This window comes from Hermetia illucens, chromosome 1 (genome assembly GCF_905115235.1).
Source record: "Hermetia illucens chromosome 1, iHerIll2.2.curated.20191125, whole genome shotgun sequence".
Taxonomy (NCBI): domain Eukaryota; kingdom Metazoa; phylum Arthropoda; class Insecta; order Diptera; family Stratiomyidae; genus Hermetia; species Hermetia illucens.
Genome location: NC_051849.1, coordinates 220946961 through 221082287, shown reverse-complemented (window position 1 = coordinate 221082287; position 135327 = coordinate 220946961). Strand labels below are relative to the sequence as shown.

Here is a 135327-nt window from a genome sequence, read left to right as displayed (position 1 = left end):
AGTCATGTGGGGTATCAAATTAAAGGTCTCGGCCAGTACTTTTCGAAGCTGGTCTTAGTTTTTACATTTGTTGGAAAGGTGGGGAGTGCGGGTGGTTGAAAGTGACCATTCCTTTACGGGGGCCATTTTCAGAAACTACTCAACCGAAAAATCTTAAGTTCATGCTAGGACCACGAAATTTCGCAACAATATAGGGTATAATATAGAGCATGATCTTACCAAGTTTGGTGGAAATCGCACTATTACTAACAAAGTTATAATACGTCAAAGTTTCCGCTTCTTCGCAAATTCAAGACTATAAATGTCAATATCATCCGAAAGTGGATATTCCCACATAATATATGCATATATTACGTGCTGCGTACTAAGAAATGCACAAAACCTTTCGTACCTGAAGCGTCCAGCTTCCGGTTTCCCGACTTGTTTTACTTTGGACTTATGATCTAAATATAATACTTTTAGAATCCGTTCAATATCTGCTTGTCAGTCCTCACAATCGGGTTTTTTTCTAGAGATGAGTAGCATCGAGAGCCATAATTTGGGAATTTAATTAACCCACCGAATTCACTTTATTGCCTACTATGTCCTGCGGAATTTTCTAAATCTATAGACATTAAATAATCTGACAGATTCCAGTCGTACTCCTTCAGTAAGAATTGTTCCCTATCTGCTACTCTTCACATTTTTGAAAACTTGTAATGTTCATGCCAAAAGGGAGAATAAGCATGTCTAAAATGTCCCATGTCCCCCCCCCCCCCCAAGACTAGATATCTAGAATTGGCATATGTGCCCTTCTACCTTTGTAGCTGTCTGCTACCCTGCATTATTGTCACCTCGTACCTTCTAATCGGACAATGTTTACATCTGTTCAGCCAAAATTCTAGTGGGTATAGTCCCGCAACCAGGAATCCTGCTCCGCTTGACGCTATTCGGAATGTATTGGCATATTTTAAACGAGTTCACAACGTATTATATACCGCCCATATTTTTCCTTTGTGCGCCTCAACCAAGAAGACAATATACAGAAGATTCAACTCTAAGCGCATTCTTTGAAATTTTTTGATGACGGAAAATCATTACACACCTTCGACCGCCACGGGAGTTGCGCAGCAAAAATTTCACGCATAAGGGCTTGTGTGAATGCCGTGTATGTGGCCACATGGTTGCGAGCACATGATTGCGAGCTGCTGCGAGCACGTGGCAGCATCTCTCATAATAAAATTCATTTCGGATTAATAGTAATGGATCTTAATGGAATCAGGGAGCGAATGATTGTTCAAAATTCCTTTATAGGAAGCTGAACATTCTTGGCATTTCACCCATGTTTTCTCTCTTAGAAAGTGAGGAGCAGATTGGTAGATGCATCCAAGGTCAATCTTTCAGATGCATTTGTTTCCTGTTGAGATGGGATGGAGAAACACACGTTTGAAAACCATCTAGGCGGCAGCGACACATCGACACACCAATTCATTAATCATAAGGGTCCTGCAGTTGGCTGTGGCGTTGAAATAACACAAACTCTTGGCAGTTTGTAAAAGTGCATAATTTTTGTCCTGTCTCAAAAGCTATGAAATCAGGCAGAGGTAACACTGCGTCTTATATGACTCTTGGTTGGTGAAGCGAGTCGGTGAAATTTCGTGGCTGTTTTTAAATAGGATAGATAGTAGTTTCTTGGAGATTAATGGAGGCACATCTGTCTATGGCGTATATTTCCGCCTGGAATATGCTACTGTATCTGCCCATTGACTCGAAGTACATTTTCCTTGGAACAATAACACCGGCACCCGCTCGCTTTGCTGTGAGCGATCCGTCAGTGTACCAAATAATTCACCTAAGTGAAGCTCGCATATATTCACTGTCACCTTGGACTATATACCAAGAAAGTATCTTTTTCACAGCGCGAAGTTGTAGGTTTGGACCAAGAAACGGAAGATTAACTTGGGTTGTCAAATGTTCCTTTGAAATTTATACAGATTCTAAAAGATTACTTGCTTATGCAAACAACTATAAAGTTTTTTACATACGTCGTTGCTGGAGCTGCTGGAAGCCATATTACCTATCTGACACCAGATGAGATGCTTTTATCCCTAATCGCTAGACCATAATTCCCTTTACTATTCCGCCAAAGACCAAATGAGAAGATATATCCTTGTATGACCGATCGTTACTCTACTCTTCCTCAGTGACTTGAAGACTAACATGCTGGGAAATAGTTCTCCCGTAGATAACAACTATACATACAAACACTGGATATGGAATGACGGCTATGAACATCTCGTCTTTTTGTATGACTTCTTCTCCTGTCTTCCGACCTATGATCAACAAGTCTATAGCTACTTAGATCGTACGCCAAAGTAGTCCTTCGTTCGATATTGTTCCGAGGCAGAGCACCTCGATGACACTACGGAAACGAAGGTGGTCAACTCCCAGGTTCTACTCCCAAATATCAGCGAATAGGAAATCATTTCAATTAGATGCTGTTGTTGAGCTATCTGAATTTACCGACTTTTGACGAAGCTGCAAAAGCGGATCTAGCTCTAGTAACATCGAGTTCAGCGGAAACAATCCTACTCAGACATAAGGATAGATCGACAACCTCAATACTCTATTTGTTGATGCATAAAGAAAGAATGTGGTTATCCTTCGTCCTAAGAACCTTAGTCTTTTTTGTATTTATCCTAAATCCGACCTTTTTTGCCCGATAGCAAAAATAGTGGATAGCTTCAGCTGAAGATCAAAAAGCAGTCTTAAATACCTTCTTCTGGGGAAGGTTGGATTTTGGCATATGCAGTTTTATCGATTCCATTAGATATCACTATTCTATAAAGAAAAGGGTCCTTTCTTTTATAGCAGAGGAAAAAATTAAAATATTCCATTCTAAGCACTATGTTTTCATGCAGGAACCCATTTATTAAGCTTCTTCACTTTTTAAACTTTTGAAAGTACCGGGAAACTATCGATCGTGTACGTCTTAATTGTCTGCAATGTCTTTTACAGGATGCACTAACAAGCGCAGCCCGTCGTTGTCCATCAATGGGCCTGGTTGTTTTCCTGGCTCACTTTGGAGAGTCCCATTAATCGGATTTTATTGAACTATCACTATCATTTGCCTCTACTGTCCAAATGTCTCGCAAATATTTCTGGTTGCTTCCGCAGCTTTGTGATCAAACTTAAATTTATAAAGAAAAAGTAGACATTTTTGGCTTGCTTACACACCTTTTCCTCTTTCTCTCTACAACCACAATGGAGTTTAAAATTGGAATGACGCCTTGATCAAAAGTAGGTTCAGCTGGCAGCAGTTTGAGACTTCAGAATAACAACTAACTTCACTTTATTGTGAAATCGGACATTTCACCTGCCACAATCTATATGGGAGCAGCACATAGAAAGTGGCAATGTTCCAATAGATCATCTAGGCGAGATTATAAGTAATATTTCTCCAAATTCATCCTTAGACAGTTGAGATTCGCCTACAAGTTTACTGAATCCTTTCCTAATGCAGTCATCATTGTTGCTGCTCTGTAATGAACAGTTAGAAATGAGCCTAGGGAAAATAGAATGATCAAACGACCATCCTGGGTGGCCGAAGACGACCTAGAAGGAAGAGCTACCCCAAACCCTAAAAGACATTGGCGAAGTGACCGTGAAGGTCAGCCCGCAAATATTGAAGCTCCATTAAAGTGTTCGATTGACACGTCCTTGCACGCCTCTGTGCTAGCCAGGCTCGAGAATGTGGGGGGGGGGGGGTCCTTTGAGCGCTCTGATCCCTCACGTGTCATTTGTACAAAATCGACCTCTTGATACCGATACGTGGGTCCGCGTCGGATCTAAAAATGACACAACGAACAAGGGAATTCGCGACGGCCTAACGAAATAAACCAGAACGCGAGCTAAATCTGAAAAATAAAAAGACGGCTCGACCGCGCGCGTGGAGCCGTAAGTCTCTGGACCTGACTGCTGCGATCGAGCGGGAAGATCCTCAGATGGTTATTGAGATGCCCCTTAGGTTCCCTCCCATCCTTGACATCCTCAGGCCATTATCTGGAGGATGTGCCTAAATTGTCAACTCCTTTAATCACAACTCCGCAAAACTCTCGGATGACCAAAATGCCATCCCAACTTCAACATTTCTGTTTTACATGTGTGCAGAAATGTCTCCGCACAAGGCGCATATTAAGGGAGAAACAACAATCGAGTTGCTCTCCGTAGCAGAGAACTAGAAAATAAAACAAGCAAAAGGTATCGCGAGAATTCAATCTCCTTCGTTTGGATTCGGAGAGCAAAGTGAAGATGAATTATTATGGACGGAACGACACAGCTGGTAGCCGAGTGCCTCCGTAATCCAACTAGGATTAATCTCACCGCCCTCACTCGTCCCTACGAAGAAGAAAAAATATTTAGTTTATCAAATTCTAAAACGAAGAGATAGCTGTTTCACATAAAGGTAGGGAAGAACACTCTTCAGAAGCTCGGATGGTAATACCTTTTAGCATATAGACGCAAATGGCCGTAGATTCAGAGACTTCTGGGAGACAACCACCTACGTTACAAGGTAGGAAAAGAAATTGAGGTTTAGGAACAGTTGCTTCCGGGGAAAAATGCGTAAAACCTAAAACTAGAAATGTGAAGACAAGTGTACATGGAGCCTAGCCGGGAACAATGTTGAGAATCTATTCATTCTCTATCCGACACCACCAAATGAAGTTGTGAGCCGGAATAGGCTATTTTCCACTGATTTAGAAAACCTGTAAGTAAGAAATATCGGGCCTGAATCCAGGAAATGTTGGTCCCCACGTTGGGCGCCATTTGTAATGAACCTGAGGGAGAAGTAGGATAATCAAGCAACCATCCCTAGGATCCCTAGGATGGGAGAGAACCTCAGGGTTACGGTTACGGTACGGTTAACACAAACTTTTGGTATTTTGTAAAAGTGCATAATATTTATGCGGTGTCAAAATCTTGGTTGGTGGAGCAAGTCGGTTATATTTCGAGCCAAACACTGAAGTAAGGATCCTTGTTTGAAGTGCAGCTTGCAAACTATTATAGTACGTTTATCTATTTACGGTTTTGAGCTTCTGTTGCCACTGGAGGAAGATGGCTGAACGGAAGGAGGAAGATGACAATATCTACAAGATAAATTGATCGAGAAGCAAACTTTTTCTATATTAATCAAGCCTTCTAGAAAACCGAACATCTTCTAAGTATTCTGACTTGATCATGCCTTCATCATCATCAACGGCGCAACAACCGGTATCCGGTCTAGGTCTGCCTTAATAAGAAACTCCAGACATCCCGGTTCTGCGCCGAGGTCCACCAATTCGATATCCCTAAAAGCTGTCAGGCGTCCTGACCTACGCCATCGCTCCATCTTAGGCAGGGTCTGCTTCGTCTTCTTTTTCTACCATAGATATTGCTCCTTATAGACTTTCCGGGTGGGATTATCCTCGTCCATACGGATTAAGTGACCCGCCCACCGTAACCTATTGAGCCGAATTTTATCCACAACCGGGCGGTCATGGTATCGCTCATAGATTTCGTCATTGTGTAGGCTACGGAATCGTCCATCCTCATGTAGGGGGCCAAAAATTCTTCGGAGGATTCTTCTCTCGTACAGTAAGAGCTTTGACCCTATGGTAAGACGTTTCGAGCGGAACAGTTTTTGTAAGCTGAAATAGGCTCTGTTGGCTGACAACAACCTTGCGCGGATTTCATCATCGCAGTTGTTATCGGTTGTGATTTTCAACCCTAGATAGGAGAAATTGTCAACGGTCTCAAAGTTGTATTCCCCTATCCTTATTCTTCTTCGTGTTTGTGTTTGACCAGTGCGGTTTGATGTTGTTGGTTGATTCGTCTTCGGTGCTGACGTTGCCACCATCTATTTTGTCTTGCCTTCATTGATGTGGAGCCCAAGATCTCGCGCCGATTACCGCCTGCTCGATCTGGATGAAGGCAGTTTGTACATCTCGGGTGGTTCTTCCCATGATGTCGATATCGTCAGCATAGACCAGTAGTTGGGTGGACTTGAAGAGGATCGTAGCTCTTGCATTTATCTCAGCATCACGGATCACGTTCTCGAGGGCCAGGTTAAAGAGGACGCATGATAGCGCATCCCCTTGTCGTAGACCGTTGTTGATGTCGAATGGTCTTGAGAGTGATCCTGCTGCTTTTATCTGGCCTCGCACATTGGTCAGGGTCAGCCTAGTCAGTCTTATTAATTTCGTCGGGATACCGAATTCTCTCATGCCGGTGTACAGTTTTACCCTGGCTATGCTATCATAGGCGACTTTAAAGTCGATGAATAGATGGTGCAACTGTTGTCCATATTCCAACAGTTTAACCATCGCTTGCCGCAGAGAGAAAATCTGATCTGTTGCTGATTTGCCTGGAGTGAAGCCTCTTTGGTATGGGCCAATGATGTTTTGGGCGTATGGGGCTATCCGGCCTAGCAAGATAGTGGAGAATATCTTATAGATGGTACTCAGCAACGTGATACCTCTATAATTGCTGCACTGTGTGATATCTCCCTTTTTATGTATGAGACAGATTATGCCTCGTTGCCAATCGTCAGGCATTGATTCGCTGTCCCATACCTTGAGCACAAGTTGATGAACCACTTGGTGTAACTGGTCGCTTCCATATTTAACCAATTCAGTTGTAATTCCATCGGCTCCTGGTGACTTATGATTTTTTAGCCGATGAATTGCATGGACTGTTTCTCCTAAACTTGCTGGTGGCAGTACTTGTCCGTCGTCTTCAGTTGGCGGGACCTCCAACTCGCCGATGTTCTGGTTGTTCAATAGCTCATCAAAGTGCTCAATCCATCGCTACAATATGTCCATTCTGTTGGAAATCAGATTTCTCTCTTTGTCTCGGCAGGATGAGCATCGAGATGTATAAGGCTTCATCCTGCTGACTTGTTGGTAAAACTTCCGCGCCTGGTGCGATTGCTCCCTGTACTTTTCTAGTTCACTGACTTGTTGGTTCTTCCAGGTTTCTTTTTTCCGTTTGTGAAGCCGCTTCTCCGCTCGACGGAGTTCGTGATAAGTCTCTGCGCGTGCCCGCGTTCTTTGAGAATGCAACATTACTCGGTATGCGGCATTCTTCCGTTCCGTTGCTAGCTTACATTCATCGTCAAACCAGCCGTTCCGACTCTTTTTGCGGCTGGGGCCAAGTATGTTTGTGGCCGTATTTATGATAACGTTCTTCAGGTGATTGTGAAGATCATTTGTTGATGCTTCATCTCCGGGTCCTCTGTTGACTGCGGTTATGGCGGCATCCATTTCTCTCTTATGGGTATCGCGGAGGGTTGTGTTGTGGATGGCTTCAGTGTTCACTCTCACCTGATTGTCAGAGGGGATTCTAGGTGGTATTGTTATTCGAGCTCGGAGCACCATGCCAACGAGATAGTGATCCGAGTCTATATTGGTCCCCCTATATGTTCTGACATTCATCAAGGCTGAGAGGTGGCGGTGTTCGATCAACACGTGGTCAATTTGGTTGAAAGTGGCCCCGTCTGGAGAGGCCCACGTATGTTTGTGGACCGCTTTCCGCGCAAACCAAGTACTTCCAACAACCATTTCGTATGACCCTGCTAATTGAATAGTCCGCAGTCCGTTACCATTTGTATTTTCGTGTAAGCTATGGGAGCCAACGTATCGCCTGAATACGGGCTCCTTCCCTACTTGGCTGTTAAAATCCCCAAGTATGATTTTGATATCATATCTGGGACAGGCTTCGAGGGTTCGTTCTACTGCCTCGTAGAAGGTATCCTTCTCCGACTCTGCAGTCTCCTCTGTAGGGGCGTGAACGTTTATGAGGCTTATATTTCTAAACTTGCCTCGCAAGCGCAGAGTGCATAGCCGTTCGCTTATGTTTTCAAAACCGATAACAGCAGGTTTAATTTTTTAGCTGACTAAGAAACCTACTCCGAGCATATGGTTTACTGGATGACCGCTATAATATATGGTGTAGTGGCTCTTCTCCAGGAAACCGGTCCCTGTCCATCGCATCTCTTGTAATGCTGTTATATTAGCCCTATATTGGGACAGGGTATCGGCTAGCTGCTCATCAGCTTCATCTCTGTACAGGGAGCGCACGTTCCATGAGAAAATGCGCAAATCGTTGATCCGTTGTCGTTGCCGGGTTCGTCGTTTTAAAGTCCATCCTGTCCGAGGCTCCTGTTGTGGCTTCGTAACAGGTTGTTTTCCGTTTAGGGTTGTCAGCCCTACCCAACCCCCAACCTAGAGGACCAGTTGGTACAATTTGTCCCGTTTTTAGGCGCGGGAGACTCGCCTTCATCCTTCTCCGTCTGCAGCTTTTCGTTAAGAAAGAGCTCCCAGCGGTCACCACGTGGAGGTGGAGATAGGGTTTGGTAGTAGAGATGTTGGTGTTGGTTCAGCAGGCATTTCCCAGGTTTTATGCTCCATCGTGTGTACCAATCCACGTTTCGCCCTGGGACCTATACTACCCTTTGACCACCAACAAATGCTAAATTTAGAAGAATAAAAAATTTGTAGTAAACAAAACAAACTGTCCAGATATCGCATAAATGTCTAGTCGGCTTAAGTACTTGCATAAAACAATCTTTATCTGAAGACATGAGAAATTAATCGAATGTCCGTCGATGATATCGTCGCTCATTGTTCGTTCTTTTCAATGAATTAGTCATTCTTCGCTAATTACGAGATAAAGATATGAATTTGATTTCTGGGGTATATAAAGGAGTAGCTCTTTTGGTATTGCTTAAGTTATTATTTCTTTTTTGGTTGGCGTAGGATCTCCCCGAATACCGGTGCAGATATGAAAGGTATCTGATCTATTTCCAAAATTTTATTTGTGCTAATATTTCTTGAATATCATTTTGGGTAGTTCTTTGGATTGTTGCTGTTTTTGTCTTGGTACAATATATTTCGGCTCTTCCCACCCAAGTGGCCCAAACTGGCGAATCGGATACTACAGACAAGGAGAAGCTCCATGATGTAGCGAAAACAATAGTTAAAAATATAAATCCAATTCTTCAGAAATTTAACGAGAACCGTGACAAAGATGTTTCAACGACAAATAAGATCGTTGCAACTATGGGTACAGCAATTGCAGCTATCAATGGTGATGTGTATTATGAAATTGTGAATTTTGAACAAAGTGAGTCTAATTCAAAATTTTTCAAATAAAATCAAGTAAATTTTGAAAAATATTTACCAGTATACTTACAAATAGTTTTAGAAGGTTTTAGAACTTAAGTCCGATTAGTTAAAAGCTTTACTTTTGGGAGTTTTAATTAATGGTGGGTGAAGTAAACTCCTCCAAACCCTTGTTAGCACTGATGAAGGCAACAAGTTGTCCCCGAAATATCGGTATTTGCAAGACCAATAAATAACACTAGCGAATAGAAAAAAGTCAGTTTTCTTCTTCTTTTTCATCAGCCATTTTCCCGTTCACAAGCGGGGTCGGCTCGTCGTGGTCGATTTCGTCATTTGGCTCTATCGAATGCCTGATCTGGGTGCAATCTTGAGGCTTTTAAATGCCCATCCAGCGTATCAAGCCACCGTTGTTTAGGCCTGCCTTTTGGTCGTTTACCATCGATTTCGATGTTCAGACCAATCTTGGCAAGTGAATTCTCGTTGCACGAATTGCGTGACCGTACCATCGAATACGCCTCTCTCGCAACTTTTCCACGATCGGTGCAACCCCATAACGATCGCGGATATCCTCATTTCGGATGTGATCAAAACGTGTGGCGCCACTAGTTCAACGTAACATCTTCGTCTCCATTACCGCAAGACGTCGTTCATTGCCTTTTATAGTTGGGCAACACTCAGAACCATAGAGAGCGACAGGAGAGACGACATTGCGGCAAATTTTAGATTTGAGACGTTCGTTGATACGTCGACCACAAAGAACACCAGTTGTGGAACGCCACTTCATCCAGGTTGCATTAATGCGTGAAGCAATTTCATAACGCAGTTCTCCATTGGCTGATAGCGTTGACCCGAGGTATTTAATCGCTAGAAATACGGCGTAATTACACTCAGACTCCTCCAAAGCTTTCGGAGACCAAAATTGACAATCTTCTCTAAAATTGCCTTTTCAAATATATTATCTTCTTGGAAATTTTTGATAACTTTTGCCTTTAAAAAGGCATTATTTTGCTCAGTAGAAGTCTATGCATCTTTTGGATCGGCCACACCCTTAAGATTTTGTAGAGGTTTCTAAGAAACACTTCATCATCGTCATCATCAACGGCGCAACAACCGGTATCCGGTTTGCCTGAGTTCAAACTCGGTCATAAAGCGGCGGGGGCGACCAAGAACATTAACAGCGCATTTGAACATGATACGGCAACCGAATGAACCACGCGGCGGTGGTTCGAAAAATTCGGGTCAGGCGACGTAAACCTTCAAAGTGAGCCACGTGGACATCCAGGACCATCGATTGACAACGACGAGCTGCGTTTGCTAGTCGCATCCGACACACGTCAGTCTGTGAGGGACATTGCAGAAAAACTGGGCGTACACTATTCGACAGTTTCCCGCACTTGCAACAACTTGGAAAGGTGAAAAAGCTCGACAAATGGGGTCCGCATGCCCTTACGGAACAAAACTTGGCGCTTCGAATGGAAATTTGCAGTTCTCTACTCACCCGCAAAAGAAACGATCCCTTTTTTGCACAGAATAGTAACATGTGATAAAAGGTCGATATTATACAACAATCGTCGCCAATCAGCACAATGGCTAGATGCTGATGAACCACCGAAGCATATGCCGAAACCGAGCCTCTATCCGAACAAGGTATTGGTGACTGTTTGGTGGTCTACAGCTGGAGTTATCCACTATTCTTTTTTGGCACCTGGAGAAACGATAAATACACAGAAATACTGTGCCCAACTCAAGGAAATGCACCAGAAATTGAGTATTCAACGGCCGAGATTGGTCAACAGAAATGGTGTGATACTCCTTCACGACAATGCACGACCTCATGTTTCCAGAACAATGGTTCAAAAGTTGAACGAATTGCGGAATAAGACTCTGGCTCATCCACCATATTCACTGGACCTTTCGCCAACCAACTACCACTTTTTTAAGAATTTGGATCATTTTTTGGCGGAAAAACAATTTAGGAACGAAGAGGCTGTCAAAATTGCCTTCGACGAATTTATCAACACCCGACAGTTAGACTTCTACGAAACTGGCATAAATGCTCTTGAATCTCGCTGGGAGTGGGAAGTGTTTTGAATCGACTGGCACCTATTTTGATTAAATAAATAAATTTTTGTAAGCTTTACAGCCTTTTCAAATTTTAGTACAAAAACGGCCATTTCATTAGCAACAACCTAATACAATATATTTGTCAAAGCAAAGGAGTCTCGGTAAAAAATGTGGGAAAATATTCATAAATAAGGACGTCAATAGTTCAAAGGTTCGGATTCTATGTACACCTACCAGGCCAGGAGTGTCAAAGAGGGAAAAGATGGAGAGTTTTAGGTTATTATTCACAATTTGGCAGGGCCTGAGAAGTATGGCCAAGGGGGATGGGCTTCCTTTTTGGGAGAGTTGCTGAATTAATGGATTTGGATGGTTTTCCAGTTTCTCGGAAAACCTTCCCATCAAATTGAACATATTTTCGAAGTGGTTTCACTCGTGCTCGCCGATATACTTTGGCGTTTTTCCCGACCTTTCTAGTCTTCCAGTTATAAGATAGGCCCGTTCAATATCTTAGTATTTGGCGTTCAAATGCTTCGCATTTATTCATGGCAGGGTTGGAGTAGGTGATTCACGTGGGTGGCCTTGTTGGGGCGGAACTAGATAAGGATATCATTGCCATATTGGATAATGTTAGGATCGGTCTCAGGAATGGGAACGCCAGCCGTGAAAATGCTACATAAGGTAGGCTCTGAAATGGATCCTTGCGGTACTCCTGATGTTATTGGCAAGAGATCAGAAAGTTCGTTTCCCAAGTTGACATAGAACAGCCTATCTTCAAAAAAGCTGATGGCAATTCTGGTAATTGGAATTGGTAGCACAGGCTACGGTTGGTTTACTGCTGACTATAAGTCTAGAAACGACAGTGTCGTGAAGGTAACTCAGTGTATGTTGCGTTCCTTGCTTATGACGGAAACCGAACTGGTGACTGGGAATGATATTTTTGAGATTACAATGCTGGACAAGTTGTAGTTGTCCAGGCTCTTTAAAAAAGTTTTCCTAGTTTGGAAAGCAGAGAAATGAGCTGAGATTGTTTGGCTTGGATATTTGCTACTTTCCAAGTAGATGGAACATAGCCGTTATTGATGCACCTTTAAAAGCTGCTAAAAGAAATTTTAAGGAGACGATGGGTAAATTTTTAATTAAGAAATTGGTAATCTCGTCAGGTTCGGCTGATTTTTTGCCGTTTAGGTTGTGGGTCAAGGTGGTCAGTTCTGGAAGACAGAAAATGTTGCGAATCCACTGGTTTGACTGCGGTTTTTCTAGCCAAAAAGGTCACTAATTTATTGGAATGTTTGGTAAGGAATTTTCTAATTGTCGCTTCAACAGTCGCAGTTAAGGTCAGATCGTTTCGAGGCGAAGAGGTATTGAGCTGAGTCTCAAATTATGCGTGACATAATGCTTTTGAGTTGTCCTGCGGGAAGAGTAGAAGGAAGAGAAGGTAGCTTTAGTAAGAAAGAGTCTCGTGGAACCCCATGGCAGGAGTCATTAGTAGGTTTCCACCTTGCAACGATTAAAATAAGACTTTGACGGACAGATAGAGAAACATAGTGGCGTAAGATAAATTACGCTCGCCTTAATATTGGCAATCCCCCCGGTTTGGAAAATTGTGGTCGTATTTAGTTTTGTGCTAGGAATTGACGTATGTTTGTTAGCTTGTGAGGTTTAAAGCCAGTCAATCCATCATGTAAAAAATTAGGGAAATTAAGGTGGAGTTTTAATAATTTTACTAGGCGATCTGTATCCTGAAGCTTACACCCAAAAATGACCTGTTTTTTTCAAACAATTCCTGTTTCAGCGTTATGATATGAATTTTATTTTCCAAAGATATTTATTTAATACTTATGTACGTGTACATTAATGTTCCATTCAATCATATAATTTAACTTTGGCTTGGAGTCGAAGCTGGCTTTTGACTGGATTGATCTTTGTTATCAGCTTTGGCTTCATCGGAAGCATATTGAATCCGGTAATAAACGCTTCCATTGATGGCAACAATAGCTGTACCGACTGTTGCGTCAATTTCATTTGATGTTTCATCTTTTGCGTCCCGACTGTCAGATGGATCTTGGATCTGAGGCTGGTTTTGTTGTCCAGAAGGAGATTGTCCTGGTTGTGCGGATTGACCCCATCCGCCCCATTGGCCGTTGTTATTTTGAGACTGGCTATCCCAACCGTTTTGTGGATATGCCGAAGCAATTGCAATCAAAGCAGCTAATGCAACAATTACTAGACCTAAGGATTAAAGATAAATTATAATGTATTTTTCAGCTTTGGATCTTATAGTTAAAAAGTTACCTTTCATTTTGGTGTTGTTTTGAATAAGTTCACTTGCGATAATATGCTTCGATTGGTAGCTTTGGGGAACAAAAACGATTTATATACCTCCAAAAAGATTGAATTATCTATTTATCGGTAGAACAATCAACACACAGGAACCAGCTGAAAGCATTCGCGGACTATCACGGCGATTATACGATAAATTGATTTGATTACGCTTTGTATCTACTGTACAAGTTTTATTAATCACCTATTCATAAGACACTCATGTTTAGTGACAACATCTAGATTGTTCAGTGATTCATATTGTTTTTGTTTTTTATTTACTTGGTTTAGGAATGGTAGACAGAAATGTGAAATATTTTCCTAGCCTTGAAATTTCCTAGCATTTCTGGACTATTGGTGGTGTGGGAAATCGAAATTGTGCAGAAAACATTAAGAATAATTTGCAGTGATGAAGTTCGAGAAATTTAATGTGAGGAATTGTCATTGGGGCATAATCCAGGAGTCCCTTTTCGCAGTGAATTAATTTGGAGACTTCAATCGGACCCTTGCCATGTGTAGCACAGTAGAACTCATTTTATGATAGCATTCATAGTACCATAGTCAGGTGCACAACCTCTGACTTGTAAAGTGCAATCCAGGCATTAGCTCATAAGGATCCCTGCCCGCGATATGCGCATTACCACAAATATTACTGAATTTCCAGAATGAGGGTAATCATAAATAACTGGGAAGAAACTAAATCCTCCAGAAATACTTATGAAGCATAAAACAAAAACAAAAATTTGTTAAAATCGGTTAACTGTCGGTCTGTCTGTTTGTCTGTCTATCACAAGCATTTTTCTCGGAAACGGTTATAGCGATTGACACCAAATTTGGGGGAAAGGTGGGAACTGTGAACGCTCATACATAGAATGAGTTACATTATTCTACGTCGTATTTACGGAGGAGGGAGGGGGGTCTCTTACATGAAAAAGGGGGTGTGGTCCCTGAAGAAGTCGCGGAAGCCATAGAGGGTGAAGAGCAGAAGCTGGACGACCTAGATCTAGGATTCCTAGGGCTCGGGGTGGACAGCGACGCGCAGGAAAGCGCCATGTCGGAGTGGGAGGGTGACACTCCCACAGTGGAAAAGAGCTCCAAACAATAACGGATCCAATGGCCAGCACTAAGATAGTTCAGATAAACCTCCACCATGCGAGAGCTGCATCTGCAGTGACTGCAAGGGCAAATTCCAAGGAGAACATTGGAATAGTGCTGGCTCGGGAGCCCTGGGTGTACCGGGGGCAGATTCGCGGTCTCCAAGGAGGAGACATGCAGGTAATTTGGGACTCCTCTTGTGAAAAACCAAGAGCTTGCATAATTCTCAAACGTAATTTAAAATACATATGTCTTTCAGAGTTCTTAACCGGGGACCTTGTGGCTAACCAAGTCTCATTGGAAGCCGGGAAGAGCACTCGAGAGGCAATTGTAGCATCGTGCGTTACCACTTCTTCTCGGCTGCGATGCCAACGCCCACCACGAAGTGTGGGGAAGCAGCGACACTAATCGTAGAGGTGAGTACCTTCTCGAATTTATTCTTAGCAATAAGTTAGAAATATACAACGTAGGGAACACTCTAACATTTGTGACCAGCACCAGACAAGAGGTACTAGATATAACTCTAGGAAATACCCTAATGAACGGAATGGTCAGGAATTGGAGGGTGTCGGATGAACCCTCAATGTCTGATCACAAGATAATCAGATTCGACATTGAGGGTAACTCCGAAATAAAAAGAATAATAAGGAATCCCAAGAGAATGGATTGGGAATCCTATACAACGCACCTGAGCAACAACATTGCCCACCTTCAAGGGGGCGGTGACATCAGGAGCGAACAGGAATTAGAAACGGTGGAGGAAAACCTCAACACAATCGTCATTGACGCATATGAGGCCAGCTGTCCGGCCAAGAGAGTCAAGTCATCAAGGGATGTACCATGGTGGAACAAGAACCTAGCCAGAATGAGAATAGAGGTACGAAGACCCTTTAACCGGGCAAAACAAACCGGGGACTGGCGGAGGTATAAAAATGCACTGACTGGGTATAGCAACGCGATCAGGTACACCTGCTTCTCAGAACTCATTTCCCGGGTTCTATCCCCCGCGGCAGGCGACAACAATCTGCCTGACACCCCAATAACGAATAAAAGGGGAAGGAAAGAGAGCTGGAAACTAGCAAAAGAGGTATGCTTAGAAGCTAGGCTAAGATGGGCAGTAGGAACTTTTAAACAAATGAAATCTTCCGGAGTAGATGACATTTTCCCAGCGCTTATCCAGAGAGACCTAGGAATTATCTTAGAGTCTCTTCTGAGGGTGGTAAGGGGGAGCATAGCATTGGGTTACATACCAAGGACATGGAGACGGGCAAAAGTGGTCTTTATTCCGAAAGCGGGTAAAAAGGATCCTTTTCACCCTAAATCTTTCAGACCAATCTGCCTAACATCGTTCGTACTCAAAACGGTGGAGAAGGTCATAGGCAACTATATTAGAACTAACGCTCTAAAGCGTAATCCCTTACATCACTGTCGACACGCTTACCGGGCAGGACGGTCAACTGAAACTGCTCTGTATCAGCTGACAGAGGTACTACGGGACGCCATAGAAACAAAAGAAATTGCACTGTGCGCGTTTTTGGATATCGAAGGAGCATTCGACAACACATCGCACACAGAGATACAGGATACCCTGAGCCGCAAAGGAGTGGGAAACACCCTGGCACTCTGGATGGGCGAAATGCTAGAAAGCAGACAAATAGAGGTACAAACAGGTACAAATTCTATTATCATGAACACCACTCAAGGCTGTCCACAGGGTGGAGTACTATCGCCGCTGATGTGGAGCATGGTAGTGGATGAACTCCTGGACGTGTTAACTAATAGTGGAATACAAGTCCAGGGCTACGCGGACGACATTGTTCTAATCTGTAGGGGCAAATATGAAGATACCCTATGTGATAGAATCCAAACTGGATTAAGGGTTACTAGTGCCTGGTGCAGGAAGGTGGGACTGCGGATCAACCCAACCAAAACCACCATAGTACCATTCACTAGGAGGCGTAAGCTGGATCACCTGAAAGCCATAACATTACATGATATGGAGGTGAAACGAGAAACAGAGGTCAAATATTTGGGAATCACGCTAGACCAAAAATTATTATACTTTGGAAGACACATGTCGGAAACACTTGTCGGAAAGCCACGAGGGCTCTGATGACTTGCAGATCCATAGCAGGAAAAAAATGGGGTTGCAGCCCGAAGATACTACTTTGGATATATACTGCAATAGTAAGGCCAATGACTCAGCACACAAGCCAGGGAATTACATAAGCTCCAAAGGCTGGCTTGCGTGTGTATCAGTGGGGCAATGAGGACATGCCCAACGGCATCCCTGGAGGTCCTTCTGGGATTAATCCCTCTCCATCTGCACATACAGATGCAGGCAAGGAGATCAATATTCAGGATGGCCGGTAGTATGAGTGAAGCGGGGAGCTGCCTAAACCGAAGGAAGATTGATATCCTTTCTAGGCGGTATCCCGAATTACTGATACCGAGGGACAACATGACAACGAGGTTTCACTTCGATAAGAAGTTTGAAACACGTTGGAGTAACAAGGCAAACTGGGAGAGCGTGGCTGCGACATACGGCTTAAATCAGCAACTGATTTCTTGGTACACTGACGGATCCCTCACAGCTGAGGGAGCGGGTGCCGGTGTCATTGGTCCAAGGAAAATGTACTTTGAGCCAATGGGCAGGTACACTAGCATATTCCAGGCGGAAATTTACGCCATAGACAAATGTGCCTCCTTTAATCTGCAAAGGAACTACAGGGGGCAGAACATAGCTATTCTCACCGATAGCCAAGGAGCGATCAAGGCACTTAGGTCCAACCAGGTGAACTCTAAACTGGTATGGGAATACCTAGAGAGACTGAATACACTGGGTTCCAGGCCATGCTGGGTTGGAAGGCAATGAGGCAGCGGATGAACTAGCCAAGAAGGGAGCAGGGATGCCTTTACACGGCCCTTCTGTGGAATCGGAAACGGTTTCATGGCTATGAATCTAAGAAACGAAGAGAAACGGTTGAGGGAACTATATTGGGCGGGCCTACCAGGGATGGAGCAGTCCAGGGTGCTTATTGGGGATACGAACCCATGCGTACAAAGGATTGCTTAAACCTCACCAAAAAGAACCTCCGAATCATAGTGAGAATTCTCTCTGGTTATTGTCGGCAGAACTATCACCTAGGGAAGCTAGGGATATCTACGGACACTGCCTGCAGGTTCTGTGAGGAGGAGGACGAAACCTCTATGCACGTCCTGGGACAGTGTTCGGCACTTGTGCAAAGTAGGTCGATACATCTGGGAGAACACTTAATATCAGATGCAAAGCTGAAACATCTGGAAGTGGGGAACAAACTAAAGTTCCTTACGGTTACAGGCTTGCTTGAGATACTATGATCAATAGGTACACTATCACCAGTAAAAGGGGCACAATAGTTCTTCAAGGACGCGGTGCGACTTTCCCTTAACAGAATAATAATAAAGGGGGTGTAATTTTTTTACCAAATATATTGACGTGGGGTATTAAATGAAGGGTCTCGGCTATTACTTTTCGGATCCGGTATTAATACAGTGCACAAAACCTTTCATACCCGAAGCATCCAACTTCCGGTTTCCTGACTTGTTTTAGTCTGATCAATACTCGAGGAGAGTACGTGGGAATTCACAGTGATATCAATATGATTAAGGATATCTTTGGTTTAGAGTTTAAAAACAAAAGTAGAAGCATTTAATTTGAAGAACTTCACACTAGTACTGTGTTCACTGAATATGAGGTCGTCTAAACACTTAATATTTTGCATTCAAATTTCTCATAATTTTAGTGATGATTCTCGCTATATTCCCTACTTTCGAGTTGTACTCCTATCATGAGAAAGGTACCAGTCTTTATCCTGTTTTGATATGCTGTTAGGGAAAGTTGGTTGTACCAGTGTTTAAATAAATTCGTTTTCAGCTGGATATCTGGACCCTGTTATGATGGGGTAATGGAAGGTTTTCATGAGCTGCCAAATAGATAGTTTATGCCTAGTATACGGCCTTTTTGTACATCGATGAGTGAGTGCTTTGGCGATTCTGAACAGGGTGAATGTGTGCCATTACGACGGTTTCGGTTCAGACAGGGAGACAGAGTTTAGCTTTGTAGTAGTCAGTTTGTGGGGAGAAAACAGAGGACAGAGGACAGAGGACAAAGGAGAGAGGAGAGAGGACACAGGATAGAGGACTGAGGACAGAGGACAGATTACAGCGGACAGAGGACGGAGGACAGAGGACAGAGGACACAGGACAGAGGACAGAGGACAGAGGACTGAGGACAGAGGACAGAGGACAGAGGACAGAGGACAGAGGATAGAGGACAGAGGACAGAGGACAGAGGACAGAGGACAGAGGACAGAGAACAGAGGACAGAGGACGGAGAACAGAGGACAGAGGACAGAGGACAGAGGACAGAGGACAGAGGACAGAGAACAGAGGACAGAGGACGGAGGACAGAGGACAGAGGACAGAGGACAGAGGACAGAGGACAGAGGACAGAGGACACTGGACAGAAGACTGAGGACTGAGGACAGAGAACAGAGGACAGATGACAGGGGACAGAGAACAGAGGACAGAGGACAGAGGACAGAGGACAGAGGACAGAGGACACAGGACACAGGACACAGGACACAGGACACAGGACAGAGGACAGGGGACGTCCTTCTAAAGGTATATGCTTGTCATTTGTTATTGAGCCATGCTTGGCCTTCAGTGGTGTTCATGGCAGAATACCAAAGGCTAGGTAGCGGCTTAAGTCACTTTCATGATATTGAATACAAGAACTTTGTACTTTTGGGCATTTAACTCATCCTAAAGTATTAATGTTTGGATACAATGTCAAAGTTAGATTTTTTAACCAACAGAACAATATATTATATAATGATTTTCGTTTAGATTGGAGCCATCTTCTTCAGATTAGTACTGTCAAAATGAATCATTTCTAACAGTTAGTCACTAGGCCACGAGCAACTGTAATTATCTATTGGTAATACCCACTTTAGCTATTTTTTTAAATTTAATTTAACTGTCTTATGATTCTATTGTTTTTATTTACTTGAAAATTTTACGGAAATACCTCATTTGTCTGCTTTGCCATTCATGAATCTTCTATTATCAATTTTAAAGTAAATCCATTAAATAGAAGACAGCTTAAGACTATACAATTTCACATATAAAGAAGTTCCGATATATCACGGATTTTATTATTTAAGTAAAAATAGATATTCTGTATCGTAATTAAATTTTACAACAGATAACATGACAGTTTTGATGATTTTCAGGAAGATAACTTATTTTATTTCTATTGGTATAAAAATGTATATAAAACAGAATGTCAAGTATTTTTGTTTATTGTGATCTGGTCATCATAAGTAACGCGATTTATTTTCATATCTGCGAAATCATTTATCCAGAATAAAATGAAAGGTACTTTTTCATCTATTTATAAATACAATAATTATTGATTTGAAATTAATTAATTAAATTAGGGTTCATATTTTTTGCTTTGGTGATTGTGGCACTCTATGGGTGTGCTGATGCTTTCCCGCAAAATCTAAAACATAGCGATAAAACTGTGCATGTGGTTGGAACCCAATCAGATAATGATGCTGCCGGCAAAGTAATCAAATCTATTCCCCCTGTTGTGGTCCTTCCAACCTTCGGTGGAATAGGTGAGCAACCAGAAGCTTTGAAGTCTGACCAATCAACTCAGAATATTATCAAATCAAAAGTTGGCACAGCTATAGCTGCAATTGGGGGCAGTGTTTATTATGAAATTGAGGGCCTTCGTCCTTGAATGAATCATTTTTGTTACTAATATGAAAAATCAGAACTGCGATTATAAAAATAAAATGTATAAGCAATTAAGATAAAATTATGTTTGTTTTTTAATAAGAAATCTTAACTCTGGAAAAATATCAACTAGTTGAATCCAGTTTGTTTGTCCAACAGGAAAACACCTGGAATATCACAATTCAAACATATATAATTTACGAATGTTCGGGATGGGAACATGTCTTACAAATGTTTGTACACGTACGAATCTTCTTTTTCTTCAGCCTTTGTCCCGTTCACAAGCGGGGTCGGCTCGTTGGGATCGCATTCGCCATTTGGCCCTATCAAATGCCTGATCTGGATGCAGCGTATCAAGCCATCGATGTTCAGACCAATCTTGGCAGTTTTTAAACGATCGATGCAATATCCTATCGCGGATATCCTAATTTCGGATGTGATCAAAACGTGTCATGCCACTAGTCCAACGCAACATCTTCGTCTCCATTACCGCAAGACGCCGTTCATTGTCTTTTATAGTCGACCAATACCCAGAACCATAGAGAGCGACATTACAACTGGCGCCCCACGTGGGGCCCAACATTTCCTGGATTCAGGCTTAATTTATTATTTACAGGTTTCCTGAATCAAGTGAAAGATAGCCTATTCCGGCTCACAACTTCGTTTGGTGGTGTCGGATAGAGAATCAATAGATTCTCAATATTGTTCCCGGGTAGGCTCCACGTACACTTGTCTTCAGATTTCTAGTTTTAGGTTTCACGCCTTTTTCCCCGGAAGCAAGTGTTCCTAAGCCTCAATTTCCTTTCCCACCTTGTAACGTAGAGTTTCCTGTCCTATCCTTGGTAGAATACCATAAGAGCTAGTCGTTTGTTGTGTTTGTCTTGAGACTTAACGTCTCGTAGGTGATTGCCTCCCAGAAGTCTCTGGATCTACGGGCCTTTGCGGCTATAAGCTGAAAGGTATTGCCGTCCGAGCTTCTGAGGAGTGTCCTTCCCTACCTTTATGTGAAATGACTATCTCTTCGTTTCGGAATTTTGAAGAAAATTAAATATTCTTTCTTCTTCGTAGGGATGAAGTGACGGGTGAGATGGATCCTTGATGGAATACGGAGGTAGTCGGCTACATGCTGTACCGTTCCGTCCTCAATGATTCATCTTCACTTTGTTCTCTGACTCCAGACGAGGAAGATTGAATTCTCGCGATTCCTTTTTGCTTGTGTTCTTTTATTTAATATTCTGCGACGGGGAGCAACTCGATTGTTGTCTCTTCATGAAGAAAAACACTGTGTGTGGAAGTTTTCTGCACACAGATGGAAAAAAATTTATGAGGTTGGGATGGCTTTTTGGTCATCCGTGAGTTCTGCGGGAGTTGAATATGGAGTGACAATTAGAGAGAGAGGAGTCCTCGTAATACATTTTTTTTTCTTTCTTCTTTTTCGCTGTTTTCTTTCTTTTGCCTTGTTTTTTTTTGCTTCTTTTTCTTTTCGATATTCAGTCAACTATTTTAACTTTTTTTTTCTTTCTTTTTATACTTCGTTTTTTTTTCTTTTCGCTTCTTTTTCTTTTTTTTTTTGGACTTCCTTTTGGTCGTTTCCAATTTTATTTTCTTTTTTTTAATTTTAATTAACCACATGTCTCACCAACGAGATCACGGGTCTCGTGACCTTTATCGCCTTCCTTCCACGTTACCTCCAGGTCAATGGAGCTCAGCTGAGCTTGACCCGCCAATACGCCGTGACGACTGACGGTGGCATGAGGCGGCGAGGAGAGATCCTGTGGGTTGGGTTGATCCTTCCACGCGGGATGCTAGGGCGACGGACGCTTCACGAGTTGAAGGATTGGTTCGAGAGCAATTTGCTGCGCTTCGGGACTCGAACCGGAACACGCACTCAGTGCATCAGGCAGCTCAACATCAGCCTGCTTCAACTCGTGCAGTGCATTTTGAAGACAGACGTGACTATGGACAGAATGAAGACAATTTTCACATACATGACCATAGACGTGATATAGGTTTTTACGGACTTGACGACAGGTCCGGATCCGAGAACTTTCAACGACATGACGACAGATCCGGACTCGACTATATGTACAATTTTACTGACTCTGACGAGGACGATTCGCCGTATGGATGCCAGTCACGACCGCTTAATACAAAATCAGCGGATCGTGTTTATTCAATTTTGGCATCCTGGGACTTGGTTTTTGATGGCACATCGAAAACTTTGCCCATCAACCAATTCTTGTTCCGCGTGGAGGCTTTGACCAACACAACACTACAGGGGGATTTTGGCCTGCTGTGTACTTATGTACACACCCTTCTCAGAGACAGAGCAGCAGATTGGTACTGGGACTATCACCAGTCCGTCGGACGAATCGAGTGGACCTCTTTTCGTGAGGCTCTTCGCCATGAGTTTAAGGATTCTCTAGATGATTGGGATATCCTTGAACTGATGCGAGACCGCATGCAAGGTCCATCCGAAGATTTCGACAGTTACTATAAAGCTGTGCGTTCGCTAGCCAATAGGCTAGAAAATTCCTTAACGGAAGAGAAATTGGTAGAGTTGCTACGTCATGGGCTGAGACCTGACGTTCAGAGGCAACTTCTCTATTTTCCGGCTAGTACGGTTCGCGAGCTGCGTAAGTTAGTGCAGCAGAGCGAAATTTTAGAGGAGCGTCTCGCAAGCAGGCTCTCTCACCAATTACACAGCTATTCTGCTGAATCTGAAGAGGGTGTTGACATAAAGAACATCTCAGGAAATCCTCAGTCTGAGATTCAAGATCATGATTTGGACTTGGTCTGCTGGAATTGTCGGCAGATTGGACATTTGTTTGAAGACTGTTGGGAGGATCCCAAAGTCTTTTGTTTCGGTTGCGGGCGCCCGAACACTCGTAAGCCCGTATGTCCAAATTGTCGAGTTCCAGAGCCCAGCCCCAGTCATCAGGGCGTTCCTGCATTGGACGCACGTGACTGCGCAGGCGTTGCGACAACGTCTTCCACAGTAACTCCGAAAGTTACCGTGTTGAAGCGGTCCGATAATGTTAGTATGACCTACCCGGATTTGACCCCACCACCAATTATTTCAAGGAAACCGATGCTTTCGGTTCTGAGGCCGTTGCACGTAAGACTGCAACAATATCAAGCGGCCAGAGAATGGATTTTCGGAGTAGCAGAGATGGCGACGAAAAAACCGAAGCGTTCAACTCTTCGCTTACGCCACTATTGGATGCGAATAATGCGCAACCGTCGTCTTTACTACTCTGCCATTCTCACGAGTCGGCCCAATAATGATATTCGCCCGTATGCGGATGTCACAGTCTTGGGTGAGCGTGTTTCGGGACTGATTGATACCGGAGCCACTGTGAGTTGCTTAGCTTCGGATTTCGCCCGGAAAATTATTAACGACGGTCGGTACAAGTGGGAGAGATTACGCATCGATCTCAGGACAGCTGACGGGACTAGCCACTCGACAGTAAGCAGAGTGTCAGCTGACATCACGTTTCGTGATCGGACGGAATCGATGTCGTTCCTCCTTATCCCGTCGTTAACGCAAAATCTTTACCTTGGAGCTGATTTTGTGCGCAAGTTCGATCTCGCACAGGACTTATTTGTACCTTCCATTTGTTCAATCGAAAATGTTGAGAACGTCAATTAACATCAGTTGACGACACACCAGCGAGCAAGGCTCGATGCTGTCATTGGCAGTTTTCCATCTTTCGAGTCGGAGGGCTTAGGACGTACAAGTCTCACGACACACGTCATCGATGTCGGCGGTAACAAACCGATTAAACAGAGACACTTCTCAGTCTCTCCCGCCATCGAAAAGCTCCTCTACGAAGAGATTGATAGGATGCTGGCTTTGGGAGTCATCGAAGAATCGCAAAGCGCCTGGTCTTCGCCAGTTACCCTTGTGGTGAAACCTGGTAAAGTGCGACTTTGCGTTGATGCACGTAAAGTGAATAGTGTAACAGTGAAGGACGCTTATCCTTTACCTATCATCGAGGGGATTTTCAGTCGTCTCCCGAAGGCTAGATTCATTACGAGTCTAGATCTGAAGGATGCGTTCTGGCAAATTCCTCTGGATGAGGCGTCCAAGGATAAGACTGCCTTCACCGTCCCAGGTCGGCCACTCTATCAGTTTGTGACCATGCCGTTTGGGCTCTGCAATGCACCTCAAACCATGCAGCGACTGATGGATAAGGTTATCCCTGCTCACTTACGTCATCAAGACTTTGTATATTTAGATGACTTGCTGCTTATTACAGAGACCTTCGACCAGCATCTGCTGCTCTTAAGCGAAGTGGCTCTCTGTATGAGACGCGCTGGTTTGACGTTGAACATCCGGAAGAGCAAGTTTGTCATGAAGGAAGTTCGATACTTGGGGCACATCATCGGTAACGGGACGATTTGTACCGATCCCGACAAGGTACACGCCATCAAAGATTTTCCGCGGCCGAAAACCGTCAGGCAACTGCGGCGGTTTCTTGGGATGTGTGGGTGGTATCAGCGATTTGTGCCAAATTACGCTTCGCTGACTGCACCGTTGACAGACATGCTTCAGAAGAAGCGTCAGTTTTGCTGGTCTGAGGAAGCTATCTCGGCCTTCGACGCTCTGAAAACGAGTCTCTCCTCGGCTCCAGTTCTGCACAGCCCCGACTTCTCCAAGCCTTTCGCCATACATTGTGACGCAAGTCAACATGGTATAGAAGCGGTGCTGATGCAGAAGACAGAGGAGGGACATGAAGTTCCTATAGCGTATATGTCGAAGAAGCTTACACAGCCTCAGCGAAACTACACTGTCACTGAGCAAGAATGTCTGGCAGCGGTGGAGGCAGTGCGCAAATTCCGAGCGTATGTTGAAGGCACCACATTCGAAGTGGTAACTGACCACGCTTCGCTCAAATGGCTGATGAACCAGTCCGACCTTCAGGGCAGACTGGCCAGATGGGCATTGAAGCTTCAAGGATTCTCGTTCATCATTAAACACAGAAAGGGATCACAACATCTGGTCCCGGATTCTCTATCTCGAATGTATTCACCAGCGGAGGTGGATGCTTTGGAGAGAAGTGGGAACAACGCAGACGTGGATTTTAATTCACCACATTTTCGGTCTGCGAACTATTTGCAATTAATAGAGCGTATTAGGGAGAATTCCAACAAACTCCCTGATCTGCAGGTATGCGATGGATTGGTATACAAACGAACCAATCATGCTTCAGGAGATGAGATGCAGGAACAACAGGCTTGGAAGCTTTGGATTCCGGAGGAGCTGACGATGGAGGTGATCACCCGTGCCCATGATCATCCTTTGAGTGCACATGGGGGAGTTGGTAAAACCTTGGGTAGACTGCGGTTGTGGTTTTATTGGCCTAAAATGGTTTCACAGGTCAAGGACTATATCCGCAATTGTGAAACGTGCAAGACGTCAAAAGCTCCCAACCAAACGCTCCAACCTCTAATGGGAAAAGCGCTCATCTCCGATCGGGTATTTCAACGTTTGTATATCGATTTGATCGGCCCATACCCCAGATCTCGCGCCGGAAATATCGGAGCAATAGTCGTTCTCGATTCTCTCTCAAAGTTTTCATTTGTGGAGCCGATTAAACGGTTTACCGCAAACGTGCTGACCGAATACTTGGAGAAGAGAATCTTTCATGTGTTTGGAATCCCTGAGTCGATCACATCTGATAATGGGGTACAGTTCAAATCCGTGGCTTTCAACGATCTTCTGAACCAGTATGGCATTCAACACATTTACACCGCTTTATACTCCCCGCAGGCAAACGCCTCGGAGCGAGTAAATCGCTCACTGTTGGCTGCTATACGCGCTTATATCGGTCCTGATCAAAGAGATTGGGATAACAAGTTGTCATCCATCAACTGTGCCTTGCGTTCAGCGAAACACGTCTCGATAGGGACATCACCCTATCATGTCGTTTTTGGGCAAAGCATGGTCACCCATGGGAGTACCTACGCCCTTTTACGACGCCTGAACGCCTTGCCTGATGCGACCTTGGAGATCTGTTCTCAGGATAAACTTGCTATTCTGAGAGCAGAGGTTCAAGGGCGAATCCTCCAGGCAAGAGAGGCACAGGAAAGGGGTTACAACTTGCGATCCCGAGCTCGTGAATTTCAGGTCGGAGATATCGTGTATAAACGGCTCTTCAACTTAAGCAGTGCAGCAAAACGATATAATGCCAAATTGGATCAGAAGTTCGTGAAGGCGAAGGTCATCGGTCGAGTCGGAACGGTTCAATACGAGCTGGAGGACATGGAGGGTCGTAACCTGGGCATCGCTCACGCGAAGGACCTCAAGGCCTAATGTGGGTTTGGATCTCGGTCTACCTTTCCTCGTAAGCGCCAACACTCAGCCGCTATCAGCAGTGAGGCCCTCACTGGTCTTCAGCTTTCTTTCCTCGAGCGGGTCTCGAAAACCCAGCTGCCCTGTAGTGACCGCGGCTGCGCGACGGGAGCGGAATTTCATTCGGCTCTTTCTTAATTAATTTGCTTAAACAATGCATTCAATAGTGTGCAATTGCCTTAATGTTCGCCACAGATTACACATTATTCAATGCATTCGAGCGAATTGATCTGGACAGGAGGCGAATGATTTGCCGCATCTGCAGGCGCATGCGCATGTTGCCGCAACATTGCCGAGTGAGAAAGGCTATGTAGCGGGAATAGAAGCGGTGCACGAACAAAGCACAGCGAGGATGTTGCTGGGGAGAAGAGTTTTGGCGGCAAGGGGAGTTTGGTTTTGGATCTGGAGGACGGTGGTTGGAGCTTCTTGGTGGAGGACAGGAGAAATATGAAGAGAAGGTGGCTCATCGGGCTGTGTCTAGAAGTTTTGGTTGTGGCGGAGAATTCTTAGATGTTTCGGGAGGAGTTTTCGGAAAATGACAAGTTTGGGAGAAGAAGAAAAGGGGAACGGGAGTGAGATTTGATCTGAGTGGAAAGATTGAAGGAGCAACGGAGGAACGGGATTGAATTTGGATGAGGAAAAAAGAGACTAGAGGAAGAAAAGGAATTGGACAAGTCTGGGAGAAGGAGAAAAAGGAACGGAAGTGTTTGTTGAACGAGGGTTCGAGAGCGCAAGTGATGTTCCAGCAGATGTGCCGTGAATAAATTCAATCGTTAAAAGATAATGAAAGAACGCATAATTGAATTTTCAAATGAGTTAAAGTTAATCTTTGGCGACGAAGTAGAGTTCTGAATTCCCGCGCTGTGCGATTATATATCTTGAAATAATTAATACTTTGAATTTTAAAAACAAAAAAATAGGTACACCAGCCGCCAACCGAGCTCGGCGTGACGACTTGGGTGAGTTATTGTTTGGACTTTCTTTTATTTTATTTTCTTTTTTTTTTATTTTTAATTATTTTTCATTTGCTTTATTATTTCCTTTTTGTATTTGAATAATTGTTTATTTTTATTTTCATTTTTGTGTTTATGGCTAATATCATAGAATTTTTATAAACAATGAATTTTGAATAATCTGAAGTAGTTTGAGGACTTCCTCCCCTTAGTTCCTCCTTACTCCCGCGGAATTCTTATGAAAGGGACATCCTCTAATCGAATAACTGGCCGGAGGATGTCGAGGAAGGGCGGGAACCTCACCGGCCGCGCCTCGTACAAGATCTGAGGCGGAAGGGACGGCAATCGGGACGGTGATCCGTCGTGGATCTTCCCCTACTTGATCGCGGCACTCGGGTCCGGAGACAAACGGCTCCACGTGCGCGGTCGAGCCGGTTTTTTTTTATTTTCCAATTTAGCTCGCGTTCTGGTTTTTATTCGATAGGCCGTCGCGAATTCCTACTTAAAATCGATTTTAAAATCCGGTGCGGACCCACGCATCGGAAAAGGCACGTTGTTTTAAGTAATGAAGCGTGAGGGATCAAAGCGCTCAAAGGACCCCCCCTCCCCCCCTCACATTCCCGAGCCTGGCTAGCACAGAGGCGTGCAAGAACGTGTCGACCCAGAGCTTTGATAGAGCTGCAATCTTTGTGGGCGGACCTTCACGGTCAAATTTTGCCAATTTGTTTAGCTTTTTGGGATAGCTCTGCCCTCTAGGTCGTTATCGGTCACTCAAGGGATCGACTTGATCTCCTATCTCGATAATTATCATTACAATCTTCTTACTTTTACGGATACGTTCATATACATCTTGCAATTATTTCCTCTTCGTACGTGTGCAGTCGTAGGATCCGTACTGCCTGCCACTTTTCTTTAGCGTTTCATGGTAAACTCTACCGCCAACCTTAACCCCATTAAGGTTTTACAATACGCAGATAGCCTCAACCTTCACACTGCACTGAACAATACTTACAGGGTCAACTTTCAGAAATGTGAAATAATATTGTTTCAAGGAAAAGTGAGCCAGACGCCGAAAATGAAGAGGAACAGCCTTAACAATGGAACTCGAAAGAATCTTTAGTACTAGACACCTACTGTAATTGAAAAGATCTATCTCGGAGTGACTATGAATTCACGATTCTTCCACATTCTTGATATTTTAAAGGTATACGTCGTCTTCGCAATACCAGATAATATATACAATAACCTACCTCTTGAAGAAACTGTTTTCTCTGGCCTCTCAACATGTTTGGCTTTATTTTCTGGTGTCACAGTTCTCCTTGAAATATTGAAACATTGAACTCTAGATAGTATCGGGTATTACTCTCCCTATTCTGCAATCTCATAAATTAAAATTGGTGCAAATATATCTTCGGCTAAATCTTCAACCATGTTTGCCAAACGCTACCTTTCTCGAGCCACTGTGAACTTTCTGGCGAGCCAGACAGGAAAGTTTATTTCATCTCTAGTGTGCTCGTAGACTGCTTATCGCAGAGCAGCATTCAGTAAAGCTGTGAACTGGAGGAGGTTGAGTTCCTCCTACGGTCCAACGGTCTTGAGGGCAATGTTTACGGAATAGGATCGGGTGAGGTAGCATGTGTCATGGTAGAAATCATCTTTTTGGATAAGTCTGGAAAAGGTCGATGGACTTTGGATATATTAATGCCATGGAAATGGTCCGAGCAAAGACATCGAGAAAAAATCTACCAGTTGATACAGTTTCTTACAGGATACGGTGGTATATCAAGTATTTCCATCATATCGGGTTGGACAAGCCTCCTACTGTCTTGAAGGCACCGCTACACCCGAGGACCCGATTCAGGATTCCAAATCTTAAATTCGTATAGGAGATGCTGAGTTCGGAAACGAACGTTTTGGTGTAGATTTGTTAGTTGAGTGATAATGGCACTTTAACTTAAATCCTCCCTTACTTTCCATCATTCTGAATTTGGCAAAACCCTTGAAATTTAACTACTCTTTACTAAATTCGGATCACTGGGAAATTGGGGTCCACTTACTTTGTAGTTCACCTTTAGCCTACATAAAAACCTACTGTGGTTTAGATTCATTAACGCCAAAATTAGTGTGTCTGATAAGTCAAACATAGAATCCCGGCCAAAATTTGAGCCCGGCGTTCCATAAAGTTGAGATACTGACACTAACTCATTTGGCCATTATATCGCCGAACCAGGTATTCATGACATCTTTCCTTGCTTCAGTGTATCAATCTCCGTTACAATATCCAAAGCGGATTAGTAAGTTCGAATCAGATAACATTCAACACGCTACAAAACAACCATTCTAAACTTCAAATATTCTGATTAAGTTTGCGATAATTTTGATAATACCCACAGACGAACAACAACTTTTTTTTTATAATTTACCAACAACCAGGGCTTTCAGTGACTCAATTCATTCATAAAAGTCAAGTTTATCATTATTGGTCAGAAAGAAATTAAAAGCAAGAGATAGGTGGTGTTGATAATGAATACAATTGGTTTTATTTTGACAAACGGTTCCACTGCTATATAAACTGATTTAATTTTACTCAAACAATTCCAAAGATAGTTTTGATTTAAAGAGAAAAAGACGTAGCAAAACAATGAGGGGTGAGTATCATTATATTTCGTCTTGAAGTAAATCCTATTTACTAATTTTACCTGTTTTTGACTGAAAATTATTTCTTACAGGTCTGGCTTTACTTTTATTCACATTTCTTTCATTGGGGTTCTATGAGACTATAGCCTTTCCTCAAGGTGAACGCACTCCTACCAAGCAATCTAATTTCTACAGCCCCGATGCCAAGTCTTTCCAGAATCATCCTGACTTTGAGGGCATACCCTACATGGAATTGACAGACGACTCACCTGAGCAGGATAAAAAGATAATAAATGAAATTATTACAAAAGTAGGAACTTCAATTGTTGCAATCGATGGAAATGTCTATATTTCGATTTTATATGCTAAATAATTGTTACGAAAAATGATTAATTAAATAATTAATTAATTAAATGATTGTTTATAAATTACTGTATTGATGTGTTATATAATATATGCTCCTACTAAGTTATTTATTTAATTAATAATATACAGAAAAGTGGATTTCTGGTTAAATATTTTCGCCAAAGGAAGGAGCAAGTAAATGGCTTAAGATGCGCTTAAAGCTAAGCAAGCAGAATGAGCCAAAGGACCCAAGCTGTAGGGCGTTGTAGGACCGGCATAGCCTCGGGATCGGAGTGTGAAGTTAAATGTCGAGCTCCACGAAGTGTACTTCAAAAATATTCGCGCCACGTGTGCTCCGAGTAGCAAGATCTTTAGTGAAAGGGGTTGTCTGCCAAGAGTGTAGGGAAAGGATGTTGGGCAGGGTTTAAGCGAATAGCACATCCAGTGGCATTTTGTGGCATTCAGAGCCAGGTTATTAACCGAGCACCAGCGGACCAAAGAGTCAAGATTGGACTGCAAAAGAGCATAATTCAGCAGAGACGAATGAGAGGCAAATAATTTAAGGTCGTCAGCGTACAGTAAACATGGACAGGTAAGGATGTATGGGAGGTCATTTAAAAAAAAATAGGAATAGGAGGGGGCCAAGAATGGAACCTTGGGGAACACCAAAGGAGGGAGAGAAAGAGTGAGATGAGTGTCCATGAAAATAAATTTTGCAGGAATTTTATGAATACTCGGTAAGTTAAGTAGAGAAAGTCCTCCTGTCGTGAATTAAGGCATTTAGCAAAGAAGTTGGTATAGACCAAAAGGTTTCAAGCAGTAGATCGGTGTTTCATGAAACCATGCTGTTGTTTCACAATGAGGTGACCAAAATGCGCGGTCAACCAGTCGTAGACGTGCCTCTCGAGGATTTTGTTGCAAGACGAAGGAAAAGAGTTGGGACGTTAGTTCACAGGTAATGAAGGTTCATCGCTCTTGGGAATAGGGATGATAAGAGCCTTTTTCCTTCTTCCTTCTAAACTTTTTTTGAAGATAATATACAGAGGGAGGGAAATGTGTTGTTTACAGACAACAAAGGGAAGAGGTTAGGAAGCTTATTGAGACCAGGTTCACTAATATCGAACCTGGTCTCAATAGGCTTCCAGGTTACCAATGAGTAACTTAACTATGGAAGGCATGAGGAGAAGAATGGCGGGTGATTCAGAGCAGTGTGGATTGTTGTGAGGATTTGGCAATGGAATCAGTAGAGTTGATGAAAGAAGGGAAATATTGGGTTGGGCTTACGGGAATGGCGAGTATGGTATCAAAAAGGGTTTCCAGTTACCGCGGGTAAGCGCGACTCGAGGCTTCACCAAGTAACTCTTATATGCTATTTCAATCATCTACTTCACAGTGGAGTACATAGCGTTGAAATGATGTTGGTCGGTGTCATTCTTTCAAGTACAAAACTTCTTCCGTAAAGTTCTTTTCAACCGAATCTTAGTGAAGACCTCCGTGGCGAACCAAGTTGGGTAGGAGCCAAGGAGAAGAAGGAACGTAACAGGAGAGGAGATTGGACATGATATTATAAAAGGTGCCTAGGGTTTTTGGTCACACATAGAAGTGGATAACATATGATCCCAGTTGATTGACTCTACGGTTGTGTTTAGTTGCTTAACACCGACTTCGATGTTCAGATCAATTTTGGCGAGTGAATTCTCGTTAGCGCGAATTCAGTGACCTACCATCAAAAACGCCTCTCTTGCAATTTTTCCACAATCGATGCAACCCAATATCGACCGCGGATATCCTTATTTCAGATGTGATCAAAGCGTGTCATACTACACTTTGATCTTAGCCATAAGGCCGAGAAGCCACTAGTCCAACCCAACATCTTCATCTCCATTGCGGCAAGACGCCGTTCACTATCTTTTATAGTCGGCCAACACTCAGAACAATAGGGCGCGACAAGGTGGATGACATTGTGGAAAAACATATCATACTTAAAGTTAAATTGGAAAACGACCCCCCCCCCCCCCCCTCCCGCATACCAAAATGGAGGAGGAAAAATCTACGACCTATCGCAACTTCATCTGGAATTTTTCCAGCTCCGGCATCGATCGGCGGCTTTCACTGCTACGGCATCTTTCCTTTTCAAAGTTGAGTCCTATTTGGTGCTGGACGGAGGTGGAGCCCCAAATAATTGAAGGCTTTGGTATTTTGCATCTTATAATTTCAAGCAAAGAAAAAAAACTAACTTAACAGGCAATTTGAGGCAACTATATGGAGGTAATTAATGATAATAATGATAATACTAATACCAAGAGAACGCTAATAAAATAATAAAATAAAGAGAGGAAAATAATAATAAAAAATTAATGAAATTTAAAATGCTGTTGTGAAGCTAATATTTAAAATTATAGTAAGTCGCAGTAAACACTACCTCGAAAACTTGGTCGACATAGCGAAGACTGGTTTTCGCTTGGCTGCGTTGTCGTGTCATTCTGGAGCAGTATGCAAACTTTAGCTCATCGCTCCATATCGATTTCGAAATAGCTGTGGGTAACGCGAACCCAGAGGGAGCTATGAACAGCGTGAAATGCTCTCCACGGGAGTTGCAGAGTGACATATGATGGCGGAAAATGTCACATGCTGCATCGAAGCTAAATCTTAGAAGAATTTGATTGAATTTTATCACCGATACATTTTCTTTTCTTTATTGGTAACGTTCTTTATGCTGTGGCTTAATGACGCTGATTACATCTGCTTGCTCTCTCCCTGAATCCTGAACCTGGGTCAAGTGGCTCTTTGGCTCGATTTGGAGAAGGAGACAAGCACAATCGAACTAAAGATAAACTCCAACAAAACCAAGGTTCTCACTTCACTAGGTGAAAGAAAATGCTGCTAAAATTTAAATGGATCTTGCCGCCATCCCAGTGACTTATTTGATAAAAGGGTCTCAATACGAAGGTTACCAACCCTATTGTCCGCTCGAAGCCATCAATATTATTAAAAATGCATTTATCGGACACTTTCCAAGTTAGCCACCCCCCGTTTGGTGTCCTCTATAAAGGTGAAGTGTGGTACTGAGGTTTTCTTTCATTGCGTAAGTAAGGCAATTATTGACATTGATTCTACCCCATATTGATGCCTTAGAGTAAGAGGCTTCTGAGCGTCCTATTGAAAGCATGGCGTTGAAAGTACACCATCTTATTTGGGTAGATCCACTAGTAGTGTATATAAATTTCATTTTCCATGTTGCGCCTCATTCTATTAAAACTTAAGATGTTGCCTATATAGTATGGTATTTTCCACAAGATATTGCATTATATTTTTGTATCTTAATTTTTCTTATCACCAAACTAGCACTGACCCAAGTTATTTATGTAAATGTTTAGAATTGTATAAGTTTTATGGTTGTTTAAATAAACTTTTTTCGAAAAAAATCTGGTAAACAGGTGAACTCCTATAAAAACTGAATCCACCACTATTTTTGAAATTAGTTTCTTGTTTAAATCTAAATTGTTAAAATGAAGTTGTTAGTTGCTGCGGTTTTCATAACGATTTTGTTAACAGCATATAGTGCTCGTATACCACCGGAGGAAAGATATAGAGGGTTCCAAGTTTTTCAGGTCATTTTTAAGTCGCATGATAATACGTCGGCCATAGCGAATTATGCAAAGAGTAAGGAGAAAGGGGTAAGTGTACCTGGTCAAAAGTTACTTTTTGCTCTTCTGGTTTTAACTGGAGGAGATTAACTTGTTAAAATGCTATTTTTGGGTTTCGGAAAATGTGGAGTATTTGATTGAACTCTTTCAATATTTTTAGGTGCAGGTAATGAAAATAGATTACTTGCGTGGTGCTTCTGAAGTAGCTGTGTCGCCACGACGGTATGCGGACGTTAGACAGGAATTTGAGTCAGGTGATTTGGATAATTTTAACATAATAGCTATTGATCTTGCGGAATATGTGAAAGAAAATTTAGGAAAAGTTAAAACCAAGAGTGGTCTTGAATCATTTATGAAGATGGAATAAAAATTTATTTAGGTGAAATGCATTGTGTTTTAGTGATTTATTACTATAATAATTTTGTTTTATTTGTAACTCCAGAGAACAATTGGCAGGCTATGTGTAGAAGTTTGTCAAACTATGATCCAAATTAACAACCCCATTCTTTGGTATTGGTTAGATGAAGGTAGCAAATTTGTCATAGAAGCTTTGCAGCTTCAACAGTCATATCCCACGAAAAGCGTAAAATTAATTTCCACCATCCATGTCTGCAGAGAATAGAGACTTCAGGCATTCAAATAATCCAAGATAATGCATTGATTCAGAAGAAAACCTAACTTTGGTTATGATAAAATTTTTAGAATGTCTTGGTTTCTTTGGTACCTCAGTTTTGGTATTTGTCAGAAGGAAAATGACTTTACTTTTTTCTTAAATTCTACTATAATACACACATACAAATCGGCAGTATGCATACTTTCTCCTTTTCTGAATAATTTCTCTTTTAATCCATCTACTTTTGTTATTATTTCTTCAACGAACTCAACATACCATTCAACTTTGATATCTTATCTTAACAAGTGGAAATCGGAAGCTCATTGTTTCAGATATGAAAGGTTTTGTGTATTTCTTGTGCAAGAACTTTGCAGTTAGTACATCAAATTTACATAAGGGAGACAAACTTTGTTAGTAACGCTAGGATTTTCAACAAACTTGTTGACATCATTCTGTATATTCTAGCGATGATGATTTTAATATAGGATGAAACTAAGGGGGGCTTCCAGTCAATTTCCAAAAAATCTTATTTCAGTAGATATCGGCACAAATAGATATTTTGAGGACTAGATATCGCATAAAGGAAGTTTCATGTCTTTTTCGGATTTCTAGATTTTATAGCATCTGAGAATGAGCTCGTAAGGTAAGTGATCAGTCAACGCACTTGCCCCGGTTACAATCAATGTCAAAACTTCGGAAAGTACTAGTCGAGATCTTCAATTTAATACACCACATGAATACATTATCTTAAGCTCAGCTATTAGCTATTAGCTACTGTATGCCTATGGGTTCACTGCATCAATCTTCCTATCAAATTTGGTGCAAATGGGTACAACGATTTCCGGGGAAAGTGCGTGTGACAGACATTAGGTGAAATGCTAAAATCACTAGTGACGACCAGTGAAGTTCGTAATAAGTAGGGTTTAGGTTGAATTTAACAAAGCAGATCCAGCAGGAAAGGCATGAAGAAGTGGAAAACGGAAACTTTTCGGTACGCATGTTCCGTTCTGACAGGAAAAGTTTGGTGTGTCTAGCAGCATTTAGGTTCTGCTACCTGTCATTGTGTGAAGCTTGTTGCCAGTTTTTGAAAACAGCCTTAGACAATTCTATTGATAATCAAATTGTTGGTTCCGGTCCTGGCATGGAGGAGATTGAATCCTCTTTTGCTAAAGCATCTGAAATTTCATTTTCCTTTACGCTACAGTGACCAGGTACCCAGAGTAGTTCCCCCGTATTGAATTTAGAGATAGGGTTCAAGCAGTTTCTGTATTGCTGAATGATTTTCGAGGTGATCAATGAACTACTCAACGCCCTCAATGCGGTCTGACTATCACTGGAGATTGCGATACGCCTGTCCTTCAACTGCTCGTCAATCACCCAGTTTGCCGCAACTAGGGTCGCATATATAATACTTCGGCTTGCAAAACCGTTGCAAATTTTTCCAAAGGAAAAGCCCATTTTCCGTTTTTTTTCGAGAGTTAGACTCCTGCTCCAGAATCCCGTTCTGTTTTTTGAGCTATCGATGTAGAAGAATTTCGTATATCCTGCCACGTATTCCTCTGGGACTTCTCAGTTCTCTCTATGTTTCAGGGTAACTTCATATCTTCTACCAAATAGATTTATGGGGACCCGAGAATTGCAAGGTATTGTAAGAACTAGATTCAGTACTGACACCAACTCTTCCAATGCTCCGTGCCCCCACGTCCGTTGTTTTCCCATAGATCTACTGGAATTAGCCTATGAGTTGCTCTCATTGTAATGCTTTGAATAAATATTTGCGAATTGAATAATACATCTAGAGCTGCACCAGATGTCGTACTCATGGCACCGGTAATACCCTTGCAGTGCGGCTAGTTTACGGTGAAAAACTTTTTCTCTCTTAATCTCAAACTACGGATTTATAAGAGAACATCGGCCTAATGATAGCATTACCACATGGAGCCTGAGTCCCCATATCGAGGCAAAGCATAGCCCATAAGCTGCGAGAGCTCATTTTAACTCCCAGATATTTCACTTCTTTGGAGAGTTGAAGGGTTATACCCTTCATCTCTGGAGGGCAAAGTCCATTCAGTTTTCTTCTTTTTGTAAATAATACTATTGTGATTTTATTTGGATTACCTGAAAGTCCATGCCTGAGGCACCAACTGTCTATCAGATCAACGGCACGTTGTATATTTCTACAAGTCGTTCCAAGATCCCGATCAACGGCAAGCACAGCCACGTCATCAGCATAAGCTTGAGCGTGTATTGGCAAATTTTGCAGTTCGCATAGTAGTGAGTCGATCAGTAGACTCCACAGAAGTGGCGACAGCACACCTCCTCGGGGCAGCCTTTCGTTGCTTCTGCTGTTAGGTTGCAATCGACACCCACTTCAGCACACAGCAATCACAAAGTTTTTGAAAATTCGGACAGTCTAACGCCCTTTCAATATCCACGAACAGCCCCATCACGTACTCATCCTTCAGAGCTGCATCCTCTATCTTTGAAAACAAAGAATGAAGAGCAGACTCACCGGACATTCCACACTGGTAAGCATGTTGGTTTTCATTAAGTGGGTGCGACCTAAGCGCTGCGAGAAAAATAGTTCTTAGCAATCGCTCTAAGTGACCCATGCCCTCCTTTAGCATCATAAACCTCTTAGAGTGCAATAAATTTTGGTGAAATACAAATGCTTCAACGCCAATAACTTTGCTAATAATAGTTGGATTTGAATCAAATTTCCCAACGTTGTGTATTATATATTATTCCTTATACCAATGCCAAATCTTGTACTTCTAGCATGAAATAAAGGGGGGTTTCGGGTAAATTTCAAAAATATAGTAATATGCCATTATTAACTTTGGCTAGATAGATTCTAGAACGAGACCTGTTTCACTTTTTAGGGGCACACATTCTAAGCCCTTACTCCTCTGTTTCAATCAATATCAGAAATAAGATCAGTTTCGAAAAGTACTAATCGAGTTCAACATAAAATGGCGCCACTTACTATATGTAAAGGAGTTCCCAGACCACACTTTCTCACCAAATTTCGTGACAGTTGGTTCAGCCGTTTCCGAGTAAATTGGGTGTGACAGACATTGAATCGATTCTTATAAGGTTTTGTTTCACACAAAACCTTAAAAGCGAAGACATGCAAATAGGCAAATAGTAAACCGATTTCAATATGGTTTTGTTTTACACAAAACCTTGAAAATAGATTCCGGGGTGTCTTTGACCCGAGCAGTATATTTAAAGAAATCTCTGAAGATTCTTACTAAAATTTTTTGTGATTGTTTACATTCCTTCCCGAATTTCTCAGATAATTGAATTCATATAAAAAGCAAATCTACTTTCATTTTTTAAAATTGTTATTCAAAATTGGACGACAGAAGATGAATCTGTTGCTTGTCGTGGTTTCGTCTTTAATTTTATTAGTCTACAGCCTTCCTCCATCAAAATTTAAAAAGTACGACGGATACCAGGTATTCCAAGTGATTTTTGAGCCGCATGATAATACAACAGCATTGACGGAATACGCAAAAGGCAAACAGAAGGGGGTAAGTCTGTCAATGTGTCAAGTTTGTGGGGGGGGGGGGGGGGGGGGGGACTTTATTTCGCTCCCTAAGTTATAAAGATCTGTGTCATTTAAAACGAAGGAACATGTGAAGTTTGTCTATATGAATTGATTTATTATTTTCAAGGTACATGTGTGGAAAATAGACTACCTACGCGGTGCTTCAGAAGTGGCTGTTTCTCCCCAACGATATACAGATGTGAGACTTGAATTTGAATCAGATCAGTTGGATAATTTTAACATTGTATGTGTTAATCTTTCGGAAAATATACAGGAAAATTTAGGAAATGCTGCACCTTAGGTGAATTTCCTATTTGCATTGTGATATAAAGAGATAAAAGTGCTTAAGTAGGATTGATTCTTTGCGTTATGTCAATTAATTTATGACAGTTTTTGTTTGTATTGCCTGTGATCACAATGAAGGTATTCCACTGAAATCTGATGTCTTATAGTAATCATCATCAACGGCGCAACAACCGGTATCCCGTCTAGGCCTGCCTTAATAAGGAACTCCAAACATCTCGGTTTTGCGCCGAGGTCCACCAATTCGATATCCCTAAAAGCTGTCTGGCGTCCTGACCTACGCCATCGCTCCATCTTAAGCAGGGTCTGCCTCGTCTTCTTTTTCCACCATAGATATTGCCCTTATAGACTTTCCTGGTGAGATCATCCTCATCCATACGAATTAAGTGACCCGCCCACCGTAACCTATTGAGCCAGATTTTGTCCACAACCGGACGGTCATGGTATTGCTCATAGATTTCGTCATTGTGTAGGCTACGGAAGAGACGTACATACTGCCTTCATCCAGATCGAGCAGGCGGTAATCGGCGCGAGATCTTGGGCTGCACATCAATGAAGGCAAGACAAAATATATGGCGGCAACATCAGCACCGAAGACGAATCAACCAACAACATCAAACCGCACTGGTCAAACACAAACACGTAGAAGAATAAGGATAGGAGAATACAAATTTGAGACCGTTGAGAATTTCTCCTATCTAGGGTCGAAAATCACAACCGATAACAGCTACGATGATGAAATCCGCGCATGGTTGTTGTCAGTCAACAGAGCCTATTTCAGCTTACAAAGGCTGTTCCGCTCGAAACGTCTCACCATAGGGTCAAAGCTCTTACTGTTCAAGACTATGATCTTGCCAGTCCTCATGTATTCCTCGGAAACTTGGGTTCTTAGCAAGAAAAATTGCGAACTCTTGGCCGCGTTCGAGAGAAGAATTGTTGGCCCCCTACATGAGGATGGACGATTCCGTAGCCTTATAGTAACCGCTTCCCGATATTTTAACCTGAGGTAGACTTTCTTAAAAATTGCTAATGACTCCTCAGCCGCATGAGAAAATATGGCAGCAGCAGCGAATCGCTGCAGTTACTGCAGATCTGTTACTTCCCCACATACGGAAATCCTGGGAATCCGAAACCTTCCTAACAGAGTGGAAGGAGGGGACAATCGTTTAAATTCCAAAGAAGGCTTACCGTTTTGAGTGTGACAATCGAAGGGATATCTGGTTGCCAGCTACCATTACAAAGATATTATCTAAAATAATTCTGGAACGCATCAAAGAATAACGCGAAAGTTTGATGAACAGATCCTCCTGCATTGACCACATCAAAACCCTACGGATCATTTTTGTAAGAGTGCGTGGAGTTTATATCTTCACTTTATCTGCTCTCGATTGATTTCGAGTAAGCTTTTCGACAGCGTGTACAGGAAGTGCATCTGGAAAGCTCTACTTAGGAGGGGCATTCCGGAGAAACTAACAGCTATTATTAGAGCGACAATGATGGCGCAAATTATCTTTATCATCAGAAGGCAGAAGTGGCAGTGTATAGGTGCATATTAAGGAAGGGTGGCCATTCCATTGCTTGCTACACCATGCTCTGGAACCTACTCTTCCAAGCTGGCCGACTGAGTGGGCCATCCCAAGAGCACTTGGTGCAGAACAGTAAAGAAGAAGTGCGGGTATCTTAGGAAATCGTGGGAGAGCTGGGGTACATTTTAGGTAACCGCGAACGATTCAAACGTGTAGCGTGAGAGCGGCATGGATCCGTAGGTAATTTCAGCTGCGCGTAAATGGATTTTCTACAGCTGAAACTGAAATAATGTCTATTTGATAAGAAAATTGCCGTTGATGTCGTTTGTGAGCATTACAATGGCCGGAAAAAGAACGGGCGTCCACGAGGCGGATAAAAAAGCGGGACCCGGCCAGTCAAGTGGTACCTGGTAGATGGCTAGAAAGTTGGCCGCAAGAAAAGTATCATAAAATAATTTTTCAATTTTAGTTTTTCAAATCAATCAATTAGCACTGGCACGCAAAAAAAGATTGTTTTTTTTTTTCTCACCCGTATAACCTGAAACAAGTGGAATAAAAAAGTTCAAGTATTTCACTAAAGTAGCATGTGTGATAGCAGGCATGGTTTCTACTGACATCTTGGGGAGCTAGTATCGACGTCTTTTTGACATAACAATACAACCGGCGAATCCCAAACAATTACCTCCGACTATGTCTCCCGGAACAATTTCACCACTCCAGGATGAATACAGAGATGGTACCACCAAAAAAAAGGACACTGGACCTATAGAATTATTCGAGATGTTTCAAAGTGATGATTTGGCATAATAGCCTAGCCAACCCGGAAGCTATAGTAGCTGTAGTACATTGTCATGTCATTAGTGTTTTCGTTTGTACAGGTTGTGCATTTCCCATAACTTATCTTATGTAAAACAGCTGCAATCCTTTCAGACTTGAAGATAAACACCATATGTTAGTTGTTGGTTTCAACGATAATATTCTGAGTTGTGAACGATGTAAATTTCTTTTTTTAATTACTATACCTACATTTGTTAGGCAAGGGAAATCCCATCCAACAAGCTTGGCTTAAAGTACGAGGTGAGAGAAGAGTTAAATCATGCGTTCGTTGGTATGTTGCTGTGGCATATATGTATATGGCTTTCCTGCTACCCATCTAGCTCGCATTCTTCTCGTTATATATACATCTTTTTTGTTCGTACATGGAGGTGGAAAATTTCAGGAACAAAGGCCGGAGCTACAGCGGGTGCGTGTGGGATTTGCACCGATTAAAAACCACCCGTGGTCTCTCGAGCCCCAGTTTCGCAGACGACCATTTAGGTATTACTTCGCTGGGTAGAGTTTGCCTGTACAGACTCGTCCTTCTCCTTCTTTCGGCTTTCCTCCTTCTTTGCTCTTTCAGCAACTCCTCTTGTATTTTCACAATTCCGGAGGAAACTGTAATCCAGCACTCCTTCGACTTCAGCATCTCAGCGACTAAGTTTTCCGGGCGCACGATTCTCGCCAATGGTTCATCCTCTCCATTAGCAACCTTGAGCAGGGAAACATCACATATTCTGGATATACCGGTATGCTACCGCATCTAGGATAATTAGAAGAATCATCCAACTCAAAGCGATGTCTGTAGCAACCACCGCGATTCGTGAACTAGGTAATGTGGTAGTTAGTCGCTCCATATTTCCGCTCAAGCCACACCCTATTGTTGGGAATGTGTCATTGCCGCATTCCTCCGTTCTGTGTGCGCCTCCATACGTCTTGCATGGTACAGCACACTCATTTCTTTTGCGAGAATGTCGACAGGAATCATACCCGCCACCAACAATAGTACCTCATCTGAGGTGTTTCTAAAAGAAAACCCCCCTGTAAACTCTCAGAGCCAATAGCCGATCCTTGTGGTACCCCGGTTGTGACAATGTATTCTTTGGGCCCCTCATCCGTATCGTACAAGGGAGGTAATTTTCCATGAGATTCGCTTAATACCTGAGGACATTTATGTCAGCCAATGCCCTTTTAATTCTGTTCCAGTTGGCCGAGTTGAATGCGTTTCTGACATTCAGCGCCAGCACGGCACCGCAACCGCCAGAATTCAGTGCGCCTTTTTTCCAGGTTCATTACCATGCTTATTGTATCCACCGCAGGGTGGGTATGCGGCAAACCAGATTGGCGCTCCGATAAGATATTACTGTTTTCGACGATAGGTAGGAGTCTGTTGTAGATGAGTCTCTCCATCATCTTCCCCATGGTATCCAGCAGACTTTTTTTTTTTTTTTAGGAGCTGGAAATCTTCAAAAGACACTGGCCTGGACACGCCAGCGTGTGGGATTCTTACCCACTAAAACCACCCCCGACTCCCTCCAAGCCCCGTGGAACCACCGTACGGTATTACATCACAGGGCGGAGTCAGCTCATTTTAGCTTCGTCCCCTTTCGTCTCTACGCGGCGTACGTAACCGCGCTTTTCTGATCTCCTCTACCTTTCGCAGTTTGCTCTGGATAGATACGATCATGGAGTTGATCGCATCCCAGTCTTCCTGACATGTTAGCATTCTTCGTACCAGATTCTCTGGCACAAACACCTCTCCTAGAGTCTCCTCTAGGCTCTTCCTTTCCTCCACAAACCTTGGACAGTGGAAGAATACATGCTCTGGGTCCTCTGGGACTCCATCGCAGTTTCGACAGTCGGGTGAGGTATCCAGTTTAAACCTGAACAGGTGCTGGCGATATCCTCCATGCCCCGTGAGAAACTGAGTAAGATTATAATTAATCTCACCGTGCCGTCTCTCTAACCACTCCTTGATGGCAGGAATGAGCCTGTGTGTCCACCGACCCTTTCCCGAGCGTTCCCAACGCTCTTGCCATCTATTTAACGATCTCTCCCTTTCGGCGTTCTTCGTCTGCGATAAAGGAGAGATAGACTTCGCATTATATATATTCGTCATTTCGTCTGCCAAGATGTCAATGGGCATCATTCCAGAAATGACGAATGCTGCATCATCTGAGACAGTCCTGAATGCCGAGCACACTCTTAGGGCTGTTTTTCTGTAGACTGAACTCAGTTTGTTACCGTTAAATGTAACCTGCAATGCCTTTCCCCAAACTGGAGCTGCATAGAGTAGGATCGAACTCACTACCCTCGCTATAAGCAACCTGGAAGCATGCCGTGGCCCTCCCACGTTCGGCATCATTCTTGCCAGGGCCACACTCGTAGTGGATGCTTTGTCATAGACATACTGCACATGTGCTTTATAGCTAAGCTTCCCATCTATCATCACTCCCAAGTATTTGATAGCAGGCTTAGAAGTGATGATATGATTCCCAATTTGAATACGGGCAAAATTTCTTTTACGGCGCTTGGTGATAAGGACCGCTTCCGTTTTTTCCTCCGCAAGTGTCAGAACAGAACTCTCAAGCCAACCCTTAATAGCACTGATCGCTTCGCATGAGTATAACTCAGCATCTTCGAGATGCTTTGCGACAACAACCAGCGCTATATCGTCGGCGTAGCCCACCACCGTGGCTTCCTCCGGAAGGGGAAGATTAAGAACATCGTTGTACATGATGTTCCACAACAGTGGGCCCAGTACGGAGCCCTGTGGGACACCCGCGGAGACAACGTACTCTTGGGGTCCGTCATCGGTGTCATACCAAAGCCTCTGTTCTTGTAAATAGCTGTTGATAATAGCTGCAAGATAAGCGGGAACACCAATCTTCGCCAGAGATTCCCGTATTAGCCTCCAATTGGCCGAATTGAATGCATTTCTCACATCCAGGGTCACCACTATGCAGTATTTGCTAGTATTGCCGATTCCGTGGATTGCCAAGCCAGTAACCATTTTGATGGCATCAATGGTTGATCTGGCTTTACGGAACCCATACTGCCGATCTGAGAGACCTCCCTGGCTCTCAACAACCGGGAGTAATCTATTATAGATGACTCGCTCTAGCATTTTGCCCACAGTGTCCAAAAGACAAATAGGTCTGTAAGAGGTTGGCTCACCTGGTGGTTTGCCAGCCTTAGGCAGTAGCACCAACTTCTGTCGTTTCCATGATGTAGGAAATATTCCCTCGGACATGCACGCTTCGAACAACTCAGCGAACATGTCCGGTCTGGATTTCACGGCAAGCTTAAGGGCCTTATTCGGCACGCCATCCAGACCCAGAGCTTTATTATCTCCTATCCTAGTGCAGATCTCCAGCAGCTCGTCACGGGTGACTGGCGGTATTGCCGTGTCGTTCAGAGGTCGCTGGAAGCTGTCTACGCCCTCCTCTTGCTGAGGGAATAACCCCTGGATGATTTCTAACAAGAGTGTAGGACACGTGATCTGCGGAGATGATCGGCCTCTGAATCGCCCCATCACGATTCTATAGGCGCTCCCCCACGGGTTCACGTCTGCTTCTAAACAGAGCTCCTTAAACCATTCCCTCTTGCTCCGTTGGATGGCGAGCTTGAAGGTTTTGCGGGCTTCCTTATAGGCGCGCTCTTTTTGCCCTTGGTCAATTCTGCCTACCGCTCTTTGAGCCGCTCTTCTGGCTCGGTGACAGGCTGATCGAAGGCTAGCCAGTTCAGCATTCCACCAGTAGTTTGGTCTTCTACTGGGGAATGAGCACCTCCTCGGCATGGACGCGTCACACGCCCTGGCGATGCATTCGGCCACATGGACAGCTCGTTCCGTAGAGGCGCCTGCTTTATTAGGTTGGTCTAACCACACCTCCGTGAAGGTCTGCTCATCCAGAGCTTTAGCGGACCAGCCTGACATCTTTCTCTTATGCCCGGTGACTCCACCCATAGCCCAAAGAAGATTGCCTGGTGATCGCTGTGGGTGTAGTGGTTGCTGACACACCAAGACATACCACGTACCAGTGCAGGGCTGACAAAAGTTAGGTCTACGATTGAGGTAGACCCCCCTTTCTGAAAGGTGTTTACACATCCTTCGTTGGCCAGAACGACATCCAACTGTGCGAAAGTGTCTAATAGACTGCGGCCCCTTGCATTTGTCTCTCTGCTACCCCACTCACGGGCCCAAGCATTGAAGTCACCAGCTATCACCCTTGGGCTACGACCCCTTGCGTCGAGAACAAGGCTGTCAAGCATTTCCTCGAATTCGGGCAGTGTGAGGCTTGGTGGGGCGTAACAGCTGTACACATATACCCCGTTTATTTTCGCCCACACAAAGCCGCTGTATGTCTGATTCCCAGTACATTGGATGGCTTGTCGACCGCATGCCCATATCGCCGCTCCACCAGACGAATCTATAACCCACACGCCACCGTGACGGTTTTTATAGGGTTCGCTAATGATGGCAATTTCCACCTCGGATTCGTAGATGGTCTGCTCGAGTAAATCTTGAGCGACCCTACAATGATTGAGGTTTATTTGAATAAACCTCATTTCTTCATTAAAGTCAGCGCCTTCCTAAATTCCGGGCATTTAGCACTTCCGGCAATATGCCGGTAATCCCGTCCCTCACTTCCTTCGCATAATAAGCATTTGGGGTCCTTATTGCACGCTTTGGCAATATGGCCTTTTTCCCCACATCTTCTGCATCGATCGGACCGATCAATGCCGCTGGTGCAAGCCTTCGCGAAATGACCAAACGCGAGGCACTTGAAGCACCTCTTTAGAGAAATCTGCTCTCGCAGACGGCAAACAACCCATCCGATTCGAACCTTCCCGGCCGCCAATAACTTCTGCGCGGCGTCCACTGGCAATCGCAATGTGGCCGTCTGAGTATTGCCATAGGCTTTCCGCAAACTCACAATGGACTCTTCGGCAAGTTCCTCCAACTTGAATTGTTCCATCAAGGCAGTGCAAATTTCTCCTTTGGATGTCACTTCATCGAGATCCTTGCACTGTATATAGACCTCATGTTTTTGGGTCCGTACTGTGACATTCTCCCCAAGTGAGCTCTTAACCTGAGCTCGGAAGCCATTAGTTTTCCCCAAGCTGGTTTTTTTCAGTTCAAACATGAGGTCACCCTTTTGGGTCCTTCGAATCTTGCTGACATTTCCGCCTAGATCTTTTAGGTCGGGGTCAGCTTTGACCTTTTTCAGTATCTCCGCGTAAGACAAACTTCCATTACTGGAGATTACAACCGCTTCTGGGCGAATCCGCACTTTTGCCTTTTTCTTCGCCTTTTTCCTAACTACTTTGGTCCAACCACCTTTTTCATTCCCCTTGGATTTCGTCGAGTCGATTGCCGGAGCTCGCACTTGAGGGACCTGCTTTCTCTCTTCGGTGCCTTTAGTTCCGTTTTTCGGAACTGTTTGCATGGCTTTTTTCCTCTTAGGCGCCTGTTGACTTGCCAGAGGATCCACATCTCCTTCCCGCACTCTCTTGTTAGGTGGCAGGCCGATTGTAACACGATTAGGTGTCACTTGGGTCGCTTGTGACACTGTTGGGGCAACAGATTTCGACTTGCCCTTGGAATTTTGTTCCTCCTGCTGCGATTTGTTGTAGAGCACTCTAATTGCTCTAACCATATTTTTTATGGCTTGGTGGACGTTGTGCTTGTCCTTGATGAACTCAGACAGCTCCACTATTTTTGCACCAAGCTGTGTGAAGGGTAATTCCTCTGCTTCAGGGCTCTGCTCTCCATGATGATTCCTAACCAGATTGCTACTTTTAAATACTCCTTCACATTTGGCATTCATTGACCTTCCCTCCGTTTTATCTTTTTTGATGTTTGGCATTGGTGGAGATTTCAAAGTTGACGAACTTCTTCTGAATGGGTCCTTTTCCTGGTCCTGGAGTACCTCCTGTTGCTGCTCCTTTTGAATATGTGCGGTCGATGTTGTTGCTGTTTTTGTTGTCCAACGATCTGCTTTAAATTCACCCTTCTTCGGTTTTGTTACTGGTGTCCTTGGTAGAGTGGTACTTCGCTTGAACACATCATTTTCCAAATCTAAAACACTTGTAGCATTAGATGCCACGGTGGCCAAGTTGTCCACCACCGAGGCACTGCGGTCGAGGGATATCGACGGCCGGGAGCCCGCTTGCTCACTCCCAAAAGCCGCCGGTACTGGGGTTCCGAGCCCCTGCACCGTAAGTTTACTCCTTCTCTCGTCTTCCATGGTGGTTTTATGTTCTGGGTATCCTTCCCATAGCCATTTTGGTCCACGCACCAGAGATGAGCAAACACTAGCCCATACACAGTCAGAAAAGAAAAGTGCATGAACACATATTTACACATCAATAGGTATGCCCCTATCCGCCACCTGGGGTCGCGCCTGATGGGAGATCTGGCAACTCCTCACAGGGTATCCAGCAGACTTATAGGACGATATAATGCTGGATCTCAAGGTTAGGTTTAGTAAGCAACATCAACTTTTGCTTTTTCCATTGGACAGGGAATATTCCTTCTTTTCGGCCTGGTGGAGCTAATTTTTCGCTGCCAGATTCCAGGCTCGGTTGGGGATGCCATCCAAACCTGGGGCATTTTTATCATCGATCCTACCCACATATTTCCCGCAGCTCCTGCACAGTTACTGGAGGTATTATGCCCTCATTTAGCTGGAAAACCGTTTGCCTTCCCTTATTTTTCGTGGTGAGCGAACAGAGTGGTAACAATCTGTTTCAGGAGGCACGGACAGATCACCTGGGGTGATCTACGCAGCCTTTTCATTACCACCCTGTAGGCCATACCCCAAAGGTTTAATCAGCGTGGTTACACATCTTTTCATTCCTTAAAATCGCTTCTTTTAGACGGCCACGAAGTTGTCTGTGCGTTTCCTCTTGACTGTCGCCACCGAGCTTTCCCTTGAGCCTCTGTTTGAACTTGCGATTTCGTTATTCCACCAGTAGTTGGATTACCTACTGGGAACCAATCGCCTTCTGGGCATAGTAGCATGGTATGCTTCCATCACCCATCGACTTTGGTGATTTCGGTGGCTTTTTCTTTAGCGGAACCATTCAGGGATGTGACAGATTTCTGCCAGAACTCTTTTTCGAGCTTGATCCGTCCTTGATGTCCATGTAGATTGCCTGGTGGTCGTTGTAAGTATTGTCCTCACTGATACGTATGTAAGGTCCACTATAGACCCCAGACCCCTTCTCTTGTACGAGGCTCCAACAGTCGTGAGTATCACGTCTAGCTCTGCGAATGCTTCGGGGAGGACATGTCTCTTCACATTCGTTTTCCGGCTGCTCCGTTCAAGAGCCCATGCATTAAAATTACCTGCTGTTATGGTCGGCCAACGTCCTCTTGCGTCCAAAACCAGAGCGCTTAGCATCTGCCTATACACGGCAAATGTAGTGCTGGGTGGAGCATAGTATGTGGACTCGCTTTGATGAAGTCTTCCTCTGGGCACTCCATTATTTCCTCGAAGGCTTGTTCTCCGCAAGTCCATAACGCTGCCGCAAATACCACCACCGTGGTTTCGATATGGCTCATCAATACATTGATGTTTTTCTCGCGGATGGTTTGCGAGAGTAGGTCCTACGCGCCTTTTAGTTGTTGATGTTGATTTTTTCAGCTTCATCTGCGATTTGTGTTGAGTGCTCTTCTGTATTCTGGGCACCTGCTGCCTGCCTGCAATGCGCCGAAGATTCACACTCTTCTTCCCTTTGCAGAGTAAGCAATATGGGTCAGCTCCGTAGTCTCCGTTGATATGGGCTTCTGCTCCGCATCTCCTTTATTGCTTCGACATGTTATTTGGGCTAGTGCATTCCCTTGCAATGTGACTGCCAAGGCGTCTAATTCATCGATTCAGTGCCACCTGCCCCTTAAGCCGACACATCCCCTAGCAGTTTGAATGCTGTCTCTGCTGGTAGGCTGATGATGGCGTTTTGTGCTCCTCGTAGGCTTTCCTAAGCGTTTTCCCCGTTGACTCTTGTCATCCGACAAGATCGATCGTCGGTTTGATTTTATCTATATCTTTGCAGATTATAGTGATCTCCGGCCTGCTAGTCCTTATGTCGGATTCCTAAGGACGTTCCGATTTAGCTCAGATATTTTTCCGCGGTTACTTCCTTGGATTTCATGAGCTCCAACATAAGATCTCGTTTTTTGACCAACTAATGCTCCTGACATTATCTCTCAAGAAGTTGGTTAGTTCGGGGTCTGCCTTCATTTTCCTGAGAATGTCAGCATCTGACCCTTCACCTCATTTGGAAATGATAATCACCTCCGGTCTTATCTTCCTCCGATCATTTCTTTTTCAGGATTCCAATTTTCTCTAGGCATTTAGAGGTTCACTCCCTTTTCCCGAGGTCGGCGCTGCACCAGTTTCACTGGCAGCTTCAATCGTAGTCCTCAAGTGCTCCACCTTTTTGGACTGCACATAAGCATGCCTACACGCGCCCATGTTCGGATGCGTGCATGTGCATGCCCATAACACACTTATCCGCACGAAGGAAGGAGCCTGATGAGAGATTTGGCAACTCCACTCAGGGGATATACATATTTATGGTTAGTACTACTCTGATAATTGTCAATTAGCTCTAAATTATATGGACCGTCGATATCTCCTGTTCTCAGCTTATTTTTCCAAAGATTAGATAATACGTTCCCTCTCCAGAAAGTGCTCTGAAAAAATTCCTTCCGTAATTTCCACGCGTTTTCGAAAAGTTTGCTGGCAAAGGGCGTCCTAGCTTACTCTTTGCTCTGGCGGAGTATTGAGGACCACTTATTGAGTACTTCGGTAGACAATCCTAGAAAGAATTACTGAAATCAGTTGTAAGCGCTGAATTAATGGTAACCTTCCTGTTTGTGATGTGATCTATTGAAAGTAAAGGGTTTTGGATGAATTCCTATCTAAATTTGCGCTGCGAACATGGGGTCGAAAATAGAATGAGGGGACATTTTCCTCCAGTGTCTTTTCTACTTAAGATAGAAACATAACAACAACGAAGTTTTCATCTGTAATTTGTAACAGATCAGCAATAAGGGTTTTTCTTTCTCTCCAGCGATAATCTTCAGACATCCAAGATTAGGAAAATGGATCATCCAGCAAAAACCTCGTCTCAACTTGTTCTGTTCTAAAGCGGTGCGTCGTAGGATATTTCTTTTTCAGTCCGAAAACCACCACCACAATTGTGGTGGTAAATGTAGGGCTGAAATTAAGGGAATAATAATAATTTGGTATCAGTTTTGAGTGTATTGAAATTACTTCTGATAGACAATATAAACTATATAATACTCGCCCCCTTTTCTTCTGGAGAGCAATAGTAGAACTTGCCGCAAAATATTTACTTCAATTCATTCAGGATAAATGGGGCGACAAGATTCCTAAGGTCGTTTGATTAGGAGAAAGTAGCCGAGACAAATGTGAAAGCGTAATGACGATTTCACTATTTTCAGGTACTTGCAATACACCCTAATTACCAGTCGAAATACACTTACCGTCTAGACATGTCCTAGATATGACAATCCGGCCAATTTCTTCAGGTGGCTATATAAATGCCTGGGCGATAACTAAGGGCGCGTCTATTTCCGATTTGCCTTCATCGAATGTTCATTCGTCAATATGAAGTGGTTTCTTATACTTCTCAGTGTGCTGAGTGCTATCCTTATATCTTGTAGCAGTTCCGAGAAAGTTCGTTACGATAACTATCGAATTTTTCAAATAAGACCTGACAATTCAGTGCGTTATAATTTGCTGGAGAATCATATCGGTAACGAGAGCGTGAGTATTACAACTGGAAAAAAAAAAATATGGAAGTTAATGTAAACCCAAATTCTCTAAATTATTGCAGTATCAAGTTTTGCGATATCCCAGGCATGAAGATGGTATCAGTGAACTATTGGTGCCGCCTGAAAAAGTTGAATCTTTTAAGAATTTTCTTGAATCAGATGGGTTTGACTTCGACGTAGTTGTAGGCAACGTTCAAAAGTGAGTAGTCAAAATATGGCGCGTTCCTAATTGAACGAAAAATCAACTTTGGGACCTTATCCTATATGATTCCGTATCTTTTCAACCTGGTGCTAAGCTTGCCAGTCTTGTGCAACACGTCCTTGATATGTACAGTTGAAGTTTAAGGGGATTTAAGGGAAGGGTTCCAGTGTTGTGTTCTCTTACATATTCCATTCAATTTCGACATTTTTCCTTTCAAGGCTTATTGACGAAGAGGAAGCAGATCAAGTCGGACGTGATGATTTCAGTTGGACAGCTTACCACAATCTGGATCGCATTTACGGATGGCTGGATCATATACTGGAAACATACCCGCAAGAAACCTCTGCATTTGTCATTGGGAAATCTTTCGAAGGTCGCGAGATACGTGGCTTGAAAATTTCATATAAACCTAACAATCCGGGAATATTCGTTGAGTCGAACATACACGCTAGGGAGTGGATAACATCTGCCACTGCTACATACCTCATTAAGGCTTTGTTGACCTCAAACGATACAAATGTTCAAAATATCGCCAGAAATTTCGACTGGTATATTATTCCAGTTGTGAATGTTGACGGGTTTGTTTATTCGCATCAGCACGTATGTTTGGAACTATTAGAAGTAACTATTCAATTTCAGGAATATAAAATAAATGTTCCAATTTTCCAGAATCGCATGTGGCGGAAAACTCGACAACCTCACAGTTCCTTATGTATTGGAGCCGATCCAAATCGGAATTTTGACAGCTATTGGATGGCCAATGGAGGCGCGTCAAGTCAGCCATGCTCGGAAACTTATGGTGGACCAAAACCCTTCTCTGAGCCAGAAACCCTAGCGTTAGCTAATTTTTATCGGTCTATATCAAGAAAAGTCACTTTGTATTTGGCTTTTCATTCATATGGTCAATATATCCTTTTTCCATATGGACACACTAATAAGGAAGCACCGAAAAATTTAAGGGATTTAACAACTGTTGCAGATGATGCTGCTAAAGCGATAAGAAATTTGTATGGAACGAGATACACAGTTGGCACTGTGGCTGGAACCCTATGTAAATTATGCAGATATGGTTACAGAATTAGATCCAATTGGAATAAATTATCTTTCCCTAATTTTAGATATTGCTAGTGGAGGCGGTTCTGATTGGGCTTACAATGAAGGCGGAGCTCGCTTAGCATATACCTTCGAATTCAGGGACAAAGGGAACACTGGATTTCTTTTGCCAGCTCGACAAATTATACCCAATGCAGAGGAGACCTTGGATGGAATAGTAGCTATGTTAAAAAGTGCCAAAAATTTAGCGTACTTTTAAGACAAAGTGAAAGAAGGATAGGGAAAAATAGGTATATTGTATCAGCAAGCAAAATAATATTTTCCTTATAAAAGGAAACTTGTTGTGAGTGCTGAAGCATTAGATACATTTTTAAAAATGCCTTTACTGAGGTTTTGGATGCATCATCCTAGGTTTCGAATTAAGATAGATGAATGTGGATAATAAGTTCATTTTATTTCAAAGTAAGTTTAAGAAAACTGAATTGAAGAGAGTTTTTTTCAAAAAAAAAAACTTGCATAAAAAAGTGTACAACGTTGTTTCAATAATCTTCTTTTTCTTCAGCCATTTTCCCGTTCACAAGCGGGGTCGGCTCGTCGTGATCGACTTCGCCATTTGGCTCTATCGAATGCCTGATCTGGCTGCAATCTCGAGGCTTTCAAATCACCATCCAGCGTATCAAGCCACCGTTGCTTCGGCCGGCCTTTTGGTCGTTTGCCATCGACTTCGATGTTCAGACCAATCTTGGCAAGTGAATTCTCGTTTGCACGAATTGCGTGACCATACCATCGAAGACAACTCTCTCGAAACTTTTCCACGATCGGCGCAACCTCATAACGATCGCGGATATCCTCATTTCGGATGTGACCAAAACGTGTGACGCCACTAGTCCAAAGAAGCATTTTCGTCTTCATTACCGCAAGACACCGTTCATTGTCTTTTATAGCCGGCCAACACTCAGAACCATAGAGAGCAACTGGACGGACGACATTGCGGTAAATTTTAGATTTGAGACGTTCGTTTATACGTCGATCACAAAGAACACAAGTTGTAGAACGCCACTTCATCCAGGTTGCGTTAATGCGTGAAGCAATTTCATAACGCAGTTCTCCATTGGCTGATAGCGTTAACCCGAGGTATTTAAATCACTCAGTTCTGGGCAGATCACTGCCGCTGACAGTGATTGTGCTTGTTTCATGGGGATCGGTCGTCAAAAATTCAGTTTTCTTTGGATTCAATCTGAGACCGTATTGTATGAGGCGATCATTCCATTTTTGAACAAGTTGCTCGAGATCATTTTTGCTATCAGATGCTAGGAAAACGTGATAGAGCAATTGAACCCAACGCACGAGTTCTTCTGGTACTAAGTGTTGTCGTAAAGCATACCAGATGAGTTCGTGTGGTACACGGTCAAACGCTTTCTCTAGATCCAGAAATGCAATGTAAAGAGGGCGATGCTTCTCACGGTGTTTCTCCGTGAGTAACCGCGCAGCGTGTATTGCGTCAGTAGTTCCGCAGTTCTTGACAAATCCGGCTTGATTCACGGTTATTTCAACGATTTCGCGAATACGGTTGTCCAGATTGCGTTCAAAAATCTTCATGGTATGGGAAAGTAACCGGATCGGACGGTAATTTGAACATTCTGCTGGACTACCCTTCTTTTTCCATATTGGAACAGTGGTACTTTCTTGCCAGTCAGATGGTGTTCTTCCTTCCTGAATAACTCGGTTAAAGAATTCACTGAGCCACAGTGTTGGGTCCCAGCTCTTCGCTTTCCAGAGCTCAGATGCAATGTCGTCAGGTCCTGTTGCTTTCCCCGATTTCATTTCTTTTATTGCCTCCTCGATTTCAGTTGCGCTGACTGGTGGAACTGCTCCAAATGTCGGCAATGATTGTGGAAGTGGAGGATGAGCAAATTCTTCAGTTGAAATATGCTCGAAGTATTCTCGCCATATATCCGTTGGGGCTCGACGGTTGGTAAGTAAAATTCCCCAGTTTATCGTAAAGATTTTTGAAATGGTTCGCTCGGGTGACAACGACCGCTTTCTTTGCTTCCCGGTTGGCATTCTTATTAATTTGCCAATTGGCCGGTGTTTTATCTTCGGGAAATTTGCGGCAGAGGTGTTTCTTTTCACGGACCTTCATTTCAACATCATCATTCCAAAGCCAAGTATCTCGGTTGATGTACCGCTTACCCGGCTTGGTGACCCCGAGGGTTGCAGAAGCCGCTTTGTGGATTGTGTCTTTCATTTGGTTCCATGATTCTTCCACATTCGTAATGGTTGGCAATCGTATGAGTGAGACCGTTTCTTCTTTCTTCTCACCAAATTACCACCATTTAATGCGTCGCGGGCCAGTGCGTTCCTCACGCTGTTTTATCGGTGGCTTAATTCGCAGGACGGCAATCAACGGCCGATGTTGAGGTGCGATGGTCTCATAGGGAACGACTTTGCAATCACTGACAGTGGTAAAATGTTGGCGTCTTATGGGAATATAGTCGATTTGCGTTTTACTGTTCCCACTATAAAATGTAGGAAGATGAGACAATCGTTTGATGAACCATGTATTCATAAGTACAAGGTCATGGGTGTCCGCAAAATCGATTATACGCTCGCCACCCTCATTGCGCGCTCCGAACCCCTTTCCCCCATGGCACCTGTTACCGTCTGCCTTTTCACCCACATGACCATTAAGGTCGCCGGCAATGATTATATAATCGTCAGCAGGCACGTGACAAGTTGTTTCAATAATATAAGCCACAAAACTTTGCTTCGGCCGTTTTTCCCAAAAATTTTCAACATTATTGTTAAAACCGATTACACATGTATGATACAAAGTATCAGCCAATACTTTTCAACATTTTGAGGAGCATACGAGTCTCTCATCTGCTATGAGGTTCTGTTGACAAATGCCTCAGAACTGGATAACACGAAGCTGGTATAGTATTTGACAGATCGTATTTAGCAATAGAAAATGCATTGAGAGGTAAACTGTTAAAACACGTGCGATTGCTCTACCACGATCCGAAAAGTAAAGTTTGAAATGTGCCGAGAGTATCGGTCGGTGTTCATCAAGGAAGCGCCTCTTTGCTCTTATTATGGACATTGTCACCCGGGACATCCAACGTCCAACGCCCTATACACTGCTTAATGTAGATGATGTTTTCCTGGCTTCTCATAGCAAAAACGATCTCGATCAACTTGTCTAAAAATGAAATGATCGTCTCATGCAACACAGTTTAGGTTGAATTTGAATAAAACAGAATAAAACCCATGAAACAGGCACTATCACTATCAGTGGCAGTGACCTGCCCAGAACTGAGCGATTTAAATATCTTGGGCAAATGCTATAAGCCAATGCGTTATGAAATTGCTTCACGTATTAACGCAACCTGGATTAAGTGGCGCTCCAGAACAGGTGTTCTCTGTGATTGACGTATCAACGAAGGTCTCAAGTTTAAAATTTACCGCAATATCGTCCACCCTGTTGCCCTCTATGGATCTGAGTGTCGGACGACTATAAAACAATGAACGGCAAATTGTGGTAATGGAGACGAATGTGTTACCTTGAACTACTGGCGGAACACGCCTTGATCATCTCCAAAATAAGGATATCTGCGATAAAATATGGGATTGCACGGATTGTGGAAAAAATGTGAAAAAGGGCTTCGATGGTATCATCATTTAGTTCGCGCTAACAAGAATTCGCGAAAATTGTTTTGAACATCAAAGTTAATGGTAATCAACCAAAGGAGCGGTGACTTGATACGCTGGATGGTGATTTGAAAGCCTCGCGACTGCATCCAGATCTGGCTTCGACAGAACAAAATAGCGCAACCATTTACGGGGAGTCGACCGCGTATATGAACGGGGCAAAAACTGAAGAAAAACGAGAGGAAATTACTCCAGTTTTTTTCGTGAGTAGTGTCAAAAAATTTGATCGGTCCATTGAAATCACAATTTTCCACTTCTCCAGAATCCCAGATTTAATACCACTTTTTGAAACTGAACCATTGAACAATTTTCCTCAAACGAGCCTTGCCTTCCACCATTAAAATTTCTACCATCGTCAAAGGAACACCCTGTATAGACTGCGGAATCGTCAATCCTCCTGTATGAGGCCAAAAATTGTTAGGACGATTTTTCTCTCGGAGACCGCTAAGACTTCACAACTTCTCATGCTAAGAACCTCTCCTCTCCGAGGAATACATGAGGACTGGAAGGATCATGGTCTTTTACAGTAAGACCTTTAGGCCTACGGTAAGAAGTTTTGGCCGAAACAATTTTTGTTGAAAAGATCATAAAACAATAATTATTGGGAATGCCATTTTAATCTTTTTAGTTTTACATAGAGGTATATTGAAAGTTTTCTTTAATTACTTCTGCATCAGCACTCAAAGGCGTTTGTGGCAATCCAGCAAGCAATTGGACAGGCCAACTCCAATTTGCAGCCGGCACGGGTGGGGGGCTTACTTCCACTATCCGGCACTTTATTTGGCGTCAATATATCGCCATCGAATCATCCTACGCAGGTCGGCTAGCATGCCCGCAAAAGTTGGGCAAAATACAGGTGTTATACCTAAGCCCCTCCATGCACATAATCCTCCTACTCCAACTGCTTCGCACTGTTTTGATGCTACTCCGATAGCTTCGACCTCCCGGCAAACCCTGCAGCCCAAACTTTGTCCGTCGATAGTGCTTCATCCGGAGAGGCTGCTGTTCACCTGCCGTTAAGAGTAGCTCTTCCAGTAGCAGCTAACCCATCTTCAGCGCGCTATCGCTCCACCGGATTATCAATTATATTCTACTTCTTCTGATGAAGTTCTTAAATACATCAGAAGTAAAGCGGTAATTGTATCCTTCAAAGTGACGTGTCCAAATGGCTACGATGCCGTCGCGAAACCCTCCTTTTGACCGCCAAGAGTATTTATTAAGCCTTACCAGCGGAATAAATTGCGAACAAATTTCCGTGTCGCCCGCCTGCCTCACCGACCAAACTACTTGACAAGTAGCTTAAGTCTTTATTAAAATGTGAGAGAAGCCTACGTACTAAGGTGTTGTATTTCAATCTTTCTGCCCTAACTTCCCAACACCATTCCATCTGTATCAGTGAAACGTGGTTGGATGATAAGATTGTAAGCACTGAGTTCCTCCAGGGGTTCTCTGTCTTTCGCTGCAACAATCAGCTGCTGGAGGTGCCTTGACCGCGGATAAGTTCCCCCTACGAACCGAATCCATCTTTTCTTCATCTTCTAGCTCCTATTAATGGATCACCTTACGTGTTTTCCCTCCCAAAACCGGTTCTTTTATTATATGTTGCGTATACTTCCCTTGCTCAGTCTTTCCTATCTGCACGATGAATTCTTCGACAGTCTTTCAGAAGTGCTTACTATAACTTTCCCTTCATTGTCTGTGGTGAATTTAACCTCCCTTTGCTCTCCTGGCCTAACATTTCCCGGCTAGCCATAACTTCCAATTTGTTCCTCTTGTCCGTCTCCCTCTTCATTCACTTTCATGAACACCTGTGCTGCTCTGTTTAACCGCACTACAAATCATCTAAATAGCATTCTCGATCTAGTCCTTTTTAACATGCCGGAACGGCTCCTTTCTTAATTGTCTCTTGCTTTTCCGTATGTTGTTCCTGATGTCCATCATCCCGCCCTTGAGCTCGAAGAACTGCCACGCTTGAACTACCATACTATGCGCGAGCCCTCTAACCTCAACTGTCGTAAGGGCAACTTTGAGGGTTTGAACTTAGCTTTGGCGTCAATCAATTGGGCTCTCATTATCTCACCATTAACCTGGAACCAAACGCACCTCCCCATTAATTGCATTTTGTCTGACCTTCTTCCTAGTTGCGTTTGTTCCGCCCCCAAATCTATGAACTCCAACCTACCCTCCTACCTCCTACGCTTCTGTCATCCTTCTCCAAGATTTTCGAGGGGTAGGTCAATGTCTGGTTGACCACTCATTTCGGTCACCTGTAGCGTTTCCTTTGATGGTTGCACTTTTAGTCCTTTCCCCCCTCTCCTCTGGTGTGCCGCAAGGATGCATTCTATTCTTCTATATTCTTTATTAACGACCACCCCTCTATCTTCACTTGTCCTTGCTTGTTCTACACCGATGACTTCAAGCTGTTTTTCTCTGCTTCGTCCCCAATATATTGCGCTTCCCTGCAGGCAAATCTGGATACTTTTGTCCATTGCTGCACAGTTAATAACCTCTCCTTGCCCTTGCTCCTGCTCTCTTGGCAGTTGCTCTCTGTCCTATCTGAATTCTATTCTCGACCCGGGCGATTTCGATGATAAACTCCATTTTGACAGCCACTACCCGTTCTTCCCAAATGTCATGTTTTATGCTGCGTCCCTGTACTGATTTCACCCCGGTCCTACCCTCCATAATGCTTTTTAACTCCCTCGTGAGAAGTATCTTTCAGTACTGTTCCGTGATTTGGCTCCCCTTCTGTAATTGTCATTGTCTCACTCTAGAGAAAATACAGCGTGAATTCACCCGCTCGCTCTTCTTCAAGATGAACCTTCCCCGTTTTGAATACCTCGTCTGTCTTTATACCTTTCGCCTCCCTTACCTCCGGTAAAGTAGAATCCTTCTCGATCTTTGCATCTTCTTCGAACTCTATACCGGCCTAATGGACTGCTCCGTTTCTGCTGATATCGTCCTTCGTAACGCTTACATTTTCGGTGTGCCCTTTGCAGAGCTCGAAATCTATTTCTATTCTCCAATCCCGAGACTATGTCGGAGTTATAATACCCTACAGCTTGGTCCCGTGGACTCCTTTTCGCACTTTAGTTTTAAATATAAACTACGATCTTTGCTCTTCCCTCTTTCTGAGGGCAATATGTAATTGGAATTCTTTATGTTAATTGTTCGTTTAATAAATAAATACCACTCACTACGAAGCGCAAGCTTGATCATCTCAAACCCCTACTGGTATGCCATAGAGGTTAGTTGAGAAACAAGGATCAAATAGTTGGGAATTACACTTGATCAAAAACTTCTTAGGAAGACGTATCTTCGAAACAAAATATCGCACACAAGCTTTACATATCCAAATGGTGGTTCTCTCCTAAATCTTAGAAGCTATCATCGTCGTTGTGTCAGACTATCGACTCGCCACTTGGGAATTGATCAACATCATCAGACCAGCACACCTCCATGGGAGTTCCGCCCAAGCTTGTGCTCATCTTGTTCATGAGGGCGTCTTCCAGCGACAACACATGATGTTTCCCCGCAGCTCCATTGCAATCTAACGACGAAGTTGCTGAATCGGCGGATGAAGCTGACGAGATAATATCATCTGATGAAGCCGAACAACCCTCATCCTCAGAATTCGTGCCAGAAACCATTGCCTCACCGGCAGACTCTTGAATTTCCTGACACTTCTTCAGAACTTTCAGATCCTGAACCGAAGGATGGGAAGTTAGTGACATTATTTGCAAACGGTTTTCAGCTGAAGTTAGAGCAGATGTGTCGCAGGTTATCAAGTTAGGCGCTTCATACGACTGTTTCCTATAAAGACCATCTTCATCATCGTGAGAGAAAGATGATCTGCGTGCGAATGTGATAGTTGGTGCGGAAGTTGGGGACACTAACTGATGTTTCAAAGAAGCCGATCGCTCGTGTCATCTATATGGACCTCTGAAAGATATTACGGCGCAATCATGTGCCGAAGCCCTCTGTCGAGAGTGGATACCTCGCTTTGGCGCCCCTGCAGTGGTCATCACTGACCAGGGAATGAAATTTGAGTCCACCCTTTTCTCCGAGTTAGGCAAACTGCTTGGTTTTAAACGCCAGCGGACTACTGCATACCACCCACAATCCAATGGGATGCTAGAACGTTGGCACCGGACGCTGAAAGCCGCCATTATGGCACGCGACGATCCTTCCTGGTCCCAAGTCTTGCCTCTCGTCCTACTCGGCGTACGTACAACCCGACGAGAGGAATTTGCTGCCAGCCCCGCGGAGCTAGTATACGGGGAGAATCCGAGACTCCCAAGCGATCCGGTCTTCGACAAGAGATCGGGTCTCACAGAGTCGGGGTTGGTGCGTCTGCTGAGGGACAATCTCCGACGCATAAAAGCCACACCACCCACCCGACACTCGTCCACACCTGCCTGTTCGTCCAAGGAACTGGACACGTGCACGCACGTTCTGGTCAGGACGGATGCCGTCCGGAAGCCGCTGCAGCCTCCATATGAGGGTCCGTACCGCGTTCTCGAGCGGGGAGAACATTTCTTCCAGCTCGAGATCGGTGGACAGAAAAAGGCGGTCTCTCTGTCCAGGCTGAAACCCGTGTCCGCCCCGAAGCAGCGTCGTGTCCGCTTTGTGGATTGACGGTGAACGAAGTTCCGGGATCAGTCGCCGAAACCCCTAGGTTTTATCTGGGGGCGGAGTGATGTGGCGCGGCAGGATTCGCAGCATTCGAAATTTATTTCGAATGTTGCGAATGCGAACAAATAGATGGCGCGGAACTATTCACTTGTAGTGTCTACTACAATATATATTAAAACTAGAACGACTCGGGATCTTACTTGTTTATTAGCTTTAATCTGATTACATTTGTAAAACTAAGTTCACTCTTGTCGTAACAACTCTCTTCGTATCAGTGTCCTTTGTATCGCGATCGCCGGTTATTTATTCCTTGCATTACTTCCAATATCAAGCACTGACTCTCACGGCGCTGTGTTCGTTAGAATGCAATTCAGGGCTGCCACACACTTTGTAGAGCTCGCTACGGGAGTGGAAGACTAGCGAGGAAAGTGTGCCATGAGTTAGGGGCAGAAAGAAACACATGAAGCGAGATAAGAGAGATTATTATAATTACCATGTAGTGAAACCAAAAAAGGCGTTTTAGAAATTATGCAATTCCCCAATTGTGGTTTTTCTTGTTATTTGATTTTAATTTCGACAGATTGACTCGAATGTATTTAATTCAAAAATAGATAAAATTATCTATTTGGATGTCAGGGAGATGTCATTGCATTTGTAGAACAATGGTGCTACCAGTTGTAGTGGGTTAGACTAACGATTAATGAAATGTAAGCTTAGTGCTGAATATGCTAGACAATTATTGCAAAGCTCCACTGTTCGGTGCTTACTTGAATCGCGTTTAAGCTTTGCGACTTTCCAATTATATTATTCACTCGAATTTTCTTTGGAAAAGCTAAAAAGAAATTCTTACAATTTTTAATCTTTATCTTTTTCTAAGATTATTTTCAGGTTTAGATATATTTATTTCGTACATTTCAAATAACAAGGGAAATTTGTAAATATTATATTATTTTAATTTTTTTCATAAAAAAGTAGACCATTTCGTTGACCCCGACGTGATTTGAACACGCAACCTTCTGATCTGGAGTCAGACGCGCTACCGTTGCGCCACGGAGTCGCACACTAGGAATCTACGTGATATTTAAAATTAATACCGAAATGGGTCTTTGTCTGCTGAAATGCTTAGTAATCGATAGCATCCCTAGTTTGGTTACAAGGGTAAAGGCCCTAGAGAATGCATAGATTCAGAGAACTTATGTTACTCTCATGGAAATATTTTACGAACAAGGTTTGAAGTGAACACGATAGCGAATAAGTAACTGCGATATGAGGTTAGTCAATAGAGTTTTGTTTACTATATAGTACGCGGATATATCTTTTTCTTTGTGAGTTTATATAATACTTTCAAGAGGCAGCGTTTTTTTTTAAGTTTCTGGTGAAATTTCAAATGCGAGTGATAGAATTAAGTAAACGAGATTTAGTGGGTGTTGATGCCGCGTGGTTGTAATTTTCCTTTATTATGATCGCATAGTGTTGTTGCCAAAACAATGGTGATTCGTCTTTACTGGTTGCCAATTTTGGAATTTATTTGTTTGTGTCTCGAGGTAATAGTAATACAATGTATTTTTAATAGAACGGTGTAAATGTGAGAACGTGTAAATGCATTTATCAGGCGTTGCGGCGAGACTTAAAAGTCTTCCGTAGAATCGTTACCTTGTGCTGATAATTCACTTGCAATTCTAGTATACAAAGCAACTTTATACTCATGTTTTCTAGGGTAGATGTACGAGTACATACTTACCATATACATACATGCTAATAATGCTTGGATATTTTACTCTAAAAATTTAATAGTCGACTGCTTTTCAGAAGTGAAAATGTGACTCTTTAGAGGGTTCTAATTTTTTTTTACACCAAATCTCTATACGGAGATAGTAACATTATAGTTGTCCCGCTGGGAACTTAAAAAACGTACAAATGCAAAAGTTATCATGGGATAATTTCTGCTAAACCGCAAGTCATTATATACTTACTCTAATGGCTACAATTAATGCCATCATATGCCCATAATGATAGTGGGTGTGACTGTGATTTTGGCTGTTTGTCGCATTTGATATTTCCACTGTTATGATTTTGAGTTTAGGCTGCACATTCTACAATAAATAGGGCTATATGCATATGGAGCAGTTAACAAACGGTCAATCACTGTAAGCGAACCTGGAAAGAGAGAATTAGATTTATATAATATGTAGCATGTGGGGAACTTAGACTTGATTGTCTCAGCTACTATTCGTCTCCTGAATATTAAGATTGCAATATATTCTAATATGATGTATATTTATTGGAATTTGGTTGACAACCGTATAGTTTGTACCAAATTTTTCAATTTTGAATGTGTAGTATGATTAATACTGTTGTGTAGTTTTAAATACGTAGAATAAGTCGATTCAGTGGTTTTCCTATTGGCTTTCAAACGTACGCATTTGGGGTTTTTCTCATCATCCATACACTGTACACGTTTGGCCCATTGTACCTTTTTGAATTTAATCAGAGTAGAGACCTCCGGACTATTAAAGAGGCCAATTAGTATTTTTTTGTAAAATATTGGGATTGGGAAAAAAAAAATGTCGTGTTTTGTCTATAGATTGCGACACTTAAACATATCTTGTGTTGTACTTATCGCATCATGTTATACGGCGATTTGAAGACGAAAATCTGTGCTACAAGTCTCTCTTTGACAGTGCTGTAATCGTACGTTTCAATCTTAAGTTATAGCGCGTCAAAGATGGAGTCCACCAAGCAAGAAATTCATCATATTTTACGTTTTTACTACCTGAGAGGTAAAAATACAAGGAAGGCGGCCGAAAAAATTTGTGAAGTTTATGGTTCGATCAATTTCGTTCTGGCGTAGTGGATAACGAAGGTACACCCCGTACTGGTAGGCCAATCATCTTAAAAACCGATAAAATCGTCGAAATCATCCATGTTACTATTTCCGTATATGTGAGTATTCGCTCGGTTGGCCAGGAACTAGGTATAGACTATAAAACCGTTTGGAACCACTTGCAGAAGATTTGATTCCAAAAAACTGGATGTTTGGGTGCCACACGAGTTAACACAAAAGAACCTCTTGGACCGAATCAACTCCGGCGATGCACTGCTTAAATGGAACGAATTCGACCCATTTTTGAAGCGGATGGTGACTGATGATGAAAAGTGGATCAACGTACGTCAACCTCCAGCGAAAAACATCGTGGTCGAAGTACGGCGAGCGGGCCCAAACCATCGTCAAGCTCGGATGGACGGCCAGGAAGGTTTTGCTGTGTGTTTGGTGGGATTGGAAGGGAATCATCCACTATGAGCTGCTCGTGGTGCTCAGAGGGGGAAGAAGACGGGGCGGCAACCCTGTCGGCTGAACCAAAACCAGGTGGCCGAGGACAACCTCCACGTGGTGGCACCGGGAAACGCTGTATCGCATTAGCTTGCCGGCCGTGATGCAGTAGGTGAATGCTCTAAGGCTTAATTAACTCGACCGTTTGAAGCAGGCGATTGACCAGAAGCGGCCAGAATTGGTCAATAGGAATGGTGTTGTGTTCCACCAGGACAACGCTCGGCCTCACACATCTGGGATGACCCGCCAGAATCTACGGGAGCTCGGATGGGATGTCCTATCACACCCACCGTATATTCCGGATCTGGCAACAAGTGATTACCATCTGTTCCGGTCCATGCAAAACGCTCTTGGTGCTACTAAGTTGGCCTCAAAAATGTCGTACGAAAACTGGCTGTCTGAGTTTTTTGCAAATAAGGAGGAGAGGTTTTATAAGGGGGGATAATGAAGTTCCCTTCTAAATGACAACAAGTTTGCGAACAAAACGGCGCATATTTGACTTAAATCGGATAATTATAAGAATGTTAAATATAGCGTCAAATTTCGATCACAAATACCACATTTCTTTTTCCCCAACCCAATATTTATGTAAAATAGAACCTTTTAAAAATGGGTTCATTTCTTGTCAGGAGCGAATTTGTTAAAGACCCTGGCCTAAAGATACCAGTGTCTGAGATTTTTACCGTCTAAAACCACTGCCGACTCCATCCTACCCCGTGGAACTACTATAAGGTATTACGTCACTGGATGGCACTGGTGTGAGCTAACACTTTTTCTGTGATTCTTGGATAATGCAAGAATACGTGTTCTGGGTGCTCCGAGATTTCATTGCAATTGAGGCGTGGTGACCAATTTAAATCCGTACAGGTACTGGCGTTATCTTAAATTCCCCGATTGATGGGGGTACGGATCAGCTGTTTTTTATCAACGGCCTATCCTATCCTTTCGGCGTTTTCTTATCTGTGATAAAGGAGAGATTGCATATTGTATGTATATATTTGACATCTCATTTGTGAGGATGTCAATCGGCACCGTTCCCGAGATGGCGAACGCTACATTGTCTGACACGATTCTAAAGATCTCTGTCTTGTTTGTAGACTGCATTCAGGGCTGGATAGAGCAAGATCGACCTTACCACCCCTAGGCAACCTAAAATTATACCATGCCCTATCTACATTTGGCATCATCCGTGCTAGAACCATACCTGCTTTGGATGCTTTGTCGCAAGCATATTGCTCCTGCCTGAGCTTCGTGTCTGTCATCACTCCAAGTATTTGATGGCTGGCTTAGAGGTGATGGTATAATTGGCCTTCTTTCAAAATCGAAGCAATAAGTACATCTTTGTACATGATGTTTCACACTTGTGGCTCTAGCATGAAGCCCTGTGGGAAACCCACGGAAACAACGTACTCGTAGAAATAACGCACTCCGTCATCGGTGTCAAACTAGAGCCTTCGTTCGTGTAAGAAGTTGGAAATACCAACCATCCCCAGGGATTTCAGTAGTAGATTATAATTAGTCGAAGTGAATGCGTTTTCTACGTCCAGAGTCACCACTACTTAATATTTGCTGTTGCGTGAATTGAATCTCCAGGCAAACCAGTAACTCATTTGATGACATCAATGGTTGATGTGGCTTTAAGGACCCCATACTATCAATCTGAAAGACTTTTTTTACTCTCAGAAAACGGGAGCAATCCACCACCCCTTAGTGTCCAGAAGACACAGGCTGCTGTGAGGATGGCTCACCGGGATCTTTACTAATTGTGGCAGGAGTGCTACCTTCGGCCGTTACCATGCGTACTTAAAATAGCTCGGACACGCATACTTTTAGTTGCTCAGGTTTTCCTTTCCTTTCCGCTTTTTTGTTGGTACTTTAGTCCATCCATTATATTCGTTACGCTAGCCCACGTTGAGCCATATGCTTTCCCCCTTCCGGATTTTAAAATATCCTTTTTATTTTTTCTTCATGTAATTTCTTATCATATTTTATTGCGTGGTGCTTGTCCTTTACAAACTCGGTCAGCTCAGGGTCCTTTTATTTTGTTTTTTTTTGGGAGTAGGGTAGGTGAATGCGTTTACGCACAGAGTGTTGGACTCCCGCAACAGCACGCTGGCGGACTACCAACTAAACACCTCCCTGTCATCAGGGAACTAGCCTGGAACCGTTTGACACATTACTTCGGGCTAGCCCTCCCGCTCTCCCGGCTTTGGGAGCCTTCAAGTCAGGGAATTCCTTTCATCAACGGGAGGGGAGGGGAGGAAGGAGGGGAGTTGTTAGTTCAGGGAACCCCTTACCGTCCGATCCCTCCGCCGGTCGAGTTCAATCTTCTTCGTAGTAAGAAGGGCCTGAACATAATGCGCAATATGATTCCAGCTGCCAGCGCTCTTCAGCATCTCTCTGACAATGTTGTCTGGAGAGAGCTCCCCTGTGTCTGCATAAAGCTGCTGGCGGAGGCCGTTCCACCTCTCGCAAGAGAAAAAAGTGTGTTCAGCGTCATCCGCCACTTTATTGCAGAACACACAATCAGGAGATCGCGCCTTCCCAACCCTGTGCAGGTAAGACTGAAAACCTCCATGCCCACTTAGAAGTTGGGTAAGGAAGTAATCAATCTCACCGTGCTTTCTGTTCAACCATGGGTCTAATTTGTCGATGAGCCGCGCAGTCTACTTGCTCCTTGGCTCATTTTGCCAAGAAAGTTGCCACTCGTTAAGGGTGCGTTGACGTTCTTCACGGGCAACCACTTCCCTTAAGTTTTCGCCCTTACGGCGATAGATAGCTTTGCGCTCCTTGGTAAGGAGGGCAACGGGGATCACTCCCGCAATCACCATCACAGCTGGTTCGGAGACGGTGCGATAAGCAGACGCCACTCGCAAAGCACTTGAGCGAGGCGTTTACGATGCACCTCCTTATCAAGGGCATCAGCCCATACCTCCGGACCATAGAGAAGGACGGACTGCGTTGCTCCCATGAGGAGACGTCTCCTAGTTGATATAGGGCCGCCGACATTTGCCATTAGCCGACTCAAGGCCGCGACTCCTGCTGCAGCCCTGTCCGCGGCTGCTTTGATTTGCTCGAAGAAGCTCATCTTCGAGTCGAGCATTAAACCAAGGTATTTAATCGCTGGTTTTGACTCTATGGTCAACTCGCCGATCGATATGGGACGCAAGGTCGGGATTCTCCTTCTGGTCAGGATGACTACTTCGGTGTTTTCCAGCGCAAGGTTGAAACCGTGAGCAGTCATCCATCCGCTTACTCGTCGCATCAATATGCCAAGTCTGCTTTGCGCCTGTTCAACAGTGCGTCCGGTAACAAGTGCCGCAACGTCGTCTGCATAACCGACCAGGCGCGACTCTTCGGGCATATCGAGTCTCAGCAGACTATCATGGGAAGCGTTTCAGAGGACCGGCCCTAGGATGGATCCCTGCGCTACTCCCGACGTGATTTCCATCCTGGCCCTCTAGCGTCTCATAGAACAAGCTCAGGGTCCTGTTCTCTATTAACCCGGTCCTTCCTTTGACATTTATTAGTTTTCTTTGTGCCTTATTGCTTAGGGTCTTTGGCATTGGCATTGGATCTCAGAGTTGATGAGTTTGTGCTGAATGGGTTTTTTTCTCCTATAGCACCTCCTGCTGTCCCCTCTTGAATAAATACGGTGGGTGTTGTTACTGTTTTTGCTTGCCAGCGTTCTGCTTTCATCTCATATTTCTTCAGTTTTGTTATCGGGATTCTCAGTAAGATCAATTCATACTTCGTTTAAGAACCTCGATTCCATTGCATTATGTATCGAAAACACATGAAGTTTTGTTCATGGCGTGAGGAAGGCTGAGTTGTTAATTAAATCGAACGTTAAACTCGTCCGTTAATATCCTTTACAGGACCATCGCAAGATTGTTGACCATATGTACATTTTTGAAATCATTTTGGTTTGCAGTATCTTCCACTTCCCTGACCAGTGTAATAGCAAATTTTCTCTTGTCACAGCGTACACTATGTTGAACTTCTCGGGATTTCGCTCGATATCCGAGTTCTAGCGCATCATGCCAGCCATAGCTAGCAGCGGTCAGTAGAGCCTTCAAACTCTTCCGTTCATCGATCCGATTCTGCAGTCAGCGTGATCTTATGACGCCCTTTTGGAACATAACCAACGACCTGTATAGCACCCGAAAAAAGACCATTTTTTATGGCGGCCCAATCATCGATATTCGCAACCTCTGCCGTTCGATCAGCAAGATAGCTCCTCCACTGTCGAGCGGAAAGTGGGTCATATAAGTGGTCGATGTTGAACTTAGAAGGTTGCAGCTCTTCAACCATGAGAGAAGTGGCGGACACAACACGCAAGCGAATGGAAGTGACCATCAGATGGGGATCCTTTTCGAGGCTGATATCAGCGCCATTCTTGTTACGCACATCCAGAAAACAACTGATCTGATTGCTCATACGGTGTCGGTCAGTTGAAACCCAACTGATTTTATGGCAGGCTCTGTGTCCGAACAATGTGCTACCAATGAAGAGGCGGTGGAAGTTGCAGAAATCCACGAACGTTTCACCATCAGATGTCCAAAGAAAGTGTTGTCGGATCCTAGCTTGGGTTCAGATCCCTTGACCTATATTTAACTGTTTGTAGAAAGCATCGTTCCCCACTACATCGGAAGTCTACGTTGGTGCATAGCATTGTATAATTGTAATGCTCCTTAACCTGAACCGGAATCTTACAGTTAGAAGTCTCTCAGAAACCGGTAAAGAGAGTGCGCCCTGCGGTAGCCGTCAGAAGCAACGCGACATCGGGGTATGATCCTAGTAATGGGTATTTCGAGATTGTGTTATTTCTCCTCCAGGATAAACTGAGCTTTAGTTGTGTGAGTGTGTGTGTATGGTGGGGGAGAAGCTACAGCTTCTGAGCACTCAGGCCGTGTTGGCCCATTGTACTCGCCTCCCGTGTCTAACGGAATATTCCGGATTCGTTAACGTATCGCAGGATTTCCGTTAGTGGATGTGATGCTACCCGTCGCAATTGGAGGACATCGGCAACAAAGATCTGATGCCTGATGCGTCCATAGGCGGGGCATTCACATAGGAAATGCTCCGTGGATTCCGCTTCCTCATTACAGGAGGGACATATCATCTTCGGTAATTCCTATTCTGAACATATGCCCAGCTAGTGAATTATGGCCTGTCAGAATGCCCACAATACATCTGCAAGTCCTCCTGCTTTTCGACAGGATAAACTTTGCGGTACGTATTTAGGGGTTCTGGCAGGAAAAGTTTGGTGTGTCGAGCCGCATTTAAGCTCTGCCACCTGTCGTTATGGGAAACTTGTTCCCAGTTTTTGAAAACAGATTTAGCCAATGCTACTGATACCCCAATTGCTGGCTCCGGTCCCGGCATAGGGGTGATTGACCCCTCTTTCGCTAAAGCGTCCGAGATTTCATTTCCCTCTGTGACCAGAGTAGTTCCACCGTATTGAATCTAGACATAGAGTTCAAACGGTTTCTGCATTCCTGAACGATTTTCGAGGTGATCAAAGGACTACTCAATGCCCTCAGTGCAGCTTGACTGTCACTGCAGATTGCGATGCGCCTGCCCTTCAACCGCTCATCAATCACCCAGTTTGCCACCCTTAGGATCGCATAAACTTCGGCTTGAAAAACCGTTGCATATTGTCCCAAAGGAAAAGCCCACTTCTCGTTTTTATTCGAGAGGTAGACTCGGGCTCCAGAACCCTCTTCTGTTTTTGAGCCATCGGTGTAGAAGACTTCCGTATATCCCGCCACGCATTCCTCTGGGTCTTCCCAGTCCTCTCTGTGCTTCAGGGTAATTACATATCTTCTACCAAACAGATGTATGGGGACACGAGAATCGGAAGGCATTGTAAGAACTGGATTCAGTCCTCCCAGTAACTCTTCCAATGCTCTGTGCCCCCCACATCCGTTATTTTCCCATAGATCTAATCGAATTAGTCTATGAGCTGCTCTCATTGCAGTGCTTTGAATAAATATATCCAGGGGCTGCAAATTGAGTAGTGCATTCAGAGCTGCGCCGGATGTCGTGCTCATGGCAACAGGTGATACGCAGACAAACAGTTCTTTGCAGTGTGTCTAGTTTACGGTGAAAACCTTTTTGTCTCACCTTAACCCACCACACTACGGATGCATATACGAACATCGGCCTAATGATGGCAACGTATCTCCACATTACCACATGAGGCCTGAGTCCCCATGTCGAGGCAGAGGTTCGTCTGCACAGCCCATAAGCTGTGAGAGCTCGTTTCATTTTTACCTCTACATGTTTGTTCCAAAGAAGTTTTTTATCTAGAGTGACCCCCACTCTTCGGAGAGTTGAAGGGTAGTACCCCTCATCTCAGGGAGACAAAGTCCATCCAGTTTTCTCCTTTTTGTGAATAAAACCATTGTGGCACTAGCTGTCTATCAAATCAACGGCACGCTGTATATTCCAACACACCGTTCCAAGATCCCGATCAACAGCAAGTACAGCCACGTCATCAGCATAAGCTTGAGCGTGTATTGGCAAATTTTGCAGTTCGCATAGCAGTGAGTCGATCAACATACTCCACAGAAGCGGCGAAAGCACACCTGCTTGGGGGCAGCCCTTCGTTGCCTCTGTAGTCAGGTAGCGATCGACCCCTACCTCAACGCACAACATTCTTTGCGTTAGCATAGCATGGATCCACTTAATTAAAGCATCATCAACACCATGCGCTCTGGCGGCATCACAAAGTTTTTGAAAAGGCGCACAGTCAAAAGCCCCTTCAATGTCCACGAACACCCCCATCGCGTACTCACCATTCAAAGTTGCATCCTCTATCTTTTTGACCAAAGAATGAAGAGCAGAGTCACAGGACTTTCCACGTAGGTAGGCATGTTGGTTTTCACTAAGTGGGTGTGACCTAAGTGCGTTTCCACGAATGTGACGCTCCACCAGTCTCTCCAAACCTTTCAGCAAGAATGAAGTCAAGGTGATCTGTCTGAAGTTCTTTGGATTAGAATAGTCATCTTTCCCAGGTTTCGGTATGAAAACTACCTTAACCTGTTGCCAAGAAGAAGGCACGTAGCCCAGAGCAAGACATCCTCGAAAAATATTTCTTAGAGGTCTCTCTAAATGTTCCATACCCTCCTTTAGCATTGCCGGATAGATGCCATCCATGCCAGGTGCTTTGAAATGTTCAAAGGACAGTATGGCAGCTCTCACCTTTTCATGGGTAATAACCGCTTTCGCAGTGTTCCAGTTCCCCTTGCAACGCTTGCGTGTTGAAGGGGTTGCAAGAACCGTAGCTCGTGAAAATACCGTCGGGTTTTCTAAGAGAATCCAACTTGGCCGACTCATCCCTTTTGAGGACTCTGCACAGCCTTGAAGTCTCCCTTTCGCCTTCCAGTTCCTCACAGTACGCTCTAAAGGAGTCTCGTTCCGAGCACCTCACCAGCCTCTTATATTCACGTTGTGAGTTCCTGAAATTTAACCAGTCTTCGTTTTTGTTACTTTTGCAAGCACGATTTAGAAGTCGCCTGGTTGATTTCCTGAGTTTTTGCAGTTCTCGGTTCCACCAAGGAACCGTTTTACCGCTTTGGCCTCGGGAAATAGGACAAGCCTCTTCATAGCACTCTAAAAGTGTGCCGTTCAGAGTTTTCAATTCATCTTCCAGCATCAAAGGAGTCCTTAGTCGCCTAAGGAACTGTACTTTACTGCCAAGAAGTTCATTGAACTTTGCCCAATCCGTTTTCCTAGGGTTCCGTCTTTGTACTGCAGACTGTTCGCCCGCAATAATCAGATTGAATTCTAGATATCGGTGATCTGACAGTGAGACCTCGTCTAGCACTCGCCAGTGTGTAATCAACTCTAACAATTTTGGGGTACAGATTGTTAGGTCAATTACTTCGCTTCTTTTCGGTGCCACGATCGTAAGGGCGCACCCTACGTTTGCAGTCATAAGACCAGCTGAAGTGATGAAATCAAATAGCTTCTCTCCTCTTGGATTGCATTTGCTACTGCCCCAACATATATGTTGAGCATTCGCATCGCAACCTATTAAGAGTTCGAGACCACTTGATTCTGCATATTCCACCAGATCCCTAAGCTCTTGCGTCGGTGGTGGATGCAAAGACTCATAGGGTAAATAAGCGGAGGCAACTATGATGTTTTTCCTCTCGCCACTTATCTGGTATTGTATGATGACCGTAGCTAAGTCCTGGGAACAATATTGTCTCAGCATAGTTGCCTCTAACCGTCTTGACATCAGGACGGAAGCTCTCGGTCTTATAGATCTTTCGTCGTAGACGATCCTAGCCCTCTTTACCGATCCAATGCCACAGATTCTGTTAAATCGAACCCACGGTTCTTGCACCAGAAATATATAGGGGAAATCCTGCAGCTTTGTCATTCTCGCTGCCAACAGGTAGAAGCTTTGGCATGCTGCAGGTTGATTTGACCAATCTTTATGTTTTTCGACAGAAACTTAGTCTATTGTCTTATGGAAAACAGTTAGAAGCGTATGCGGCAGTCCGCGTATGACGGGGTTTCCCCCACACACGTACCGCCAGAGACTCGATCCCCTCGTGATTTATTTCTCTGAGAAAAGTCGTACTTGGAAGTACCGCAATTCCGCATGTTCTCATCCACGAAAGATCTCATCTCATCCCGCAGAGCATTCGTCTGTTCTCCACTTAGCACCTTAATTGGTTTGCGGTGTCCGGGTTGCATAGATTCGATCACTCGAACTGGCATCAAGTTAGTTCCGTTCACGTCTCTGGCTTCAATTCCTTCCGCCTGTTCCTTGGAAGGTGTAGGAGAAGTTACTAGCAGGTAGGATTCACTCTGTAGTCCCTTCCCCAGTGCGAGCCCCTATACGGGGGGCACACCGGTCCTAATCCCCGTGAGACGCGTGGATATAAGCCCTGGTGCGGAGCACAATAAAGCGTTGTCCACAGCAGATGTGATGGTCTTACGCTTCTTGCGCGCATTACCGTTGACAGAAGAGTCTGGTGTGTCCAGTGTGGATCTTACCGGGGTTTCCAGTTTATCCCCACCTTCCGCCGGAGATTCCGCTTGTTTGTGTCCGATTTCTCTGGGCGTTACCGCGCCTAGTGGTACAGCCACGTCCATGTCCTCATTCCCAAGGTGCTTCATATTCCTTCGCAGTGCTCTCTTCTGCTGTCGGCTTCGGGCCTTTCCAGGTTCACAGTGTCCGGACCGCTTGGATCCATTTCCACACACCAGCGTTAAACCAGTAGCGTCCACGTCACCAGCTTCCCGTTCTTCCGCTCTTCCTGGTAAGGATGAAGGAGAAAGTTCTGACAGGCAGAATTCAGCCGTAGTCGGATTTCCAGTTTCTCCCAATTTGAAAGTTTCCGTACTTTCCTTTCTGGCTAACTTCGCCGTAGGCACCAAGTGCAAACTTTCCACTGAGTCGGAAAGCATGCCTTCTACAGATTGATCTGTAGGCGAGTATGAATGTGGTGAGGTCTCCAAAATCCACGCCTCGGCCGCGACATGATTGCTCATGGTCGCGGGTGGATTCGAAGTCTGTGACTTCTTACCACTTGGAGAGTTTAAATCCATCGTTTCCATATTCATATTTTTGGACACCCTTAGTGTAGTAGTAAACTACTACAGGCTCCCCCACCACGACAAGGTGGTGTCGGAGGGGGAGGAGCTTTAGTTTCTTTCACATTTAAATACTCCCGGACTGGTTCTCAGAGTTCTTGATATTCTAGGGTTTTGAGATACATTTCTGAGATATTCAAGGAAAATACGTTTGTATAAAAATTTATTTAGAATAAACAAATTTATATAAAAAAATCTTATCTTCTTAAAATACTATTGAAGTAAAAATTGTCTTGCTGACCCTCTCCATTCAAAATTCGAGAAAGCTCCATTGCTAAAGTGTCAATTCGCGACTTGGCTTCATAAAATTTATCCGTGATACAAATTGAGGTCTTGCAACCGATATTGGCGAAACTAAATGCTGTTGTTGGTAGATGTAACCCAACATTGACAACATCTTTCTTAACCCGCTGTATCATATTCTCCACAGCACCCCCGGCACAGGTGACATATGGGTCCGACAGACTCAAGGGTAACTCCCCATCAGCCCCGGTGGGGTAGCAGCTGCATAAATTCGACATGTCCTCCCTTACTGTCGTAGGCACTTGTTGTACAACGTGGGCGAATTGATTCACATTCGCCTCCGAAGACTGTTCCGCCTCACTGATGCAATCCTCGATTCCGTGCAGGAAAAGATTACTGAGCTGCAACATCTGTCGAAGAAACATTTGTGTCACCTGACGCATGATTGGTGTTGAATGGACAGCGAGCTGGAAGCAGGCTCCTATCAATTCCTGATTAGCCTGATTGAATCCACTACGGACGTTGAAAACGCTATCAGTGAAAAAGTACTTGAATTGGGAGTTCAAGTTGCGTTCCATGCATTCGTAATCCTTTGCCATTCCCTCGATAGTTCGCACGGTGTAGTCCAAATCACGCTCCGTGCTACGTTTCCAACGCAATGCGGTGTAGGTGTGGTCAGCCATTCTAGACGCTACTTCAGCGGTTGCTCCTGCGCAATTAGAAATAGCATTTTTGGCTGTTGTTAACATGGTTTCCGCGATTTTATTAACGTAGTTATTCCCAATCATCGCCATCCTTTGCAGAAAAGGATGCTGGGCGGCCAACAAATGCTGAGCATTTGAGGTAGTTCTTAACAAAAGGATTGCAATTACTACGCGTGCTAACATTTTGACTCTATTTTTTCCAATTAAAGATCTATACTGAACTCTAGAATAATTTACTCAATTTTTATATTATATACCATAAAAGATAGTCGGCAGACAGACTCGTAAATGCTTATTCTTGCAAAATTTCCAGAGTTCAACAATGGTAGCCGGTGTTGCTCGTAGTATGACGGTCAAGTGCATCTCAGAACTAAGTCATCACATTATTAACCTCAGCGAATGAACGTGAATTTGGTTTCATGGTGAAGAGAAAAAAACAGAGTGCAAATGCCATTCAAACATTTTCGTAAAAGATACTTTGTTATTTATCAATCGTTTCTTAGGAATTCCAAAAATAAAAATATGACCCCCGTCGCTTATATTTGCAAAGAAAGTAATCAATGGTTCAATAAAATTTCCCAACTAACAACAGCAATATAAGTTTCGAATATTGATTATAACATATTGGTAAGGAATTTCCTATTAATCGATTTGTTAATTAATTTTTCCGAAATTTGTTTAAATATATCATAATCAATAATAAATGCTTCCCTTATACTTATTGATTTAGTCGTAGAATTTCAAATAGCAACAGATATCGTGAGGTTAAACTTGATTTGTAAAGATAGTATTAGAAATTTTCAGATAATGTACAGGGTGCGTAAAAACTTTTAATAATTTTTTATTTGCTATTTTCGACATTTTATTGAATTCCTTGATTAATTTTAGTCCAGTTATTTGTTTATTTCAAAGTATCTACTCTGAAACGTCTCTTAGATACTGGAGGGACTAGGGACTGTCCTCGGAGCAGTCGTACAACCACCTCTAATATTCCGGAAAAGTTGCAGAAGATCCATTGCCGAATTAAAGGAAATATTAGGAGTTCGATGCATAAAATGGCAAAAGAGCTCAAGATCAGAGAACGTAGTTTCTGAAACATCGTCAAAAATGTCAAAAATCGCATGTTCTCACCAAAGTTCGTAACAATCGGTTCAGCCATTTCTGAGTAAATCGGGTGTGACATACGAACAGACGGACAGACGGACAGACGGACAGACGGACAGACGGACAGACGGACAGAAGGACAGACAGACGGACAGACGGACAGACGGACAGACGGACAGACGGACAGACGGACAGACGGACTGACGGACAGACGGACAGACGGACTGACGGACAGACGAACAGACGTGCGAACTCGTCCAGATGCGATTGTTACCTCCAGTAAGGACAATCTGTCCTACGCGGAGATACTCAAAAGGTCAAAGCGGATCCCGACCTAAAAGATCTGAGCGGAAATGTAAACCGAACCCAGAAAGGGGATCTCATATTCGAGCTGAAAAGATCCAGCGGTGGCAAAACTGATGACTTTCGAACTCAAGTGAAAAATTCACTTGGGGAGAATGCCGCAGTGCGTGCCCAAAGACATGAGATCTATATACAATGTAAGTATCTCGATGAAGTTACATCGAAACGAAAAATTTGCACTGCTCTGAAGGAGCAATTCAAGTTGAAAGAACTTACTGAGGAGTCTGTTGTCGGTCTACGGAAAGCCTATGGTGGCACTCAAACGGCCACCATACGAGTGCCAGCGGAGGCAGCGCAGATGTTGTTAGCTGCCGGAAAGGTTCGGATTGGATGGGTTGTCTCCCGTTTAAGGGAGCAAACTTCACTAAAGAGGTGCTTTAAATGCCTCATGTTTGGGCACTTCGCGAAGGCATGCACCAGCAGCATTGATCGGTCCGATCGATGCAGAAGGTGTGAGGAGAAAAGCCATATTGACAGAGAGTGCAATAGGGACCCCAAATGCCTATTGTGCGAAGCAAAAGAAGGACAAGATAACCGGCATATTGCCGGAAGTAGTAAATGTCCTGAATTTAGAAAGGCGCTCACTGCAATAAGAAAATAAGGTTTATTCAGATAAACCTCAATCATTGCAGGGTCGCTCAGGATTTACTTGAGCAGACCACGTTCGAATCAGAGATGGAAATCGCCATCATAAGTGAGCCATACAGAAGCCGTCACGGTGGCGTATGGGTCACAGATTCGACTGGTGGAGCGGCGATATGGGCTTGCGGTCGACAGGCCATACAATGTACTGCAAGGCAGGCAGGCAGTGGCTTCGTGTGGGCGAAAATAAGTGGTATATATGTATACAGCTGCTACGCCCCACCAAGTTTGACACTGTCTGAATTCGAGCAAATGCTTGATAATCTTGTTCTCGACGCAAGGGGACGAAGTCCAAAGGTGATTGCTGGTGATTTCAATGCTTGGGCTCTAGAGTGGGGTAGCAGAGAATCGAATGCTAGGGGGCGCAGTTTAATAGAAGCTTTCGCGCAGATGGATATGGTTTTGGCTAACGTAGGTGCTGTGAACACCTTCCAGAAAGGAGGGTCAGGCTCGGTTGTAGACCTGACCTTTGTCAGCCCTTCGCTAGCGCGTGGTATGTCCTGGTGCGTCAGCGAACGCTACACCCACAGCGATCACCAGGCAATCTTCTTTGAGACATGTGTCGAGCCACAGGCCAAAGAGCTATCATGCCCGAAACCGGAAAAGATTTCAGGCTGGTCTGCAAAATCTTTGGATGAGGAGATCTTCATAGAGGTGTGGTTAGATCAGCCTGATAAAGCAGGCACCTCTACGGAAAGAGCGGTCCATCTGGCTCAATGCATCGCCAAAGCATGTGACGCGTCCATGCCTAGAAGGTGTTCAGACCAAACTACTGGTGGAATGATGAACTGACCGGCCTTCGATCAGTCTGCCACCGAGCCAGAAGAGTGGCTCAGAGGGCGGTAGGTAGAGTCGAACAGGGACAAAAAGAGCTCGCCTATAAGGCAGCCCGCAAAAACCTCAAGCTCGCCATCCAACGAAGCAAGAGGGAGTGCTTTAAGGAGCTCTGCTCAGAAGCGAACATAAACCCGTGGAGGAATGCCTACAGAATCGTAATGGGACGATTCAGAGGCCGTTGATGTCCGCAGATCACTTGCCCCACCCTCTTGCTGAAAATCATCCAGGGGTTATTCCCTCAGCAAGAGGAGAGCACCGACATATTCCAATCACCTCTGAATGTGACGGCAATTCCTCCAGTCACCAGAGACGAACTGCTGGAAATCTGTGGCAGAATAGGAGACAATCAATCGCCGGGCCTGGACGGAGTACCGAATAAGGCCTTTAAGCTTGCCGTGAAATTCAGGCCGGACATGTTCGCTGAGTTGTTCGAAGCGTACATGTCCGAGGGAATATTTCCAGCGGCATGGAACCAGGTAAACCTCCGGGTGAACCATCCTCATATCGACCCATATGTCTCCTGGACACGGTGGGGAGAATGTTAGAGCGGGTAATCTATAATAGATTACTACCGGTTGTTGAGAGCCAAGGCGGCCTTTCGGATCGGCAGTATGGGTTCCGTAAAGCCAGATCAACCATTGATGCCATCAAATTGGTTACTGGCTTGGTCGAAGATGCAATTCTCGCAAAGGGTAGTACCAGCAAATATTGCGTGGTAGTAACCCGGGATGTGAAAAATGCATTCAATTCGGCCAATTGGAATTTAATACGGAAATCTTTAGCGAAGGTTAGTATTCCCGCCTATCTCGCTGCTATCGTCGATAGTTATTTAACTGAAAGGAGGCTCTGGTACGACACTGATGACGGACCCCAGGAGTACGTCGTTTCCGCGGGTGTCTCGCAGGGCTCCGTATTGGGCCCACTACTGTGGAACATCATGTACAACGATGTACTTTATCTTCCCCTTCCGGAAGAAGCCACAGTGGTGGGTTACGCTGACGACATAGCACTAGTTGTTGTCGCAAAGCATCTTGAAGATGCTGAGTTATACTCAAGCGAGGTTAGAGAGCTGGTTAGAGAGCTCTGGTCTGACGCTTGCGGAGGAAAAAACAGAAGCGGTCCTCATCACGAAGCGCCGGAAGAGAAATTACGCCAGTGTTATAGTCGGGAATCATATCATCACTTCCAAGCCGGCCATCAAATACTTGCGGGTGGTGATAGACAGGAAGCTTAGCTATAAGCAACACGTACAGTATGTTTGTGGTAAATCATCCACTGCTAGTATGGCCCTGGCCAGGATGATGCCGAACGTGGGAGGGCCACGGCATACCTCTAGGTTGCTTATAGCCAGGGTGGTGACCTCAATCATGCTCTATGCGACCCCAGTTTGGAACGAGGCGTTGCGGATGTCAGTTAACACTAGCAAACTGAATGCAGTCTACAGGAGGACAGCTCTGAGGGTATGCTCTGCCTTCAGGACTGTCTCAGATGATGCAGCATTCGTCATCTTTGGAATGATGCCGATTGACATCTTGGCAGATGAGATGGCGAATATATACCATGCGAAGTCAATCTCTCCCTTATTGCAGACGAAGAACGCTGAGAGAGAGAGATCCATAAATAGATGGCAAGAGCGGTGGGAACGCTCGGGAAAGGGTCGGTGGACTCACAGGCTCATTCCTGCCATCAAGGAGTGGTTGGAGAGACGACACGGTGAGATTAATTATAATCTCACCCAGTTTCTCACGGGACATGGAGGATATCTCCAATACCTTCACAGGTTTAAATTTGAGACCTCATCCGACTGTCCAAATTGCGATGGAGTCCCAGAGGACCCAGAGCATGTATTCTTCCACTGTCCGAAATTTGTGGAAGAAAGGAGGAACCTAGAGGAGACTCTAGGGGAGGTGCTGGTACCAGAAAATCTGGTGCCGAAAATGCTAGTACATCAAGAGAATTGGCATGCGGTCAATTCCATGATCGCATCAATTCAAGATAAATTGCGAAAGGCAGAGGAAAGGAGAAAAGCGCGGTCACGTGCGCCGCGTATAGAAGAAATGGGATTAAGCTAGAGTGAGCTGACTCCGCCCCGTGATGTAATACCTTATGGTGGTTCCGCGGGGCAGGGAGGGAGTCGGGGGTGGTTTTAGTGGGTAAACATCCCACACGCTGGTGTATCCAGACCAGTGTCTTTTGAGGATTTCCACCTCCTCAAAAAAAAAAGGCAGACGGACAGACGGACAGGTTTTGTGTAAACACAACCGTCTCTATTTGGTTCGATATCAAATGGATGCGGACTTAGGACTCCTCAATCCTTAAACAAAAAATATACTCTGTAGGGCCTGAAAATAAATTAACAGATCCTAATAACCAAATAGTTTTATCACTTCACTGCCTTCTTTTCCTTGACCTTTCCACATTTGCCCTGGACACAGATTATATCTTATGGTTTATGCATGATTATTGGAATTACATCTTGAAATACTATCGGAAAAGATTGTCAAATAAAATTTATCGTCCTTCAATCGAAGTTTAGCGTCATAGTACGCTTTAGTGCGCCTACGTCAGAGCAAAGTGTTGTATCAATAATTAATCTGGAACGATACATCAAATTCGAAATTATGCTGTTGTAAATATTTGCACGAGACGTTAAGAGTAAAGGTAATGACCAAATTTTTTTTAATAATTTTTTTAGATTAGATTGTATGAGGGGAAATACTACTCTTAATTATTGGGTAGGGTCAGACTATCCAGAAAAAGTAGTATAATAGAAAATATGGCTAATTTTTGCTAACTTTTCCAGTGCTCAACTGTTTTTAGCAATCAAGTTGATTACAATGCTGGTATCTTTCTATTACATCATTACAAGTTACGAACCTTCTTTCTCATCGTCTCTGCCTTACATGCACATTATATGCACACTATACATATCATCAGCTAGACACCTGGCTGACTCTATAGTATCATTTCTCACCACTTTATGTTTTTTTTTCAGCAAGCTATCAGGTGATAAGTGATTGATAAAAAAGTGTTCAATCAAAAGGTTTGATAACAAGTGGACTTCTATTCCGTCTAACATCGGGAATAGTTTATTCGCGGCGCGCATGTAATTTACTTCTATATTCTCAATTAGCAGCGGGAATTGAAGTGAAGTGAAGTGAATTTATAATTTTGTAAAACCACAGTAATAAAATACTACAGACCGGAATAAACCACGTAATGTAATCTCAAAACAACGTAATTCTTCCTAAGCAAAAAGTTAACGAATGTTAATCAATCAAAATACCCAACGCAGTATTGGAAATTAAAATAAATATTTAAGAAAAAAAGAGAAAAAAACAAATATAATTTTCTGCTTAATATCACAAACTAATCTATGCATGCTGTAAGTGATATCCAGTCTCCAATTAGTGGATAATGTAAGATGGCCAAACATAGTCAACATGTAAGTTGAATAATCATCAATTGAAATATTTAAATTGCGTTTAATCAACAATTGAAACCTTTTCCTCGTCCTCGTCCATTATTGCTAAATTTCTGTTTGCTATCAAAGGAAAAACAAAAGCTTTTAATGCCGATAAGAAAGTAATTACTGTGGAATGTGTGAATGTCATCATTTTTAAGTTTATATTTTCTATTTTTGAAAACGTGTTGCTGCTTTATGGCATATTTATCTGTGAGTATCTAATATATTGATTGCCTGTGGGTGTTGGGTAGATGGATGTCATAATCAGTAAAATATTTTTATGACTAAGAGTGGAAGGAGCGGGGAATACTCCTTAGATAGTGAATTGTATTGGGAGTACGAGGGGTGAGTCGAATATAAATTTATTGCATGCAAAATAATGATCGAAGGAACATTCTATTGTGAGTACACAAAAGTTTCTCAACGCATTGCTCCCTGTTCATCCTGCGTAATCACTATGTAAGACCTGTTGTTGTCATGGAGATGGACATCCTTCTCCTCTTGTTTCGGAAAGGTGTCTTCGCTGCCATTCAACACAGTATGACGCATTCCTGCGGGAACCCATTTCAAATGTGTCTTCAACCAGGTGATAATTTCCTATGGTTTTACAACTTCTGTAGTCGAAAACCGTATTACTGAAGGTTGCAGTTCGAATTTTCTAGCTAGAGTTGGGCAATGACAAAGTAAGTGTCTGAGGGTTTCTCCCTCTTCTCCGCAGTTTCGACAATGCGAGTTGTAGAGTCTGGAGGCATAGTCCCCTACAGCCCAGTGCCCATAGAGACCACTGTAATCTTGTATACGTTTGCATTCATCTGGCAAATGACATGGGGACCAAATCCTTCTTGAACACAGGTGGTCATTATTTACTATCTGAGGTTCGTGGCTCCTAATTAGGGGGATCAGGTTCCACTCTTTTTTTTTATGGATGGAGGTGGAAATCTTACAAAGACACTGCCGCGCCAGGTTGCAGCAGCGTGTGGGATTCTCACCCACTAAAACCACCCCACTTTCTCCTTTTTCCTTCCCCGCGGGACCGCCGCAAAGCATTACTTCGCGGGGTGGACTGCGCTTTACGCGACCACGCCTTCCGTTCTGCGCGTCCTCCTTGCGCACTCCGCTCCTCCAAGTTCCTCTTGTATTCGTTTGATTGCGGTGTTCACCGCACACCAGTTTCCCTCCGATTTCAATATTTCCCCCACGATGTTCTGCGGGCTTAGGGTGGTTTTCAGGGAGTCTTCCAGACTCCTTCTTTCTGAGAGAAATCGTGGACAGTGGAACATAACATGCTCCGGGTCCTCAGGTGTGCAACCACATTCAGGACACAAGGGAGAATCATCCAGCCTGAATTGGTGCAGGTACTTCCTGTAACCGCCATGTCCTGACAGGAATTGCATCAGATGGTAGTTAATCTCACCGTGTCGTCGCTGGATCCACTCCTCAACACGGGGAATCAAAGTGTGGGTCCAGCGACCCTTCTGCGAGTCGTCCCACCGTTTCTGCCACTTCTCCAGCGACTCTCGCCTTGCCGCCTTTCGGCATTCGGCATCCTTTTCAAGAGGATTCATTTTCTCGTACAGGCAGCGTGTCTCACTTGCCAGAATGTCTGTCGGGATCATTCCCACAATAACACATGCTGCCTCGCCTGATATTGTTCTGAAGGCGCTGCACACCCTTAGCGCCACTAAGCGGTAAGTCATATTCACTCTCCTACGATTACTCTCACACGCTAATGCTTCCTCCCAAACTGATGCCGCGTATAATAGTGTGGAGCGAACCACTCCGGCCACAAGTAATCTGCGACTGTACCGTGGACCTCCAATGTTAGGCATCATCCGCGCTAATGATACGCTGGTATTTGCCGCTTTCTCACAGGCATAGTCCAGATGTCCCTTGAAATTGATTTAAGCGTCAATCATCACCCCTAGGTATTTGATAACCGGTTTCGAAGTGATGACGTGACCACCAACGCGAATATTAACCGTATTTCTCTTCCTACGATTGGTAATCAAGACCGCCTCCGTCTTTTGTTCCGCAAGGTCAAGCTGAACCATCTCCAGCCACGCTTTTATGGCGCTAATGGTTTCGTTAGCGTACATTTCAACGTCTTCAGGTTCTTTCGCGATCTGCGAAACCGATTATCGTGGCCTCCTTTGGCACGGGAAGGACAAGGACCCACTGTACATGACGTTCCACAAGAGAGGACCCAACACTGAGCCCTGTGGTACTCCTGCGGTGACGGTGTACTGCTTGGATCCCACATCCGTGTCGTACCACAGTGTCCTCTCCGAAAGGTAACTGTTGAGGAGCTTAGTCAAGTAATTGGGGACACCCGTTTTAGCCAGTGAACTTTTTATCCACTCCCAGCTTGCGGAATTGAACGCATTTTTGATGTCCAATGTCACTATGGCACAGCATTTTTTAGACGGCATCGCGTCTCGAGCCAGCTTCAAAACAACGTCTACGGCGTCGATCGTTGAGTGGGCTTGACGAAGTCCAAATTGTCGCTACGATAGTCCATCCTTATATTCGATGATAGGGAGCAGTCTGTTGTAGATGACCCTTTCGAGTATCTTTCCTGCCGTGTCGATAAGGCAAATCGGTCGGTATGATGATGGGTGTCCTGGGTGTTTATTCGGCTTCGGGAGCAAAACTAGTTTTTGCCTCTTCCACCGGTCGGGGAAAACACCTTCTATCATGCATGTTTCAAACACGCTGATAAACCAGTCGGGTTAGTGGGAACAGCATCCAGACCGGGTGCTTTGTTATCACCAATTCTCCGGCAAATTTGCGTAAGTTCCTCCTCAGTTACCGCAGGTATGGTGTAGACGTCCAGTGCTCGCTTGTGTTGTTTGCGCTCCCCTTTATCCGGGGGAAGAGCGCCGTCACGATATCGAGCAGAAGATGCGGGCAGGTCAATTGTGGTGTTTACCCTCTCATCTTCTTCATAACTATCCTGTACGCTGTTCCCCAGGGGCTTTTGTCTGCCTCTGTGCAAAGCTCCTTGAATCATTCTCGCTTGCTGGTCCGTATAGCCTGTTTAATCCTACCTCGAAGGTTCACATATTCTAGCCGTTTTTCGTCGAAGTCTGGTCTTGCTCTAGATCGTTGGCAGATCCTTCTAGCACGAAAACATGCATCCCGTAACACCGCGATCTCTTCATTCCACCAATAGTTTGAGCGCCTTTTTGCGAGAACTCGTCGCCTCGGCATAGCAGCGTCGCATGCTCTTGTTATGCGTCCCATCATTTGCTCTACCTTTTCCGTAGCCGCACCACCGGGACTTTGGCCTCCCAATAGCATCTCTATGAATGCATCCTCCTCAAACCCTTTCACGGACCAGCCCCGGTTTCCAACCTCACGGGAACACGCATCGACGCATGGCCCATATTCGAACTGGAGGAAAATCGCCTGGTGGTCGCTGTGAGTATAATGCTCACTGACCAGCCATGTCATTCTCCTCGCCAACGTGGTACTCACATATGTCAGATCGACTATTGAGCCCAACCCTGTCCCACGAAAAGTGGAAACGTTTCCCGTGTTGGCAAGCACCAAATCTAGCTCCGCGAAAGCCTCGAGCAGGATACGGCCCCTGGTGTTCATAGTGCGACTGCCCCAATCCACGGCCCACGCGTTGAAATCACCAGCTATGATCTTGGGGTTTCGACTTCTTGCATCCGAGACTAGCATATCTAGCATTCCTTCGAATTCTGTTATCGTCGCGCTTGGTGGAGCATAGCAACTATATATATATAGATACCAGCTATTTTTGCCCTGACGAATCCAACTTCTGGAAACTCCATCACTTCTTGAATGGCCTGATTTCCACACGCCCATATTGCCGCCTTGTCAGTTTCATCTGCAGTCCAGGCACCGCTCTTATTGTTGCGATAAGGCTCGCTGATTATGGCAGCTTCGATTCCGTTCTCATAGATGGTCTGCGAGAGAAGGTCTTGCACTGCCTCGCAGTGGTTGAGGTTGATTTGTATCAACCTCATTTTTTTACTGCATTCAAGGCTCGCCTAAATCAGGTTCCATTCTGAAAAGTTGCCAGCGGAACACAGACTGTGCCTACCGAAAGATTGTCAAGAGCAGAACCCAGCCTAGCTGGCCGCTCTATATTCCTATGACCGGGAACTCAGAGGAGGGTGGCCTTGAAAGTGTCGCCCAAACTATTCAGCGCACTTCTACACTGCCCCACTAGTCTGGAGGTTGTCACCACTGAGCACAAGGAATTAATAGTGGTTTGACATCACTGCACGTTACAGCGTATTTAATGTGGGGGTCTAGAGGAGGAGATGAAAAAGTACATTAAAAGCATCTGCCAGGCAGGATTGCAGAGCCCCTGCAGCAAGTGCACCCATGGTTTTTTGAATCCTATTAAGCTCTTTGGTAAGGATGGGACGTGCTACAGAGAACCATCCTCGGCCGTAGACTCCATTTTCTTGCAAATGTTCTCTTACAATAATAAAAGGCTATACATGACTTCTTAGCCCTCAATTCTATGTTCAATCTCTAATTTAGCTCGGATCCAGGGTAACATCTAGACACTTTACATTGGAGGAAAAACCAATCTTTACTCATTCAGCTGCGAGAAGTGGAATTATTCCAAATTTGGTGGTGAATAGCATCAGCTCTATTTTGGTTGGATTTACACCAAGACCGTAGCTTACGGGCTATAAGCACCTTTTTCCTAACGTTCCTTCCATGATATTACTCGCCCACGCCACGTACGCCACAACCTTCACCCTGTCCCTGTCCAATAGGCCAGCCTGGGGCACACCTCTCTTCACAATTTTTCCAAATCGCTACCTCCCGGATAAGACTGGATTATCCTTGTTCTTTGCATGGATATTATGCAATGTGTAAGATACCCCTCCAATCCTATTCTGGTTAAGGCTTCCTTGATGACATTTGTACTAATGTTGTTGCCCAGGCAGACAGTTAGAGCATAATGGTTCTGCTGTTGTGACGGCTGAACTGTGCTAATTATCTCGTGGGGAGTGGACTTAGAGTCGTTCTCTCTATAATCGCGCTTAAGTCGATGTTCAGGACGCGCTCTAGGGACTTCAACACGTAAGACTGACTGGTATTTCTAGTGAGGTTTTCAATTTATTGTCACGCCTTTAGGTACAAAAACAACGCGTCCACATCTCCAAGAGGGTTTTCCGCGTATTGCTAAACTAAAAAAGGTAAAGAAAGCATATGGACGCAAGTCAAGAACTTGGGACTAAAATTTCTTTTTGGCGCATTACTAAAATAAAAGAAACCTTAGCCTCAAGTTCGCGTCCATAACTTCACTTTGAAAACGGAGGGATTTACGGTACCCTAGAGGTCTTTTGAAACCATCGTGCAGAAACAGGGTCTAGCGCTTCCATTGACATACAATAAAAAAGCATATTAAAAGTTTAAACCCTTATTTTCCTACCAATGGCGAAGACTGATTATCGCCACTAGTTTTCCAGTGTTCAGTTTGTTCTAGATACCAAATTGTTTCAGAACCTCATCGCCATTAGGATCTCCTCTGGAAGTCAGAGAAAGAGTTTGTTGGACAGTGATCCTTTTGAGGGCTAGTCGCACACCCTCTTATTCATCGTTGAGGAGAAAGGGGTACTAGCGTGTTCTGCATCTTGTTGAGAAAGTTTAGTGGTAATGCGGTACGTTATATACTTACGACATACAGCATAGCTTAATGCTCTGTGGTGATATAATCCTCATATTTAGGGGATTCATATTGATAAACTGTTCGCGCTGCATATACTGTCATCTTATGAAATCTTTATGTGCGCTTCGACAGCCTTAACTGTGAGTGAGCTTAGCCTTATTTTTAGCAATTTGCCGGTCATTCTGGATGGCCAGAGGACTGCTACGGCTTCAGTTTACTTTTAGCTGCAGTTTCCTGGGATGACCCCCTGCCTAAGTATAATTCGAAGGTTGCGGTTTTGTCGAATGACCGTTTGCCCGAAAGCGTTATTTTACCCTGGGCAAATTCTTACCCGTGGATATAACTTTGGCGTGGGCAGGTGGCGACGATTGAAAACTAGTATCAGGAGTACCGACAGAAGGGACCTGCTTCGGCTCTCAATTGGATATATAAAGAATCTGGGTGTAGGCTCAATAACCTCAGAGGTAACCCCGCTTTGCTTTCTATTTTTTTTATTTTTTAGGTTTTTTTCTCTCTGCGGCAAGCGATGGAAAAACAGTTGGAATATGGACAACAGTTGCACCATCTGTTCATTGACTTTAAAGCCGCCTATGATAGCCTATGATTTGACCAATGTGCGAGGCCAGATAAAAGCAGCAGGATCACTCTCAAGATCATTCGACATCAACAACGGTCTACGACAAGGGGATGCCCTATCATGCGTCCTCTTTAACCTGGCCCTCGAGAAAGTAATCCGTGATGCTGAGGTAAATGCAAGAGGTTCGATCCTCTTCAAGTCCACCCAACTACTGGCCTATGCTGACGATATCGACATTATGGGAAGAACCACCCGAGACGGAAAAACTGCCTTCATCCAGATCGAGCAGGCGGTAATCGGCGCGAGATCTTGGGCTGCACATCAATGAAGGCAAGACAAAATATATGGTGACAACGTCAGCACCGAAGACGAATCAACCAACAACATCAAACCGCACTGGTCAAACACAAACACGAAGAAGAATAAGGATAGGAGAATACAAGTTTGAGACCGTTGACAATTTCTCCTATCTAGGGTTGAAAATCACAACCGATAACAGCTACGATGATTAAATCCGCGCACGGTTGTTGTCAGCCAACAGAGCCTATTTCAGCTTACAAAGACTGTTCCGCTCGAAACGTCTCACCATAGGGTCAAAGCTCGTACTGTACAAGACTATGATCTTGCCAGTCCTCATGTATTCCTCGGAAACTTGGGTTCTTAGCAAGAAAAATTGCGAACTCTTGGCCGTGTTCGAGAGAAGAATCCTCCGGAGAATTTTTGGCCCCCTACATGAGGATGGACGATTCCGTAGCCTACACAATGACGAAATCTATGAGCCATACCATGACCGTCCGGTTGTGGATGAAATCCGGCTCAATAGGTTACGGTGGGCGGGTCACTTAATCCGTATGGATGAAGATGATCCCACCCGAAAAGTCTATAAGGGCAATATCTATGGTAGAAAAAGAAGACGAGGCAGACCCTGCCTAAGATGGAGCGATGGCGTAGGTCAGGACGCCAGACAGCTTTTAGGGATATCGAATTGGTCGACCTCGGCGCAAAACCGGGATGTCTGGAGTTTCTTATTAAGGCAGGCCTAGCCGGATACCGGTTGTTGCACCGTTGATGATGATGATGATAATAATCGTTGGCGCAGCAATCCATATTGGATCAGGGCCTTGAAGTGTGTTAGAGCATTTCATTTAAGACCGTAACGGTACACTACAATACACTGTAGGAGCCAATGTGGTCAGCATTGCGCTCGCCCGAGATTATTACCCTGATTTGACTCAGGTACTCATTCACAGCTGAGTCTACTGGTATCCGACGTCAAGTCACGATACAAATGCCACTGCCACCAGCGAGATTTGAACCGCTGCTTTCCGTATTATAACCTAGTGCTCTAATCACTGAGCTATTCGGACGCATATTCTAAAACTTTCTCAAAATCTCAATCTCGATCTGGAAAAGCAATAAGAGAAACTGAGCTGGAAATTGCTAACCATAAATCTTGAGTTTGCAGTCTGTAATATGACAATACCCCTGAAAGGGGGTGGGTGTAGGGCATTCAAACATCGCTGGTAATGAGGAAGCTGAGAGACTAGATTGCCAAGGTTCTGGATCCACAATGGTGAGGCCACAACCAGCTTTTCTCATTCAGCCATCCATTGTCAAGTCTACTCTGAACAGGGAAATTGTAAGGATTCTCAAACTTCTGCCCGCAAGCGAAAATCTTTGTGAAAGAACCTGGCAACATTTGGGGGGAGGTTTGGTGTGGATTTGTGTTGTCCCTTAAGAGATGGGACATGAAAACCCTAGTAGGGTTTTTAACGGAACACTGCTCCTTAAACTACGACATGGAGAAAATGGGTGTGGTGGCCTTGGTTATATGCAACCAATATGAGGAGGAGATGGCCCTGCACTTCATATGCAGCTCCTCGTCCTCCTCAGATCACAGACGGAGATACCTCGGTAAGATTTTCTTAACGAAAAGTCTCGGCATTCTCTGTCTCAGGAGAATGTTCACAGATTCGCGAAAGTCTGTGGACGCGTAGGCATAGTAAGAAAATCCGTCTGGAAACTTCAAACAAGCCTAGATTTAGTGGAGTTCGGTTCATCAGGTAGTCTTTAACTTGGCGGTCTGAGTCTACCAGAGAATACATGCATTTTAAGGATCTTTGGAATTATAATGTCAATAATTTTTCCGCATTTCCAAGCCATGCAGCGTTGTAATACTCCTTAACATGGACCGGAATATCGCAGTCAGGACCCTGTTAAAGGGGCTCACAAGTCACGCTTGCGGCAGTTGTCAGCTGTCAGCAACAGTCCATATCCGAGGCGCTGTTGATATTTCGGCACTAAAAAAGTTTCAAAATTTGTAGCTTGCTAATCCATAATAATTTATGGTATCACATAAAATCCCCATGAAATCATTTTTAATAAAAGCTTCATAAATATGTATGAACCCATTCAATTAATCTGCGAGTATTTAGAAAGATTGTATCTTGTAGGATTTCGATAAGAATGGAAGAAGAGTTTTTCATCATTTATACTTCTACGTACTTGAAGTCAATTATTATTAGAATTTTAAAATTTTCATGAGATAAGATAATGTTTTTAGAAGCACAAAATCAGAAGTGTGTTTATGGCTTACCTTATTTCTAGATAACGTTGCTTACCTGAATACGTCAATTTCTTGATTTTTATGGGGTTGATCTATTGGAAGGTTCATTTTGGGGTAATAAATGGAACTTATGATCTAATCATATAAAAATATAATGATCAGTGCAAAATAATGGTTATCAATTTTTTTAAATAATAATTTTTGAACGTTAAACTCGAGAGCCATAATTTTAATTATTATAAAAATCGTAGTTCTCCCATTTAATGTCTTACCATTAGCCTATACAAACGTCCTCATGTGTACTTAAATAGTTTAAATAATGCATATTTTTGCATGAGAATCTTTCATTCCTTTCCCTGTTGTACCTGAATTTCCCATTTTTCACACTCTTATATAAAAGCAATAAAGATAGATGCGTCCAAGTTTCCCTAAAATAGTCATTCAGCCTCTCATTACTCTAATATTTAATTATAGCCATGCAAAATATGACGTTAATGGATAAGCGATTGATTATGTAAAATGTGTCTGGAATTTGTCAGAAAAGATAACCTTAATCTACTGGTCTTCTAAGAATAAACATGTTCGGACTTATCGTTTTTGTTATCGTAATGACTACTAATAACAATGTAGTACCCATGATACCACTCCTCGCCCTTTGTAGGTATAGAGAAAGTTATGTCTATTTGTGCTATGGCTTTGTTAATTACGCCGAATATATAGATATTAAATGTAATATCCTTTTTGGTTTCGTTGCTTTCATACTCATAGAAAAACTACATTAATATCAAAATTACTGCCAACCGTAGTGATAATCTTCCCCCTCCCCCAATTAGAGATTTCGTGCCAAAATTTTGATGTATCAACAGGAGCTTAGACAGTTTTAAATGTAATCATATAAATTAAAAATATATAAGGGAAAGATTTTGTTTATTTTTAAACACAATTCGGTCATATTCAATTCTTTGAATTTGGCAATTTAGTGAAATGCAACCTAGAAAATCATTAACTCATAATATGACGATAAATACGATGACATAAATACGATAAATTTTATTATATAAATATGCGTTTTCCAAAAATATTTCAATGAGTTTATCAAAAAGAAAATGCCAATAAAATTACATCATCCTTCCAGCTTAAGATGGCTTTATATTCCTCCGGATTATATGAAATGATCATATTTCGGTGCTTGTGATCATTCTAGACATTAGACTTTTCAAAAAGATTAAAAAACACCATAAAATTAATAACAATGTAAGTTATCAATTATCGGAAAGATATGTCATCCAGGCCCGGCACAAAATATGCTAGCGGGTGGGGGGCTATCTTTTACATGAAGAAAGTATTATTCATTGAAATTGTCAGTCGTCATGAGCCTCCCACCTTTGCGTACGAGCCTGATATCTTGTATTGTTTGTTATCACCGGGACTATTTCTTTTAAGTGAGCATTTAAGTTCCAATCCCTGCTTTATGAATCACAAAAGTATCAATTGTAACTGAATTTTTGCTTTGTTCATATTAACTAAGCACAAATTTGGCAATTTGGCATGATATCAATCTTAGTCCATTATTCATCGGAGTTTCTGTAATGTATGAGGGGGTCATAATTGAAATACCAAATATCAATCGTTATCCAAACTGATGAGATATATAAAAGTAAGATAACATACGGGGATTCCTAAAATATTTTATTAATTTTATATGAATCGATGTTGAAATGATCCCCGGCTAATACAGAAGAGGCAAGGAGGAAGGGGGATGATATCTTGACGGGAAAGTTAAGTAGTGAATGATTTCCGCATGAACCTTTTCCAGTTTTCTGATTTGGTGTCGACAGGATATCTTTAACGAGTAGACTGCTTTGTGTGTGTGTGTGTGTGTATGGTGGGGGAGAAGCTACAGCTTATGAGCACTCAGGCCGTGTTGGCCCATTGTACTCGCTACCCCTGTCTAACGGAATATTCCGGATTCGTTAACGTATCGCAGGATTTCCGTTAGTAGATGTGATGCTACCCGTCGCAATTGGAGAACATCGGCACCAAAAACTCTGATGTCTGATGCGTCCATAGGCGGGGCATTCACATAGGAAATGCTCCGTGGATTCCGATTCCTCATTACAGGAGGGACACGTATCATCTCCGGTAATTCCTATTCTGAACATATGCCCAGCTAGTGAGTTATGGCCTGTCAGAATGCCCACAATACACCTGCAAGTCCTCCTGCTTTTCGACAGGATAAACTTTGCGGTACGTATGTTGGGTTCTGGCAGGAAAAGTTTGGTGTGTCAAGCAGCATTTAGGCTCTGCCACCTGTCATTATGGGAAACTTATTCCTTCAACCGCTCGTCAATCACCCAGTTTGCCATCCTTAGGATCGCATAAACTTCGGCTTGAAAAACCGTTGCATATTGTCCCAAAGGAAAAGCCCACTTCTCGTTTTTATTCGAGAGGTAGACTCCGGCTCCAGAACCCTCTTTCTGTTTCTGAGCCATCGGTGTAGAAGACTTCCGTATATCCCGCCACGCATTCCTCTGGGTCTTCCCAGTCCTCTCTACGCTTCAGGGTAACTACATATCTTCTACCAAACAGATAGTATGGGGACACGAGAATCGGAAGGCCTTGTAAGAACTGGATTCAGTCCTCCCAGTAACTCTTCCAATGCTCTGTGCCCCCTACATCCGTTGTTTTCCCATAGATCTAATCGAATTAGCCTATGAGCTGCTCTCATTGCAGTGCTTTGAATAAATATATCCAGTGGCTGCAAATTGAGTAGTGCATTCAGAGCTGCGCCGGATGTCGTGCTCATGGCATCAATGATACCCAGACAAACAGTTCTTTGCAGTGCGTCTAGTTTACGGTGAAAACCTTTTTGTCTCACCTTAACCCACCACACTGCGGATGCATATACGAACATCGGCCTAATGATGGCAACGTATATCCACATTACCACATGAGGCCTGAGTCCCCTTGTCGAGGCAAAGGTCCGTCTGCACAGCCCATAAGCTGTGAGAGCTCGTTTCATCTTTACCTCTACATGTTTGTTCCAAAGAAGTTTTTTTTATCTAGAGTGACCCCCAGATATTTCACTTCTTCGGAGAGTTGAAGGGTAGTACCCCTCATCTCAGGGAGACAAAGTCCATCCAGTTTTCTCCTTTTTGTGAATAAAACCAATGTGGTTTTATTTGGATTAACTGGCAAACCATGTCTAAGGCACCAGCTGTCTATCAAATCAACGGCACGCTGTATATTCCTACACACACACACACGTAGTCAGGTAGCGATCGACCCCTACCTCAGCGCACAACAATCTTTGCGTTAGCATAGCATGGATCCACTTAATTAAAGCATCATCAACACCATGCGCTCTGGCGGCATCACAAAGTTTTTGAAAAGGCGCACAGTCAAAAGCCCCTTCAATGTCCACGAACACCCCCATCGCGTACTCACCATTCAAAGTTGCATCCTCTATCTTTGTGACCAAAAAATGAAGAGCAGACTCACAGGACTTCCCACGTTGGTAAGCATGTTGGTTTTCACTAAGTGGGTGTGACCTAAGTGCGTTTCCACAAATGTGAGGCTCCATCATTCTTTCCAAACCTTTCAGCAAGAATGAAGTCAAGGTGATCTGTCTGAAGTTCTTTGGATTAGAATAGCCATCTTTCCCAGGTTTCGGTATGAAAACTACCTTAACCTGTTGCCAAGAAGAAGGCACGTAGCCCAGAGCAAGACATCCTCGAAAAATATTTCTTAGAGGTCTCTCTAAATGTTCCATACCCTCCTTTAGCATTACCGAATAGATGCCATCCATACCAGGTGCTTTGAAATGTTCAAAGGACAGTATGGCAGCTCTCACCTTTTCATGGGTAATAACCGCTTTCGCAGTGTTCCAGTTCCCCTTGCAATATTTGCGTGTTGAAGGGGTTGCAAGAACCGTCAACTCTCACCCGTTCTCCCGGGTGGTGTACTTCCAGGAGGGTCTGTACTGAGTCCAGTCTGGAGCTCGTGAAAGTACCGTCGGGTTTTCTAAGAGAATCCAACTTGGCCGACTCATCCTTTTTGAGGACTCTGCACAGCCTTGAAGCCTCCCTTTCGTCTTCCAGTTCCTCACAGTACGCTCTAAAGGAGTCTCGTTTCAAGCACCTCACGAGCCTCTTATATTCACGTTGTGAGTTCCTGAAATTTAACCAGTCTTCGTTTTTGTTACTTTTGCAAGCACGATTTAGAAGTCGCCTGGTTGATTTCCTGAGTTTTTGCAGTTCTCGGTTCCACCAAGGAACCGTTTTACCGCTTTGGCCTCGGGAAATAGGACAAGCCTCTTCATAGCACTCTAAAAGTGTGCAGTTCAGAGTTTTCAATTCATCTTCCAGCACCAAAGGAGTCCTTAGTCGCCTAGGGAACTGTACTTTATTGCCAAGAAGTTCATTGAACTTTGCCCAATCCGTTTTCCTAGGGTTCCGTCTTTGTACTGCAGACTGTTCGCCCGCAATAGTCAGATTGAATTCTAGATATCGGTGATCTGACAGTGAGACCTCGTCTAGCAATCGCCAGTGTGTAATCAACTCTAACAATTTTGGGGTACAGATTGTTAGGTCAATTACTTCGCTTTTTCTCGGTCCCACGAACGTAGGGGCGCACCTTACGTTTGCAGAAGACCAGCTGAAGTGATGAAATCAAATAGCTTTTCTCCTCTTGAATTGCATTTGCTACTGCCCCAACAAATATGTTGAGCATTCGCATCGCAACCTATTAAGAGATCGAGACCACTTGATTCTGCATACGCCACCAGATCCCTAAGTTCTTGCGTCGGTGGAGGATACAAAGAATCATAAGATAAATAAGCGGAGGCAACTATGATGTTTTTCCTCTCGCCATTTATCTGGTATTGTATGATGACCGTAGCTAAGTCCTGGAGCAATATTGTCTCAGCATAGTTGCCTCTAACCGTCTTGACATCAGGACGCAAGCTCTCGGTCTCATGGATCTTTCGTCGTAGAAGATCCTAGCCCCCTTTACTGATCCAATGCCACAGATTCTGTTAAATCGAACCCACGGTTCTTGCACCAGAAAGATATAGGGGAAATCCTGCAGCTTTGTCATTCTCGCTGCCAACAGGTAGGAGGGAGCTTTGGCATGCTGCAGGTTGATTTGACCAATCTTTATGTTTTTCGACATGTCTATTGTCTTATGGAAAACAGTAGAGAAGCATATGCGTCAGTCCTCGTATGACGGGGTTTTCCCCACACCATACCGCCAGAGACTCGATCTTAGTTAGTGGTGGTAAATATGACTCTTTTTAATGAGTCGACTTTTTTCCATTCATTTGCTTTGTTGAGTCGATACAAAAGGGTGTCTCAAAAGAGTCAACACTATTTTCGCTTCGCCTACAGCGGGACTACTGGCTATGAGGAAAATTTCGTCCTGAAAAATTAAAGAGCAATACTACCATAAGATACATTTGAATTAATTTCATAAAAAGCAGGATCTATTCTTGTAAACCATCTGCGAGAAAAACACCGATGTGGCCATAATTAGTGAGCCATATCGAAACCATGGTGATAGCATTTGGGTCAAAGACCAAACGGGCCATGCAGCGCTATAGGCTTCTGGAAAACAAGCCTTCGAGGAAATAATGGAGCACCCGGAAGAGGGGTTCATCTTAGTGAAAGTGAAAGGCATCCACATCTGCAGCTGCAATGTTCCACCAAGCGCTACACTTGACGAGTATGAGCAGATGCTGTGCGCTCTGGTTTTGGATGCCAGCCGACATGTTGGGGCCTCGCACACCTTCAGGGGAGGGGTCCTGGGATCTATAGTGGGCCTGACATTCGTGAGTGCCGCTTTAGTCAGTAGAGTCGCTTGGCATGCCACTGAGGACTATACTTACAGCGATCAATAGGCATCTGCATGGAAATCAATGGTGGACCGAGCTTCAATCTGACATATAAATGAATGGTACCGCTAAAGAAAAAGCCACCGAAACCACCCGATGGGTGATGGAGGTATGCGATGCTACTATGCCTAGAAGGCGATTGCTCTCCAGCACGTAATCCAACTACTCGTGGAATAACGAAATCGCAAGTTTGCGAGCCGCATTTTTCTGGGTAAAGAGGCTCTACCAGAGGCTCAGAGGAAAGTCCGGTGGCGTCAAGAGGAGGAACACAGACAACTACGTAGCTGCCTACACCCTTGGTGACCTGTCTGCGCCTCCTGAAAAATATTGATACCACTCTGTGCCCTCACCACGAAAATAGGAGAAGGCAAACGGTTGTCTAGCTAAATGAGGGCCTAATACTTCCAGTTACAAGGTCCCAGGATTGGATGGCATCCCCAACCGAGCTTTGAATATGGCACGACTAAGCACGACCTTATCGCCAACACATTCGAGGCAGGCCTAAAAGAAGGAATATTCTTGTCTAGTGGAAAAAGCAAAAGTTGTTGTTGTTTTGGAAACGTGGCAAACGATCCTGTATCATATCGTCCTATTCGCCTGCGGGATACAATGGGGACGGTGATGGAGACAGTCATCTACAACAGACTCCTATTCATCGTCGAACGCAGCAGTGGTTTGTCGGAACACCAGTTTGGTTTCCAACGGACGCAGTTAGCATGCTGGTAAACCCCGCAAAAGGCGCACTGATTTCTGGCGGCTGCTGGGTCATGTTGGCGCTGGATGCCAAGAACGCGTGCAACTTGGCCAACTGGCACAATAAGACCTCGAATTGGCTAAAATACAATAAAGAAAATTTATTGGTTCATATAGTGTTTCATTTAAAAATGGTCGTGAACTAAACACTGATACAGCATTTGATGAATGGAATTACTGCTTTACAATATTTCTGGGTGTAGAATAGTCTTCCAGTAGAATCCGACACATGACTCCTATTTTAAAAATTCAGGGTTTCTGTCTACGCTTACCCACGCCTTCTTAGAGAGAAGCTGAACAGAAAATTCGTTATGGGGTAAAATGGTTTTATATCAGATAAATATAAAATTCTCGTTACGGTACTTCAAGCGAGTTTTCTAGGTTTAATAGTTTACATACATATACAGTGTTGGTCGACCATAAAAGACAATGAACGGCGTCTTGCGGTAATGGAGACGAAGATGCTTCGTTGGACTAGTGGCGTCACACGTTTAGATCACATCCGAAATGAGGATATCCGCGATCGTTATGGGATTGCACCGATCGTGGAAAAGTTGCGAGAGAGGCGTCTTCGATGGTATGGTCACACAATTCGTGCAAACGAGAATTCACTTGCCAAGATTGGTCTGAACATCGAAGTCGATGGTAAACGACCAAAAGGCAGACCTAAGCAACGGTGGCTTGATACGCTAGATGGGGATTTGAAAGCCTCGAGATTGCACCCAGATCAGGCATTCGATAGAGCCAAGTGGCGAAGCCGATCACGACGAGCCGACCCCGCTTGTGAACGGGACAAAGGCTGAAGAAAAAGAAGAAGATGTCAACCAGCGATCACTTGATAATAGGAACACTTGTAGACGATGCCAACACTTATCCGGAACCTGGCACCCTGTTTCTCTCAAAATGTCTCACTATAGGGTCGAAGTTGCCACTTTACAAAACAATGATCGTGCTAGTCCGTATGCATTCCTCGGAGAGTTGGGTTCCTAGCAAGGAAAGTTGGGCGCTCTTAGCGGTTTTCGTGAGGAAAAGTTGGTAGGAATTTTTGGCTTCCTACACTAGAGAGAAGTCTACGAGTGATATCGTGACCATTTGGTTGTGGATAAAATCCCACTGATTAGTCTGCGTTGAGTGAATTTTTTAATCTGAATGGGTGAGGTGATCCAGCCCCGAAAATTTATAGGGGCAATATGTATCATGGAGAAATTATACAAAATAGATCGGCCCATAAAGGAAGCGATAGGATAAGCTAGGACGCTTATCAAATTTGTGGACCCTGGTTTAAGTCTGAAACGGGAGAAGTTTATTATAAGGCAGGTCTAACCAGGACACCGCCTGTTCCGCTGCTGATGATGATGAGAATTTCGTTTGTGCCGTTTGTGATTGGGCGATCAGACCCGAGTTTGCACGGGGACTCATCTGAAGTGGCAATAGGACACGAAACCTTACCAGGGGTATATTGGTCTTGCATTCACCAGTATGATTGCTGAGCCCTGTACTCGGTATAGAGTGGTACCGTTGTAGTTTGTCGCAGCGGGGCTCTGACTGTGGTCGCAAAATCAATCCATGGCTTAAGATGACCGTGGGATTAAGTCCCCGAGGCAGGTATCCAAATAAAACCATAGAGACGTGACTGTCGTTTGCGGTTTTCCTCTGTGCGCCTTTATTGTTGAGACTTAAAACAAATAATATAATGATGATAACCTAATAAATAGAATTTCAAAATTCTTATCTGATAAATTTCAAATGTGATTATTTCTCTTGCAGGTGGAACTGGTCTGGATTAAACCCAGAGAGGAGCATGAGTTCAGTGTCCCAATCGGGTGTCAGGTGATACGATCAGAGAGAAATAAGACTCTCGTTCGGGATGACGATGGAAAAGAATTCTGGATTCCTGAAAAGGACATCCTCAGAACAATGCATATAACATCGCAAAAAGATGTGGATGATATGATCACTCTAGGCGACTTACAGGAATATGCTATTTTAAGGAATCTTCACGTCAGATATAATAAAAAACAGATTTATGTAAGTATATTTTTTTAATTGAAAGAGCTTGCACGCAGGTGCTCATGAGACCATTGTTACTTTCAGACCTACACCGGTGCCATGTTAGTAGCTATCAATCCTTATGAAGTACTTCCAATTTACACAAATCGAGAGATTGCACTCTATCGTAACAAAAAAATTGGTCAACTGCCACCCCATATTTTCGCAATAGGAGACAACGCCTTTCAAGAATTGAGACGTGATTCGATGAATCAATGCATTGTCATTAGCGGAGAGTCTGGTGCTGGAAAAACTGAAAGTACCAAATTAATCCTTCAATATCTGGCGGCCATAAGTGGAAAACATTCGTGGATTGAACAACAAATTATTGAAGCCAACCCCATTATGGAAGCATTCGGGAATGCTAAAACAATACGAAATGATAACTCGTCACGGTTTGGCAAATATATCGAGATTCATTTTGACGAGAATAACGCTATCAAGGGTGCGAAAATCGAGCATTATCTATTGGAGAAGTCGAGGATTGTATCCCAAAATAAAGATGAGAGAAATTATCATATATTTTACGCTATGTTAGCGGGGCTTACTCGGGAGGAAAAGAAGAAACTGGAGTTAGAGGATGCATCAAAGTATAACTACCTGTCGCAAGGTGGTTGTCTTGTTTGTGAAGGAAGAGATGATGCCACGGTAAGTTTGCTCATGATCTCAGTGAGACCTTTCTTAATCATCACCCCTTACCGTAGGATTTCGCTGATATTCGGTCTGCGATGCAAGTGCTTTCGTTCTCCCCTGAGGAAGTCTGGAGTATTCTCAGTCTCCTGGCCGCCCTATTGCATCTGGGAAATTTGAAAATCAAAGGAGTTGTAATTCAAAACATGGACTCCTGTGAAGTCAATGATCATACTAACGCAGGGAAGGTCGCGTCACTGTTGGGAATAACAAAGCAGTCACTTTGTGAGGCTTTGACACGTAAAACGATTTTTGCACATGGCGATCGTGTAGCAACTTCAATTTCAAAGGACACTGCAATCGAAGGACGTGATGCTTTTGTGAAGGCCATTTATGGTAGAATATTTCTGAGAATCGTGAATCGAATAAATGATACTATTTTCAAAATTAAACCCAACGATAATGTTCGCACCATTGGTGTTTTGGATATATTCGGTTTTGAGAATTTTCTTCTGAATAGCTTTGAACAACTTTGTATAAATTACGCAAATGAAAATCTTCAGCAGTTTTTTGTGCAGCATATTTTTAAGGTAATATTTTCTTTCCTAAAATTCTATTTATTTGGTAACAAGTTAGATATTTTCTTTGATTTTAGATGGAGCAAGAAGAATATGCAAGCGAAAATATTGACTGGAAAATTATTGACTTTGTTGACAATCAACAAATTTTGGATGTTATAGGCATGAAACCGATCAATATCATGTCATTAATTGATGAAGAATCTAAATTTCCTAAAGGTAAAATCTTAAAATTTTATATAAACCTGAAAATTACAAATAATTTCAAAATATCTTGTATATGTGATTTATGTTGTCATCATATTATTACGTTGCCCCTGACGCCCATCATCCTGCTCTCGAGTTCGATGTTCAGATATCCTGACTCCACTCTTCTGTCGCTTGCAAGCCTACCAAGTTCAACTTCGAAGGTCTGAACTCAGCCCTGGCCTCAATCAACTGGGTCCCCCTCCTCTCTTCATTTACGTGTGACCAAGCACTCAACACTTTCTATACCATTTTATCTGATCTTCTTCCTTGTTACGTTCCCTCCTCTCCTAGGTGCTTATGCTCTTACCTCGTCTAGGTCACCACTGAAATTCACAAAAAACTACGCCAAGAACAGACTGCGAGGAAGAAGTTCCTGTTTTCTAGAAACGTTGCTGACTTATTTTTTTCAAATCCCTTCGTTCCTCGGTCAAATCCTCAATACGTAAGTCCAGAAACGAATATTTGTCAAGCGTGGAAGACTCACTAAAGCGCGGAAACCTGAAACCTTTCTGGTCCCATTCGTAACTCCCGCTGCCCTGCCCAGTTATCCCCTCCGTCCATTAAATTCTCTGGCTTCTCAGCTAATTCCTCCCAACTATCTTGTGATTTACTCTGCCGCTGCTTTTCGTCACTCTATGTTCCCCCTCCTTCCTCCGAATCCCTCCCGATAGTGTATGTAGCCTGCCCCGCATCGCCTACCATTCCCCTTCTTACCTCTATCCTTGTGGAATACCTCATTGGCAAACTTAATGCCAATGTCGGACCTGGCTACAATGGTCTTCCAAACCTCTTTTTGCTCAAAACTGGTAAGTCCATCTCCCTTCCCCTATCTCTTATCTTCAACAAAAGCCTCGAAGAGAATCATTTTTCCGGCTTGTGGAAAGAGGCTCTCTTTATCCCCATTCACAAAAGTGGCGATCGTTCGCTTACCGAGAATTACTTTCCCATTTCCCTTCTCTCCTCCTGTTCTAAAATCCTGGAAAGATATGTCAGCGACTGGTTGTCCGCCCACTTTGGCCAACACATAGTGAAAGAACAACACGGCTTCGTTAAACGTAGGTCCACTGCCTCCAATCTGGCATGACTTTACCAACTTTGTCGCCAAATGTCTAAATTCACGGAAAGAAGTGCATACTATTTACAATGACTTCGCGAAAGCCTTCGACACTGTAAATCGCAAGATACTTCTATCCAAACTCTCGTCTCTAAACGTTCCCATACCACTTGTTTTATGACTTGCCTCTTACTTTTCCAACCGATCCTGCCGCGTCTTTTTTGACGGCTGTACTTCCCGCTCCTTCTCCCCCTCTTCTGGCGTCCCGCAGGGATCTATTCTGGGTCCTTTGCTGTTTCTATTTCTTATTAACGACCTTCCTCCCCTCCTTACTTGTCCCTGTTTGCTCTATGCAGACGACCTTAAGCTATTTTCCGCTATATTATCGCCTATGGACTGCGTTTGCCTTCAGTCTAACCTAGACACTCTGGTTCGTTGGTGCTCGACTAATGGTTTAGCACCAAACGTCAGAAAGTGCCACTCTATGTGCTACTCCCTGAAATCCTCACCCACTTCTTTCTCCTACTCTCTTAACGGACATTCTTTATCCTGCTTAAACTCCACTCAAGACCTCGGAGTCACTTTCGACAATAAGCTCCGCTTTGGCACCCATTGCCTCGATGTCATCAATCGAGTAGCAAAATTGTCAGGCTCCCTCCGCAGAGCTCGAAGTCTAGTTTCATTCCCCGGCTTTGCCGAAATTATAATGCAAAACAGCTTGGTCCTTTTAGCTTCCCTACTTTAAGTAGTTTTAAACGAAGGATAAGTTTTTTGCTTTCTCCTCCTCCTGAGGACAATAATTAATTGGAATTTTCTCTGTTTGTTGTCCGTAAATTAAATAAATAAATAAATAAATAAATTCAAAACAATTATAGGAACGGATCTAACTCTATTGGATAAACTCCATTTGACCCATGGAAAACGGACAATTTATCTTAAACCTAAATCATCACAAACATCCCATTTCGGTATTCAACACTACGCCGGAGTTGTATATTATAATCCAAATGGTAATTTTATATCTAAATAACTTTTGATAGCAATCAACCTAACTTAAGTCCCTTTTTATAGGTTTCCTTGAGAAAAATCGTGATTCCTTTAGTTTGGATTTCAAAGAAATGATCGCTCAATCATGTAATAAATATTTGATTGATCTATTTTTACCGGAGGGGCTTAAAGATACAGGAAAAAAATCGGTGACTCTATCAGTGCAATTCCGAAATTCACTGGATTCACTTATGAAGACTTTATCGGCGTGTCACCCTTTCTTCGTAAGATGCATTAAACCCAATGAGACAAAGCAAGCAAACGTAAGTATAACTAAGAACTGCTATCTCAAGGCGATTTAGATTTTTCTATGAGTCGGATCAAGTTTGATATCGAGCAAAAGAATGAAACTACTGAATATCATTCAGGAGACTGAAATCTTAAACTTTCTAGAAAATCTTACGGAGACTGTAAAATTAATAAAACAGCCGAAGCTGGAGGTCCACCAATTCAATATCCCTAAAAGCTGTCTGGCGTCCTGGCCATCGCTCCATCTTAGGCAGGGTCTGCCTCGTCTTCTTCTTCAACCATAGATATTGCCCTTATAGACTTTCCGGGTGGGATCATCCCCATCCATGCGGATTAAGTGACCCGCCCATCGTAACTTATTGAGCCAAATTTTATCCACAACCGGACGTTCATGGTATCGCTCATAGATTTCGTCATTGTGTAGGCTACGGAATCGTCCATCCTCATGTAGGGGGCCAAAAATTCTTCGGAGGATTCTCCTCTCAAACGCGGCCAAGAGTTCGCAATTTTTCTTGCTAAGAACCCAAGTTTCCGAGGAATACATGAGGACTGGCAAGATCGTTGTCTTGTAGTAAACTACGTTTGAGAATACTCCAGCAACATGACGCTCACAACTGTTGGCAAAGTCTTGGAGCCTTCGAGTAATAGTTGTGGCCCTTTCCAATTTGATGTCTATGCGAACTTCACACCCAATATTTCCTATGGTTGCGATAATTGCCGCAAGATATCCTCGTAAATGCGATTCTTTTACTCCACCAGCACTCGGACATACTAACGTTCATCCTGCAGCAACCCTTTCAAATCTCTTCGGGTGGGAACATTTAATGATCCGCTTCTATGAGAGCTGAAGCCATTCATGACCAGCGGGCTTTGGTTCAAGTGCCTCACGCCGGATCGAAGTCGCGATGATTTGAAACCGCTTTGGTACTACCTTAGTCCTAAGCAATCTTTCTCCTGTTGCATTAATTTTCATAATTCCACTGCCAACTCCACAAAACAATCCTAATCTGCTCTTATTCTTTTTCTGTGTTTACTTCCTCGAACATTACGCCTTTTACACCTCTTCTAAGTGCACACTGCTCCGGATTTTAAGCCATTCCTCTTCTTACCCCCTCCTTGGTTTAGTTTCTCATTAGAAACCCCGATGGGGCTGGCTGCCCGACCTCTTCCTTGTTAACTGTAAATAATATATCCCTCTCCCTTTGTATATAATCTTAAACAGAAGTATCGATGAATGCTACTTTCCTCATCGTTGCTATGAGGCCTCCTGCGAACTACCGTTCTCTCTCTTCTCTCCTCTTGCTCCAAATTCCTCAAGATGTACGTCATCGACTGGTTAACCGCGCGCTACGATTATCGCATAATGAAAGCCAAAGTCTCTCTACTCAATTTCAATTTGTCAATTTGCTTACTCATTCCGATCCTTTTCACCTTCCTCTGATATAAGGCTCTACAGTTGTCCTCCTGCAATTTATCCGATTCCTGTTCTACAAAAAGAACTTTCCCCGAGTGGACTATCCTTCTCGGCTTCGAAATCTCATACTACCTTGCATGCAGCAATGCCGTAATTTACTTTGATATGTATACCACAAGAAGATTACGCGTAGGAGGAACAAATCAAGCATGAAATGTCAGTTTAGAGATGGGTAGGTGATGTATGGATTAATGCAAAAAAGAGAGGTCACCTTAAAGTATCATATTACATTACCATCACCGAGCGCGATCCAAATATTACAACATCACCTAACATTACCGCAACACGAAGCATGACCGCATTGCCTAGCATCATCGCATTACCAAACATAACCGCATTACCAAGCATCATCGTATTGCCAAGCATCACCGCATTACCAAACATCATTTCATTACCCAGCATCATCCCATTACCAAGCATCATCGCATTACAAAGGTGGTGTTGTAATTGCCAAGATTGAGAGGAAAGGAATCGTTCGGGGCACCTGCGGCTAAGGGGAACCGAAGCGGCAGCGGTCTTCGGACAGTCCCAACTCTTTGACACAAAAGGATGCAAAGAGGGTTCGACAAGCAATGGCTAGGCCTTCATTTGCAGCTAAAGCTATGGAAGCCGATGGATGGGTCTTGTATGACGATACTAATCCACCCGGTTGCTATACTGAATGTCTCTCGTAGCACTACAAGTTGGAAGATATTTCATAATCCTCTCCTCTGGGATCCAGCTGTTCCGTTTTTTTGGCCATATCTTTCTGTGCCTTTGTTGTGTATGATTCAGGGTCCGCCTTATTGCGTTTGAACACTTTTCTTGTCAAGCTGCTTGTAACATGTAAATATCATGATGACTAGGCTGCAGATGTCTTTTGGTTCACTTCTAAAAGTAATGGAAAGTAATGGATATCCTTCCTATAGCAAATAACGGTGAGGCAATCAGATATCTTAAAGCTAGTAGAGTTCGATCATTGACATTACTTTCGCCAGCTTTTCGCTTCTGCCTAAGATGAGGTAGTGGATTAGCGAAGAATTATTCACCCACAGTGATCATCAGGAGGTAGTGCAATATGCAGTGAAATCAAAGAGCACAGAATGGCTCAGAATCTCAACCTGATAGGTCCAAAATGGAAGGATAGCCTTTTCAATAACTATTGGTGGTGAACTCCGTCAGTATGAACTAAGAATTAGCAGAAAAGTTGACCAGTCAGCTAATTTAGTCTGTTGTCAACGCGTGCGTTGCTGCAATGCCAAGAAGAATTTCCAGGAGAAAATGCTCACCATGCTACTCTGGTGGAGAGAGGAAATAAAGACGCTGAAAACAAAGTGCCTGCAAGCCCGAAGAAGCGTCCAACGTTCGAGGAGAAGATTTGACTTCCAGCAGTTGCTCTCCACATTCAGACAATTGAGACAGCCATCAAACAAAGCAAAGACAGAAGCTTTAAAAACCTCGGCAACAGCTTATAGAGTGGCGGTGTCTAAGATAAAGGAGAAGAAATTGCCGCAAGTAACTTGTCCGACAATGCTGGTATCGATAGTGAAGGCAAAAAAAGTACCGGCACGTGATGGTATTCGCAATAAAGCAGTGAAAGCGTGTGTCCACGCAAGACGAGATATGTTTATATAACAATGTCAAAATGCCTGGACGAAGAGATATTCCCTAAAATAGTGAAACCAGCAGTTTTTGGTTTTGTTGCCAAAAGGAAACAACCAACCTGGCGATCCTCCTCATAGATACGATGGGGAAGATATTGGAGGGAAAAATTGCCAACAGATTGAGCTGAAAATGAAAGGGCTCTTTCCGATATGCAGTTTGGATTCAGGAAAGGTCGCTCCACCGTCGATACAATTAAGGTGTTGGTAGACACCGCTGCCAATGCCATAGAAGCTGAGAGATGTCAATGGGGGTCAAAAGAGGACTGCGTAGTGTTCATGTTGGACGTGAAGAATGCTTTCGACTCAGCAAACTGGTCGACCATGAAAGTGTCCCTCATCCGAATGAATACTCCACGCTACCTGAGAAACATAGTGTCTAACTACTTTACAGACAGGGAGCTAAAGTACGAGAGCGACCAACACACAAATTACTACCGTGTCTCAACTGGAGTCCCAAAGGAGTCGGTACTGGGTCCACTCCCATTATGCATGATGGAACCTCCGGCCGACATTTACAAGAAAGGGTAAAAGTAGTAGGTTTTGCCATCGATATTGCTGTGGTTGTAGTTGCAAAGTAAGTTCACGAGATTGAGGCCGCAGCCGATGAAGCGATGTGTCATGAATCTACATCAGGGGAACGAAAACCCAAAACGAGCTGCTACTGATCAAGAGCGAGGAAAGGACATCATCAATGGTTAGATAGCAGACCCAATGGGATAGCTCAGTGAAAGGCCGATGGACACATAAGCTGATTCCGATCATCCGTATGTGGGTCAATCGTCGCGACGGAGCCTTTAGTTACTAGTTAACGCAATTTCTATCTGTTCACAGTGGGTACCGCAAATATCTACACAGGTTTGGGCATGACGACTCGGCAGCATGCCCAACCTGCCCAGGCGAGGAAGAAGACGCAGAGCATGCAATATTCTATTGCAGTCGCTTCGCGGTAAAGAGGACCAGCATTCTAAGTGTGCATGTTCTGGTGGAGCACATGCTGCAGTCGGAAGAAGAAGGCAGGAATTAGTGTCATTCGTAACTAATGAGCAAAAAGAGCTCCGTATAGTAGAAAGGAAAAGGCGAGCGAACAGCCATACAGGAATGACAACATAATTATTAGCCGGCATTGTCAAGTAATATCTAATAACAGTTCCGCGGGGTGAGCGGTTGAAGGATGCACGGGCGTGGCTTAGCACGTAGCTGCGGATTTCTGCTGATGGCTTTGGAAGATTCCACATCTTGACTTGGCCACAACAAAGAAAAACGTACACTCCCATGTGGATAGTGACTGTCTGCTATTATTTTCAGTTCAGTTTGAGGGGAGGGTCGGGAGCATCGAACAGAAGGTTTTGACACTATTATGAAAAGGAAAATGCTAGCATTGTTTGAAAAGGGAGTGGAGATGGGAATGAAAGTGCCTCTTCTTTAAGATTAATTATCAGAAACTAACCAATCGATCTGAAAAAATGCATGTTGATGTCCTTATATGAAATCCAAATCCCGCAATGTGGGATATCATTAATGCACTATACTGGAAAGTTTGGTGGAAATCGTGTTATTATCATCAAGAATATGGTAGGTTGAAATTGAGTAGAGTTTTAAGTACCTTTACTATTTTCCATCGAAAGATTTTCTCCAAATTTTTTTCGAACTCTCCAACATTTAATTTCTATTTCGCCTAGTTGGTCCTAATAAAAAAAAATTGAAGAATATTTCACTCGCCCTTCAAACTAATTTACTTTTCATTTGTTTGCAGTACTTTGATCGTGGTCTCTGTGTTCGCCAACTTCGATATTCTGGAATGATGGAAACAACGAAAATTCGTCAAGCAGGATATCCTATTCGTCACAAATACAAAGAATTCGTACAACGATATCGGCATCTAGTACCTGGAATCGGACCTGCACATAAAGTTAATTGCAAGGATGCCACCGAAAAAATCTGCAGATTGATTTTAGGCAACAAATGTGATTTCCAGTTGGGTTTAACAAAAGTCTTCCTCAAGGATATCGATGATGTGCGGCTTGAACAAGAACGAGAACGAGTTTTCTTGAAGTTCATATTAGTAATACAGCGAGGTTTTCGACGTCTCATTTTTAAGCGGTGGCTTGAGCGACACCGCAAAGCTGCGATTATAATTCAAAGGGCATGGAGAGGATATGCGAGCCGCTGTGAGTATTCGATGGTTAAACAAGGATTCTTACGGCTGCAAGCGTGTATTCGGTCTCGACAGCTGTCCTATCGATTTGGACTTCTTCGAAGTAGTATTAGCATATTGCAAGCCCATTCTCGGGGCTTTTTGACCCGCCAACGATTGAAAGGCAAGCTGAAGCGCCTGCGAGAAATTTCCAATCTAAGGATCACTGAAGAACAAGAATTCCGTAAAGCTGGTAATAAAAACTGGAAGGACGATGCTGAAACTAATTATCGAACTCGCCTGAAGGAGCTTACGGGAACGATTGAAGAGAACGGTATCGAGGAAAATGGAATTTCAACCCCTAGCTCATATAAAATTGATATCGACGAGGATAACAAAGTTGTGGATGCGGTCTTTGGTTTTTTAGATGCTACTTCTGATGACATCGGCGATGAATCTGTAAGTGTTGAAAGTCCTCCACATGTTAGCGATATGTTGGTTTATTTTGAGGCTAAAAGTCGTGATAAGAAACCTGTTCCGAGTAAATTGCTTTCGCGTCCTGTTGGCTTTTATACGTATGAGTCGCGGCTGTAGTAACTAAGTTAATGTCTAGGTTTGAAGTGAAAGTTAGTAACATAGTCATATTCTCGAATCTTGAAGCAATTACTGTTGAATTGAAATAGGTGTTAAGAATTTTCATTGTATATAGACATTGTACAGAGATTGCTTTATATCCATAATACATATGAAGACTGAATTACATTTCCACTTTACTTCCGATTAATGTATATTTTCTAAAGGAACGCTTGTAGTAACAATGGATAACTTCAAAATATGTGAATTCTCTTATAGTCCAGAATTGACTCCTTAGACTTTTTACAACTAATCCGAGGGAGCAGGGAAGTCAGTAGTATGGTCTCCATGGTTGCTGCCCTGAAACATTTATTCTGACATGTGGAGGTAGTTTTAACACATTTACTACAATAGTTCTTTAGAAGAATTGTTCGTCTTGATACTTTGGTGTTATCCTTACTTTTATATTGCCAAAGATTATTTTTTTAGCAGAATTAGAATCTGTATCTATGCATTTACGCCAAAGAATGGAGAGCAACTCTAGTTTCTTACTATACTCTAATTTTTGGGCTTCCAATTTAAATATCTAAAAAGGAAATTACGGTCTGCTATAAGACCTGTTATTGGTAGGAGGTTTTTTTCTAATCTGACAAATATAATCAGGCTTTGGACTTTTTTGATAATTGGATTTCCCCAAAATTATAGTTATCAACACGCTGTAATAAAGTATTAAGCGGTGGAGGATTGACTTTTATTTCACAAGTGTCGTCCTGGATAAGTTTAAGGCAGACAGAAAATGTAAATATGATGGTAAGTTTGAAGGAGCTACCCCTAGATGTGTCAGAGGACAAAATTATTGCTTCTTAGTTAAAAAAATTGTTTTGTCTTGTAGTAACACTGAACGTACCGGTATTTTACACATACTTAGTTTTATCATGAGAGGCCATTTTACTCTAAATGAAATGAACGTTGTTTTTAAGAAAGTCATTTCTAATTTATAAAATTTAATTTATCACACATATATTTTTATAAATAAAGTAATTAATTTTGATGGTGCATCGAATTTAAACGGGATCCAAAAATATATCTAATTTCCTACATAGCCTTTCACTTTAGAAACACATTTCTCCTAACGAATTAGGGTCTTTTCATGCTTTCATCAAAAAACTTCTTCAGATATTCTTCTAGTCCTTAATGCGCAAGCACTTCCTCCGCTTCGTTACTCTCAAAATGCTGCTATCCAAGCGCTTTTTTGAACAGACTTCATGCTCTTCTCATATCATATCATCTTACGGTAACAAGTCTGCACATTGCCTCAGAATATGCATCGAGGTTTCATCCCTCTGCTCACAAACATCCCTAGCTTCCTCAGGCTGTAATTTAGCATGCAATATTCAGTGAGTATTCCTACTATGGTTCTAAGACTCTTCTTGGTGAGGTTTGAATAATTCTGCGAGCGCGTATCCTCCCGTGACCCCTGGACTCTATTTCTGGTTAATTCAACCGTTCCTCTTCATTTCTTAGTATTATGACCATAAACTCCTATCCGATTCCAAGAAAGGGTTCTGATACTCCTCCTCTGGTCGTTGTATCATTGCCTCCTAACCCAATTTGGCCTAAAATTTATATCAAATATACCAGTTTTGAGTTCAGTCTGGCTATGCCTTGGAAGTTGAAGGAGGCTCATCTCTCTATAGTATATATTTCCGGGCTTAGTTTAGTACTTTTATCTTGGACCAATGACTTCACAGTCCGTCCTCTCTGTTGTCAATATACCGGCTAAGCGGCTGCTGGTTTTGATCGTATGTTACTGTTAGGCTCCCACAGTTTGCCCTGTTGCTTCATCATATTTCAAATCGTCGAAATGCAACTTTACAACAATGTTATCCTTTGATATTAGTATTATTATTATTCCTTTTAGGGAAAGTCGCACCGCGTCCTTGAAGAACTATGTGCCCCTTTTACTGGTTATAGTGTACCTATTGATCATAGTATCTCAAGCAGGCCTGTAACCGTTAGGAACTTTAGTGTGTTCCCCACTTCAGCCCCCAGATGTTTCAGCTTTGCATCTGGTATTAAGTGTTCTCCCAGATGTACCGACCTACTTTGCACAAGTGCCGGACACTGTCCCAGGACGTGTATAGAGGTTTCGTCCTCCTCCTCACAGAACCTGCAGGCAATGTCCGTAGATATCCCTAGCTTCCCTAGGTGATAGTTCAGCCGACAATGACCAGAGAGAATTCTCACTATGATTCGGAGGTTTTTTTTGGTGAGGTTTAAGTAATCCTCTGTGCGCATGGGTTCGTATCCCCAATAAGCACCCTGGACTGCTCCATCCCTGGTAGGCCCGCCCAATATAGTTCCTCCAACCGTTTCCCTTCGTTTCTTAGATTAATAGACATGAAACCGTTTCCGATTCCACAGAAGGGTTCTGGCCCGTGTAAAGGCATCCCTGCTCCCTTCTTGGCTAGTTCATCCGCTGCCTCATTGCCTTCCAACCCAACACGGCCTGGAACCCAAAGTATCCAGACTTTGTTGGACGAGCCGAGTGTATTCAGTCTCTCAAGGCATTCCCATACCAGTTTAGAGTTCACCTGGTTGGACCTAAGTGCCTTGATCGCTGCTTGGCTATCGGTGAGAATAACTATGTTCTGCCCCCTGTAGTTCTTTTGCAGATTAAAGAAGGCACATTTGTCTATGGCGTAAATTTCCGCCTGGAATATGCTAGTGTACCTGCCCATTGGCTCAAAGTACATTTTCCTTGGACCAATGACACCGGCACCCGCTCCCTCTGCTGTGAGGGATCCGTCAGTATACCAAGTAATCAGTTGCTGGTTTAAGCCGTATGTCGCAGCCACGTTCTCCCAGTTTGCCTTCTTACTCCAACGTGTTTCAAACTTCTTATCGAAGTGAAACCTCTTTGTCATGTTGTCCCTCGGTATCAGTAATTCGGGATACCGCCTAGAAAGGATATCAATCTTCCTTCGATTTAGGCAGCTCCCCGCCTCACTCATACTACCGGCCATCCTGAATATTGATCTCCTTACCTGCATCTGTATGTGCAGGTGGAGAGGGGTTAATCCCAGAAGGACCTCTAGGGATGCCGTTGGGCATGTCCTGATTGTCCCACTGATACACACGCAAGCCAGCCTTTGGAGCTTATCTAATTCCCTGGCTTGTGTGCTGAGTTGGGTTCTTTCTGCCCAGATTACCGCTCCACAGGTAATCATTGGCCTTACTATTACAGTATATATCCAAAGTAGTATCTTCGGGCTGCAACCACATTTTTTTCCTGCTATGGATCTGCAAGTCATCAGAGCCCTCGTGGCTTTCCGACATGTGTTTCCGACATGTGTCTTCCAGAGTAATTTTTGGTCTAGCGTAATTCCCAAATATTTGACCTCTGTTTCTCGTTTCACCTCCATATCATGTAATGTTATGGCTTTCAGGTGATCCAGCTTACGCCTCCTAGTTAATGGTACTATGGTGGTTTTGGTTGGGTTGATCCGCAGTCCCACCTTCCTGCACCAGGCACTAGTAACCCTTAATCCAGTTTGGATTCTATCACATAGGGTATCTTCATATTTGCCCCTACAGATTAAAACAATGTCGTCCGCGTAGCCCTGGACTTGTATTCCAGTATTAGTTAACACGTCCAGGAGTTCATCCACTACCATACTCCATATCAGCGGCGATAGTACTCCACCCTGTGGACAGCCTTGAGTGGTGTTCATGATAATAGAATTTGTACCTCTATTTGTCTGCTTTCTAGCATTTCGCCCATCCAGAGTGCAAGGGTGTTTCCCACTCCTTTGCGGCTCAGGGTATCCTGTATCTCTGTGTGCGATGTGTTGTCGAATGCTCCTTCGATATCCAAAAACGCGCACAGTGCAATTTCTTTTGTTTCTATGGCGTCCCGTAGTACCTCTGTCAGCTGATACAGAGCAGTTTCAGTTGACCGTCCTGCCCGGTAAGCGTGTTGACAGTGATGTAAGGGATTACGCTTTAGAGCGTTAGTTCTAATATAGTTGTCTATGAGCTTCTCCACCGTTTTGAGTACGAACGATGTTAGGCAGATTGGTCTGAAAGATTTAGGGTGAAAAGGACCCTTTTTACCCGCTTTCGGAATAAAGACCACTTTTGCCCGTCTCCATGCCTTGGTATGTATCCTAGTCCCATGCTCCCCCTTACCACCCTCAGAAGAGACTCTGAGATAATTCCTAGGCCTCTCTGGATAAGTGCTGGGAAAATGCCGTCTACTCCGGGAGATTTCATTGATTTAAAAGTTCCCGCTGCCCATCTTAGCCTAGCTTCTGAGCATACCTTTTTTGCTAGTTTCCAGCTCTCTTTCCTTCCCCTTTTATTCGTTGTTGGGGTGTCAGGCAGATTGTTGTCGCCTTCCGCTGAGGGGTAGGACCCCGGGAAATGAGTTCTGAGAAACAGGTGTGCCCTGTCCTCCTCATTCTCAGTGAATGTCCCATATTCCTTTTTCAAGCAGACAGAGGATATTCCCCCGTCTTGGGCTACAGCCTTGTACAGCCTGGTTGCTTCCGTGATCTGTTCAATCCCTTCACAGAATTTCCTAAAGCTGTTCCGTTTCGTTTCCCTGATCGCGTTGCTATACGCAGTCAGTGCATTTTTATACCTCCGCCAGTGATATCAGTATCCTTCTATTTAGGCAGCTTTTCTCTTGCTGATACCTCCTGGTATTCTGAAGATTATCTTACGTGTCTGTGTCTGTATATAAAGAGGAATAGGAGGACAATCCCAGAAGGACCTCGGTGGATGCTGTTGGCATGTCCTCCTTGCTATAGTAATACACCCACAAGCCAATCTTTGAACTTGTTGTGCGATTGTGCTAGGTTCGGTTCTACCTGACCAGATTGCCGTCCCATATGTAATCAATGGTCTTACTATTGCAGTATAAACCCAGTGAAGTATTTTCGAGGTGCGTCCCAATTTCTTTCCTTATATGGACCCGTAAATCATCAAAGCCCCTGTACGTTTCCAATTATGTTCGTTTTCCAAAGAAATTTTTGGTCTATTGTAATTTCCAAGTATGGTATTTGACCTCTGTTTCTAGTTCAACTTTCAGCAGTCTATCATTTAGGTATGCAACGAATTTCCTTCGGAAAAAACAATCGAAGAGAAAAACAGTAAGCAGGAAAATGATTAATCAAATAATATAAAGATTTATAGAAAATCTTGGTACGTTTAATGTTAAAAATACTTTCAACATTGTAATTAGTTTTGTTTTGTCTTTTCGATGGAAAGGGTTGTTTTTCAATTCACTTATCTATTCCACATTCCCTTAATCAATTGTTTTCCCTCTCAGTCCGAATCCCCCTTAAGAAGAGCTACTTCTCCCATAGTCAGTAGAATATTTGCAGTTCACATATATATAATTGTTTATAGCACTTGGAATAATCCATCAGGAGGTAAATGATCAATTGGTATGACTTCCTTGAACATGAATTGGAGTAATTCATTAATTAATAAAAAAAACGGCAATTATCATATTGGGTTGGATTTAGTTTCAAATTATATAATTTAAAAGATATTTCTGTCAGTTAAACATGTAATTATATAATTATTTATTTCCGTCTATTCAGATCTGACTTTGGTTTTGAGGATAGTAGACGATTTTATTGGGAATAAGTTACAAAATGAATCAAGTACAATTTAAAGGGTACAACGGAGTCGTAGATTAGAAATAACTATATAAATATGACAATTACTACAAAATAAAGTCCAAAATGAATCTAGCGTCTTCTTGATGAATTAAACATCTTTTAAGGAATTTAATGTTATTTTATTTATTTTTTATTGCAATTCAGTTTTTAAATCAGAGGTAGAGACATATTTTTTTTTTTATTGGTTCTTATTTTTATTATAATTTTTCTGGAATACTCACGAAGGGATTATTTTATTTTCACCAGTTCTTTTTTTGCAATTACCGAAAATTTCGCTATAAAACTGAAAAACGTTGTTATCTAAAATAATTTCACAAAGATAACAACAAAGATAATCCTGCTGCGTTATACACATGGTCATAGCGCGTCAATGTATTCCAGCGCCATTATTCCTGGCTTCTGTCAATATGCTTCAGTTTCCTCCAAGATTTTTCGTGAAGCTTGCTATTTTTCAGCATTCTAGTCTTTGGTAATTCACTCGTTGGCCATCCTGGGATAGTGGATTCCGTTGTATCTCGAAGCTCAAAATGGAATCATTTTCTTTTTCAAAGTTTGATCCATCCTGCAGGTTAGAAGGAAAATATTTGGATGCCCCAATGAATAATAGATGGATGGAAATATTACATATATGAATAATCATTTCGATTTTGAATGCACTTGCCATAACTGTTCTAAAAATGGTACACAATACTTATCTGCTCCATGCAGTCCTCCTGGAATGTTATTTTTACATAAAACAAAAAAAAAATAAGAATCATCGCTATCTGGCTGGTATTTCGAATCCCGCCCATTTCTCCTGGTTCTCCAACTTTATTTTCGTCTGGTTTTGTCCACTTCGTTTAATTTAGTTAACGTCATAACTTAATTTTGTAATTTCCCAAGGAGGGTATTTCCAATTTCGATTGAAAATTTAGTGTTTTTCCATTCTTGTGCTATAAACTCTGGAGCAATACCACTGGATCATCGAAGAAGCCAACAGAACTGGATCTTACATCAAACCTTGGTTGTCTCCTATTACTTGAAGGATGCAATTTTTCATTACCGCTCTTTGATGATGGCTTTACCTCAACCATAAAACTCCTTCCTAATCTGAGTGAAATTATGCGGTGTTTCCAACGATTAATTATTTCAAATAATAAAAACTTGTTGTTTCTTTTTCGTTGGTGTGAATGTTTATTCTTACAAATCCCGATATTTCGGGAACCACTTGTTCCCTTCATCAGTGCTAACATCCCTTCCCTTCATCAGTTGAACTTGTTAGCACTGATGAAGGGAACAAGTGGTTCCCGAAATATCAGTATTTGCAAGAATAAACATTCACACCCACGAAAAAGAAACCACAAGTTTTTATTATTTCATATCCTTCCTAATGTAGTTTCAATCTTACATAGGAGCATGTACTTTCATCTTCGTCTCTTTGGGCCTGTTGCAAAATCATGTTGTTCACATAATCTTACGCAATATGATCCTAAGCATCTACTCCAATAAAACTGCTATTTGCCGTTCATTATAGTTTTGGTGACATCCAAATTCGCACCGCTTACTTTTTCATGGTGGTCTCAAACGATGCCGGTGTCGTTACTCGTAACGTAACCATAAACATTTGTATGGCCCTAAGACTTTCATTTTCCGAAACGACGAACACATATGTACCCACTTGCAGCAGATCCTGCGACTTTTGACCGTTAAGTAATCCCAGCTTCCTTTTTAAGGTTTTGTATAAACACAAAACCTTATTAAAATCGGTTTACCGTCTGTCTGTCTGTCGGTCTGTCTGTCTGTCTGTTTGTCCGTCTGTCTGTCTGTCTGTCTGTCTGTCTGTCTGTCTGTCCGTCACACGCATTTTTCTCGGAGACGGTTATAGCGATTGACACCAAATTTGGTAGAAAGGTGGGAACTGTGAACACTCACGCATACAGTGAATTACATCCTTTTACGTCGAATTTAAGGGGGGGTCCCCATACATGCAAAAGGGGGGTGCAAAATTTTTTTTCATCAAATATAGTCATGTGGGGTATCAAATTAAAGGTCTCGATTAGTACTTTTCAAAGCGGATCTTAGTTTTGACATTCGTTGGAAGGGTGGGGAGCGCGGGGGGTTGAAAGTGATCACTTCTTTAAGGGGGCCATTCTCAGAAACTACCAAACCGAAAAATCTGAAAAAAATCAGGAGGCTGCCACTATATGGCGCCTGGGCTCCGAAATACCTTCCATGCCGATATCTGTTTAAATAAAGTTAATAATAGTATATTACTACAATTTTTTGTAATTGGTTAGAAACCCCCCTTAAGTTCATCCTAGTACCAGTGCAGTGATATAGGCTATAATATAGAGCATGATCTTACCAAGTTTGGTGGAAATCGCACTATTACTAACAAAGTTATAATACCTCAAATTTGTTGCTTCTTTGTTTTTTTGTTTCTTCAATATCACCCGAAAGTGGATACTCTCACATAATATATGGATATATTACGTGCTACGTACTAAGAAATACACAAAACCTTTCGTACCTGAAGCGTCCAGCTTCCGGTTTCCCGACTTGTTATTCTGTTCTTCTAAATGAAATGTTTGCTTTACTTTTACCACTTTTTCAGAGCCTTGCTCGAAAGTCAGCTCTTTCTCTGTCGTGGCCCTGAAACTGTAAACACTACTGGATCGCTCTGCGATACTCACTCGTATCTCCTCCTTACTTCGTAATTTTCTTCTATTTATCACTTCCCTTTCTTTACAGTAATCATCCCAAAACTGCTACCTTATCCGTGTCCATTTATCCATCCATTCTGATCCCTTCTGCTTCCTGCGACGCTTCCTATAATGTTATGTACCTTCCTCTACTTCAGTCATGGCACTCGCTCGTTCATCAATTTTACAACTTGGCGAACCATCGCTTTCAATTCGCAATGTGAGTTGTACACTGTTGCTGGATTTCCTATCGTCTGGCACATGCTTGTTGTTACTTCTGTCCTGAAAGTCCTCAAGTTCCTGTCAATCGCTTCTTGCCTCTTCACACTTTCTCTCAGCCAACTTATCACCTCTTGAATAATCACCTCCTCCGGCTTTGCACTGTTCCGCCAGGTATGCTCCTCCTGCTTGCAACTTTCTTCATCTCACATCTTCAGATGAGATCATACTCTTCATGGTCTACTGCTGCTCGGTAGTTTCACTCCTGCTCTTTAGTCACCTCGTGACTGATCATTTCCTGTGATTTTCGAATATCCTGACTGGTACTCTCATGCGACTTGTCAACTTCCTCCTGCCATTTTTCACCTTCTTGCACCATTTCTTCCTTCAGCTTTGGAATGCCATTGGCGTTCTCATGCTGTATTACTTCCTGAACATGGGCTTTTCACCCTAACACACTACAGTTCCCTCTTTTCTTTCATGAGGTTCTTCAGGGGAATCTTCCAATCGCTTTGTAGTTTCTGCTATTTGTTTTGCTACTTCTGGAATACCTTCAAACTTCGATTTTTCATTCTCTTGGGACGCTACTTCCTGAGTGCTTTTCTTTTGTTTTTCTTTTCTTTCGTCCTGTCATGTTGCCATCTCTTCCATAAATTGTATTTGTTTTTCGTCTTCTGGTGCTTCTTCCTACTTTTGCCCTGTTGTCATTTCTTCCATAAATTTTGCCTGCTTTTGGTCTTGTTGCTTTCTAGATTCTTCTGTTGCTTTCTAGACTCTTCTTGTTGCTTTCTAGTCAATTCTTTCATATTTTTTTTGGGTTTTAGAGATAGCTTGCATTAGACTCACAATAGTGTCATCATTTATCGGGGTCGTTCCAGCTGCTTCCTCGCGACCTCGGCATTAATACCTCGCGACTCCAAGGCTTCGCGAAGTCTCTTCTACAGTTCTGCTTTAGTTTCCTCCGTAGGGAGCTGTAACATTAACAGCTCCCTTTTCAGCTGCTCCACTTTCATGCCCGCGAATTTAACCACCCTGACTTATGCCATCCTATCGCTGTCACCAATTGTTACGTTCTTGCTTTACGTAGCTCGTATCACTGGATTGCGTATCACTAGACAAAAGGCCGTTCTATAACTCTAATATAAGCGTTTATTTTTCACTAAATTTGACAGCCGACGTGACTTGTTCCAACTCTAAAACTAGACTGACTCCATGGGCGGACCTCAAACTACTTTGGGCCTTTGACAAAACCTCCTTACTGGCATTCAAGTCATCTGTTAACAATTATCCCAACTAAATATTCGCCCTACTTTTACCCAATTTTAATGTCCTGGCTAATTGTCATTACTACAATTTAAATTGACGTCAGAGATAATTTTCCCAAAGTGATTTTCGTCACAAGATTTTGGGCAGTTTCGACTTCCACCCATAGCAAGCAAGCTATGTGTTCTGTTCTTAGTTTTCACTTAGTCACTGGCTCAAATATTATTGTAGGCGGAGGCTCGTCGGGGGTGCCTACCTCAGAGCCTGAGATAAAGAGGTAGATTGCGCTATCGTGTGTAAAATGGAGCATAATTTTCACTCCGGGCCCTGTCCTCCATGGATTATAACAGTGTCCATGCGGCCAGAGATGGCGTTAGCAGACGTTAGAGTCTTATCTTCTCTTAATTCATTAACCGTTGATACCTAAAAGAAGGAATTTAGAGCTACCAAGGCAAGTTTTTTTTCCAATTTTACATTAATACACACAATAAAAGTATAAAGCAAGCAAGATTTGAGTTCAGCTGGGATTCTTTTGTAAAATCCTTTTTTCAAAGAAATTTCATTTGAATCCATTTTTCTAGAAATTTGCTGGATATAAAGTGACGTCACGAGGAGGTACCATCCGTATTCCAAGACCCAAAAGACAACCTATCGACATATCCGAGTATAACTTCCAAAAGTTTGCTGTAACATATTTCGCCGCAAATGTATCTGCGCACTATAACAAGAGACCTCTAAAATCATCATTGTTAGGCCACCCGCTTCCTTTAGATGAAATATCATCGCAGGTATTTATTCTATTATTTACTTTATTCTATATATATTAGAAATATCTATTAATCTACCTCATCAACAGTCTATTTGGATAACTATCCTTCGTTTCATGGGAGACATGGCTGAAGCTAAATATGAAATTGACGATGACGATGAAGATGGTCCTAGTAAAGTTCCGGTTATGCAAAGATTAACTGTGAGCCTTAGTCGAGGAGTTGTGCAAAGTAAGGAATTTCAGGACGCTTTGAAGTCAATGAAGGAAGGTAGCGAACAACAACGGCTTGTCAGGAAAACCTTGAAAAGAAAGACCAAACTACCGGAAATCCTTAAGAAAGCTTTGGACAACAGTGAAGAGGTGGAATATTATCACCAATGGTTGAGTATTCGCAGCTCAAATCTAGAAAAATTGCATTTCATAATTGGACATGGGATACTAAGACCAGAACTGAGGTTAGCCTTTTTGTCGAAATTATACATTTTGGTAAAAGATATAAAATTAATTAGATGGCTGGATAGGCAGCATATGTATACTCTTTACTCGGGATTATTACATTATTACTAAAAGAATCGGAGCCATCATTACCTTTGTATTTTAGAATTTTGTACCCGGGGAGGGCTAACATACTAGAAATCGCACGGGTTTTATCTAAAATAGTTCTATTTGTGGAATTATCTGAAAAAAATATAAACTGGCGCAGTTACTTGCAACTGACTTCCCATTTGGTGTTTCATATTGGGTTGAGTTTTATTCATATTCTTGTTGGCTCCATAGTTAAGTATCATCTTCTTAGACGCAATACGGAGTCGGGCCCATCTGGTGTCTGCTCTATGTAATTTCTCCGTAAAAACCTTTCCGTAAAAAGTTTTATTTAGTACGCCTTACTGAATAATTGGACCTTTTTAAAGGCCGTTTATAAAACATGTCAGTCTAGTTAGTCTTCCTCTTGCTTCGTAGAGTACTAGGTACTATGATATATCACCAGGCGAGGTTGGCTTATTCTAGCTAGGGTTCCTATCTTCAACCTTTGACACTTAAAACCGTGCTTTCCAGGTCTTTCCTGTTTCTTACAGTTTACGTTAGATATTCCAATCTTCCTGATGCACTATCATTCACAGAAACAGATTGTCCGGTATCAGTATTTATTTCCTCTAGGTTTTTACACAAATCCAGGAATCTTGAACAGCGAAAGAACAAGCACTCCAAGTCCTCTTCCCATAGGAAAGTCCCTGAATATTCGTTGATAGGGATTAACTAGTTAAAAAATTAGGGTACTAACAAATGTGACCAAAGCGTACTAGTTTAGTATAGTTAACTGGGGGGAGCCGCAGCAGTTAGGCCCATTGTACTATCCCCGTAAGTTGCCTATTCAATGGCTTTCCGCCTACGGTGTTCGCAGGCTTTAGCCAATCTGAGAACATTCTCCAGAGGCAGTCCCGTCAAAAGCCCAACTAGAGTTTTTATGTCCCACTTCATAAGGGACAACAAAAATGCCGCTCTAGTGGCCCTAGACTCTTTCACAAGGATTTTCGCTTGCCGGCAAGAGACCAAATTTCTCCACTCGGTTGTGTGAACCTTGCAATTTCACCCTTCAGAGTAGACTTGACAGTCGATGGTGGGATTCCAAGAGTTGGTTCTGGCCCCACCATTGTTGATCCAGACCCTCGGCGAGCCAGTCTGTCAGCCTCCTCATTACCGGCGATGTTGGAGTGCCCCGGCACCCACATCAGGAATGTTTCGTTAATTCGGCCAAGTTTCAGCAGCACCTGATGACACTCCACATCAACTGGCTTGATATGTCGTTGCCATTTAGTGCTGATAATGCCGCCCGACTGTCGGAACAGATTCGAATGGTGCGACTCTTCCATTTTTGTCGCAGAAATCCTTCTGCTGCCAATGAAATGGCATATATCTTCGCCTGGAATATGGTCGCCATTTTTCCGAGGGGTCAGGCCACTTCTATAATCGGATTCTCCGAGAAAACCTCTGCGCCCGATCCATCCTCCATGACTGACCCGTCGGTGAAGATTATTAGGTCTGTAATCTGAAAAGACTCATGGCCAAAAGGGTACTAAATAGTACTTTTATACGAACGTAGTTGGATTCATGCAACTAGAAAAGGGTTTCACCTCTGTTGTTGTTGTATTCTATACCGTGTCTATGAATATCGTGTAATTTGACTATAAAAATTGTTGGTACACTGCGAAAGTGGTTCTAGGGGAGAGGAGGCACATCCAAGCACGTAGCAGATGGCGCAATGAAAACACCAAAATATTTATTATTGATTCGGGAGGCATATAGAATTGGCATGAATATTATACAACATCAATTCTGGAAGATAAACGGTTGCTGTACGCTTAAGGTGGCGTTTTGTAAAAAAATAAGGCACAACACATTAAAATATACTTCCATGTTCTAGCTAATAAATACCAATCTACTTATTCTTGTCGTTTTGAAGCCCCAAGTTAACTGATTCCTCCTACCATGCTTGACAGTTGCATGTATCCCGCTAGTTTTAAACTGTGCGTTGGTTTACCTATAAAAGCCCTGAGGTACCTAAAAAAGTCCTGAGATACTTCAAAAGGTACTAAATTTAGAACTTTTGGTACTAAAAAGTCAACATTGGTATTAACCTGTATGTCCACGGACCCTTCTATGAGTCCTTTTGTTGTCGTTGCCATTTGTTTATAGATCTCCTCACCGTTCGATGTTGTTCGTCTGTTATAGAATAACGTTATATTATTTAGATACATTAAGCGAAATCATTCGCGAAATGACGAGTACTACGTTATCTGAGACAAATAGAAGGCGGAGGTCTTTAAGGCTGCCCCTCTGTAGACCCCATTCAGTTTATTTGCGTTGTATGAGATATATAGTGCTCTTCTCGAAACTGGTGTTGAACAGGGCAATGTAGACCCCACTACCCTCGTTATAAGCAGTTTAAAGACATACTGTGGTTTTTCTACGTTATCCGGCCTACACACACTGGATACTGAATGTTGCAAGTACCACTTTAAACTGAACTTGTCCCCATTATCACTCCCTCCTGACTTGTTATAGTATGTTCGTTGTCCTCTGTTCTATTATGGGTTTATACCGATTCAGTGTGCCCTTCTTGTTGGATAATTTGCAGTAATAGAATAGGGCATGTGATATGTGAAGGTAAACGGCCCTTTAATTCTCCCAGCATAATTCTATGGGTTTATATCCGTTTCTCTATAGAGCTGCTCTTTTTCTTGCTTAATCTGTCGTCCGTACTGCTTTCTAAATTACTCATCTCGTTGAAAAGCTGTGATACAACGGAGTCCAAACGCACACCAGCTTCTGGCGCAGTTCGCTGCGGTGGAAAGGGTGGTCTAGCTGATTAGCGAGCAATACCGAAACAGAGACCTAGCTTTATTGCACCTCGACTTTTCGGGTACTGATCCTGGTAGGCGGAAGTTTACAAATGGTTGTTTCGCCAACAGTCAGACTTGCGTTCAACATTTTTCCTTGTCGTTGGAAGGTAGCGCGACTCGAGCTGATCAGCAAGGAAAAAGCAGACCCAAAGCTGCCGTCTGCATACGTACCGCTGTGTATGCTTGACCCGGCCGGGAAAGCGCTGAAACGATCCGCGTCGCTGGGGACTGTTCATCGATCCGAGGCACACAGCCGGCGATCTAGACCGATAGTGCTCCTCATAACGCTTGATATCAGAAGTGCCTTTAATTCCGAAAGATGGTCAGATATGCTAGGCACATTAGAAAATTCATTCCAAGGATCACGCTCTCTCTTCCGGATATTGCGGGATTATCTGAAAGACCGTTCGGTGTGTGTCCCGATAGCTGACTGTTTAGAGCACAAAGCTGTCGTACGGAAGGTCGCGATTCAAATCTCAATGGTGGAAATGGGATTTGTATCGTGATTTGACATCGGATACCAGTCGACTCAGCTGTGAATGAGTACCTGAGTCAAATCAGGGTAATAATCTCGGGCGAGCGCAATGCTGATCACATTGCCTCCGACAATGTACTGTAGTGTACCGTTACGGTCATGAATGAAGTGCTCTAACACACTTGAAAGTCTTGATCCAATTGGATTGTTGCCCCAACGATTATTATTATTATTATCTGAAACATTGCTCTCTGCTCTATGATACGCCTTGGGACAGAGGGGGATGGAGATCACGTCTGGAGTAGCACAAGCATCGATCCTAGGGTCGGACCTGTGGAACGCTTCCTACGATAGTCTGCTGAGATTCTATATGCCTGAAGAGTCGCGCCTGGTCGTTTATGCAGACGACGCTGCGGCGATTGCTGTCGGAACAAGCGCAAAGCAGACTTGGCATATTGATGCTACGGGTAGGCGGATGGATTATTGCTCATAGTTTAAACCTTGCACTAGAGAAAACCGAGGTGGTCATCTTGACCAGGAATAGAATGCCGACCATCAATCGGGAAGTTGGCTAATGAGTCAAAACCAGCTGTTAAATACCTCGTATTGCTCGTGTTGCATATTATGTTCGGGCTCTTCTTATTGCAAAGAAGATTGAACTCGACCGGCGGAGGGACCGGATGGCAAGGGTTTCCTTGAACTAACAACTCCTTTCCTCCCCTCCCCTCCCCTCCCATTGGTGAAAGTAATGTGTCAAATGGTTTCTGACTAGTTTTCTGATGGCAGGGAGGTGCTTAGTTGGTAGTCTTTTTTTTTGAGGAGGTGGAAATCTTCAAAAGACACTGGCCTGGACACGCCAGCGTGTGGGATTCTTACCCACTAAAACCACCCCCGACTCCCTCCAAGCCCCGTGGAACCACCGTACGGTATTACATCACAGGGCGGAGTCAGCTTATTTTAGCTTCGTCTCCTTTCGTCTCTACGCGGCGTACGTAACCGCGCTTTTCTGATCTCCTCTGCCTTTCGCAGTTTGCTCTGGATAGATACGACCATGGAGTTGATCGCATCCCAGTCTTCCTGATATGTTAGCATTCTTCGCACCAGATTCTCTGGTACAAGCACCTCTCCTAGAGTCTCCTCTAGGTTCTTCCTATCCTCCACAAACATTGGACAGTGGAAGAATACATGCTCTGGGTCCTCTGGGACTCCATCGCAGTTTGGACAGTCGGGTGAGGTGTCCAGTTTAAACCTGAACAGGTACTGGCGATATCCTCCATGGCCCGTGAGAAATTCAGTAAGATTATAATTAATCTCACCGTGCCGTCTCTCCAACCACTCCCTGATGGCAGGGATGAGCCTGTGTGTCCACCGACCCTTTCCCGAGCTTTCCCAATGCTCTTGCCACCTATTTAGCGATCTCTCCCTTTCGGCGTTCTTCGTCTGCGATAAAGGAGAGATAGACTTCACATTATATATATTCGTCATCTCATCTGCCAAGATGTCAATGGGCATCATTCCAGAAATGACGAATGCTGCATCATCTGAGACAGTCCTGAATGCCGAGCACACTCTTAGGGCTGTTCTTCTGTAGACTGAACTCAGTTTGTTACCTTTAAATGTAACCTGCAAAGCCTTTCCCCAAACTTGAGCTGCATAGAGCAGGATCGAACTCACTACCCTAGTTATAAGCAACCTGGAAGCATGCCGTGGCCCTCCCACGTTCGGCATTATTCTTGCCAGGGACACACTCGCAGTGGATGCTTTGTCATAGACATACTGCACGTGTGTCTTATAGCTAAGCTTCCCATCTATCATCACTCCCAAGTATTTGATCGCAGACTTAGAAGTGATGATATGATTCCCAATTTGAATACGGGCAAAATTTCTTTCATGGCGCTTGGTGATAAGGACCGCTTCCGTTTTTTCCTCCGCAAGTGTCAGACCAGAACTCTCAAGCCAACCCTTAACAGCACTGATCGCTTCGCATGAGTATAACTGCGACAACAACCCGCGCTATATCATCGGCGTAGCCCACCACCGTGGCTTCCTCCGGAAGGGAAAGATTAAGAACATCGTTGTACATGATGTTCCACGGCAATGGGTCCAGTACGGAGCCCTGTTGGACACCCGCGGAGACAACGTACTCCTGGGGTCCACCATTGGTGTCATACCAAAGCCTCTGTTCTTGTAAATAGCTGTTGATAATAGCTGCAAGATAAGCGGGAACACCAATCTTCGCTAGAGATTCCCGTATTAGGTTCCAATTGGCCGTATTGAATGCATTTCTCACATCCAGGGTCACCACTATGCAATATTCGCTATTACTGCCCCTTCCGTGGATTGCATCTTCGGCCAAGCCAATAACCATTTTGATGGCATTAATGGTTGATCTGGCTTTACGAAACCCATACTGCCGATCTGAGAGACCTCCCTGGCTCTCAACAACCGGAAGTAATCTATTATGGATTACTCGCTCTAGCATTTTGCCCACAGTGTCCAAAAGACAATTAGGTCTGTACGAGGTTGGCTCACCTGGTGGTTTGTCAGCCTTAGGCAGTAACACCAACTTCTGTCGTTTCCATGATGCAGGAAATATCCCCTCGGACATGCACGCCTCGAACAACTCAGCGAACATGTCCGGTCTGGATTTCACGGCAAGCTTAAGGGCCTTATTCGGCACGCCATCCAGACCCAGAGCTTTATTATCTCCTATCCTAGTGCAGATCTCCAGCAGCTCGTCACGGGTGACTGGCGGTATTGCCGTGTCGTTCAGAGGTCGCTGGAAGCTGTCTATGCCCTCCTCTTGCTGAGGGAATAACCCCTGGATAATTTTTAACAAGAGTGTAGGACACGTGATCTGCGGAGATGATCGGCGTCTGAATCGCCCCATCACGATTCTATAGGCGCTCCCGCACGGGTTTACGTCCGCTTCTAAACAGAGCTCCTTAAACCATTCCCTCTTGCTCCGTTGGATGGCGAGCTTGAGGGTGCTGCGGGCTTCCTTATAGGCGCGCTCTTTTTGCCCTTGGTCGATTCTGCCTACCGCTCTTTGAGCCGCTCTTTTGGCTTGGTGACAGGCTAATCGAAGGATGGCCAGTTCAGCATTCCACCAGTAGTTTGGTCTTCTACTGGGGAATGAGCACCTCCTCGGCATGGACGTATCACACGCTTCGGCGATGCATTGGACCACATGGGCAGCTCTTTCCGTAGAGGCGCCTGCTTTATTAGGTTGGTCTAACCATACCTCCATGAAGGTTTGCTCATCCAGAGCTTTAGCGGACCAGCCTGACATCTTTCTCGGTTTCGGGCATGATGATCTTATGCCCGGTGACTCCACCCATAGCCCAAAGAAGATCGCCTGGTGATCGCTGTGGGTGTAGTGGTTGCGGACACACCAAGACATACTACGTGCCAGTGCAGGGCTGACAAAAGTTAGGTCTACGATTGAGGTAGACCCCCCTTGTGTCAGGCTTGGTGGGGCGCAACAGCTGTACACATATACCCCGTTTATTTTCGCCCACACAAAGCCGCTGTATGTCTGATTCCCAATACATTGGATGGCTTGTCGACCGCATGCCCATATCGCCGCTCCACCAGACGAATCAATAACCTACACGCCACCGTGACGGTTTCTATAGGGTTCGCTAATGATGGCAATTTCCACCTGGGATTCGTAGATGGTCTGCTCGAGTAAATCTTGAGCGACCCTACAATGATTGAGGTTTATTTGAATAAACCTCATTTTTTCATTGAAGTCAGCGCCTTCCTAAATTCCGGGCATTTAGCACTTGCGGCAATATGCCGGTAATCTCGTCCCTCACTTCCTTCGCATAATAAGCATTTGGCGTCCTTATTGCACGCTTTGGCAATATGGCCTTTCTCCCCACACCTTCTGCATCGATCGGACCGATCAATGCCGCTGGTGCATGCCTTCGCGAAATGGCCAAACGCGAGGCACTTGAAGCACCTCTTTAGAGAAATCTGCTCTCTCAGACGGCAAACAACCCATCCGATTCGAACCTTCCCGGCCGCCAATAACTTCTGCGCGGAGTCCACTGGCAATCGCAATGTGGCCGTCTGAGTATTGCCATAGGCTTTCCGCAAACTCACAATAGACTCTTCGGCAAGTTCCTCCAACTTGAACTGTTCCATCAAGGCAGTGCAAATTTCTCCTTTGGATGTCACTTCATCGAGATCCTTGCACTGTATATAGTTGGTAGTCTGACTGTTGGGGGGAGTCGAACACTCTGTGCGTAATGCATTTACCCACCCTACTCGAAAAAAAAGAGAATAAAATGACAGTATCACATTAAAAGTTAGTAGTCCCATATACGAAAAGCATATATCATACATTATAGCCTACGAACTAAAATTAAATGGAATCGAAATGTCTAGAAATTCACAAAATTTTTAAAACTTGAATCTCTGAGTTTTCGGTTCCTCAATTATATTTGAATGGGATGGACTATCTCGTCTTCTGGAGTGAGAGTAAGACGAAACTCGTGAGTTTCTGTTCACTTCTAAGGACTAATCAAACAACATTCCACAGAAATTTAACTCCCGACCGGACATATACAGTTCTTTATCCAGCTTTTTAAATGTTCATACTCTAAGTTGTTTTTATGTATCTTGTATCTATCTCTTTGCTCCTACACATTTAATCTATAAAAATTAGAATATAAACCCTATGCCCTTTGTTTTTCAGGGATGAAATCTATTGTCAAATTTGTAAGCAATTGACCAACAACCCCAATCACACATCATTCGCCAAAGGATGGATATTATTGTCGTTGTGTTTAGGATGCTTCCCACCAACAGATAAATTCCAAATGTATCTAAGAAGTTTCCTTCGATCAGGACCAGAGCTTTATGCACCTTACTGTGAAAACCGATTGGATAGGACATTAAAGGTTTTGCTTTTTGTCAATTTATCTGAAATTGATCTAATTGATCCACGAATAAGGACACTGAGATATCTTATATCTTGCATTAATGACTACAGTTCCCGATAAGTTTGTTTTATGACAAATTCTAGTATTTTATGTTTTGTTTCTATGTTTTCCAACGGATTTGCTTCCTAAGATGACTTTTTCTGAGATGACGAGGTAATCTTTCACTTTACAATTATTTTTAGAATGGGACCAGGACACAACCACCCTCCTGGCTAGAGTTGCAAGCAACCCGTAGCAAAACTCCTATAAGTTTGATGATAATGCTAATGGACGGTACTGAGAAGAAGTTACAGGTGGATTCCGCCTCGACTGCCCGAGAAGCTGTCGCTCAGCTGGCACAAAATATTGGCCTTCGAGATGTCTTTGGCTTCTCTATTTTCATAACGCTTTTCGATAAAGTTATGTCACTGGGAAATGGACAGGAACATATAATGGATGCCATTTCAAATTGTGAACAATACGCCAAGGAACAAGGAATGAATGATAGGAAAGCCCCCTGGAAGCTGTTTTTAAGGAAGGAAGTATTTGCTCCGTGGTATAATCCAGCGGAAGATGAATTAGCGACAAATCTAATTTACAAACAGGTGAACTTAATGTTAAGTCAAATTATAACAAATAGATTGAGGTCAAGCTGCTTTAATTTTTTTATCCTTTTATACAATACAAATTCTTGTTATTCTGAAGGTTACGCGCGGAATAAATTTCGGTGAATATAGATGCAAAAGTGACAAAGACATTGCCATCATAGCTTTGCTTCAATACTACGTTGACCACGGTGCAACAATGGACCTGCAGGTATTTACGCTTCTATTTATCTTTGTGCACGATAAAGTTCATATCACAAGTTTTCCCTTAGATTTTACGTCATAGCTTACCACATTATATCCCAAAGGACCTTCTCGCTCCTGGGGAAAGAGCCTTACAGAAATGGGAAAAACTTGTTGCGGAAGCGTTTGAAACGCATGACTATATTCGAAATAAGGTACCGAAAAAATGTGCGAAAGAAGATATCTCCATTTTTGCACAAATTAATTGGCCCATGATGTTCTCGCGGTTCTTTGAAGCAGTAAGAAAGAGCGGACCGAAATTAATTAGTGATAATCTCATCATAGCAGTTAACTCGACTGGCGTCTATTTGGTTGACGAAACTGAACAAGTGTTGGTTAGTGTCGTCATACAGCCCTTTCAGGCTAAAGGGACCATGAGCTTAAAAAAGGAGAAAGGACGAAAAATGTATTAAAACTTCTATCGTTTCAGGCTGAATTCACATATCCTGAGATTCTTTCGGTATCTTCAACGGAAGATGAAAACTCCAACATTGACGAACTCAGCATTAATACCATCCAGGGAGAAGATTTTACTTTCAAATGCTTCGACTCTAAAGATGTATCACTTCTAATCAATTATATTCTAACCAATTTGAAAGGTCGTTCCCTGTATGGTGTTGCAACGCAAAATTATAGTAATCCTTCCAACCCGAAAGGTTATCTTGAATATAATAAAGGAGACCTTATCAAGTTTGCTAAAGGTACCAGTGGGGTCGATATTCTCCGGGACCCAAAATCATGGGCTCTCGGTGAATGTAATGGAAAAATAGGCGAGTTTCCAGCGGAAACTGTTTATGTCTTGCCAGTTATTATGGAACCGCCTGAGTTTGTACTGAAACTTTTCAGAGGTGGAGTGACTAAACAGAGAAAATATGCTTCGGAAAATTATAACACGCTTCAAAGGAAGAAGCTGCATACCCTAAAGAAATTCGCAGATGAACATTTTAGAACGAATGCACCGTAAGTTTGTCATTAAATTGGTATACGTCTTTTATTAACCATGAATGAAATTTTATGCAAAGGGCTCCACGACTATCCTACACCATGCAAGCAGCAAGAACTCGCCCTGATGATTTATGGAAACATTGCAGGGATCCTATCAAAGCTCCACTTCTGCAAAGACTACAGCACAATCCTGAATTGTTTGACAAAGCCGTTTCCATATTTGGTTATATTTTGAAAGTATATTTCGAAGCTCCTTCCTTATCCACGTCCACCCCTAACGAAATTCATTTTTTTTCAGTACATGGGTGATATACCCAGTGGTCGATTAGGTGTCAGCACTGATCTTATTTTCCGTCCAGCATTGGAAGATGAAAACATACGCGACGAAGTCTATTGTCAAATAATGAAACAATTGACCGAAAATAAAGTTCAAATAAGTGTGGAACGGGGTTGGGATTTGATGTGGCTCGCTACAGGAATTATGACACCCACATCAGTATTACTCAGAGAATTGATGGAATTTTTGAGGACCCGTACATATCCGATTGCTGCAGAGTGCCTCAAGCGCCTTAAAAAGACTTTGAATGTGGGGAAACGTAAACACCCTCCCCACATTATTGAGGTGGAGGCAATACAGAAGAGGATTATGCAGATATTCCACAAGGTAAGTAATTGCTTATGTGAGCGTATAGTGACTGCCGAGGTCCTCTCTTCAAAGTCTCATTATCCCAGAAAAAAAAACAAAACGTTTTAATCCACTAGAGTTCCTAATATAATAGGAGAAGTGAAACATTTTTTTGCACTCGATACGCTTAGTCGCGCACTGCGCCCTGCGATCTGCTTAGTCGATAAGCCATAATGAAATTTTGGGGAACGGTATTTCCCAATAATTCAAGATCCGCATCTGATTTTTTGGAGTTTCATTTATTTCAACTTCATTTATCTAACCAACACATTGATTATCACAATTTGATTACAGCTGTCTATAACGAATTCTAATACAAAAATACTGATTGAAATTTGACGAGATAAAACGTAACTTGCTCTTCTCTGGCCGGCGGATAAGACTTGAGTCCCGTGAGATAGTTGGCAAAATGTCGTTATTGACATTTGTTCCCCAGCCTAAGGTCAGACCATCAGCTATTCTCTGCATCTTTAGAATGCGGCGGTGGAGACGAATCACACAATCGTGTCCCGGTTCGCGCCTCCGATGTGCCGCCACATCAATTCGCCCCCAGCTGAAACCGCGCGGGTTCAGTGAAACAATCCATCCGCGTAATCCCGCCAATGGGGATCACTGGGTGAATCTGAAGTTTCGTGGGCGCTTTTTCGAAGCGGCCGAAGGGGCACTCGTATGGTGTTTGCAGCGGCTTCCGACCGGCGTCCACTCTAATGAGCACCTGTCTGCATGTCTCAAGATCCCAGGGGGTTGTGACCTCCAATGCCCCGTGTCGGGACAGTGGAGTAGGTCTCACCTTCGAAATCGCGTCCCTGAGGAGATGCAGCATTCCCGAGTCGATTAACCCTGCTCTGCTGTCCAGTACAGGGTAGACGGCGAGGTATAGATTCTCCTCGTACATCATTTCTGCTGGGCTGGCCGCGAATTCCTCTCTATGGGCTGTGCGGAGGCCGAGGAGGACGAAAGACAAGGACCGCGACCACGACGGATGGTCGCGGGCCATTAAGATGGCTTTCAGCGTCCGGTGCCAACAATCCAGCATACCATTGGATTATAAATGGTATACAGTAGCCCCTTGACAGAGGGCCTCGGAACGTGATTGTACCGTAATGTCAGACAGAGGTATTGCTTCAGGCCACCGCGTAACCCTGTCGATGATTTTGAGGCAATACTTGAATCGGTGCGAGTCTCGCAAAGGGCCGATGATATCGAGATGAGAAAGGTTTGAAAGCGTTTGGTTGACCTAGGGAATACGCCTACTTCCTTTCGTACGAGCTTGTTGACCTTGCACTCCTGCCACACGATGTACTGTTTGGCCCATGAGTTTACATCCTTGTTCATGGACGGCCAGAAGTATTTTACGGTGTTTAACCGGTTTGTCGTCTTGATGCCTGGGTGCACAAGACCGTGTATTGCGTGAAATACTTCCCTGCGAAAATCGGTCAGAATAAATGGCCTGGGTCTCTTATCTGAGTTCTCGCAGAGTAAATAAGACTTTGAGCTGAAAATTAGAAACTCCTCTTTCGCGCATCGACGAACACAGCCAAGGGTGCATATGGTTGAGGAAATGGCTATAGTGGCCTCAGCAGATCCCGCAGCCTCGCGGGAGTCTTTAATTTTGGGCCCAGACAAGTATTATAGGTGTTCAGGTTCGTTTGGTCATGAGCGACCTTGGTCAAGAAACGGCGATAGAAGTTTAATATGCCGAAGAACCTTCGCAGATCCTTTACCGGGGTTAACCTAACGTTGTCTGGGTCAGGTTGGATACCATCAGGGGTTATCAAGTGACCGAGGAATTTTACCTGCCTCTGGAGAAATCTGTATTTATCAACGTTTAGGACAAGACCCGCTTCAAGAAGACGTTGAAAAATGCACTCGAGATGTTTTAAGTGCTCAAATTCTGAAGAGGAAGCGACCAAAACATCATCCATGTAAGCGAAATAAAAGTTTAAGTTTCGTAAGACAGAGCGGATGTACTTCTGGAAAGTCTGGGTAGCGTTGCACAAGCCGAAAGTCATCCTAGTGAACTCGAAGAGTCCGAAAGGTGTGCAGATAGCCGTTTTCGGAATGTCTTCGGGAGCGGTAAGGATTTGGTGGTACGCCTTGGCTAGATCCAAGGTGGTAAGAATACAGTAATTTGTAAGCGATTGCATAAAATCGTGGATGAGTGGAATGGGATATCGATCTGGAACTGTTTGGGCATTCAGACGCCTATAATCTCCACATGGCCGCAATTCGTCGTTTGGCTTAGGGACCAAATGAAGTGGAGAGGCCCAACAACTACTGGAAGGTCAACAGATACCCTGTTTCAAAAAGTCTTCAAACTTTTTCTTCCCAGCAGTAAACTTTTGGTGTGAGAGTGAACGCACTTTTGAGAAGATTGGAGAGCCGGTAGTGTTGGTGTGGTGTTGCACCTCGTGCATAGCCGGCTTCGAGAAATTACTTTCCGTAGTTATGTACAGGGCAAACTGACACTTCCGCGCGTGTCGACCAGGAAGCAACGTCTTTATAGGGGGTCGAAGATTGTAAGGCGACGTGGTATTGCGCTTCGGGTAGCCGTCGCCAAGGTACCCAGCGAGCCTAATTTTGTTACGTAAATGTACATCTGGTGGTACATTTAGTCGCTGAAACTCAGGGTCCCGGCGTGCAACTACCCGAAGGCATATTTCGGGAAACAGACCTCGACCTTGATTGTGATCGATATCTACCTCCGGAACGCAAATTATCAACCGTCGCTGCCAGCTTTGTGGCGTCGACTAGTGTCATCACCATGGTCTTAAGCTCCTCCACTTCCCAAGTTGTGTCTTGGGAAACTTCCGCAACCATGGGGCACGCGTACACCTCGTGTGCTATGTCAGCCGTAGCGGACAACACCTCCAATGATCCCGAGTCCACGCAGGCCAAGATGACGCAGGTGCTCTCCGAGAGTCCTTGCAGCCAGAGAGACATTAGCAGCTAAGACTTTATCCCCATCCAGCTGCTTCATTTCTCGAAGCAACTGGTGGGGGTACGGTCGCCTAGCCTCAGTTTATTCAGCATGTGATCAAACTTTGGTTCTTCACTCACTGAAAGGCCCCGGATCAGCTGCTCCTTCACTCGGGTATACAAGCACTCCTCAAGTACGTGCGAAACAAACCCTATGGCCTCTAACTAATTGTATGTATTTTCAAAAAAGAAAAATATACTTGAACTTTTCTAATATGAAATTTTAAAATTCACAATGACATCCTTTAACGATATAATCAATTCTTATCTTTTCAGATCTATTTTCCAGATGATACCGTAGAAGCCTTTGAAATCGAATCTTCCACCCGTTGTGAAGATTTATGTAACATTATTGCCAAGCGTCTCAACATAAAATCTTCCGATGGCTTTAGCTTATTCGTGAAAATTGCTGATAAAGCCTTCTCGATCCCGGAAAACGATTTCATTTTCGACTTCATAAACGAACTTGTCGATTGGGTGAAGGAGACAATGCCATCCAGAAACACTGACCAACAGATAAACTGCCAATATCAATTGTTCTTCATGAAGAAGCTATGGGTCAATACAGTTCCAGGGAAGGATATCAATGCAGATATAATATTCTACTTCCCGCAAGAAGTTCCAAAATATCTGAATGGTTACTATAAAGTGAGCAAGGAAGAAGCAATCAAATTTGCCGCGTTTCTATATAGAATTCAGTTCAAAGATAATATGAACCCTCTGCAGCGTCCAGTTGAGATTCTTTCACGTCTCATTCCTGAAGATCTAATAAGTATACTTCGGCCGGAAGATTGGCGAAAGCAGATAACAAATGCATTGATTTCACTGGGTAATGTGGAAGCTGACGAGGTTAAAGAACTATTTCTGCAGAAAATATCTAAATATTCAATGTTTGGATCGACATTTTTCGTGGTGAAACAAACCAACGACCCACATTTGCCTGGAACTATTCTTATTGCAATCAATCGAAATGGATTCAACATACTCGATCCTAGATCGAAAGACTTACTGGTGTCCTATCCATTTTCGCAATTGAATGGCTGGAGCTCAGGGAATGCATTTTTCCAAATTCGGTTTGGAAATATGATTGGTGCAACGAAACTACTTTGTACTACGACACAAGGATATAAAATTGACAATTTGCTATCGTCATATATCAAGTACTTGAAATCTTTTGTATTAGAAGTTCCATAATATCTCGTTAAATATTTAATGATCAATCAAACAGTAATAAAATTACAATACATATTAAATGCGATTCTTTGTCATATATGCCATTAATTGTGATTAATAAATAGACCTGCTTGAAAAGCTTGATCAACTTTTCTTATCAATGATATTTTTCCAATGATTGTGACAGCAAAGAAAAGCTATCGAAAGTACAATGTCAATGTCATCAATAGAAAACATTATTGAAATGTGAAGATCCTCTATACACTTCTACCTGGGACGCTGTCTTGTAGTTTCGATACTCTCTTTGACCCCAGTTCAAATGTGGTCTATCCTGCGGCGTTCCCATCTTATCTCAGCCCCTCTAACCATATGAAAATCCTGGGTAACGTGAGTACCTGCCGTGTATACATAATCCCACGGTCCTCTTCGGACATGGATTGATTTTGGGACCACAATCAGAGCCCCGCCATGCAAGCACAGCGGTCCTGCTTTATACTGAGTGCAGGCTCAGCATTCATACTAGTGGATGCGAGGCCTATCTAACACCTCTGCCGCAACTAAGGGGTACGGCAGCCGAGTTATACAGGGCAACTTCACGCTCGAGCTCCGAGGAGCTCTGCCCACGATGTAGGCATAACCACAACCACCATGAAACTCCCACTAGGGGGCCAACCGCAAATAACCGGGCCGAGAACACATCCTCCAGGAACTCTCCTGGAGTATATGCTCTCAGAGGGCCGTCCCGGTTCCTATGGTATCAGATAACTTCCGGTGAGGCTTCGTGGCCGAAGCCACTTCAGATGAGTCCCTTGCAGACTCGGGTCTGATCGCCCTCCTCGAGTACGTGGGGCCTCTAACCGTATGAGGTGAGGGGAACTTTCATCATGTTGGAGGTGTTAATTACAAAAACCCAGTCGATGGATGGCGAGGACTTGAAGGTCAGTTGGAAAAGCGATATTGATGGAAACTGTATTCTCTCGAAGTTAAGAGTACCTAACGTTATCATCGCTATATAACCAAGTACCAAAACAACAATCAGATCAGCGGCACCAACAGCGTCTACCAGTAGCGTGTCCATGTCGACATTGTTAAAAGCATGTGGAAATGTTCATGAGCGAAGACAAAAAAGGTGATCCTTTTAATTTCATTCAACGCCGGAAACTGAGGAAGAATAAGGTTAGGGCAAAAATTGTGGGAGTATGTAGCACCGAACCCCTCTTTTAAGAAGGAACAGGTCAAAGCCATCCCAGGACATAATATT

The 135327-nt window shown here is 43.5% G+C and overlaps 7 protein-coding genes and 1 non-coding gene across 10 annotated transcripts; 6 read left to right on the top strand and 2 right to left on the bottom strand.

The window, feature by feature from the left end:
* The first annotated feature begins 8652 nt into the window (after window positions 1-8652).
* On the top strand, window positions 8653-9193 carry LOC119659589. 2 transcript variants are annotated; one of them, XM_038067753.1, is made up of 2 exons: window positions 8653-8806; window positions 8869-9193. In XM_038067753.1, exons 1-2 carry the CDS (start codon window positions 8800-8802, stop codon window positions 9168-9170), a joined length of 309 nt encoding a protein of 102 aa, XP_037923681.1. In that variant the 5' UTR covers window positions 8653-8799; the 3' UTR covers window positions 9171-9193. The 2 variants fall into 2 exon arrangements, with proteins under 2 accessions (XP_037923681.1, XP_037923689.1); XM_038067761.1 differs by having other exon boundaries at window positions 8664-8806; window positions 8929-9193.
* Window positions 9194-12990: 3797 nt separating this feature from the next.
* Window positions 12991-13604, bottom strand: LOC119657631. Its single transcript, XM_038064637.1, has 2 exons — window positions 13497-13604; window positions 12991-13433 (listed from the first exon to the last, which is right to left on the bottom strand). Exons 1-2 carry the CDS (start codon window positions 13501-13503, stop codon window positions 13081-13083), a joined length of 360 nt encoding a protein of 119 aa, XP_037920565.1. The 5' UTR covers window positions 13504-13604; the 3' UTR covers window positions 12991-13080.
* Window positions 13605-19888: 6284 nt separating this feature from the next.
* On the top strand, window positions 19889-20490 carry LOC119660587. Its single transcript, XM_038069256.1, has 2 exons — window positions 19889-20039; window positions 20102-20490. The coding sequence occupies exons 1-2, from the start codon at window positions 20033-20035 to the stop codon at window positions 20407-20409; spliced, it is 315 nt and encodes a 104-aa protein (XP_037925184.1). The 5' UTR covers window positions 19889-20032; the 3' UTR covers window positions 20410-20490.
* Window positions 20491-34165: 13675 nt separating this feature from the next.
* LOC119661771 lies at window positions 34166-34730 on the top strand. The gene is made up of 2 exons (XM_038071245.1): window positions 34166-34375; window positions 34506-34730. Exons 1-2 carry the CDS (start codon window positions 34208-34210, stop codon window positions 34710-34712), a joined length of 375 nt encoding a protein of 124 aa, XP_037927173.1. The 5' UTR covers window positions 34166-34207; the 3' UTR covers window positions 34713-34730.
* A 3583-nt stretch (window positions 34731-38313) lies between these two features.
* On the top strand, window positions 38314-38865 carry LOC119646207. Its single transcript, XM_038046588.1, has 2 exons — window positions 38314-38494; window positions 38639-38865. The coding sequence occupies exons 1-2, from the start codon at window positions 38330-38332 to the stop codon at window positions 38810-38812; spliced, it is 339 nt and encodes a 112-aa protein (XP_037902516.1). The 5' UTR covers window positions 38314-38329; the 3' UTR covers window positions 38813-38865.
* Window positions 38866-50800: 11935 nt separating this feature from the next.
* Window positions 50801-52679, top strand: LOC119661424 (zinc carboxypeptidase-like). The gene is made up of 5 exons (XM_038070767.1): window positions 50801-50959; window positions 51030-51166; window positions 51388-51769; window positions 51839-52220; window positions 52288-52679. The coding sequence occupies exons 1-5, from the start codon at window positions 50801-50803 to the stop codon at window positions 52479-52481; spliced, it is 1254 nt and encodes a 417-aa protein (XP_037926695.1). The 3' UTR covers window positions 52482-52679.
* Window positions 52680-61553: 8874 nt separating this feature from the next.
* On the bottom strand, window positions 61554-61625 carry Trnaw-cca. The gene has a single exon. It is a non-coding gene; the product is annotated as a tRNA-Trp (tRNA).
* A 199-nt stretch (window positions 61626-61824) lies between these two features.
* On the top strand, window positions 61825-134196 carry LOC119653923 (myosin-VIIa-like). 2 transcript variants are annotated; one of them, XM_038059091.1, is made up of 19 exons: window positions 61825-61839; window positions 80406-80855; window positions 98092-98352; window positions 98419-99021; window positions 99078-99593; window positions 99659-99800; window positions 101760-101894; window positions 101956-102194; window positions 107051-107890; window positions 118442-118648; window positions 118717-119084; window positions 127211-127415; window positions 127640-128041; window positions 128142-128252; window positions 128314-128619; window positions 128715-129244; window positions 129307-129466; window positions 129528-129893; window positions 133170-134196. In XM_038059091.1, the coding sequence occupies exons 2-19, from the start codon at window positions 80835-80837 to the stop codon at window positions 134085-134087; spliced, it is 6330 nt and encodes a 2109-aa protein (XP_037915019.1). In that variant the 5' UTR covers window positions 61825-61839; window positions 80406-80834; the 3' UTR covers window positions 134088-134196. The 2 variants fall into 2 exon arrangements, with proteins under 2 accessions (XP_037915019.1, XP_037915014.1); XM_038059086.1 differs by lacking the exon at window positions 61825-61839 and adding an exon at window positions 61897-62112.
* The last annotated feature ends 1131 nt before the right edge of the window (window positions 134197-135327 follow it).

Coding starts and splice junctions, on each gene's coding strand:
- LOC119661771 (XM_038071245.1), top strand. CDS start 34,208: ATGAAGTTGTTAGTTGCTGCGGTTTTCATAACGATTTTGTTAACAGCA. Junction 34,376..34,505: donor CAAAGAGTAAGGAGAAAGGG/GTAAGTGTACCT, acceptor CAATATTTTTAG/GTGCAGGTAATGAAAATAGA.
- LOC119646207 (XM_038046588.1), top strand. CDS start 38,330: ATGAATCTGTTGCTTGTCGTGGTTTCGTCTTTAATTTTATTAGTCTAC. Junction 38,495..38,638: donor CAAAAGGCAAACAGAAGGGG/GTAAGTCTGTCA, acceptor ATTATTTTCAAG/GTACATGTGTGGAAAATAGA.
- LOC119661424 (XM_038070767.1), top strand. CDS start 50,801: ATGAAGTGGTTTCTTATACTTCTCAGTGTGCTGAGTGCTATCCTTATA. Junction 51,770..51,838: donor TTGTTTATTCGCATCAGCAC/GTATGTTTGGAA, acceptor CCAATTTTCCAG/AATCGCATGTGGCGGAAAAC. Junction 52,221..52,287: donor CACTGTGGCTGGAACCCTAT/GTAAATTATGCA, acceptor CCCTAATTTTAG/ATATTGCTAGTGGAGGCGGT.
- LOC119653923 (XM_038059091.1), top strand. CDS start 80,835: ATGGCCAAACATAGTCAACAT. Junction 101,895..101,955: donor TGTATATTATAATCCAAATG/GTAATTTTATAT, acceptor CCCTTTTTATAG/GTTTCCTTGAGAAAAATCGT. Junction 129,894..133,169: donor TTATGCAGATATTCCACAAG/GTAAGTAATTGC, acceptor TTATCTTTTCAG/ATCTATTTTCCAGATGATAC.